The following is a 139,734-nucleotide window of genomic DNA, read 5'->3' as shown; positions in this document are numbered from 1 at the left end:
GATGGAACCCAGGTCCTCCTGCACGCTAGGCAAGTGCAGCCATGCCCCCAGCCCACTCTTTTCTACTTCTATTGGCTGATGCCTCCCTCACGGTTTGACCAAGTGCTTTCCACTTTGCACACGGAGTAAAGAAGCAGAGGCTCAGCTGTAAGCTACAGCCTGGGTTAACTTGAGGTGTTGGGTCTGGGGTCAAGGACCTCTAGGCTAGTGGCTACTACTTTCTCTCTATTTTTCTCTCCACTGAATGTGATGCCCCACTGTTAGAAATGCTGTTCCCAATTGATGATCACAGAAATACTGGGGAGTCTCTCAGCAAGGCAAAAAGTTTACTTCTGTAGAAGGGTGCAGCCACAGACCACAGTCTGATAGGCAAACACGCTGAGCAGGGAGTCAGCTTAGTTTTTATATCTTTGCCCTTCACCATGATGGACAGGGTTGGGTTCACAGTCTTCCTCATTGATTACTTAAAAAGGGGGGGGGCACATGGGATAAGGGAGACCTTGGAGCAGGGAGAACAAAAAAATTCTTTAGGGCAATATTCATCTTTAAGCAAGCAGTTTGAGATTAGGACATCTGAAGATAAACAGCTTTGTTTGACCAAGAACTTTGCAAGGCCAAGCAACGTTTCACAAAGCATGTAGGCAGCAACTGGGGAGGGAGGCTGGCATCTTCACGATGAGAGACATTCACTCCTTTGACAGAAAAGACCTGACTAGCTGATTCTCACTCCACCCCGCAAAGCATGGTGACTGGTGGTGTGAGGAGAAAGTATCTCCAGACCAGAGAAGTTGGGGGTTGCCTGCAGCACATCTTGCCTGGTCACTCAAGGGAGCTGCTGATGCAGGGCATATGAAGGAGGCCACCCTGGGGCGGGTCCCACCTTCAGCCCAGTGCAAAGCTGCCCCAGGCCGCCCAGAGGCCATCTCCCAACCCTCACCTTCCTGAGAGTCCTTTTCAGGGCTGCACCCTGGAGGCGGGTAGTGCTTGTCCGTGCCTCTTGTGCTGCCCTGCGCGTCTTAAATCCTTTGCCCGGCACCAGCTTCATCCTTCAGGGTGCTAGGCGGGCCCCACTCTGCACAGTTGTCATTGAAGCAATCCACATGAAATCGTCCACAGCAGTGCTTCCAGTCCCTTTCCCCCAAACACACCCCTAAGCAGGGACTGCCCAAATCAGCTCTGTCCACCCAAGCTTCATGGACCATAGAAGCCCTGTACAGTGGCAGTGTGGTCCTCGGTGAGTGACATCTCCTGCCACCAACAGGAGAGCTGAGGAGCGGGGTCAGCTGCCTGCAGCTGCCACTGCACCCTGTTTCAGCAAAGCCCTCCCGAGCATTAAGTCTTATTTTATTAGCTTTCCACCCTTCCCCCTCATTGAGCACCCTTATTGTTTTTAGATCTTTGGGGTTCTTTTGGGCTCCAGAGTCCAAACCCTGGAGACAGCTAGAAGGTGAACCAAAGTGTCTTTGGCTTAGCTCATTGTGGGATTTGAGCAAGATAGCACGTTGATGGGAGATAGAAGAGTGAAAGGGAAAGGAAAAGGAATTCCTTGTTATGTCAGGCTTTTTACAGTCACTTAAAAACTTCTTGTGAAGCTGGTGCCTGTGGCTCACGCCTATTATCCCAGCTACTGAGTAGGCAGAAATAGGTGGTTCATGGTATGAAGCCAGTCCAGGGAAATAGTTCCTTAGAGCCTATCTTGAAAAAAACCCATCACAAAAAAGAGCTGGTGGAGTGGCTCAAGGTGTAGGCCCTGAGTTCAAACTCCAGTCCTACAAAAAACCCCCTCACAAAAAACAACAAAAAAACCCAACTCTTGTGAAATAGATGGAATGAAAGCCATCTTAGAGATTAGAAAAGTGGCCTAAGGAAATGTTAAAGGATGATTTTTTTTAAAAGGGTAAGATAGTAACTCTTGTACAAATATAAAATGAACACATAGGAGATTTTATTTACTCATCAATTAACAAAGAAACCAGTAAGATGTAAAAACTGGTTCAAAGGAACCAAGAATTTGGAAAGTGTCCGTGGTGTAATAATTACATCTTCATTGTACTAAATTTATTTGCATCTCCATGGACAAGAATCATTTTATCTATACCAGCTTTCTATAACATGTAGAGCTGTCAAATAGCTCAAGACAAGGAAAAGTCTAGAATCAGATCACCTCACTAGACAATCTGCTGTGAAATGAAGGAATGTCTCTGAGATTTCACAACTGCTAAGTAGATTGGCATCCAAACCAGATCTAGGTCTCTGTGAGTTCAGGCTCCCTCTGGAGTGGTGGTGATGAGTGCTCTCTCCAGCAACTGTGGTATTGACCACTTGTCACCCACTTTGTTAAAAATTCCTGGTCTCCCAAACTCTTAAGTTGATACAAGAAAGAGTAGGAAATACTCTGGAGTTAGTAGGTATAGGTAAGAACTTTCTCAATGAAACCCCAGCAGCACAGCAACTAAGAGATAGCATAGATAAATGGGACCTCATAAAACTAAAAAGCTTCTGTTCATCAAAAGAAATGGTCTCTAAACTGAAGAGAACACCCACAGAGTGGGAGAAAATATTTGCCAATTATACATCAGACAAAGGACTGATAACCAGAATATACAGGGAACTTAAAAAACTAAATTCTCCCAAAACTAATGAACCAATAAAGAAATGGGCATGTGAACTAAACAGAACTTTCTCAAAAGAAGAAATTCAAATGGCCAGAAAACACATGAAAAAATGCTCACCATCTCTAGCAATAAAGGAAATGCAAATTAAAACCACACTAAGATTCCACCTCACCCCTGTTAGAATAGCCATCATCAGCAACACCACCACCAACAGGTGTTGGCGAGGATGCGGGGAAAAAGGAACCCTCTTACACTGTTGGTGGGAATGTAGACTAGTACAACCACTCTGGAAAAAAATTTGGAGGCTACTTAAAAAGCTGGACATCGATCTACCATTTGATCCAGCAATACCACTCTTAGGGATATACCCAAAAGACTGTTACTCCAGAGGCACCTGCACATCCATGTTTATTGTGGCACTATTCACAATAGGCAAGTTATGGAAACAGCCAAGATGCCCCAGCACTGACGAATGGATTAAGAAAATGTGGTATCTATACACAATGGAATTCTATGCAACCATGAAGAAGAACGAAATGTTATCATTCGCTGGTAAATGGATGGAATTGGAGAACATCATTCTGAGTGAGGTTAGCCCGGCTCAAAAGACCAAAAATCGCATGTTCTCCCTCATATGTGGACATTAGATCAAGGGCAAACACAACAAGGGGATTGGACTTTGAGCACATGATAAAAGCGAGAGCACACAAGGGAGGGGTGAGGATAGGTAAGACACCTAAAAAACTAGCTAGCATTTGTTGCCCTTAACGCAGAGAAACTAAAGCAGATACCTTAAAGCAACTGAGGCCAATAGGAAAAGGGGACCAGGAACTAGAGAAAAGGTTAGATCAAAAAGAATTAACCTAGAAGGTAACACCCACGCACAGGAAATCAATGTGAGTCAATGCCCTGTATAGCTATCCTTATCTCAACCAGCAAAACCCCTTGTTCCTTCCTATTATTGCTTATACTCTCTCTACAACAAAATTAGAGATAAGGGCAAAATAGTTTCTGCTGGGTATTGAGGGGGGGAGCGGGAGGGGGTGGAGTGGGTGGTAAGGGAGGGGGTGGGGGCAGGGGCGAGAAATGAACCAAGCCTTGTATGCACATATGAATAATAAAAGAAAAATGAAAAAAAAAAATTCCTGGTCTCAGAAATCTCCATTGGAACCTGCAGCAACTCTCCGAAGGACTCCAAAACCTCTTTCAAGTTCCTCCTCTACCTCTTTCAAGTTCCTCCTCTACACAGGTGTTCATTGGAAGTCTTGAAGGGCTTCCTGATTCAAGCTCCAGGAAGGCAGCAGGACAGTCTCAAGACTCCCCACGCCCTGTGTCTTGAGTGGGTGAAGAAACCGCTGCAGCTCAGGCTCCCGTCAGTCCTTTGCTTTGGCAGTTTGGGGGCGCTGGTACAGCCAGATGATACCCTCATCATGTAGCCGCTTCCAGACTGTTCTCTCTAATGCGAAGTCATGGTTTATGTAAAAGATCAGTCGTTTCCATGATTGATCATAGTAGTGATCAGAAAAGCGCTCGTAGCCCTCGGTGATGAAGCCATAGGCACTCACCTAGGTAAGGTGGGAGGAGGAAGAGAGCCTGCAGTGGCTGTCTCCCAGGCTTCTTGGGAGCCATGTATGTGTTTGTGTGGGAGGGGGAGTGGCCTTTTATCCTGGTTCCATCCTGAGGTCTGGGTGCAGGTCCCTTGGATGCTCATGCACACTCATGCCTGCTCCCCCTTCCCGCCAGAGGGGTGCACCAGCTGGCCACGGGCCACCATCCCATGATGAGGAGGCCTTGGGGGAGCTCCAGCACTGTTCTCCAGTGACTGAGCTCCTGAGTTGGAGCCTTACCTTGTCACAGAGATGAAGGGCAGTGAGCAACAGGAGGGCACCAGTGGTGGGGCGGTATATCCTCCAGTGGGTAGTGGTCAGGGTCTTTGACCTCAGAAACCTGTAAAAAACCCCCAGATCCCCATCTGTCAGGAACCTGTAAGGGATGAGGATATAGTCCCTGCACTGCCTTCTGCTCTCACCTGTTCTTCATGTAGCGGAGAAAGTCTGGGTGTAGCAACAGGTATCTGTCCAATTTCAATGCTTCTTGAAAAGCTTCCTGCGGCCTGCGCCTGTGGTCAGGGATGGATCATTTAGGCTCCATTCTCTTATCTAGCCTGATGCGGGCCAAGACAGGGTCAAGGGCATGACTGGTATTCCATTTAGCCAAGGCTGTCCCATGTATGTAACCCTTTTTAGGCACTTTCCTCCTAACCTGGGGGGCAGGAAGAGGGAAATGGGTACCTGAACCAGAAAAGGTTCTTTTTCGCCAGGGTCTGATTCAGAAGCATTGCCTCCAGCCACTCATAGTCCCGGGTGCCTTCCAAGAAGTGTAGGTAGCGGACGTCCTAAGGACCAAGGACAGCAAGTGGTCCAGGAGTACTCCTTCAGAACCACAGGCTGGGGTGGCCTGGCTCTGACTCCCCACTGCCCACTTGTTCTTCTGTGGCCTGGCCTGGCTGTCCTCTCTGCTCTTGCCTTCATATGAATAGAGCCTGTGCCAACCACACAGCATGCAGACACATGGTGCTCCTCTCCCTTTCTCTCTGCATCCTCCCTTATCCAGAGTGTGTATGTGGCCATACACACCTTCACTCACCTTCCCCAGAGGCACATGCTGGAACCCCCGCCTGCCCAAAATGAGAAGTGACTGGGTCAGGGAGAAGGCGGTAAAGCCGTAGAAGGATGTCCGGGTGCCCACGTCCTGCTCGTAGCCTTTAATGACAGCTCCACTCAGTCTGCACCGAAAGAAAACCAGGACAGTGAGCGGAGGCGGGAGATGCATGGATATGGATGGAGGAGGGAGAAATGGAGGAGGCAGCAATTAAATGCTGACATTCTCAGGAAAGTCCAAAAACTCCACCTTCCAGATGAGGACACGGGGCACCTGTCATATCCCTCAGAAAAGCCCAGATCTGCAGGAGAGGGGAGCTTGGGGTGGCACAACTTACCTGAACACATAGTCATGACTGTCTATGTCCTGGCCCACACGGGAGTCGTTCAGAATGCCCCCGTTACCCACCACGGCACAGGTGACGCATTGGGAGCTGCCAGGAGGGAGGCTGGCCAGGAGCAGCTGCTGCTGGGGCACTGGAGGGAAGTGTGTCACCACCTTCTGCACCACTGGAACAAGTTGTGTATGTGGGGAGGCAGGGGGAGCTCCATTCAGAGCCCTGAAAGGGACAGCGGTCTGGCCCATCACCTCTCCCAGGGCTGGTGGCCCCCAGGGACAAGGCAGACCAGAGACAGAAAGCCAGCCATCCTCTGCCCTGGCCTAGTGCATGCCCAGAAACTTCCCCTGGGGTTGGGACTCACAGGAGTGATTGAGTTCCATGAAGCCAAAAGGTGGGGCGAAGTGCTCCAGGCGATTCCACTCACTCTGGTTGAAATGTCTGGAGTCCAGGAAGAGAGTTAGGTTGGGTAGAAAAAGATTCTTGAGCCATGGTGACTTGGAGGCTTTGACCTTCACAGAGTCAGGGCAGGTCTGTGTGCAGGAAGACAGACAAAAGTCAGGTAGAGAGAGGCCCAGAAAGGCCTTTGGGCAGGGGCCACTCTGGGCATCACAGTTCGAAGGCATTGCCTCTTCTTCCTCTCTGTCCCAGTCCCAGAGTCTGCTGGCCCTCCCCTTTCCACCATCTGGGCCACTGTGGTCCCAAGAGGTTTTAGGAAATGGCCATTGTCAGCCCTCTAGGCAGATGCACCTTTGCAAGTGTCCCCCATGTGGCATGCATCTAGTGTAATGTTGGTGCTGTGATCCAACTCTATGCATATGCACACACGACATACACATATGTGTTCTGAATGCTGCCCCTCTGGAAAAGGTGCAGGAATAGGACTGGGGATGAGGAGGGGAGGGTTAAGCCCATGCAGTTTTTCTTGAGGCTGGAGGAGAATTCAGGTTTTAGAGTTAGATTTGCTAATTTCTGGGGATTAGGGCTGGGCAAGAAGCTGAGGTCTTCTCATCTTTTAGTCTCTGTCCCCTTCCCCTACCAGAGGATTCATGCATCAAAACCCAGAGCTAGTCACACTCTCACCCCAGATTGATGCCCTCCAGGCCTTCTTCAAGGGCTCCAGGGAAAGGAAGTCCCCTTCTCACTTGCACCTCCTGGTGCTGTCCAGACCAAGCTTCTGGGCCTGCCTTCTCCTCCTCCCCCATTCTGGTTGGCACAGTGCAGGGCAGAGCGTAGGGTGGGCCAAGGCAAAGTTGAAGGTGCCTGGAGGTGGGGGAGCTGCCTCTCAGGAGGGGCTCCAGAGCAGGAAGCATAAGGGAAGAGGCGATGGCACAAACTCACCGTCTGTAGGCCCCCCACATCCAAGTTATATTGTTCCTCAAAATCCCACCGAGGCTCAGACTTGAAGTTGGCAGCCTTCAGTGCTTGGCTTCTTGGTGTGGTGGGGCTTGGGAAAGGGGCAGGGGGTGGGGTGGCCTGGACCTTCTTCTCCTTGACTGTGACAGCTGCTGTGGTCATTGCTTTCTTTCTCATCCTTGTTGACACTGCCCCTGCCGTGGTCAACATTTTCTTCTGACTTTCTGTAGTGAGCGCCTTTGCTGTAGTTGCTGCTTTCACCTGATGCTTTGCCGACACTGTCCTTATGGTTGTCAGTGTCCCCTGCTGGTCCTTTCTTTCTCTGCTTGTCTTCATGTCCTGACTTTGTCGTGCTAGTTCCTTTGACCTAACAGAGGCCATCTCCTTGTCCTGGCCTCTTGGTGGCTGTGTGTCTACCACAGTTCTCTCTTTTTCCTGTCTCTTCAGCACTGCTCTTGTTGCTGTGTTGGGCATGCTGCCCCCTTCCTGCCACTGTGCCTGGCTGGCCTCTGCTTTCCTGCTTGCTCCAGAGGTGTGGCCTGTGGGCTTGGGCTGTATGTCCAGGGCACCATTCCCTTGCACTGCCTCTGCGTGGACACTTGTTCTCTGTCCCAGGATGGGTGTCTGGGACAAAGCCTTTTGTAGCAAATCCCCAGATGTTTCTCCAATATTCTTTACATATTGATACCTGGAACAGAGAGAACTTCTGATGAAGGCTGGAGACCATAGAAACAGGTCAAAGTCTGACTTATTCTTGTGCCTCCGAAGACTTTAAACTAGTGCCCATTGGAGAGGAAGGGAAAGAGGTAGTGCCATCCACAGAAATTACACCAGTGCCTTTAGTAATGCATCTGGAAACTTCATCTGACAAGTAGAGACAGCTTGACAATCGCAGGAGTTTGGGACACCGGGCCTGGGTGCTGAGACTGGGGCTAAAACTCTTCCCCAGTTTTGGGCCCCAGCTGCCTGTGCTCAGGGAGCCTTATGCTTTTTCTGGACCCCAGAGAACACTACCATTCCAGACCAGGAATAAGAATGAGTTTATGTCACTCCGGTCCTGTCTCCTAATGTCTGTCATTAAATTAATTTTTATTTTGTTAATGAAGCATATGTCACTAAATTATGTAACTTACAAGGAAGTGGGGCAGACACATTCACGTAAGGACTATAGCTGTCAACATTAACTTTGAAAGGTTTTTCTTAGAGACTTACTTCAAATACCCACATGAGTCAAACTCTGCTTAAAAACAAACTCTTAGCCAGGCTCCGGTGGCTCAGGCCTATAATCTTAGCTACTTGGGAAGCTGAGATCAGAAGGATGGCAATTTGAAGACAGCCAGGGCAAATAATTCATGAGACCCCCATCTCCAAAATAACCAGAGCAAAATGGACTGGAGGTGTGGCTCAAGTTGTAGAGCTCCTGCTTTGGAAGTATGAAGTCCTGAGTTTAAGCCCCATTCCCACCAAAAACAAAAACTCTTGCTTCTTTGCTTTGTTAGGAAAACAAAACCCCCAACAACCATTCTCAACAAATAGTTGTCAAAAGCCCATGCTATATGCCACATCCCATGTCAGACACTGGAGATCAATCAACAAATGAAGTCCTAGTGGGAGCAAGACTGTATGAGCTGAGGGAGCCTACAGGAAGGTGCTCTGTCACCTGCTCTCCTGCCTAAGAGTGAGGAAGACTTCTCTAGAAGTCCTCCTTTGAAAAGAATGAGAAGTGGATTGTGTGTGGGGGGGTCTTAGCCCCTGGAGCACAAAGCACATGATTTATGGGGGTGTTGAGTTTACGGGGCAGAGTGTGGGACAGGAGAGGTTTCCATGCTGGAAGGCAGGCGGGTTGTGATGTGCACTGTGTGGGATCACGGGTGGAGAGCTCATTGGTCCCCTTGCTCAGGAGGAGCCACTGAAGAATTTCAGATGGGAGAGGGAGGGTGCCAAAGGAGGATGGTTGTGAGAGAGGCACAATGTGATTTCCATTTTGGAATGCTTTTCTGAGCTGGGGATGCAGCTGAGGGGTAAATTTCTTGCCTAGCATGTGTGAAGCTCTGGGTTCAATCCCCAGCACTGGCAAAAGAAAATTTACATATATATATATATATGTGTATAAATGGGTTTTTTTTTTCTTCTTAATAGCAGTAAAAGATAGTTGGGGAGGCTAGTCTGACTTCTGGCACACAAGAGTTTTGGCTCTAGGGATTATATTTTCTTTTCTTTTTGACTGTTATGAAAGATATCAAAGGCAACACTTTATTTCTGCAAGAAACCTGGACACTCTCTCCCCCAGTTCTGCATACTTCTCTGACTACACAAGTTTCTGTGAGGTTCTTGGGAACCCTGGGGAAAAAGGATCTTTCTCTCTACTGGTCCTGGTCATTACCCAGAGGGATGTCCATGTCCTCGATTCCTGTCCCTTTCCTCTGCCCTTGGTGTTCTGGGCCTCCCTGTTCATCTTGGTCATATGTGTCCAAGCTCTCTTTGTCTGCTTGCACCATCTGAGCTCTGTATAAGGGACTCGCTGAGCTATGTGAAGAGAAGAGAAAAGTGTGCAGCCAGATAGATCTGAGTGAGATCTTAACACTTGCATTATTAGCAAGTGGGGGAATTTTTCTTACCTGATTCGGTTTTCTTATTTGTAAAATGGGCTGCTACTTTGCACTGCTAAACAAAGTCTCCTCTGAGCATTAACTGATAGGTGCAAAACATCTGGCACAAAACGCATGTGCAACAAGTATCAGTTCCCTTTCCCACTCTTCTTAGCTAGTCCTAGTTTCCACGCACAGCTGAGGAGATGCTGGTCTGGTTTCCAATTCCTCTGTTGCTGCTTTGACTTCCACCACCGCCCAATTCAAAAGCTACTATTCCTATAATTCAGCAAATACTGATCGAGCACCTCCCATGAGACTACAGTTTGCTGGGCCTCAACAGTGAGCTCAACCATGTACCTTTTCCCCATGGAGCCTAAGATAAAGGAGATGTCAAGCTATGGAGGGGAAGGGGACATGAAGACATGCCATGGAAGGTTGCTTGAGCTAAGTTCTAATCCCTGCAATAGTTTTTTTTTTTTTTCCCCTAGGATCATGTGCAAGACCCTGAGTTCAATGTACTGCCATGAAACAAAATAAAGGACAAGTACTTATGGTACTGGGGACTGAATCCAGAGCCTTCAGCATGCTGGGTAAGTGCTGTACCACTCGAGCCTCTCCCCAGCCCTTTCATTTGTATTTTGTTTTAGAGATAGGGTCTTCCTAACTTTATCTAGGCTGGCCTTAAACTCATGATCCTCCTGCCAAATAGCTGGAATTATGGGTGTGTGTTATCACACCTTGCTTCTTATAATAATGTTGATGTTAAAAATTACACAGTCATTGAATTTGTCATACTTGGAGGGTTGTATTTTTGTTTACGACAATGTCATCTCTTTATTAAATTACAAACTCTGAGGAGGCAGAAGTCATTCTGTGCAACCCTTACTGCCATCCTGTTGCAGGTCCATGTCCCATTACCACAGAGTTTTGTTGTTGAGATAGGGTCTCACTTTGGAGCCCAGGCTGGCCTTAAACTCATGATCTTCCTACCTCAGCCTTGCTGGAATTACAGGCATGCACCACATCAGCACTCTTGAAAGCCTTTCTGAGCCCAAAAGGAAAGGGATTAACAAAAACGTAAGTGAATTTGAAATACATACATAGGACATACAAAAGCATATGTCATTTAACAGAGGTTTACCATATGTCTGTTCTGTGCAATGTGCTATGGGGGTACGAGAGTATAAATTTGAGTAAGGTACGGATCCTGGACCTATGAGGTACATGAAAATTGCTTTTAAAGCAGAAAGACAAAGGAACTCTTTCATTGCTGGAGAATTTTAGGCTAGTCCAGGATGATATGTGAAGTAGGCAGATTACCGACACTAACCTGTCTTCCTGCATGGCCTCCCTCCTGAGTCCTGACCAGCCTTGATTGACACCATATTTCCTGCCTTCCTCAGCCAGGAAAAAACCACTTTTGTTCTGGTCTTCCAGGAGGGGCACTCTGTTCTGACCTTGAAACTGAACAAAGGTGTACATTCCCTTAAGGTTTTGAGCAAAGGGTTGGATGTGGTGTCCTCATTGCTTACCTCCTAGGGGTCTTCTTGCTTGGAACACACACACTTTTAATTGGCCTCTGCCAAAGGAGTAACTTGAATAAGAGAAATTTCAGACAAGAAAGGAAAGGCCATGGGCAGGGTTGAACTGAGATACAAATATCCTGAAAAGACTAATAGCTTTCAAGCCCTAATTCATTTTTCAATTTCAATTAAGAAAAGAAAAGGGGAGGGCAAGGTGTGGTAGTGTGTGCCTGTAATCCCAGCTTCTTGGGAGGCAGAGGTATGAGGATCTCTGTTTATGGCTGGCCTAGGCAAAATTGTGAGACCCAATGTGAGAAACAAACTGCAAGCAAAAGGACTGGGGCTGTGGCTCAAGTGCTAGGCAAGCTGTAGGTCCTGGGTTCAATCCCAAAAGGGAAATTTATTACAAGGACAGATAGTGTCTCAGGAACCTAAGAGCAAGAAGTGGTTGATTATCTAGGAGGCCTGAGCCCAGCACTCCCTCTAAGATTTACCTCTGTCCCCTGTGACTTGGCTTTCCCCTTCTCTTTCTTTCCCTTCCTGCAAACTAGCATCCTCTGCTCCTCAGATCACATGGCTGTTGGGGCAGCCATCTCAAAACATCTGTTCAAGGGACTGTTGAATCTCATTGCTCCCAGTTTTTCAAGGGAGGAAGATGGCCTACTCAGGTGTCATTTCCATCCCTGCCCAGGGACATGGATCACACAGTGTGTGACATCCTGAGGCCCACCATGTGCATAGGAGGAAGACAGTTTCAAGAGCTGGGCAGAATCTTCCCCACCCCACAAAGCATCTGTCATGAAAGAATACCATTCAATGCAAAATGACTAATTCAGATGGTCTGAATTATTCAAGAATATAGTCTTTATTTTTTGTCTTTTTGTTGTTGTTGTTGTTGTTGTTTTTGATGGTGCTGGAGCTGGGGGTCAAATCAAAATCCTTACACATGCTAGGCAAGCGCTTTCCTACTGAGCTACATCCCCAACCCAAGAACCTATTCTTGATTGACTCAGTCTCTGCTTATTTACTAGAAAGGTTTGAGTGCTGTGAGGACAGGAATGAGACTCACTCTATACCCTTAGGTCTGACAGCTCAACATAAGTGCCAGGCTTGCATGGGCCACTTGGCAAAACAAAATCCTCGCTGTCACTTGGATTAGCAAACAGCTGTTAGTGGATTTACCCCCACCTCCATACTCCAGACCCTTCCTTAAATGTCTACAGAAGTTTTCCTTTCAAACTCCTGCAGCACTGTGCTGAGAGCAATTCTGATGAACATTTCCCCATCTTCAACCTTTTCATGGACGTTGTTGTCTGGCTGGAAGGCAGCTTAACGTGGCTGTCATGGAGACAGATGTTGAGGGGGGTGGTCTCTTACACTACCCATCTCTTAACTACGCAGCATGGACAGATGACCACATGCTTGGGAATCACATGGGTCCTGAGAGATAAGGCACCCCTCTTTGGAATCCTATCTAGACAGGCATGATCCAGTGACTCCTCGTTCTGTCTGTAAATGCTCCAATTACTTGCTGACTTGTTTAAGTTTTATGGGAAGTCACAGCAATGACCCAGGAAGTGACAAAATAATGGAATTAAGTTTGACTGAATTCTCTATAATTAAATCCACCTATAATTGCGAGGGATGTGGCAGTTTATATAGCATTTACTTATTCTCACGCATGAAATTTGCTGAACCATTTTCAGATGATGAATGCCCTGGAATCATTTGCTTAGATTCTGAGTGACCCTGGCATTGTCCACCATGGGCTGGGCTGGGGCTGGGGCTGGGAAGTGTATTTTTCTATTAAGGGCCCTAATCCAGAGGGATAGGCAAAGTAACTAAGGATTACACCCAAGCAAAAAACAATTTAATTTCATAATTCTGATTACTTGAAATATAAAGATAAAAAATATTACATTTAAAAAATGAATTTATGGGCTGGTGGAGTGGCTCAAGTAGTAGCATGCCTGCCCAGCAAGCATGAGGCCCTGAGTTCAAACCCCAGAACCACCCCAAAAAATTAATTTATTAGGGACTGGAGGTGCAGTTCAGTGGTAAAGCTCTTGTTAGCCATGTGGAAGGCCCTGGATTCGATCTCCAGCACCACAAAAGCCAAATAAAAGGAAAAATAAATTTTATCAATAACAAAGATCACACAGCTCTATTTAATGAAAGTAATGATCATCTGGCAATCTCCTCTGTATTCTTAAATACACATCACCAAGGACACATGGAGACAAAGAAATGACAGAGGTTCAAAGTTCCTTTATATCTGCAGCTGTAAAACAGCAGTTACAAGAGAGTAGTATTTTATCAATTATTATGGTACACAGGCAATATAAGGGTTATTAAAGTTATCTAGGCTGTCCAAACTGAAATTTGAGAATAATACCAGAAAGTAAAGGTCACTTACTAATAAAGCTGGTTGGGGATTATTGAGGGTAAGAAAAGAGCTCAAAAGATTCTTTTGATTCCCTATGTAACTTTGCACTTGGGCTTCCCCCATGCTATCATAGAGGTTGACAAGGCCAGGTGAATTGTGCCTGTCCTGTCTGCACACAAAGCACACAGACTGGCCTCTCCTCATGTCCCTGAGTCCTCACCATCAACTTTGTCTCTCAGTTCCCTCACTGGTCCCCCAGCTTCAGTTCTGCATCTCTTTGAAAGGGGAACCAGCTACCTCTTGGCTCTTCTCTGGGTCTTTCCTCCCCCTTGAGTCAACCTCGCCCTCAGGACCCCACTTAGTTAGCTGGCCATGGTTTCCAGAACTCCCTTGGCATCTCATAGGTTCTTCCAGTGCCCTTTTGTGACTCATTAGCTCTCCAGGGTCTCCTGTCACATCTGAAAGGGAAACCAGCCTTTCTGCTTCACTTTTCAACTTCCAAGTTTATTTTCCTTGGGAAAATCTGGAAGTTTTTTCCATGTGAATGAACGGTTGACATTTTAGAACAGTACTTTGAAGCTTTAATTGTGTCTGTGCACTGCCTTGGTGACTAAAAGCTGTGTGATTGCCTTAATGACATTTGTATGCTAGAAACAAATTGTAGACATCTGGATTTTGTTATTCTGAGTATTCTTTTTCAGACCAAAGCTAGTTTGGTTTTGGTCATTTGTATCTTAATCAGGAGATAGTGATGGGGATAATATTTTCTGGGAAGTAAAGAGAAAACATTCAGAAGAAAGATGAGTAAGTCACTGCCCATGAGGCTTCAGTGGCTGAATCCAATAAGCGTTCTTAAAGAATGCTTCTAATTGAACTCTTTGGTCCAGGGTGGTACTGAGCTTGTTGAAAATACACAAACCCTTACACAGAGAGCTCTCCCCTGACTCATAGGCATGAGTAGTATAAGGAAAGCTAAGGAGGCTAGAAAAGACCTTGAGTAGGGGTGGTTCTGGGTAGGACCAAGGTGACCTGGTAAGAAAACGTTTTAAGCAAAACAATGGCAGATGCAGGTCAAGAACTGCAGACATAGGCTCTCCAATCAAGGTGCTGGGGAGTCTGGCATGGCAATGCATGCCTATAATCCCAGGACTTGGGAGGCTGAGGTAGCAGGATTGTGAGTTTGAGGGCAGCCCGGGCCACATGGGATAACCCTGTCTCAAAAAAAAAAAAAAATATATATATATATATAATATCTATTATATATAGATGATGCTGAGGGGGTGGGTAAAAAAATTAGTGCTGGGAAAATTGGATATCCACATGCAGAAAAATGAAACTAGATCTCTATCTCTCACTGTGTACAAAAATCAACTCAAAATGGACCAAGACCTAAATATGAAACTGGAAACCATGAAACTCCTAAACATTTCGAGACATTGACATAGGCAATGATTTTTTGATAAGACCCCAAAGCACAGGCAACAAAGCCAAAAACAGACAAATGGGATTTTATCAAAGTAAGAAGCTTCTGCACAGCACAGGAAAAGTTTCACAGCAAAGAGATCGCTTAAGGAATGGGAGGAAATAATTTGCTAACTATTCCTCTGATGAAGGGTGAATGTGAACTACAATCCTCCTGATCTCTGCTTCCTGAATAGCTAGGATTATAGGTGATAGCTACTGGTGCCTGGCTATAATGGCATTTTTTAAGTGGGCAAATTATCTGAACAGACATTTCTCAAAAGAAGACATACAGCTGGATGTCGGTTGCTCACTTCTATAATTCCAGATACTCAGGAGGCAGTGATCAGAAAGATCGTGGTTTGAAGTCAGCCTAGGCAAACAGCTTTCGAGACTCTGTCTCCAAAGTACCCAACACAGAAGTGTTGGTAGAGTGGCTCAAGTGTTAGAGTACCTGCTTAGCAAGGGTGAGGTCCTGAGTTCAAAGCCCAGTCCCACCAAAACAATAACAACAACCACAAAAAAAACATGAAAACTAGAAGAATTGTAGGATTCAAAGCCACTCTTAGGCATATATTCAAAGGACATGAAATCAGTAGATCAAAGAGATGCCTCAGCTCCCATGTTTATTCTAAGACACAGAATCAACCAAGGTATCCATGGGTAGACAAACGGATGTAGAAAATGTGGTTTGTCTACCTAAATGGAATATTATTCAGCCTTGAAAGAGTGAAGTCCTGTCATTGTCAAGTGAAGTAGGCCAGGATGGAAAAAGAACAAATGTTCTCACTCATGTGAAGGCTAAAAATAAGTCAGTTTCTTAGAACCGGAGTAGAATACTGTAGATAGTGGTAGGGAGGGAAGAAGGAAGTGGCAGAGGAGGGAAGTCAGATAGTGGGGACCAGACTGCCATTAGACAGGGAAATGAGTTCTAGTATTCTTCAGCACAGGAGAGGACTGTAGTTTACAGTGACTTGTATTTTATAAAGAGCTAGAAGAGTGGTGTTCAAAGTTCCCAACACAAATGGAACATATTTAAGGAGAGGGAAATTACCCTGACTTGACTTTGACACACGGTGTACTCTACTCCTGCACTTCTACAATTAGGTATCGATTTTAAAAACAAACACAGACCTAACATGAGAGCTGTGACTCAGCCTTAAGACCTCTCACTCCCAAGCCAAAGTTGTTTAAGCAAAACTGATTTTTATAACCTTTATCTTAATGCAAAAAAAAAAAAATAAAAAAAAATATATAACCTTTATCTGCTACCAAAGGGGACCGTGACACCTAACAGTAAAGTCCGTTTCAAGTTCAGGTGGCTTTTTTTTCCTGGCATTTTTGAGATAATGTCCTTGAGAATAGGATTCTTCTCCTTCTCCTACACCTCTCCCTAAGTTTTCTACTGGGGACGGAGAGAAAGGGGAATTAAACAGGTAGAGTGGGCACTCCCCCATCCCTGCTGGGCAGGAACTGCTCTGAGTATCCCTGGGAGGCACTCCCAGTCTTGTCAGGTTGTTATCACTCTTGCTTCTTGATGACACAGGGGGCACACAGGGCAAACAGAGCCAGTCCTCTCAGTAAGCCATCTCAAAGGTGGCCTCTGGTGTACTTGTTCCAAGGTTGAACTTGAGTCTGGGAGAAAACTCACCTCTTGACACCTGGCAAACAGGTAGTGGGCAGAAAGAACCCTGGCTGAGTTCCACCCAGACCTGTCCCTAATTAAACCTAGGGTGAGTCACAGAGCCCTTTGAGCTTCTCTTTTCTCAGAATCTTAATACCCATCTCATTAAACTGTCAGGAGGACTTTAGAAGTCAATGAATAAAAGACCCTTAAAAAGTATTATGTTAGCCAAGTGTGGTGGTACACTCCTATAATCCCAGCACTGAGAGGCAGAGGCAGGAGAATCAAGAGCTTGAGCTACATAGAAAGACCCTGTCTCAAAGACAAAAAATACCAAAAATAAACATGCTATACAAAGGTGGGGGAAGAGAAGGCTAGTTATGTTAGGACAGATGTCACTGCTGTGTAACAGGCAGTGACAGACTTCCCATTAGCTTCTTTTTGAGTGCCCAAAGACAATGGAAAGGATGATAAGCTTAAAGGCCATGGGTGAATGACGTCACACTGACAACACTTAGCTGCTTAGGGTTTCCAGGTCAGGGCAAAGCCCTGTGGCGTCTGATCCTTCCACCAGGCTGAGAGGCAGCAATGTTGAGATCACAAAGATAAGGAAAGAACAGGAAATTAACACAGTAGATTGGAGACCCATAAAATGAAAGATGAAAAACTATGGGAGCAGTTTATATACTTTTAATGATTCTTTTATCTCTACTAAATATGAGAAGTCTTTATAGATAAATAGTTTGACTGAAAGCTAAAATAGGCTCTGAGGCAATAGAAACATGAAAATATACTTGAGTATTGCCTAACTGTGTAGCAAGGGTGTGTATTGTGGGTATGTAACTTGTGATATTTTTACAAGCAGTTTTTTAGAATGCACAAGCTGCTTGTGTAGCTCAGGACATTCCAGAGCTTTCTCATGTTTTAAAGAAAAGATTTAAAATACAAAATTTCATAGAGAAAAACTCTTTGTCAGACACAAGCAAGGAAAAATTCCAAATTTGTGTGGACAATTTTGAATTTGTGAATTCTGGAAAGTAAAATATTTCTTAAACACAGAAAAATGAAACTAACGGCATGACTTCTGCATTTCCATGTGTGATCAGAAGAATATTTGCTGATAAAAAAACAAATGCCATTGTACAGTCTATATGTAGTTGGTCAAATATCAGATAAGACTATCTGAAGGTCCATTTTGGTTATGAATCCTTTATTTATTTTACAGTAGTGGGTTTGAACTCAGGGCCTCACTCTTGCTAGGCAACTGTTCTACCACTTGAGTCATGCCCCCAGGTCTGTTATAAATTCTTAGTACTGAATTTACACTTTTGGATGTTAACAAATTCAATGGAAAACAAACCACTTTTAATTCAATGGAAAACAAACCACTTTTAACTTCTGCTAACTAAAAATATGCATTCTGAACAACAAAAATATGATCATCAGTACCAAAAGGAACAGCTAAAAGAATTAGGGTTTGGGAATCGGGACCCCAGAGTGGGAAGGAGACAAGACTGCTATTTGACACAAGCTTCCCCATAGATTATGTGATTTAAAATTTTGCATGTTTCTTTAATAAAAATAAAAATTACGGAGAAAAACTCTGAAAACCAAATGAGACATCTTATTGAGAATTGCATGGAAAATTGAGAGCATGAGAGCACGGTTTATTGTGCGAGCATTTATTGAGTGCCATTTGTATGCCAGGCATGTGTGAGGCAGGCGAGAAGCTGCAAAAGTCTGGGGCTCCTGTAGGTCGCCCGGGGATGCACCTAGCTGGGAACCACCCATGCCCCTCCCCACATGCTCATTATTGGGTGGGAATCTCCTGGGTCTGCCCTCCCCGCGGATTAGTGAAGGTTTTAAAAGCACCTGAAAAGGAAAAGCATGCTCTCTCTGCCAGCAGACTCCACCTGCACCCACCATGCTCCCTTTATAATTCCCTTCCCTAACTTTTAATAAACCCATTTACTCCCACGCATTCTGTTTGGAGTCTTCCATTGTACCTTCTTGCTGGAACGCAAGAGGCAAGGTCTTCTGAAAACACCGATTGCTGTTAACACGCAGAGCTGTCTGTTAGGGACTAAAGACCAAAGGCTCTGGCCTCCGGCCTTAAGAAGTCCATGATCAGGCTAGTCATGGCAGCACACACCGCAATCCCAGGGAGGCTGACTTGTGAGGACTGGGAGTTTGAGGCCAGACTGGGCTCCGTTTCAAAAAACAACCATAAGAGCCAGTAACTCATGCCTGTAGTCCTAGCTACTCTGGAGGCAGAGATCAGGAGGATTGAGGTTTGAAGACAGCCCCTGCAAATAGTTTGAGAGGCCCTATTTCAAAATACCCAACACAAAAAAGGGCTGGCAGAGTGGCCCAAGTGGTGAGAGCGCCTACCTAGCAAGCACGGAGCCCTGAGTTCAAACCCCAGTACCACCAAAACAAACAAACAAAAAGCAAAAATAAAAACGAAGCTGACAGTTTAACAGGGAAACAGATATGAATGTAAGTAGCTGCAATGAAGTGTTACAGGTTTGATGACTTAGCAGTGTGCATAGGGAGATGGTTCTACTTGGGGACACAGCTCAATGTGGAAGAGAAATCTAAATGGAGTCTTTTTCTCCTGACTCTTCAGAAATGAGAAAGGCTATGTCACAAAAAAACCCTCCCCCATACTACTATCATATACTAATAAAAGGTTAAAAAAAAAAGAAATGATAATGGCAGTGTGTGCTCATTACAGAAAAAGCAAAAAGGACATTTAGGATATCAACCTCCTGTAATCCTACCCCTCCGAGAATGTAGTGTGAGCACCTCAGGGCATGATCAGCCAGGTCCTTTCTCTATGTCTATTACACTTTCAGATATGGCTATCTACTATTTATTTATTTAACTGCTTTCCTCCCCTCCCCTTCTTCACCTTACCTAGCAGTTAATAGTCAGTCCCAAGTTTAACCTTTGGTGAAACAGATAAAGATTTGCTATGGTAGGAGGTGGTAAGAGAGGGGAGGAGAGAGAAGAGAGAGATCTGGGGATGCTAAGGCCAGGGGGCTGCTGTACCCACTTCCGAGCAGTGTCCCATGGTCCAAGAAGACCCTATAAAGGAAGTGACTACAACTGCACCTAGGAAGATGGGACCATAGACTGCGTCAGAAAAACTCAGTCCAAGAGACAGGGACAATGGCTGTCTCTGCAGCAAATCATCCAACAGCTAAGACTCAGCTGCCCCTCTCCTCCCTCCTCACCGCCTCAGGAGTGTTGTCCTGGAACCCTTGGTGGCATTCTGGGCTGAGGCCAAGGAGTAAACCAGTGAGATTCATTCTCCTGACCTTGGTGGATGAAAGTGTGCCCCTTCTCCCCTTTCCAAAATCAGAAATCAGGAAGTTGTAGAAAATAGTTATATTTTGTACAGGAAAACAAAATAAAGCAAAAAAATCCATAGAGCTGATTTGATAGCTTATTCTTAACTATCCTATCTAAAGCTAAAACAAGATTTTCCAAGACATGTTTATACCAGACTATGAAAGCCAGGCAGAGATTGTATCTTAGGTTGTATCTACTTGCCAGTGAGTAATTGGAGACTTGGACTAAAACTTTTGCTAGTTTGATGCACTTGGATTTGTCTTCAGATGATATGAGTGGTGGCCCAATACCCTAGGCATGAAGTCAAAGAATTCTCTAGATCCTTCCTCTCCACTACTCCCCCATCCTATTTGTTGCCAAAATCCCACGATCTGACATTCTCAGTCCTCTCTTCCTGTTATTCTGTCTTTGTTCAGGGTCTTATTACCTCTATCCCAGCCATGGCAATGACCTCTAAACTCTCCTCTCTAAAACCACCTTCCCCCTCCCACCCATGCAAATTTGATCAAGTTATCCCTTACTCTAAAATTTCTGATAGCTATAGAATTAAGTTAACCCTTTTGACCTGCTATTAGTCCCTACACCATGTCTAGGACCCATTCAAAGTACTGAAGAAAATAAGACAGTACCTATCCACAGGAAATTCACAGCTTGGCAGACAGATTCAAATGGGGGGTTTGTGACATCATTTTATAATGAATTTGATAGGGGGAGGTGGCAGGTGGAACCTGGTGTTGGGGATCTGTAGCCAGCTTACCTGTCCTGCACTTGTGACCAGGCTATCCCAGGCAAATTATTTTATCTGTAGAAGTGATGACATTGCTGGTGGTGAAGGCTGGGAAAGTCTCAGACTGGACTGTGACCTCCACCAAGTGTTCCCAGATACTTGTCACCGACAAAGGAAGGAACTGGGAGGAAGTTTTACTGCAGAAAGTATATACTCAAGGGAGTGCAGGCTTCTTAACAGAATCACATGGCCAGGATTTGGATAGCTGTTCTTATGGGCAAAGTTTTTAATGGAGGGGAGAATGCTTCATGGATTGGGAAGGGTATGGGAAGGGGGGAGGAATTCCAGAAATGGGTTGGGATTTTCCTGGAATAGGGGTTACTTCTCTTTTCTGTCCTTATGTGGGGTGTTCAGACATGTCATTGCATCAGATGCAAGACGAGAACAACCAATTTTGCAAACTAATGATATGGAAGTGCCATTATCATGAAACAAAGCACAAAGCCCATGTTGGTCCCAGCTGGTTTTGGGTGCCTTGATTTTTAGAATTTGAGCCATGGCCTGATGTCCTACTGTAACTCTAAGGTCATATTCATCTCTGGTCACTATGTGGCTGGCCTCTTTCTCCCTATGCCTAGCTAGCCTACCTCAGTGGTGATCATATACCTCAAAGGTCTACAGTTAGTTGTCATAACTTTCTGAGTCCAGGGCCTGGCACACTGTGAGTGCCATACCAGTGGTGGTTAAGTCAATCACTCAACTATCTCACATTCTGACTTATGAAGACATTCTGACTTTTCCCACTTCTGGATCATTGCTTACATTGTCTCCTTAGTTTGCAATGTCCCTACCTGCTGAAGTGTTACATAGCCTTCAGGTGTTATGCAAATGCTATCATCCCCTTGGTTTTACATCACTCCCCACTCCTGAAGAATCATCTCTCCAACTTATTCCATAGCACTTACCCCCTTGACCTTATTACAGTTGCTCATGAATAATAACAACAATGGCACGTTCTTTCACTTTGTGTAGCTTGCTTCTCCATTAGAGGAGAAAGACCTTAAATCTCTGGAGTCCACACATGCCAGGTAGCTGAGGGAAGAAGGTATTTGGAGCCCTAGTCTGTAAGTGCATTCGAGGCAGGTACTTGTAACCTGTTTTGCTGTTTCCCAGTGGGGTGGAATTAGCTCCTAGATGCCATCTTTGAAAAAGAATAAACATCTTAAGTTTGGACAAGGTTGTGAAGATCAAGATAATACACAGAAAGCTCCTGGGCCTGCTTAATTCTGAAATGATAATGGAAAGCCACCACCTTGATATGACTGTCATGAGCCCAGTCACCTTTTACAGCTCTCTTAATTTAGTGTCTTATTCATCAGGTTGGTTGGTTTGAAAGTACTGCGGTTTGAACTCAGGGCCTCATGCTGATAACGCTTGAGCCACAACTCCAGCGATTTTTCCTCTGTTTTTTTTGAGATAGGGTTTGGTTTTTGCCCAGGCTTGTCTGGACCATGATTCTACTATTTCATGCTTCCTGCCATCACTGGAATGACAGGCATGTACCACCATGCTCAGCCTTTTCTGTTCAGATGGGGTCTCTCAAACTTCTTTTTTTCCCCCAGGTGGCCTGGAACCTTGGCCTCTCAAGTAGCTGGGATGACAGTCATGTACCACTCCACTCAGCCATTAATTGCGATTGGGTCATGGAGCTTTTTAGCGGGGCTGGCCTCAAACTGCAATCCTCCTGATCTCAGTCTCCCAAGTAGCAATTATAGGCTTGAGTCACCAGCACCCAGCTTCCTTTTTTTTCTGAGACAGGGTCTCAGTATGTAGCCCTGACTGGCCTAGAACTCACAATCATCCTGCCTCCACCTCCTGAGCTCTGGGATTACAGGCATGAGCCACCACACCCGACTATAGCTGTCTTTTTTGCAGTATTGGGGCTTGAACTCAGGGCCTACACCTTGAGCCACTCCACCAGCCCTTTTTTGTGATGGGATTTTTTGAGATAGGGTCTCTCGGACTATTTGTCCAGGCTGGCTTCAAACTGCAATCCTCTTGATTTCTGCCTCCTGAGAGCTAGGATTACAGGTGTGAGCCAGTGTCACCTGGCAACAGCTGTCTTTTACGTCTGATTTTACTGCTACCCTCTACCCAGACAGCACTGTGGGGATCAGGGGAACCGTGACCAATCTGTTAAGTTGCAAAACTTATGGTCACTTTGGTCTCTCCCCCTCTTCCTCCTACTCCTTCAAAATATCTCTTCATATTCCACTTCTTTCTACTCCCAGATCTGTGTCTCCCTTATGTTTCAGTGGCTAAAGCCTCTTTGTCACACTTCCTGTCAGGATTGTCTACTTGGGAAATTACTCTGACCCCATTCCCCACCCTTGGTTGCCATGCTGGTCAGTCCAAAGTGGCAACTAATCTATTCTCTTCACAACTGGCAGATTAATTATCTTAACGTGTCACGCTCAGGAAGCTACCTATCTGCCTAAAAGCCCTTTTCAGCAACCCTGACCTCACCCCTTCTCCGGTGACCTTCCTTTGCTCCCCAGGGTGAGTCCTTCAGAGCTGGGAGGCCAGTTCTCCCTGATGGACTTCTTAGCCAACCTCATTCTTGGTAGGAGCTCCTCTCCCGAGTGCCTTTCTTTCCCTCATCACGTAGTCACGCTCTGCCTGCCTGCCTGCCTCCCATGGCCCCTTTGCAGCCTGCCAGGGCCCTCTTCACTCTGTGGCACTTGCTTCCTCAGTTAGTCATTTGGGAACATAATTACGTGAACAGTGTACTGAGCAGTGTCAACATGTGTACCTTTTCCTAGTCCTTAACCTTGTGATTAGACTCCACGTTTGATGACTAAAACTCAGAGCTGGCCACTGGTAGCTCATGCCTGTAATCCTAGCTACTCAGGAGATGGGTAGGATCACAGTTCAAAGCCAGCCCAGGCAAATAGTTTGTGAAACCCTATCTCGAAAGAACCCATCACAAAAAAGGGCACTCTCTCTCCCCCTCCCTCCCTCCCTTTCTTCTCTGTCTCTCCCTGTAGTTCTAGGGATGGAACCCAGGGCCTCTTGCATGCTAGGCAAGCACTCTACAGTGAGCAATACCACCAGTCCTGCCTTTTCCCCCAAAGCCTAATCTTTGGGTTATCATTATGTCAGCCCTCCTGGCTGTGTGTGTGTGTGCAGGGGGATCCCTGCCCACCCTGGCATTCATCAGCCCATCAGCCTCTGTGCCACACCTGAGCCACTGCTCACAGGCTCCCTGGCCAATCAGTAGATATGGTTTCTGTGGGGAGGTTGGGGGTGAGTTCCCCCTGGGTGCTGAAGATCCCCTCGCGGGGGTTCTTCCTAAGACCTTGTTGTCCACTGTCCCTGGAAGCAATCAATGTCCCCCAAGATTTTCCTGGGGTGAGTGTCCTATTACTTGGCCCCAGCAGGTAACTGGAAAGTCTGGGCCTCTACTGTCCTGGTCCACAGCCTCCTGGGCTGTGAAGGCCTAGGGTGGGTATAGTGTTCATCTTCTTCCCAGTAATATTACACTAGGGACAGTCACAATGACCTTCAGCCTTCAGACATCTCTAGACCAGAAACAGACACCAGTCTACCTACCATTTACCTCTTAGCTAGGGGAAGAGGACAGGCACCCTGTCACGAGGAGGGGTACTCTGCAGCTGCTGCTACCCCACACTCCTCTCCAGGAGTTCTTTAATCATCTGAGCTCCCCCCAGCGCGCACACACACACACACACACACACACACACACACACACACTTTTGTTTTCCTTGACCTGTCCCCCACACTGCCAGGCTGAGTTCCGGTTTTGTTAGTTGCAATCAGGAGTCCCAACAAATACAAACTGACATTCATACCATGCACCAAGATAAAGTTCTGCTGTATTTACTTAAGGTAGAAGAATGAAAGGACAGAAATATTAGTAGAAAGCAGAGAGGAAACTTTGTATAATTTGGGGGTAGGACCGACCTTCCTAAAGACTGTAAAGGAAAATATAGACTTACCTATATGAGAAAACTTCTATATGACACAAGAAAGCACAAACAACAGACACCAGGCCAGAGAAACATTTTTGTTTTCTGTTTTTCTGAGGCAGGGTCTTGCTACATAGCCTGGTCTGACCTCAAACTCTCAGTCCTCCTGCCTCAGCCTCCAAGTGCTAGGATGCCTAGAGAATCTTATGACATATATGATAGAAAAAGATTAATTTCTCTAATGCATAAAACAGTTCCTACAAATAGGGAAGAGACATTTAATTTAAAGAAGAGCAAAAGATATGAACATGTCACTCATAAAAAATATAAATGGCTCATAAACCAAAGAAGATCCCCAGATTCACTATGCATCTGAGAAATGACAATTAAGGACAGAAACATACCCTATGAGATGATTAAACCTTCAGAACATTAAGGACAGACAGGGTTGTGAGAGGAGGGCAAGAGTCAACTCTCCCAACATTGGTGGAGTCTTTTGAGAGAATGATTCCATGGTGTCCATGAAGGTTTTGAAGGAACCTATCTATTGTCTGGGCAATTCCACTTCAAGAAATCTACCTTCAGAAAGGCTAAGTGCACAGAGAATGTGAGAAATGAGTGGCAACCCAGGTGCCAAACCCAAGTGCCAATCAATAGGGACCAGTTATTTAAATGCTACCTGCTTTGCAAAATGCTATGAAGCTAGTACTGAGAAGGGAGTCTGTCTGGGTACACCATCATGGAAAAATGCTCATGATACAGTGAGACTTAAGTCACTCTGTGGGAAAATATGATTAAAGTACACTATATGCATATATGGAACTATCACAATGAAGTCCTTCACTTTATACAATTAACACACACACAAACACACACAAAATCACCCTGTGTGCTGGGTTTGGTGTGCTGAGTAATCCCAACACTCAGGAGGCTGAGGCAGAAGGACCCTGAGTTCTAGGCCAGCCTGAGCTACATAGCCAGACCTTGTCTTAAAGAAACAAAACAAAAAAGTCACCCTGCATATGTATTGTGGGATATGTAGATTAAGGGCTTGCATAGCATAAAAGTAAGGAGCACAGGCTATGGTATCAAAATGTCTGAGTTTGGGGCTGGTGGAGTGGCTCAAGTGGTAGAGCACCTGCCTGGCAAGTGTGAGGCCCTGGGATCAAACCCCAGCACTGTAAAAAAAAAAAAAAAAAAAATGCTGACCCTGTGATGTGCTAGCAGTGTGATCCTGGGTAACACCTTTGTTCTCTGTCTTCAGAATCCTCCTAATAATGAGAATTAGTGAGTGAATGTTCATAAAGCATCTAGTAAATGCTATAGAATAGAAGTGTTAGCTATAATAATAACATCGTAATTCTATTCACACCAAAGTATTAAGAACAGTCAGGTGTGGGAGTATGAGGGGACTTCCTTCTTCACTTCTCTGTCATTTTCAAATTTTAAGAATAGTGAAGGAAAAACATTTGAGTCTAGAAAGAGGTCTCTTGCTGCTGGAGATGTTTATTTCCTTTAAAAGAAGTCTAGAAGGTCCTTTTGGAGGATTAATGAGGGATGTAGAACTGCAGCTGTCTCCCATTTTACTGGCAGGCTTTGAGGGTGAGTATGATTTTTGAGACACATGGAATACCTGTGATAAACTTTTCATGTTAGGATGTACAGGACGGCCACCTGTACATGGTGATGGGAGAACCACCACCAGCACTGCTCTGATTGTGTGCTGTCCCAGAGGGACCCCCTGCTCCTCAACTCCTGCCTTCATTTCTTCTCTAAAAACCCACCTGTCCCACTCCCACTCCCACCACCACCTCCATCTCCAACTTTTTGTATTGGTCTTCCTTCCCAGGGGGGTCTCCACAACATTTCTGATCCAGACACCACATGTGGACACAGAGGTGGCTCTAGGTTCTCCAGACTACAGTCTCTCAGTTTCCCAAAATAGCGAGGAGCCTGGAAGGGGTTGAAGGGTTGAATCTTACCTGGAAGGCTTTGTGCTAGGTTCCTTAATAAAGGAGGGCAGAGTGTAGAGCAAGAAGATCAACACAGCCAAGAGCAAGGGCCACCGGACACTTTGGCCCAGGGGACTGAATCGCCAGGGACAGGACCTCATGCTGGAGGGTTGAGCCCTAAAAGAAGTTTCTGCATGTCCTTGGGCTTGATGTGGTGAGCAGAGCTCCTCTCTGCTAAGGTCCGGGCCAGGGAGCGCACACACCTTATCTCAACAGTGAGCCACTCTGGTACAGCCCAGTGCACTCAGCCTCTGCCAGTGAAAGGAGGAAAAGAGGAAAGGAGGAGCCACTCTGCGCTTTGTGAACGCTTCTAGGTTGGCATGGCTTGAAGGAAGAGAAACTCCTTTTGTTCAAACAAGTTCACCTCCCTTTTCTTCATCTCTGATGCCAATTTCTGGAGGTAGAACATAGGAGAACATTGCATATGGCATATTCGAATTCACTTGTTTCGGGTGACTTACTCTCCTGGCTTCATCCAAAACCAGGAGTAGATCAGGTTCCCACTTCCTGGGATTATCATGAAGACACCATAAAACTACCACATGCAGTGCCTTGCTCATGGTGCACATCCAACCTCTAGTCACCACTGCCTCTTGTCGGAAATGGTGACCATAACAGCAATGAGCAGCATGTCTGAGGGCTGTTCTCAGTGGGACACTGTGGAAGGCTTCATGAAAAGGCACTTGTGTACCCCTGTGGCCACTCTAGGAGCAGGGCATGATAGCCATCTCATTTTACTGCCTCCGTGTGCCTGAGGTCACCCAAGATAATGGAGTGTGCTGGAGGCTTAGGGTCCAGATCCCAGGGGCCCAGAGGTTGCATTCTTACCTACCACACAGCAGCACCTCTGAGAAATCATTAACTCTGGTTTAACTTAAGGAAAGAAGGAAAAGAAACAGATAACTTGGGGAAAAATGTGCAACTCAGAGCAATAAAATGATGACGTTCTCTTGATTTCTAGAAAACTTAGCAAATCCAGAGATGCAGCCTCCATAAAGAACTGTGAATTATTCATTTTAGAAATACTGCTTCCAGTGTGTTGAATTGCAAGGTCTTTTTTAGGCAGTTCAAGTGGGAAAGGTGCCACTCAGGAGGGTAGGGCTTTGCAGGTTTGGGGACCTGGGTTCATTGCTCATACCTGGCAGTGTGTGTTTCTCCTGAGCACAGCTTAATTTCCTTACCCAAAGTCCTTGGCCTTCGCCCATGGCATGCACCAATGAGTGCTTAAACTGCCTTCCACAGAGAGGATGAGAAGGTAAGGGCAGGCTTCTGAGAAGCTGATAGTGTCATGGACAACAGTGGGGGCTTCATCCCAGGCTGCACAGTAAGGTCATGGCAGTAGTCCAGGGAATGAGCTGGGAGGCTTCCCCTCTGTTTTTCTCCGTCTCTGTCTGTGTGCCTCACCCCCCAACCTTTACTCTGAGTTCTCCTATGCACTGGCATGTGTGATTGTATGCCTATATCCTGATGCCTGTTTGCAAAGCTAGGCAAGTGAACTGGGCCATGGGAAGGCATTTTCTTACCCCTGGCATTGGTTTGAGTGAGTGGAGCAGCTCCTCCATCTCCCCCTATGTTCTGCAGGACTTGGAGATGCAGCTGAACTCCTGAGTGCCAGCGGAGCCACTGTTGACAATCTGCAGTGCCTCTCATTACCTTAGGGATGGGTTGGACTTGGAGATTGGAGGCCAACTGATAGGAGCGGAATAATCAGTAGTTCACTTCCTTGTTCTCAGGTTCCAACCCAATGCTGCTGTACTATCTGGCTGGGCAAGAAGACAGATGCAGAGGAAGACACTGTTTAGGGGAAACTGACTTTTAGACATCCTCACGGTGTTTGGAAGATCTACTTTTCTCTCCTTTTTAAATGAAAACTTTTGACTTTAGCGGACAGGATGTGTGAGAATTTATATGCAGATAGGAGTTGTTAAAGCTAGTCTGGCTGAGGTGGCTCAAGTGGTAGAGCACCTGCCTAGCAAGCATGAGGCCTTGAGTTCAAACCACCAAAAAAAAGAGTTGTTAAAAGATAATTTGCAATAAAACGCAAAAGCATGACTCTGATATAGATATGAGACACAAACATGTGTTCAAGATTTTATTCTAGTTGAGACAAACACGCACAATGCAAGAGAAACACGCAGAAGTTTGAGTTCATTTAGGGTAAGAATCAAATGAATTGCAAATTGGGGCAAAACTGGTTTTTCCACAGGGAGGAGGGAAGTCACAGGAGAGAATTTTTTTTTCTTTTATTATTCATATGTGCATACAAGGAGAGGAGAGAATTTTTATGTCTATCAACTTCTTGTTAATATGAGTTGTAAAATCTCTTAAGGTAATGAAATCAGCTGACTTGGGAATTGTCCCCTATCTATCAACAGGACAGTTTTCTAGAGTGGAGTGCACCTTGGACTTACCCTAGGACTGGAATTCTTGAATTGTGACAAAAAGCCGTTATCCCCTCTGCTGTAAGGTATACCTGATGGCTTAGGGTAATGTCGGAGCTAGCAGAAGGTGGTCCAACTTTCTAGAAGTCAGCTTGTTGGAGCTGGTGGAATAGAGGATGAAAACGATTTCCCCTATGTCCTTCCAAGTCTTCAAATGGAAGTCCACTCTTGTACCAAAAGACTGATTAAGAGACAACCTACATAAGTCTAGAATAATGTATATTGCATATATCCATGGGAGGTACCCAGAGAAATGAGGATGTCTCAAAGAGGTGGCTTAGAACTCCACCTTATGAAGCATTTTCAACTATAATAGAAAGAAGGGGCAAGCTCTGAGAAAGTGACCAGGAAAAGCACAGGTTTAAGTTGGGTTGGCCTGTTCTCCATTGGTGAGAATCTCTTGGGTCTTGGTTAACTTCTCTTCCTGATAGGGAGACATCCCTTATCAGTAGGGATTTCCTTAATCAATGTAAATTCCCCTTACAAAAGGGTAACTTTTGCTACATTTTCAGAGCTGCTTCTGTGGCTGCCAGCTCTCAAAGTAATCCTCATGCCAAAAAGAACCACCACCTGCTGGGGTGGTATATTCTGGTTTCCTACAGGGGGAGATTTACTGTTCAATGCCCCCATTATATATCCTATCTTCTCTAATTCTACACTTTGGACCAATTCCACTTCTAACTTTCCTTTAACAGTCTGATTGAGATATACTTTATTTACTATGCAGTTTATTCCCTTAAGATTTTCAGTGCAATGGATTGTAGCATGTATATAGAGTTGGGCAACCATCAACATAATCTAATTTTAAGACATTTCCATCGCTTCTCAGCCTTTTGGCTAAGATCAAGTGTAGAATCTGTTCTTATCAGTTTAATATCTTATACGTAAAAAAAAAAAAAAAAGAAAAAACCCATTTCCAACATCCTTTCACAGATGCTACTTGACTTTCAACAGGGTTATTGTTAGGAAAAACGCCACTCACAAAGAAAGCTCATGAGAAAATCTCACATCCAAGAGCAAAGCTCAACGGCAGGCCGGAACTGCCAGGCTGGTCAGGGAAAGATGGTGCAGCACAGACTCTGGGCCAGGCATGGCTTTTATAGAAGGGGGAGGGTAAGGAAGTTAGCGCATGCGCGGGAGTCTCCAGCAGGGGTGGGGCTGTCTTAGAGCATGGGGATTTCTGCTAAGGGTGGGGCTGCCATTTTGGCTACAGATTCACAAAATGGCGACATTATTACTCTATCATTCCCCCATTTTTTCTTTAATAATGATGGGGGTAAGGGCTGAGGATTGGGAATTGGGGCAAACTGTTGGCCTCTTAGCTGATTCCTGCTGGCAGGGGGTGCTATATGGGGCAAGATCCTCAGATTCCTGTGGTGTCCTGGTAGGGACCCTCATAGCAGTCCTCTGGATGGTTTTGGAGAGGTTGGTATCCCTGGAGGTACAACTGGTTAAACTTTTGATTAGCAATAGCAGACATGTGGTATGATACAAGGCAGGAAGCTTAAGAATAGGAGAGCGAGAACACAGGCATCAGTATGGGCATTGGCCAGGAGAACCACTGTGAAATGTTGTTCCCTAGAGGATTCCAAGAGTCCTCCAACTCCCTTCTCTGTTTTTCTAACTGTTCCTTGAGAGGTGCTGCCACTGGATATCCCATTGAGCTTGACAGCAGTGGGTATTGTGAGAATGACCAGATGAGGGCTGGTCCACTGAAGTCCCAATGGATAGGGTAGAAGATCATTTGGGAGAACAAGATCCCCTGGTTTAACAGAAATTGTTATAGGGTGGGCAGGATCTGGTCTGCATGCTCTCTGAGAAGTTCCCTGAGAAGGTTAAGATAAGGTAGATAGTCAGCCAGAGGAGCAGGATCTGTAAGAGGCAAGTTTATTAGAAGGAGCAAAAAAGGTGTCTGCTAAGGGACTGCATATCTAGGGATCTAAATTCTGCAAAATCCTGTAACTCCCAAGAAAGCTCTAAGCTGCTTTATGGTATGGGGGAAAGGGAAATGGAAGATTGAGTTGATTCCCTCATGAATCAGGGAGTGAGTCTGTCCCTTTAAGAATACACCTAGGTAGGTGACCTGTGGGAGGTAGGGGCTGACTGTCAAGATTTAGGTTAAGTGTAACACTCTTGGATAAAAGAGAGCTTTAGCTCATTTTGTATATAACTTTGTAAATGTACCATATTTAGATAAAGTATAGACAAAACACTGTTACAAGGTGGTCATTTAAGACACATAAGCAAGTATATAAATGAACTCTGATGTAGTAGTACTTAAAGCTTGACAAGATCAGCCGAAAACACAAATAATTTCTTTGATAAAATCTCTCTGTAACAGTTTTTTTGTAGATGTTACTCAGAGCAGAGCAATATTAAGATAACCTTGTTATTTTATAGACATAAAGAATTTGATTTCAGTTTGACATGACCCTAAAAATCTTTTAGGCAACTCTTAGATTATATTCAACTTTAACTTTATCACACATTGAAGCTTTTTATTATACACTTTTATAACTTACTTAGACCTTTATATAACATACTAAACCCTGTGATGGCTTGTCCTTATCCCTCCTATTTGAAACAATCTTTAGGACAAACCCTTCTTTATAAAATCCCTTCTCATCCAAAAACATTCCTTTTTCCTTTAACTTCTCAAAAAATACATTCACTACCTATCTATATCCTTTCCAGTTGTTTACTTTGTAACTTGTATTTTAAAATGAACTTTTATAAGAATTTTAAATTTATTATAGGGGCTGGAGCAACTAATTAGCAGCCCTTATTGTTTTTAGGAATAGGCATCAGACCTCATCTCCCTCAGGCTTGAGGGGATGTTGTTTTGGGTGTGGAAACTGTGAGGGATCTTTGAGTTTTATTTGAATAGGGAGGGCCACTTATCTTTTTTTACCTTTTTTTTTTTTTGATTTAACAATGCTGGGGAATTGAACCCAGGGCCTTGCACATGCTGGGCAGACACTCTCCCATTCAGCTATGTCCTTATCCCCAAATATTTTTTTCTCTTTCCTTTGGCTGTACTGGGGCTTGAACTCAGGACTTTATGCCTACAAAGCAGCATTCTACTGCTCGAGCCATATCACCAGCCCCTTTTAGTGTGGATCTGTCAAAGGGACTGCCTGTGCCCCTGTAGGTAGGCACATTTATTCCCTCATTTCCAGGTGCCATGGGTATTGGGGCTCATTGTAAATGGTAATCTTTTCCAACCTGAGTGGCCTGGGCCAGAACCCATTGCTTTTCTAATGAGATAAGAGTCTGGTCTAATAGAAGCATAATATCCTTTCATGTCGATTGAAAGGTTTGGATCACAGAGATAAAGGCTTGAATGTATTTGTCTGGGCATCAGTACAGCTGTCCAGATGTTTTTAAATTTCCCTTAGATCTGATAACTGGAAGGGGACATAAGACTTGCCCTCTTCCTAGCATTACCTATTGAAGGGGGAAGCACCCATTAGAAGGTTCTGAATATTAGGGTGGCTTAGAAGGTAGGGCAGAGGGTGGAGCAATAGGGGTGGGCCTTGTCATTGATAAGGGGCTTTTCTGGTCCTCCTTCCCTATGTTTATCCTGTGGCTTACAAAGAATTCCAGTGTTTGAGTATCTAGATAGCAATTATGGAGCCAATCTGAGGAGATAAAAGAAAATTTGTATAAGGGACCTCAGTTTACTTTTTTCCCTTTTATAGAAAAGGTCTAATTGGAGTATGGTATTGTAATTTAAGGAACCCTGTGAAGGCCACTTCTCTTGGTCACCCAAGGCATACTGAGGCCGACCTCAGTACAAAGCTTCCAACATCTACCAGCCAAAGACTGGAAGATGCAGGTCCCATCTAGAAAGAACAAAACGTTAGGATCCTGTCTTTTAGCTAACAGCAGGAGGCCTCTTTAATAAAGGCTATGTTTTTAACAAAGGAATAAATTGTTTGTAAAGTTAGAGAAGGGCATTTAGAGGGCATCCCAGGCCAATAACAGTACCATATGGGACAACTAGTATTAATATTTGGAGGGAAAAATTTACGCTGAGGCTGAAAGTACAGAAAATTTTAAATGAGAAGTTTAGAGAGCACAGTAATGCCCATTTTGTGATTTCTGGGACTATAACCTTGAGCTAACAATTGGCTTACAAGATCTGGGTCCTGAGGTGTGAGGTTTTGCTGGGAGCAGGGCATGTGCAAGGCACTGACCCCCTCCACATACACCCGGGACAAGTGATCCTGACTGCCTAGGCCTGATCCTGCGGCCTGTCGCCCCTCCCCCCTTCCTGTGAACTCTGCGTACGGTTATTGTAGGGGAAGTGGCGGTGGGACGGTGGGACGCAATCACTGCCGTGTGCGGCCGGCGGCCTAGGATGTGAGTTGGGTTGGCCTATGTATTCTCTTAGCTATGGCAGGCGTTCCTGCTGTGCATGAGTGCGCCTATTTGCTTTCCTTCCTCCCCTTGTGAGGGTGGAGTTAGGGCATTAATGTGGCAGCTGCAGTTTTTTGTAAGCGCTTTTGCCTTGCTGGGTGCCTAGCAGCTGATTTAAAGTTACTTTAGACTGAGAGGCCTGGCAAACTAGTTGGAATAACTTTAGTCATAAGGTACAATGCTACAAGTTTTTCATGGGAGGCAGGGTCCCAGTAAGCCCAGGGAAGGGAAGGCAGACAGAGACAAAGGACATGTGGTGAGACCATGGAGGAAGCACAAAAGGTGTGCTGACATCTTAGGTAAGGGAGAGGAAGGCAGAGCCTGGAGGCATGACACATGCCTGAGGGATTAGCCATCATCTGTGCCTCTATTTTGCTCCCATTGACTGGTACCGGCATGCTTTCAGCAAAACGAAACCTCCACTCTCCAGTCACTGTCTCAGGAAAAAGGGGCATTAGACAGGGGGGGAAGAGAGGCAGTCGTCAGATGCCATAATTAAACAGGACTCCCCCAACATAGCATGAGGTGTACCTGAATAAATCTCAGGCTTGGTCTCAGCCCACAGGGAGGGAGCATGAGCTCCCGCAGAGCCGGAATTGCCGTGAGGCCAGAGTTGGCAAGGAGTGGCTGCATGGCACCATGACGGAAAAGTCCCTCAGGAAGATAGGAAGAGACAGGCAGTGTGAGCAGTGCAAGGAAGTCTGCTTACATGGGGAAGGAGGAGGTTCTGGAGACAATTTGGTTTAGAAGATGGTTTAGAGGCTAATAGAACCTGTGCAGGGGGACAGGAGGTAAAGATGGAGGGTTTGGTGAGGAGATAGGAAAAGGATTTGGGGTAGGGTATTTCCATTCACCAGTGTGCTCACAGAAATTGTATAAATCCCTTAAAATATTGGGATTGAAAGTGCCATTAAGTGGGCACTTGGAGGCATTGTCTAATGGGTATTGGGGACTGCCTGACTACAGAGAAAAATGAGTTTTTGTGGCTTAAGATCAGGCATTAGGTGAAGGGGCCCAAGGTTGGCCAGGAGACATCCCAATGGGGAGTCTGAAGGAATTTGGGATGGTCCAATCTCCAAAGTGAGGCCTGAACTGAGGAAAGGATATGACAGGCATCCCCAAAATATTGGTTCCTCAGGAGAGAGTAGATGTGGAATACCCGGGAGGAATGTCCTGGGAACCCGGTTCCCAGGGACAGGAGCGAGCCGAGACCTAGCACTAGGATTTCAAGGAAATGAGAAAGAGATCATGGCTCTGCGTGCGAGGAGGACTCACCAAGAGAGGACCTTGAGGGAGGACTGGCCGGTGGTGGATGACAATTGGTGGCACACTAGGGTGGAGGAAATTCCCGTGAGCTGTGAGAGAGTGGCATTTTCTAGGATCAGGGGTTCTGGCAAAGCAGCTCAGATCCTGGAGGAAGGGAATGGGAGTTTGGAGAGACAGAGAGAGAGAGAGAGAGAGAGAGAGAGAGAGAGAGAGAGGGAGGGAGGGAGAGAGGGATGGGAGGGGGCCGGAAGTGCACCCAATCTGAGTCACGGCACCAAAATATTAGGAAAAATACTGCTCACAAAGAAAGCTCATGAGAAAAGTCTCACGTCCAAGAGCAAGGTTTAATGGCAGGCCCAAACTGCCAGGCTGGCTGGGGAAATATGGTGCAGCACAGACTCTGGGCCAGGCCTGGCTTTTATAGAAGAGGGAGGTTGAGGAAGTTAGCGCATGCACAGGAATCTCTGGTAGGGGTGGGGCTGTCTCAGAGCGTGGGAATTTCTGCTAAGGGTGGGGCTGCCATTTTGGCTGCCGATTCACAAAATGGCGACATTATTACTCTATCATTTATGTCCCAATAAACCCATCCTAAGTTGGAAATATCATGTCAAAATGCATTTAATACATGTGACCTGCCAGACATCACAGCTTTGTGACATAACACACTGCAGAGTATCAGTGTCGCTCTAGTGCACTGGCTGGAAGCTGCATCTCACTGCCACTGTGCAGCATCACAAGAGGGTACGGAAGCCGGCATCACCAGCCCAGGAAAGGAGCAAAACCCAAGATCTGAAGTACAGCCCCATCTACAGCCATACCGCCCTGAATACACACAGCTCCTACTGAACGTACATCATATTCACACCACAGTAAAATAGAAAGATTGTAAGTCCTACTAAAATAGAAATAGGGACCCTCATAGTCGAAAGAGAGTAGGTTCTCAGGCCTTTCATTCATATACCTGCCAAGAGTTTCTCTCCTCCGTTCTGAACAATGCATGGAATGTGTCTGTCTATTATCCCCATATCACAAGAGGGAGAAAAAAACTAACCAAACCAGGTACAGGGTAACACTGCTAAGATATCGCCAAGAACAAACTGGCCACCGTTCTGAATATTACATGGGAAAATCTCCCAAAACCACGAGGAAGAGATTTCTTTAAAATGCATCCTGGTTACGGAGCTCCTGGTCATAAGGTCTGGCTCTGGTCTGAACTCTTGACATACACATATGCAAATGAAAAAGGAATTTATTTATGGTTCTGGCCAAAACTGGGAAGACAGAAATTCTGTCTGTTTCCACCTTGCTCATACCAGTGTCACAACATAGAGAAAAGATGAACCGAAGGCCCGGGACTACTGTGCACGAGGGAGATGAGTCTTTTTTCTTGTTTTTTTGAAATGGGGTTTTATTATGTAGCACAGGCTGACCCTGAACTCTTGATCTACCAGCTTTAGCCTCCTGAGGGCTGGAATTACAGGCATGTGCCTGTATGCCTGGCTCTGAAAGATGAGTCTTCTGCCACCAGGGCTCCTGTGTTTGGCCCATCTTCATCCCAGCACAGAATTTTCTTAGAGTAATCCTAATTCCTAAACCCCATGTTACAGGATGACGAACAAAATGACCAAACCCCAGCCTTTCCAACAGGCTGATAAAATGCTGCCCTTTTCCTCCATCCCTTTCTCCTTCTGCCTGAGAGTTCATGCTCCAGTGTCAGTTTTTATTTCTGTAATCCTTGGGAGGAAAGTTCCCTGGTTCCAATATCACAACCATTGTAAATCTGGGACCATCTGTGCCCATTAATAGTGACCCCTCCACCAGGCCCCTCCTTTGTCTCCCAGCGGGAGGCAACCACTAATCTACTTGCTGCCTCCATGGATTTGCCTGTTCTGGGCATTTCATCTTTTGTGCTCAGATTCTATCATTTTGCAGAATGTTTTCAAGATTTATCATGTTGTGGAATGAAAGTACTTCATTTCTGTGCCTGAATAGTACTATTCCATTTTTTTCTTTCTTCATTTATTCATATGTGCATACATTGTTTGGGTCATTTCTCCCCCCTCCCCCACCCCCTCCCTTACTCCCACCCCCTCCCTCTTCTCCCCTTCCCCCTTGCTACCCTGCAGAAACTATTTTGCCCTTATTTCTGATTTTGTTGTAGAGAGAGTATAAGCAATAATAGGAAGGAACAAGGGTTTTTGCTGGTTGAGATAAGGATAGCTATACAGGGAGTTGACTCACATTGATTTCCTGTGCATGTGTGTTACCTTCTAAGTTAATTCTTCTTGATCTCACCTTTTCTCTAGTTCCTGGTCCCCTTCTCCTATTGGCCTCAGTTGCTTTAAAGTATCTGCTTTAGTTTCTCTGAGTTGAGGGCAACAAATGCTAGCTAGTTTTTTAGGTGTCTTACCTATCCTCACCCCTCCCTTGTGTGCTCTCACTTTTATCATGTGCTCAAAGTCCAATCCCCTTGTTGTGTTTGCCCTTGATCTAATGTCTGCATATGAGGGAGAACATACGATTTTTGATCTTTTGGGCCAGGCTAACCTCACTCACAATGATGTTCTCCAATTCCATCCATTTACCAGTGAATGATAACATTCCGTTCTTCTTCATGGCTGCATAGAATTCCATTTTGTATAGATACCACATTTTCTTGATCCATTCATCAGTAGTGGGGCATCTTAGCTGTTTCCATAACTTGGCTATTGTGAATAGTGCTGCAATAAACATGGGTGTGCAGGTGCCTCTGGAATAACCTGTGTCATAGTCTTTTGCGTATATCCCCAAGAGTGGGATTGCTGGATCAAATGGTAGATCAATGTCTAGCTTTTTAAGTAGCTTCCAAATTTTTTTCCAGAGTGGTTGTACTAGTTTACATTCCCACCAACAGTGTAAGAGGGTTCCTTTTTCCCCCGCATCCTCACCAACACCCGTTGTTAGTGGTGTTGCTGATGATGGCTATTCTAACAGGGGTGAGGTGGAATCTTAGTGTGGTTCTAATTTGCATTTCCTTTATTGCTAGAGATGGTGAGCATTTTTCATGTGTTTTTTGGCCATTTGAATTTCTTCTTTTGAGAAAGTTCTGTTTAGTTCACTTGCCCGTTTCTTTATTGGTTCATTAATTTTGAAAGAATTTAGTTTTTTAAGTTCCCTATATGTTCTGGTTATCAGTCCTTTGTCTGATGTATAGCTGGCAAATATTTTCTCTCACTCTGTGGGTGTTCTCTTCAGTTTAGAGACCATTTCTTTTGTTGAGCAGAAGCTTTTCAGTTTTATGAAGTCCCATTTATTTATGCTATCTCTTAGTTGCTATACTGCTGGGGTTCCATTGAGAAAGTTCTTGCCTATACCTATTAATTCCAGAGTATTTCCTACTCTTTCCTGTACCAACTTTAGAGTTTGTGGTCTGATATTAAGATCCTTGATCCATTTTGAATTAATATTGGTGTACTATTCCATTTCTATAGATTTACTGCATTTTGATTTTTTATTCATCAGTTCATGGACATTTGGGTGGTGTCCATTTTGGGCCATTATGAATAATTCCATATATAAGTTCTCATGAGGATGGATGTTTTCATATACCAAGGAGTAGAATTACTGGGTTGTATGGTGTGTTAGCTTTCTGTTACCATGACAAAATACCTGAGAAAAATCAATCTAAAAAGATTTATTTTGGCTTGCAGTTTTAAAGGTTTCAGTCCATGGTCCCTTGGCCCTATTGCTTTTGGGCCTGTGGCAAGGCAAAACATCATGGCTGGGAGCACACAGTAGAGCAAAGCTGCTTACCTCATGGTGGACAGGAAGCTAGAGAGAAAGGGAAGAAGAGGCTGGTGTCTCTGTATGCCCTTCAAGAGCACTCCCCAGAACAGAGGAGTGAAGAGCTGGTTCTTTGAAAAGATAAACAAGAAAGACAAACCCTTAGCTAAACTAACTGAAAGAAAGAGAAAGAGGGAGAAAACCCAAGCTAATAAAATTACAGATGAAGTAATTTTACTTCACACCTGGTGGAGTGGCTCAGGTGATAAAGCACCTGCTTAGTAAGTGTGAGGCCTGGAGTTCAAATCCCAGTACTGCCAAAATAAATAAATAAATAAAATAATAATAATAATAAATAAGAGATGAGCTGGACATCAGTGGCTCATGCCTGTAATCCTAGCTACTCAGGAGGCAGAGATCAAGAGGATCTCGGTTTGAGGCCAGTCCAAGCAAATAGTTTGAGAGATCCTATGTTGAAAAACACTCAACACAAAAAAGGGCTGGCAGAGTGGCTCGTGTGGTAGAGCACCTGCCTAGCAAGCATGAGGCCCTGAGTTCAAACCCGAAATAAACAAATAAGATTAGAGATGAAAAGGTGGCTGTTACGACAAATACCTAAAAAAGGAGATATTACATCAAATACCAAGTTCAGAAGAGCACAAGGGAATATTTTGAAAACTTATACCTCAATAAACTGGAACATCTAGATGACATAGATACATTTCTAAACACATGTGACCTACCAAAATTGAGCCAAGAGATTAAACAATTTAAACAACTCTATAGTGAACAATGAAACTGAAGCAGTAATAGAATCTCCTCCTGGATGGTGGTGGCTCAGGCCTCCAATCCTAACTTCTTGGGAGGCTGAGATTGGGAGGATCGAGTTTTCAGCAGCCTGGGCAAATAGTTTACAAGACCCTATCTCAAAAAAAAGAAAGAAAGAAAGAAAGAAAAACCCAGAAATGAAATTCTCATCAAAATTACAATGATTTTCTTCACAAAAAATAGAAAAATCAATCCTAAAATTCACATGGAAGTACAAAAGACCATGAATAACCAAAACATTCCTGACCAAAAAGAGCAATAGTGACTTCAAGTTATACTCCAGAGCCATGGTAACAAAAAGAGTATGTTACTAGCACAAAGACATGCAGACCAATGGAACAGAATAGAAGACCCAGAAATAAGCCCACACAGCTATGGCCTGCTGATCTTCAACAAACATGCCAAAATGTTGGAAGAATGGCAGCCTCTTTAACAAATGGTATTGGGAAAACTGGATATCCATATGTAGAAGACTGAATCTAGATCCCTGCCTTGCTCTCTGTACAAAAATCACTTTAAATACATCAAAGACCTAAAAGTAAGGCATGAAACTTTGAAACTACTACAGGAAAATACCTGAAGACAGGTATAAGCACAACCTTTCTGAGTAGTACTCCAGTAGCTCAGGAAATGAGAGCAAGGATTGACGAGTGGGATTGTATCAAATTAAAAAAACTTGTGCACATCAAAGAAACGATGACCAGAATGGGAGAAAATCTTTGCCATCTCTTCATCTGACAAAGGGTTAATATCCAGAGGAGTGAGGCTGCTCTAGAATCAAAGATGCAAAGGAATTATTTCCACCCAAACAAGAACAAGAGGGTTTTTCTGTCTTTCAGTTTGTCTAACTGTGTCCTTTGTACCCACAGCTTCCTCTAACTGTTTGCCAGTGGACTAGTGCATTTAAACAAACAGGACTATGTAGAGTTTCTCCTCCACCTGTGTCAAGGATCCTAAGTAGACCAGGACAATGCAGAGCAGCCATGGTGACAGGGCTAGAAAATGGGGACACTCCCCAGTGAGGAGACTGCCTGAGGTATGGCCAAGGCACTGCAGGGGTGACTGTGCAAGGTTGGAAGCAGTGGTGAGGGAATGGGAAGGTGTTTGTATCCATCCCCCAGGGAGTTGAGGCTTCTCAAGAAAATAATTGAGCTTAGGTTCTTTTTCTTTTTTTCTTTTTTTGGCAGTACTGGGGTTTGAACTTGGAGCCTCACGCTTGCTAGACAGGTGCTCTGCCACTTGAGCCTACCAGCCCTTTTTTTGTGTTGGGTATTTTTGAGATAGGGTCTTGAGAACTATTTGTTCAGGCTGGCTTTGAACTGTGATCCTCCTGATCTCTGCCTCCTGAGTAGCTGGGATTACAGGCATGAGCCACCAGTGCCTGGCCTATGCTAAGATTCTTGTCTGGACTCCGCTTCCCTCTATCTCCTTTGAGGTCCTCTGTCTCCTTTGACACTTGCTGGATAATTTGCTCATGCCCTAATTCTATGTTGCAATACCAATGAGCAACAGTAAACCCAACAGAAAAAAGCAAATAAGCCTTCTAAGCCATAAAATAAAATGGATAAGAAAGAAATTAGGGATTATGTTGGGTGAACCATACTCAAAGCCATTCAAGTGGATGAGGTCCACAAATGCCCGTTTCACCTTTGTGTTGCCTGGACATTAGAAAAACTGACCCTCTAGCCAGGCACTGGTGGCTTACGCCTGTAATCTTAGCTATTCAGGAGGCAGAGATCAGGAGGATGGGGTTTGAAGCCAGCTCGGGCAAACAGTTCACGAGACCCTATCTTGAAAAAACCCATCACAAAAAAAGGGCTGGTGGAGTGGTTCAAGGTGAAGACCCTGAGTTTAAGCCCCAGCACCAAATAAATAAATAAATAAGAAAGAAGAACTGACCCTGGAATGAGGGGGCTCCAGTGCAGTGTGGTCCCAGGATGCTCAGATGGCCCCTGCCCATCTGCCCACATCTCGTCCTCACAACGTACATGCCTGCCAGCCTCAGTCTCATCTCTGAGCACCATTCCTAGTATTGCCAGCAGAAGGGAACCAGAGATCTCTGGAGAAATGGCCATGGGGACCAGGAACAGGAAATGCACAGATGAGTGTGGAACATCTTGTTATGCCAGAAAGCTTCCAAAACTAAGCGACTGACTGTACTCTTCAAAAATGTCAAGGTCACAAAAGCAAAGACTGCGGGCCACTCCAGATTAAGTGAGATTAAAGACACAAGAGAACCAAATACAATGCTTGATCCTGCTTGGCTCCTGGAACTGATTTTCTTCTCTTTTCTTTTCTTCTTTTTTTTTTTTAAAGAAATGACAAGTGGCAAAGTATCATCACAGATTAAATAGCAGAACTGTCTGAATGTCAACTTCCAATATTGTCCATTACTCACAGTTATTTGAGAGTATGTTCTGCTCTCAGGGCATGCACCCACAGCGCTCACAGGTAAAGTGGCATTGTTTTAGGCTGTTTTGTGTTGCTGTAACAGAGTATCACAGGCTGGGTGGTTTATAAGCAATACAAATGTGTTTGGGTCAAAGGTCAAGGGGCTGGAAGTTGATGATTGAAGGGCCACAGCTAGTGAGGGCCTTCTTGCTGCCTAACAGGGCAGGAAGCATGGTGTGGTGAGAGAGCCTGTGAACATGAGAAGGATGGGGGCCAATTTTTCAGGAACCCTCTCCAGCGACAACCACCACCCCCTTCCATGTGGTATTAACCCATTGGCCAAGGCAGAGGCTCATGACCCACTCTCTCTCTCTCTCTTTCTCTAATAGAAGTCTTTTATTGCATCACTAAAGTATCACACATTGCCATCACAATCCAGATGGTATTTCTGTAGCTGGGTTAGCTTAGCTCTCACTTGTCAGCCTCTGAGCTGTTCCTTTTTCTGAAACATAGATGCCGTCCAAAAACTTTCTGATACCCTTGTTTTTAACTGCTGTGGCTTGCTGAATCAAAGCAGCTGAATTTGAAACAAGTTCAGTATCATTTCTTTCGAGGATTACCTCATCTCTCTGGGCTTAAGATACCAAACAAGCAACACCTGTCCTCATACGAACTTTTCGGATATATTTCTCACCCAGGAAGTTTCTGATTTCAACAAGAGACCCATTCTCCTGAATAATGACATTGATGGAGAAGTAAGCATACACAGACCTCATCTTGTAATGGAAGCCCAGTGTAACACCCTTGATCATGACTACAGATAGTACGGACAGTGGCCAGTTCCTTTCTGTTTTCCCACCATTTGTCAACCTGGAGCCTCGTTTTCTTCTTCCCCAGCAGGCTGAGCTCCACATTGATGTGGTTGAAATTCCCGTGCAGGGTTCCCCCGGGGCTCTTCGAAATCAGTGTGACCCTTCAGGGGTTGCATGTTCTCTGGAATGTCAACCGTCTGAGGATGGGCTTCACCCTCAAAGTACATGCAGCCAAGAGCCCCAACCTCTTCTTAATGGTTCCACCTCTCAACCCTGGTTTTGGGTTTGTTTTGTTGTTTGGTTTTGGGGTTTTGTTTGAGACTGGGTTTCACGATGTAGCCCAGGTTGGCCTCAAACCTACCATCCTCCTGCCTTAGCCTCCTTAGTGTTGAGATACAGGCATGGGCCACCATGCCTGGCTTTCCATATAAAAGTTTTAAAGCAATTCCTAGTAATCTACTACAGACCCTACCATTCACATTAAACAGTAGTAAAGAAAATTAAAAATCCCTAAGGAAACGTTTAGAAAGCACGCCCAGCCTTAAAGTTTCTCCATATTTGCCTGTAGTCAGGGCTCATCCATTCAGCACCCCCACTCTCACCCTGTTTCCCAAACTAGAACAATAAGTAGAATGAGTTTATGGCTTAAAATCCCCCAATGATCATCAAATCACAATAATTTACATCTTCACAAATTAAAATTTGCCAAGTAATGGCTGTGGCTGTGGCTCAAGTGGTTCAGCACTTGCCTAGAAAGTCAGGCTCTGGGTTCAATTCCCAGTAAGATAAACTAAAAAAATAAAATATTCCAAGACAGCTCAACTTTTGCCTCTGGCCAATTCTGCTCTCCCACTTCCTTGTGTAGGAGAGGCAAAAACTTGACCTCGACCCATCTCAGGTTTTCAGCTGGTACTCTTTCACAAAAAGACAGATTAGCAAGAGAAAAAGAAAAGTTTATAAACACGTGTGGTGCACATCACACAGGAGAAACCTCAACAAAAAATAACTCAGACTGGTGGCCTAGAACTGATCAGTAAATCTGTAGATCCATGCTAGGGCAAAGCAAAGGGATTTTAGACTTCCTAGGCCAGGAAACTTGGGAGGCGGAGATGATGGAGGACACTGATGGAGTCAGGTTTGTCTGCAGGTTCCTCCAGTAACATCTCTGGGCTGATAGGAGTCTGGAGTAGTCTCTAGGAAGGAGAATATCCTGAATATCCTGTGATATATCAGAAGGGGGGTGTACAGAGAGCTATTCCTGCACGCGCTGCTGCTTCTAACTTTTATGCCACAGTGGCCTATTTTGGAGTGGCGTATTCTGGTCTCATACCTTTGCAAGAGTCATTACTGAGTGCCCACCCCAACAAAGCTCTTGCGCACACCCTCCATCCTCAGGGCCTCTTTCTGAGGCTCAGGCAGTTGGTACCAAGAGTGAGTGGTCCTACGAAATGGATTTTAGAATGAGACTTGGAGAAATGAATTAAAAACAAACAAATACCTGGGTGTGGTGGCACAGGCCTGTAACTTCACCTACTTGGGAGCTAGTAGAGGCAGGAGGATCGGGAATTTGAGGCTACCCCAGGCAGAGTTTTCTCAAAAACAAAATACCAACGAAAGGACTAGGGGTATGAATACAGTGTTTGCCTAGCATGTGTGAGACCCTAGATTCCATCCTTAGTGCCACAAAGACTAAAAAAGCTCTCCACTGTCAGGTCTTAGAGGAGGGGCTGCCTCCTGCCTCACTGGGGAGAGCAGTTCAAAGTCCTCATGTTAAGGTATGCCTGTGATCAGAAGACTTCCAAATTCCTTGTGTCCAGTGGGGAAGATCCATGGCAAGACATGTGGGTGCAAATGGAGTTCGTTAAGAGTTAGGGAATTGCAAGAGAGCATGGTGGGCGCGGGTGGAAGATGCAGGCAGAGACATCGTGCTTCTGCCCTCCAGGTGCTTTGAACATTTACTAATCTAGGGGAAGGGAGGAACCAGGTGATTCCCATCCAGTAATCAGTGGTGAGGGCGGTTCCCGAGCATCGTTAATCTAAGATGTAATATGTTTCTATGAGTCACGAGCTTTCCTTTATTTGGTCTGCCTCACCCACAGGGTCTGCTGTGGCCTGTATCGAGACTATTTTATAGCCCCTTTCCGCCTGGGCCAGGTCCAGCTCCTGTCTCTCCTCACCCTGTGGCTGGCAAACTCCCACAGACCTTCACACAGGGGGACCCCACCTACCACATGCCACCTGTCTCACAGGCACTATAGTCCATAGGACATAAACTTGCTGTTCCAAAGCCAGAGCCAGCACACGATGAGCACCAGCTGTTCTCCCTACCTGCTCAAAGCGTGCTTCCTTTTCTCTCCTGATTACAGAGTTCAAAAACCTCTTCTCAAAAGACCAAAAGGGAGCTGGGGTGTAGCTCTAGAGTGCCAAGGCCCTGGGTTCCCTCCCCAGGACCACAAAAAAAGAGAGAGGAGTCTGTCAAACTACATTTTCACTGCAATGGCATACCATCTTTTCAATACTCCAAAAAACATGACTGGGTGCCAGTGACTCACGCCTGAAATCCGAGCTGATCAGGAGGATCTCAGTTTGAAGCCAACCTGGGCAAATAGTTCAGGAAACCCTATCCTGGAAAAAAACTCATCACACAAAAGGGCTGGTGGAGTGGCTCAAGGTGTAGGCCCTGAGTTCAAACACCAGTACTGCAAAAAAAGAAAATGTACACACAGTTCATTGAAATATACATCACATCATAATTTGTTTGCTTGAAGTGTGCAATTCAATGGCTTTTGGTATATTCAGAATAGTGTGAACATCACCAAAATCAGTTTTAGAACATTTTCATCACTCCCCCCAAACCCCTGTCCCCATTAGCAGTGACTTCACCCCAATCTGCTTTGGGTCTCCATAGATCTGCCTGTTCCAATATTTCTACACAGTAAATGGACCCATACAATATGTGATCTTCGTGTCTGACTTTTCCCTTGCATAGTGCTTTAAGATCCATCCACACTGGAGAATGAATCGCTCCCTCATCCATTTGACTATTGACTAATATTCCATTGCATGGATACGTCACATTTCGTTTATCCGTTCCATAGCTGATGGACACTTGGCTTTGGTATGATCAGTTCTGTACATGTTTCTGTGGGGACATATGTTTTCACTTGGTTACACACCTAAGAGTGGGACTGCTCTGTCACTTTGGAGAAGTGGCCTGTTTTCCAACTTAGTGGCACCTCTTTACATTCCCATCCAGAGTGAGGGAGGCTTCCAGTTTCTCTACATAACCAACTTGTCTTATTTTGTCTTTTTTATTATACCCATCCTGGGGATGTGAACTGGCATCTCATTGCTGTGGTTCTGGTTGACATTTGGTTTACACGGTAAGAATCTTTCCATTTACAGGCCATTTGTATTTCTTCTTTGGACAAATGTTCACTTAAATTCTTTGCCTTTTTTTTCCTTTGTACTGGGGATTGCACCTGGCTTTACACTTGCTAGATAAGGAAGGGCTCTACCACTTGAGCTACATCCCAGCTCTTTTCATTTGTTTTCTTGTTTGTCTTTGAGATAGGGTCTCGCTGTGTTGTCCAGGCTGGCCTGGAACTTTTGATCCTCCTGCCTCCCCTCCCAAGTAGCTGGGATTACGTGGACCACCACCCCCGGCTCTTTGCTGTGGATCATCTTCAATATTTTTTAAATCTTGTTTTCTTCTGCTGTAAAAGAAGAATGATTTCTCCTTTGTAAGGTTGCTGTGAAGACAAATGAGAGAATATCTGTAAGGCACACAGAATGGAGCTCTACACTTAGCACAAACACCAAAACTTTAGAGAACCCTCATCTCACCTTGCCTGGAAATTACAAACCAAGTCTAGTTTGTTGTGTGTTACATCATTTGGCATAGAGCTTGGCATGATTAATGTCTGACTTAATTAATGTCTGAAAGTATTCAAGGGCCAATTCACACCCCTCAATGTTCAAATTTGAATCCTATGTGTTTTGCCCTCTCCCATTTCTCGCATGGAATCTTTTCTTCCTGGAACAATTTTCTTAATTTAACTCCCCCTGCCAGCTGCTTCCTTTCATGAAACTGAACTTGCTGCATCATTGAAGCCGAGTGTGAGATCCAGACGCCGCCCAACAGTTCTGAGGTGAATATAAAAATCATTAAATGCCTGACAGCCTGTCAGTATAAACTGTCCCATTTATGGAGAATGCCACAAAAAGTAATGAAAGGACTTAAAGGAGGGAGAAAAATGAGATTTTCAAAGACACCGATTGCAGACTGAGTTATTTAATCTCGTTCAGTGACCCTAGAGAACTCAAAAGATTCCAGGTTGGTGGGGCCTGTCCTAGGGTGTGGAGTCCCAAGAGGCCCCTAGGGGTGTTGGCCAGACTTGGATGGGAGATGGAAATAATGTGACCGCTCAGGCAAGAGATGAGTGTGTTGATTTCACACTGGGTAGAGCTGCTCTGGCAAACCCAGCTGAAGAGCCTGGAGTATAATGTGCAAAGGTGATGGAAGGGCAGGAAAAGCCAGGGAAGGCCAGGCATGCGTCTGCCTCACACCTTCCTGACAGTGGCCCCAAACCAAGTGCACCACGGAGGGAAAGTGGCTGTGTGCAGGATCTTCTAGATTTCTGCACAGATCTGGATAACGTGGGATGTGAAAGAGAAGCGAGGGCTGGGTGTGGTCACTGGATTCAGCTGCAGGACCCTGGCCTGAGCCCCCGGGTCTGCTCCAAGGCGAGAATGGGGGTGTCGGGTCTTCAGGAGCTGGGACTGACCCAATTCCTTTTCGGGTTAGTGGCCTAGCAGCATGTATTAGGATGGCTTGTGGCACTCAGGAAACCCTCATGCTGAGGCAGTCTAGATCAGGGAAATTGAGGCATGAGAAATAGCAGCCAGAAATTTACAAATAAGTATTCTACTAATGAATAGTTGAATTAAAAATATAAAGATACTGCTTTCTTTGCTTTAAGCCTTACATCCCTCAACAAACTGCAACAATTACTGAAAAAGAAAAAGGGAAAAAGAGCAGCTCTAAAATAATGAGTGTGCTTTGAGGCCTGAGCAAGGATATCTTAAAGAAAGACACTTATTCTGGGAAAGAACTCTTGGGAAAATTACTCCTTTGTGCAAAAGGAAAATATGGTAAGGGTGGACACCTGTCCTAAAGGAAGTATCTGGAGGACCCATCCTTTGTTTAAAGGGATACTGAAACATCTACTTACAGTGACCCACATTTAATGCGGGCCAACCTTGAAATCTTTGGTCCAATTGGTAAGACAGTGTAGCAGCAAAAGCAACTCATTATTCCAGGTGTCAGAACAAAGGGGAGCACTCTTCTAAGGTAAACTTGAACCAACTCCCTTATTTCCACCATAGGTACCCCTGAGGTTAGAGCACTTATTGCACCTGTTATTGCGTGCCTGCACCCACGTCTGGGCTGTGTACTACTGGGAGAGGAGCAACCGTGAGGGGGAATAAGCGGCAGAAATGGCTCTAGGAATAAAAGGCCGAAATGACCCTGGAAATGTAAAGGAACCAGATGGCAAAAGTAACGTTCTCCCAGACAAGGGAGACAAGGAAACATTTCTAAAGACCACATCTAAAGAGATGGAAAATAGACCCCTTAGGGAAAGTGATACAGCAAACTTTCCCAGAATAGCAGGGGGGGGGGCGGGGGCGGGGCGTGTTCTCACCAAAATAACGGCGGTAGTTCTAAAATGTATATGGCAGGTCCCAAGGACAGGATGAACTAAGAAGAACCTCTTGGAGTGTCCAGGCCGGTAAGGATGGGAGGGCGGGGCAGCTAGATGATCGGGTTTAACAAAAAGTTAATTAGATACAGCTTCAAAGTAATATAGTTGTACCTAAGCCAGTTAGTCTCTAGACTTCAGCCATTATTTGGCTTAACTCTTTAACTAAGTCCCACCAGTCAGGGTGCTTTGCTGTCCTTCCCATAAACTTTGCGCTTGCTTAACTCTGAACTCCTCGTGACTACGCCAGGACACCAGCCCGGGACAACAATCCAGTATAATGCTTCTTTCATTTTCTTCTTTTTTTTTGTGGTGCTGGGGCTTGAACTCCGGGCCTACACCTTGAGCCACTCCACCAGCCCTTTTAAATGATGGGTTTTTTTCGAGGTAGGGTCTCAGAACTATTTGCCCCGGTTGCCTTCCACCGATCTTCCAGAGAAGCTAAGAAGCGGAACTGGCCATTTGCTTTGTTTTTCTAATGAACTTTCTTGGTCTCACTTCCATGTGTCCTAAAATTTTTTGCGCCATCGCTAACGCGGTATTCAAGGGACAGGCGGAGGCCTCCTCCCTTTCGTACACCTCCTCCCCATAGTGTGCGGGTCCAGTAACAGTGCAGGCCAGGGCCCTGGTCCTCCGCAGGACAGGCGCTAGGAGTGGGCCCCAGGCCAACACCCTGACGCCACTCGGTATTCGTGCAGGCGCGACTTACTCGGCGTGGCAGGGCTGGCCACTAGGCTGGGTTAGGCTACATCTGCTGGTGACAGGATGAGACCCAGGTGACTAAGTGGGTTCAGGTACAGCCAGACCACACGTGCGGCAGCTTCCCAGCAGCGGAGTGAGGTGTGTGCGTCCTGCGAGCCTCGCTTCTCATTGGATGATGGGCCTTGTCAATCACTGAGGAAACCAGACCTTGGGCGTGACCCACGGGACCTTCCACCCTCAAACAAGGGTGATGGAAGGAGGCGGCATCCAATGGTCGTCGAGGTCCTCGCCTTCGGAAAGATTGGCAGGGACTAGAACCACTGAAGAGCCACGGAAGGATTCCGGCGCCATAGCTCTGATTGGCCGAATCCTCTGGTGGGTGGACTTTCCTAGGCAGGTTCGTTTTGGTATATAATGCGGGCGGTTTCACCAAAGCGCGGGTAAAGTTGTGGTGTGGCGAGGTTTTGGCTTCAAGTTAGGATTTTGGCTTTCACTAAGGTTCCTGAGCTTAGTAGGATTTAAGCGTTACCTAGGTTATGTGAGTCAGGACTGGAGAATGATGGGTGCTGGGATCCAAGGTGCTGCAATGATGATTGTAAATGCTGTAAATGGTCAGGAGAAAACGGGGTATGGGGGGGGGGAGTATATTTGGATCAGTGCTTATCCTTTTTCATGTAGGAAGAACACGAATTAAGTGAACCCCTCACCACTGCACACCACGTACCACACACACACCTTTAACCATCAGATTGGCAAAAATCCAAAAGTTTGGACTGGAGCTTTGGCTTAAGTGGTAAGAGCGCCTGCCTAGCAAGCACAAAGTCCTGAGTTAAACTCCAGTACCACCAAAAAAAAAAAGTTTGACAACAAACTGTTAAGGACGGTGCAGAAACTGGCTCCAGTGCTGTGGAGTGTGCACGTACATACTTTTGACCTAGCAAAATACTTCTAGGAATCCACTCTGAAAATACATGTGTGCAGAGTTCCTAGTGGCATTTATTTGAATTAGCAAAAGCCAGAGAACAAGAAAGATTCCATCCGAGAGGGAATGGCTGAATAGACTTGTATTTCTGGAGAAGTTGTATATGGGCTGCTGAAAGGATAAAGAAAGGGTAGGGGTGGTGGTAGACTATTCAGTGGGGGGCAGAGAACCCCAAAACTGACAAAGGGAATTTTCCAGACCTGGCCATTGCCAGGGACCCAGCACTATGCCTCACCAAGAGGGCCTCAAATTATTTACAACTGGGAGCTATGATGCAGACCCAGCTAAGGCTGTCCCGTTCCCTACCCCTCTCCTAAAAGACCTCTCCCTCCAGGCTGTGAGAAGAGGAGAAAGAAAAAAGCGTCCACCTGCTTAAAACGAATAGATCTCCCCATCCACCTCTCCTGCAGGGGAAACTAGGGAGGAGACAGGGCTTGGGTTAGTGATCATGGGATCCCAGATAGGCTGACAGGGCCTAGTGGATGACTGTCGCCCTGGACCCAACAGATGTGCTGGTCTTTAGCAGTGTCAGAGTCCACAAGAATGAGGCTGCTGTGTGTGGACCTAGACATGCTTATAGGTTGTCTTGTGCTCCTTCCCCCACAGAGAGCTGGGTGGGATTATAAACTTGGGCTTTGTCAAACTGTAAGTGCAGGAGGTCCTGGAGTTTCTTTTCTTTTTCTTTTTAACAATTTTTCAGTAGCATGTACTGAGAGTAAGTTTGTTCTGATGACTGCAGAATCTCTTGATGCCTGACATACTGCTGCTATTGGTCTTTTTATATAAATATATGTGTATATAATTTGAATTTTTGGAAATTTTAGCTGTGCTGTCAACAGTTTACTGTGTTGAGTTGGCACTGTGTAGAGATTAGTAGCCATATTGACCTACAAACATTAAACTTAATTTCTTCCCATTTGTACACGCATAACTCTGTATAAACACATAAGATCTTATCTACATGGTTTTGATCATAGAAACTAAGAAAGTATTCTCTAGATAATGAAAAAGTGCCTTATCACACACTTAAATCTGGGGAAGTCCTTTATCCCACCCCGACTTCATAAATATGAACAGAGCGGTAAGTTTTTCATTTAAAAAGATCATGTTGAACATGAGAAAAGATGGCGTCCGTAGGTATTAGTCCTTTTTGGGGGGGAGGTAGGACTAGGCTTTGAACTCAGGACTTTTTGCTTGCAATACAAGCGTTCTATCACTTGAACCCTGCCTCCAGCCCTTGACATAAGTCCCACTTCTAAGAGGGAGTGGGATCCTCAAGCAGTCAGAGCACCTGGTAAGGTCCTTTTGCCATCTGGAATTTACAGTTTGATTCCTACATGTGACAGGAAGGAATAAGGTTTTTATGGTACAACAAAAGAAATTGTCCCAAAGTAAACCTCCTGGATAGACTCCCAAGTACTCAACCTCGTGTGACACTGAGCATTTCTATCCCACTGGCCTTTCAGACTCATAGCTATTTTCTCCTTTTTATCACAAAGTTTATTAGACTCTCTTTGAATGTAGCGTGTTATTGGGATGTAGCCGGTGGAATCTAAGTGCGCTGACCATGTGTGATTGAACTAGTGGTTGTTCATGAACCTAGATGCCACAACAAGTAGAAACTAAAGGAACTCCAAGAAGTGGGACTCAACTATGGCACAGGACAGCTGTATTCCATGTGGAGTTTCTTTGACTGGGGTTGCAGGAATTTGCGGTAGGAGCTTGGCCCACTCCGAGTTCCAGGTATTACAACCAACCACGGAGTCTCCTTGGTCATGATTGTGGAAGCATGGGCACATGACATACTGTGGTCACTTGGGACCTGATGGGAGGTAGGGTGGGATATCGGGACCATTTCCTAGAGACACAAGCAACAGATGGCCTTTTCCTGCTTCTGGATGTGACACCTGAACTCCTGCAGCCATCTTGCACCACAAGGACAGCCAGTTTACAGCAAAAGCCCACAAAGGGAGGAAGACTGAGCCAAGAAAATTGCAGCTTGGCCCTGACCATCATGAGCCTACAGCCACTCTTCCTTTGAACTTCTCTTGTTGAAGCCAGTTGGGTGGAGTTTCCTGTTCGCTGCAGTTGGAATATCTTAGCTGCTACAAGTTTACAAAAGTTCTTTTTTCCCCCACAGCAATGAGGATTTTGACTCCAGTGCTCATGAGTCATTCTAGTTTGGTATAATCAGAAAAGGAGGGTCCAGGGAGGGAGGAGAGGAAAAAGAGATCAGATAGACAGCATGGTCTTGGGACAGAGAAGGAAGACAGAGTCTTCACCCTTGCCTGCTCACCTGCGTCTGGGGACATCAGAGTTCCCTGGGACCCGGGAAAGGAACAAATAGTTCTCAAATCATAATATTTTTTAAAAAGCAGTCACAAAAAAAAAAAGTATTTCTTTAAAAAGAAAAAAGCATTGACAAAGCTAATTTGAAAAGAGAACACATTTGTGACATTATGGCAGACACAGAGCATGTGCTGTTGGAGTTAACAACTGCAGACAGAAGTGAGGTCCCTCAAATTTTCAAGCATGCAGTGGTGATGGAAAGAAGTGAACTGCACCCTCCACGGTTACTGAGTTTTGTGTGAAAATGCCACTGCCTCTTTAATTCAGTGTGCGGATGCGGTTTTCTATCAGCAAATAAAAATCTAAGAACTTTCATAGTTTCTCTCCTTTGCATGCCCTCCTCAGCCCAGTTTGCTTGGGAACTGAATTTTCCCCAGTGGGGCCATGAGAAGCAGGAGCTGTGGGCATGAAGGAGCCAGTCATTCTTTCTCCCTATCCCCCCCTAATCATCACCCAGCTACTCAGAACTGAGGCGTCCCTGCCCTACAGCTTTCTTGCAAGGTTCTCTTTCTTTCTCTGCATACAGGCCTGTCTTCTCCAAAGGACTTTAATCTCCCTAAAGCTATGGATTATATCGTTTTCTGTGTGTTTGTTTTATTCCAGTGTTGGGGATGGAATCCAGGGCCTCACGCATGCTAGGTGTGTGCTCTACCACTGAACTACACCCCAGCCCCGTGTGCATTTTATTCCCATAGTGTCTGGCGTAGATGGAGGGCATCATATGTACTCTAGTCTTAATTACCTTTAAAGGAAGCATCTGCTTCAGTGCTTGGGGGATATTAACTCTGACACCACCGTTCTGTCCCGAGGTGGAAGGTGAGCCTTTGAATTAGGTCTTTTCCTAAAAGCATGCTCCCCTGCTGCTTGCTCCCCTACTAGGACAGACGCTTCCAGAAACCCTTCTAAGGCAGAATGAGAGTAACTAGACACACCGGCAGCAGGAACTGCTACTGATCTTCCCCTAGCACCCCTCGACTCTGTCCACGTGCTGGGGCCCAGCACCAAGCCCTGAAGTCAGCCCTCCAGGAACACCTACCCTGGCCCTGCAGGGAAAATAGGACTGGATCAGAATCCACGCACAGGGCACGTCACAGCTGGAACCTTGCCAGCAGGCAAAAGCCAGCGCTGTCAGGCACTTCCTCCTCTAAGAAGCACAATGTTGGTTCCTCTACAGTGATCCAACTCTTGCAAGAACGGCACAAGTCAGATAGAATATAGGTCTGCATCTAAGTCGAGAAGGTAAAGTTAGGTCTACAAAAGTCTGGAAATCACAAGTGCATAGGTCAAGGGTCATAACAGAGGACTGACAGGGCAGGGGGATGTCCTGTGTCATGTCTTGCTAGGTGACAGGCCTACATGTCATAGAGCCGGAGCTGTTCCTGCATGTCACCGTCGGACATCTCGCCAAACGTCTCCTTGTTGTCCTTCATGAGCTTGAAGATGGCAGCCAGCTGTTCCTTCTGCACTCTGTTGAGAAGAAAGGATAAGAGGAAAAAGACGCTTCCAGCCTAGGGGCGAGAGAGACATGGGTGTCTATCAGCCAGGTAGGGACTCTCCACTCTCATTTGTTACCGCCTTTGTGTTTCAGAACAAGAGGAAAACTAAAATAAAACAAACCCCACTTAAAATGTAGGAGCTGGTTTGCCTGACACACTCAGCCCTGGGGTTCTAGCTCTCAGGTTTACTGTGGCAGTTTCATCATGCCTCAGTTGTGAGCTGTGCATCTCACAGTGGGACGAGGAGGGCATGTGCCATTCAGTGCCTTGAGATCCTGTGAAGAACCAGGTCAGAAACAGCTTCAGTTTACAGGGATAAGCCAAAAGTAGAGGAAGAAAAAACATTGGGAAGAAGAGGCAGTGTAAGATATTGGGGCAGACAGAAGTATAGGCAAGAGTGTGTGGCAAAGGAGATGGGTAGGCTGAAATCCAACCTGTGGGATTTCCCTGCCCAGAGAAAGTGTACCTTTTCTAATTCGCACAGGTGTCCTATGGCAGGTGGTGGTGTGGCCTTGCCCTTTCACCAGGAAACACAGGAAGATTGGCCTGCGCTTACTACACATGGTTCTGTGGTATGAGTCTCGCCCTGTTATTTTTATGAGGCTGGGCCACACCATCTGACCAGCACAGGACAACTCCCATGATAAACATCAAGGGTGGGGGAGGCCAGTAGAAGCGAGGCGTCAGTATGGTTCTGTTTGTGGACGCTCAGGGTATCCACAGCCCATCAACAGGCTGGCCTCTGCATCCTGGCTGACTCACTATTCTGGTTTCTTTCTTCTGCAGTCCCTGCACTCCACACCACACCACCTGGCACCCTGACAGAATGTATGCCATCCTGCACTGCAGGCTGGAACTCTGCCCCCTTGGGAGCCAGGTCTGCCATACCCACATTACGGGCCACAAGAACTTTGCAGGCTTTAGTCAAGTTGCCGGCCACCAGCATCCCCAACACTGCCTGGAGGAGTGCTCTCAACATCAGGGCCTCTGTTCCTTATAGCATATTCCCTTTGCTATAAGCCCTACCCTCCTGAGCCCCAAATATTCCACCCAGCAAGCAGTTGGTTTTCTGCTCACAGTGGCATCTGGAAGTTGAAATACTGAAATATCAACTGCCAGCCTCCTGTGTCTGAGAAAGGTAGGTCTATCGTCAGTTTCTGTGTCTGGGGAAAAAGTGGCCTATGGTATGTACCTTGTACCCTACTGCATAAAGACAGACGTACTGTGCCCTGGGAATGTGGCTCAAGTAGTAGAGCATTTGCTTAGCAAGCTCAAGGCCCTGCCTGAATTCAAACCCCAAATAAATCAGTAAATACATTGGAACTCCTCATGAAAAAGGGGGTACCATGAACAGAAAGGGTGTGCTGAGCACCTTGGATGAAGTCACAGCCAGATGTACATTGTGGGGGGCGGTCTCCTTGAGCAAACACAAGTTGTTTCATGTTTCTGATGGCTCTGGTGGTTGTGTATTTTCAATATGGCGGCAAATGACTTCCTACTCTGCTGGGAGTAAAAGCCATCAAAACAAAAGAGCTTACAGTTTAATGGTTTCCAAAGAGATTTAAAAAAAAAGAGAAACAAAGCAAACAGAAAAATCACACAGTGGCGGAGGTCATCTACTTAAAATTGTTTATTGGATTGAACACAGGCTGGCTAGAGAGAGCCAAGCCAACGGGCATATGTGAGGCTTGCTGCCTACAAGCCATGGCCAGAAAGTTTCCAGACAAGCCTAGATAACTACATTTAGATAACTACTTTATATCACTGAGATTCCGGCCTGGACAGGGACATCACTACTGCTAATAAGAACAGACGAGTGCATCTTCTATTCATGGGTCTGTGTCGAAGGCATCGACTGGATGGCTGTTGTTTTGCCATTTGCGCTTCCCTAACCCTTGAATCCAAGGTAGAGGCCTAGGGAGGAGGCCACAGGGAATGTTTGCCCTAGGAGTTGTCATTTTTTGGCCATCCATTGAAAGTAAAGTACTTCTGGAAACTTACTGCTCTAGAAAAAAATGTTTTAGTCAACAAAGCTAAGAACTGCAAACTAATTTGTTACAGTATAAATATTGTCAAATATAAAATTCCAAGAAACTAACCTGGGACTGATCTGATCAGCTGGTAACTAATCTAGGAAGGCTTCTAGGAAAACGCATAGTCTGGAAACCTATTTTAAGCTAACATTATTATTATTGCTCTTGCAAAGCAAAAGTGGAGATTTGGCTGAGCTGGTAAGAATGTCAGTGAAAAGTACTCTTAATAAAAAGAGGGCTGGATCCAAACCTCCTCCAGATTAAAAGGCAACAGTAAAGCCAGTAGCTGGCATAGCACTTTGCTGCCCAGTAATCAATATGGCACCTCTCATCCCTGGCAAGAGAGCCAGTGGCAGGGAAAAAAAGAAAGTGTGCCCCAAGGGAAAAAGGTCAGCTATTCCTGATGGAGCTAGTGAGCACATTTGGGCTCCACCTCATTTTTCTGACATTCCTCAAAGTTTTCTGGTTTGGCTTGGGTGAGGGCAAAAGGAGGAGGACTGGGATCAACTGTACTCTGATTTAAAAGTTGGGGCTGCTAAAACTGGTGTATCTTGGGTGTGAAGTATGTGTGAAGAGTAAGTTTGGGTGGTATGAAAAATCCAAGTCCAGGGTCTGAGCCCAAACTCAGAAAGTGACCATATAAATGGAGTGAGTATCTCCACACAGGGCAGCGTCAAGGCATTCCCAAGGAAACTCCTAGCCAAGGGGAATCCTGACCTGGGGGCTACACCTCAGCAGATCTGTAGGTACATCACCCCCCTGCCCCAGCCCCAGCCCAATGGGCTCCTCTCTGGGGGTTTCCATTTTATCTCTCAAGCTTTTAAGATGCCAAAAGGAAAAAGCCTTCAGGAGGAAGCTAAGGACAACTTCATTATTCTTCGGTTCTGTAAAGAGAAACAGGGAGAAAAGAGAATGCATTTTACTCCATCCATCTTACAGGCACCGTGGGAGAGGACAAGGGGAAACGGGGAGGAGGTAGAAGAACGTTTGGAATTGCAGAAGCCACCTGAGACAGAGACTCAACAATGGCTTCTCACCACGTGCAACAGAACAGTCTCTGCGCAAGGCCAGCCTGAGCCTTGGCAGGCACAGGCCACTTCTGAGGCATGGGAAGTAGCTGGGTGGTCCAGCTCACCCATCTTTGGCTGTGTAGCTATGCTGACAGAGTTCCTACTACCATAATAACTTCCGATTCTGCTGGCTTGGTTTTGTCTCCTGTGGGGATACTGGCACCCTACCATGTGTGTTTCCCCCGAGGTGTCAAAGCTGTGCCACCTTTATGAAGGAAAATCCAAGCTGGGGTGCTACTCAGGAGGCAGAGATCAGGATTGTAGTTTGAAGCCAGCCTCGGGCAAATAGTTTGCGAGACCCTATCTCAAAAAAACCCATCTCAGTCCCTGAGTTCAAACCCCATAACCAAAAGAAAAAAAAAAAAAAAAGGAAAATCCATAGAGCACACGCAGAGGATCTGATCTTGTGCCGTGGGCGCCATCTGCTGGAGATTGGAGGCAATGCACACTTCCAACCAGAGCTTGGCATTCACCTTGGCTGGTCTGTGGGATGGATCTTGGGAAGAACCAGAACTGCCCAACAGCTGGGGTTCCTCTGTCAACTCCTCCCCTTCCCTACTTGGCCATACAAAACGCCTCCTCTAGAGTCATACCCATTTCCAGAATCATGGTCCTGAAGACCTTCAGGAGCAGGGGAGAGAGGCTCTGCCCAACTTGTCAGTGCCCACCTCACCAATCTGGATTCATCTTTCTCTCTGGAACCAGCAGCAAGTGAGAAGCACTGATGAAGAGGAGGCGACAAGCTATGAAGCCAGCATGGCCTTGCCAGTTTCACTAGCTCTGGAGAGCATAGGGGAGGCCTTTTGCCCTGGGAGCTCTCACCAGCCTGCAAGCCAACTGTCCCAGCCTCACTAAACTGGAGGTGGCACCTCCTAGAGAGGAGGCTGCAGCAGGAGCCCAGGGATGCCCCAGAGGCAGAGCCAATGCCAGGAGAACACTCAAATCTCTACCCAGTGAGGACTCCGGGCGAGCGCTGACAGCAGGGACTTAAGTAGCAGCTGCCTTTGGTTTCCAAACCTGACCACTTTCTGGCCCCTGCACAGTTTGTCCGTGAGCAGTTTTAAGGAGCACATTTGAGGTCTCCTGCCTCCTAACCACCATGCCCTGAAAACTGCAAGCAGGCCTCCCAGGGATGCTGGGAGGTGGAACCACTGCGGTGCCAGGGGATGTGCCTCCCCTGGAGCGAAGTGATGGGGAGAATCTGACAGGTGGTAAGGGGAGAGCCCTGCTCTCCGGCCTGCAGTGTCAACGGTTATTTTTCAGAGGGAAATTCAAGAGTGGTTCCCTGGACTCAGCCCCCGGCTCTCCCAGCCCCCAAGAGGACTACAGTGCTGAAGATGAGAAGACCAGGCCAAGCTGAGCAGTGTCTGCAACCCCAAGCATCACCACATGAGGGACAGGAGAGGTGTGGCCCCCAGGGGACCACATGCAGAGCAGGAGGGAGCAAGCAGATGTGGCAGGCACAGGGAGCATGCTGAGTGGGGTGGTAATGGGATGAACATGAACTTCAGCCTGCCCATGGCCTCCACCAGCCCCTCCTGAATTCAGGGCACACAGTGGTGACTGCAGTGTGCAGATGAGGAGTTGGGGACCCCCTTCCTCACCCTGAAAGCAGCTCCTGAGCAGTCTCTGTCCCATAGAATAGCCAAGTATGAACAGGTGGTCTAGAGACCCCCAAGACTTGGGGAGTCTAAGTGCTGTCTACTGTCTTTGACAATGAGGCAGAGGGGTTTTTCCTTCCCTGTTTTGGGGCCCCAGTCTGAGGCCTGGCCTGCAGTCCAGTGGCCTCCCCAGGTTCACACACAGTGCTCATCCTGAGCAGACAGAATGAGGCCACGAAACCATCACAACCTGCCACAGGGCCTTTGAGGATTGTAGTGTGGCAAGCCCTCTCCATCCTCTCCTCCAGGCCGATGCTACTGCAGCGGCTGTGGGCCTTCTCAGCGATGCCGCCACTGACTGACCACAGAAAACAGTGGACACAGCCATATCCAGTGACCCTGCACTCAACGGCCGCAGGTCGTGGGCCAGAGGTGGCCCTGGCCTTGGCCTGAAGCCAGTCCTGCAACTTGAGAGCATAGTCCAATCTCAGGGTGTCTGCCTCCATGTCCAACCTCACCTTCTCAGGGTGAGGACAAAGCCACATGGGCGACCTAGCAAGGCTGCAGGGTGACATCTACATCCTTGCAGCCCCCAGGGATGATGGTTCCCCAAGCCTCACAAGGGGGACGCTAGCACCCAACTTACTGGCCCATTCTGCCCTTAAGGGACTTAACTGGGCCTCCAGGAACCTGTGCTCCAGGGAAAGGGACCGTGGTACCTGGAATTCCTCATGCAGGAGAAGAATGGGTCGGAAATGCATTAATGGGTTATGAAGGTGGTGGAGGAGGGGAGGCTTAGACCATGTGTTAGGAGACAGTGAGGGGAACACCACTAGTCTAAGAAGTCAGTCTCCTTACCAAAAGGGTTTGCAAGAATATTGAGGCTCAGGACTTAGGGAACTTGCTACAGGGAAGTGAGGTCTGAGGTCAGCTCAATCCTGAAATACAAAGGCAGCAATCCATGTCATACCCAAGGTGTCGGGTCCCCTGCCTGTGCCTGCACTGCCTCGCCTCCACCCCTGGGTGAGGAGCCTTTCTGCGAAGCCAGAGCTTGGAGGGGGACCTTGTAGGCAGAGCTGATGTGACATTAGAGGAATGCGGTGACTCAGGAGTAGCCATAAGCAGGTGACTGAGTTGTGCATTCTGTTCCAGCCTTTCACGCTCGTTTATGCTCGTGCATGGGGACCATCCCCACCGGGTGCCAGGCTCAGAGAATGGTGCAGCTCCCACTGAGATTTCTCTTTAAGCAAAGGCCAACGGGCCACACTGCACTTAGGCAGCCGCTGTGCACACGGAGGACAGCGCAAACCTGGCCGCCAACTCTGGCTGTCCCCCTGCTTCCCAGCCACCATGCAGGATGGAGTAGAAGGAAGCAGGATGGGTACCCTGGGGAGGGGGTGGGAGGGAGCGGTGCTGCTGGCGTGGGGAGTGCAGACGCCCCCATTCTAGAAACCAGAAGCTGCACAGCTGCAACTGTCTAGAGTCCCGTGGAGCAGAACAGATAGAAAATGACACCGCCGGCTGCCAGATGGATGAGCACCAAGAATCCCAGTCTGTCCTGAACTGATAAATTGGTTTTGTCGTGGACTGTACGCCTAAGTGAACAGCAGGGTCTGTTCCTGGCATCTCATTCTTTTTTAGGGTGGGGGAGAGAGGGGTTGGGGGGAATGCCAGAAATGGGCCCCACTGTCCTCCCCTCCCACCACACTGTCCCCACCCAAGGGAGCTTCTCTCTTAGTTGAGCCTGGCTGAGTATCAGCAGGACAGAAAGAACCCCCAAACCCAAAGAGAAGACTGCTCGGTGTGGGTGTGGCTTGTGGGAGGCCCGCCCACATCCCCGAAGACCCGCCTACCTCTGCTCCTCCTCCAGCTCTTCCTTGGTCATCATTTTCCTGTACTGGTCCCCCCTCAGCTGCCCGGGGCTGTATTTGAAGTTGAAGGCCTCTCCTGTGGGGGACACCGAGTGAGAGCCATGGGGGTACAGGTCGGTCCCTCCCCAAACTCAGGCGACTTCCTTTTGCTACCTTTGCTCATTTCATTTTTTAAAAAAATTTGTTGCCGTGCTGTGGTTCACACTCAGCATCTTGTACACGCTAGGTTCAGTGCTCTACCACTGAGCTACACCTCCAGCCTGCCTTCTGTTAGTTTTGACCTCCATCAGAAAGCCCCTGTCGAGGACAGGCAGGTGACTCCCATGCCAGCGTGGGCACAGACCCCAGCTTCAGACACTCAGAGACACTGTCTTTTCATCTGAACGCCAGCACCCAGGCTTATCCCATACCCTTCCATGAAGTGCTGTTGCTCCTTGTACCTCACCATCAACCCGGGGACACTCAGGTGAGAACAAAACAACCAGAGAGAACCTACCCTCCCTATGGCTCCTTCCACAGAGGACACTTCCCTTCCAGGCTGGGTCTACAGCCAAGAGCTGTCTGCCTGCCTCCCGTGGCAAACAGTTCCCCGCAAGCCGGGTCTTCCCTCCTCTGGGGCCCACCAGTGCTGCTGTGCTAAGCAGGCAGCAGTGCCAGGCAGGCTTATCTCCAGAAACACATGACCAGGCGCTGGGCCCCAGGGACCCTGACCCTCCTCCCAGACTTAGGGAGGCAGGCCCTGAGTCCAGGGGTGTCCTGTCATCAGCACATTCTCTCCATCCCTCCCCCAGGTTATTAGAAATTCAGATTTCTAGTAACACACATCTGGCCCCCAATGGGACCTGCGAGTGATGCAGGAGTTGAAGCAGGTATGTCTGGATAGGAACTGACCCATGTGCCAGACCAGAAGGGCAGATCTGCAGGTTGCACAAGGGCAAAGGGGAGGTGGGGGGAGCTGCACAGAGAAAGCCAGGACACGTGACATGCTGGGTGCATGACCAGAGGGACAAGAAGGCTGCAGGCAGCACAGAAAAGCTGATGAGAGGACCTGCGTGGAAAGCAATGCCATTAGTGTCCCTTACCCAGCCAGTGTTGGGTAGAGTCTGAGGACAGGGTCTGATTCCCAGATCAGAAAGCATTAACGCATTAAAGCAACAAGGACTGTACAGGGGAAACAGAGCCAATTGTGCAGATGTCTGCTTTTCTCTTTGTGATTTGAGAAGTATTTCCTGCTGCCCCTCCAATGTCAAGAGTCTCAGATGCCTGCACATCCATCTCACAGCAGGACAAGCCAGGCCCTCTCTACCACCAGCTTTTTTGGTGGGACTGGGGTTTGAACTCAGGGCTCTGAGCATGCAAAGCAGCCGTTCCACCACTTGAGTCATGCCACCAGTCCATTTGCTCTGGTTGTTTTAGAGATGGGGTCCCCTGAACTATTTGCCTGGGCTGGTTTTGAACAGGCTCTTCTGGATCTCGGCCTCCTAAGTAGCTAGGATTACAGGCATGCACCACTGGTGCCTGGTTCATATTTCAAGTGGAGGAAAAAGTGCTGGGATTAGTGTTGTCTCTGGGGCAAGAGGAAGAAAATTCTGGATATAAATTCAGAACCAAAACATTCGGGACTGATTTGCTCTTCACTCATTCCACAAATATTTACAGCCATTCTAGGTGCTGGGGATACAGTGGTGACAAGAACATCCAGTGAGCAAATATATGGAATGACAAGCAATTTATGGCTGGTCACGGCTCTGCAGACAAGGACAGCTAAACTACTGGACAGAGCACTGGAGGCTCCTCTCCTCCTGGGTCCTTGCAAGCAGGGCTTCTCCTGGCTTGGACAATGAGGACGAGGATCTGAGCAACTCTGAGCAAATCAAGTCCACTGTGCTCTGATTGAGGAGCCCAGGTCTTCAGGTATCCCCCATACCTGGTGAGAGCAGCTGCAGCTCTCAGAAATGGCAAATGATGAAGAAAAACAGCGGACCTCAGCATTAAGACTACTGTGTTGCTATGTTTTAGAAAAATAAACATAAAAAAATAAATCTGCCAGCTTGGTGCCAGAATGGGTTCCAACTGGCGAAACAGGTCTGATTAACTTTGCTTTCTGAGCCAGACGGAGCAGACAGCTCACAAAGGCTTTAACTTAATCACACGCAGTGGAGCAAGTGACCACAGCACATCCAATTTTGCCAACCAGGAGGGCTCAGCAGGAGGCCCCTGGGGAAGTGGGGGTGGGGGAGGCTTCCTCTTCCAGTCTGTGAACACACTGAACGCACCCAGCCGCTGAGGGAAGTCATTTTAGTGACACTAGTCAATTAGCCTGGGAGGCTGAGCTGCTGGCTGCAGAGGGGCTGGGGGTCCACTCATGCTGCCTTCTGACAGCTGAAGCCAACAACCTCCTTACCTCTGCCTTAATAGAGATGGAGGGGGGCCACCAGGGAGGGGGCCTATCCAGGGACCATGGCTCAGATAAGGAGGCAGGGCTCAGTGACTCGCACAGGGACTGGGTGTGGGGCTATGCATCTGTGAAGACACCTGCCATCTCAGGAAAGGTACCCTACAGGGGCTGTCCCCTTGTCTGCAATGAGGGACCTCCAGCTTCACTTCTGTGTCCCCAAGTTACCAACAGGATCCCGGCATCTCCATTTGATAAGGACAGATCTGAGGGCCAGAGCTGTTGTGAGTCCCTAACTTGAAGCTGATCTGGGAGAAACAACAGTGGACAGCAAGGTCCTCCCTGGTCAGGGGCTGATGTCCCCGCCCTCTGCTGCCTGCGCCTGGGCCTGGCTGCAGAGGTGCAGCCACCACAATGCAGAGGCAACACTGATGGAAACAGGCAGCCCTGCTCACTCTCTTGGACCTTGAGGGCCTCTTCTGGACCCCAGCCCTGCCACAGGCCTACAGGAGCCATTACTGCATTCCTGAGCCCCCTTTCCACTGCCCCTGCCAGCAACTGGCTTAAAGCCACAGCCACGGCCTTGCATTTTTTTTTTAAAGGAAGTATTTCCAACATACCCCAAAATACTGCAAGTAAAAAGCACCCCACGTACTTGCTGTACAGATCTAACAAGTGTTGACATTTTGCTATTTTTTGCTCTAGTTTCTTTTTGAAGAAAATAGAGTGTGACAGATCAGCAAGGTGTCCTGACCGTTTTGTTCTATCTGTCTGTCTGTCCAGAGTAGCTGGAACCTGTTGGTTTCCTCTGTGTTCTTACTCTCTCCTGAGCCTCCCGGGATGGGACACAGAAGTCTGGTCATGCATGCCCGTGCTCAGGGCTCAGGTGTTAGCAGCCCCCCTGCTTGGACTTTCCTCTGCAGAAGCCCAGGGCCTTCCTCTCAGGAAATGGGGTGGGGGTATATAAGAGGCAGCAGGCCGAGGAGAGTGAGCTTTTATTTGAAAAGAGGCCTCCTGGCGACACTCATTTCACAGATGGACAATTGAGAGGTGAGCAGCATCCCACAGGCCCCTCTCCCCAGCACCCCCGACACTGTTCTCCAGCCCCCAGCTCAAGGTGGGGGCAAGCATGGCACTGGTCCCCTTGGGGACAGGTAGACACGCAGCCCAGGTGGGTCCACTCACCGTCCTCTTCCTCTGGTCCTGCTGGGGGTGGGCCCCTCTCACTGTCTGAGTCCTGTTCCTCTTCCTGCAAGACAAGGACAGGGGTCAGTTCCACAGAGAGACAAGCGAAGGTCAACCCTTGGGCAGGAGAGATGTCAGCTGAAGGGTGGGTCGCAGCGCCTGTCCTGCAGCTGTAGTGGAGGCTGGGCTAAGAGCAAACGGGGCTGGGGGCCTGAGGGGAGAGCAAGGGGAGAGGAACTCACCTTAAGCCCTTGACCTTCACCTTTGTCAGGCAGTACTGGTCCAGGCACTTAGTTGCCAGTTTGATAAGCATGCCTGGGATCCCCACCCACTGCTTACTGTGCAGAATAAACAAAGGCACTGAGAAAGCTGACTGGGCTCCCCAGGACCAGGGTCCTCACAGCAAAGCTGCATCAAGACAGCTGCCTCCTTTGCTTCTTCCTACATCATATATTCATTCATTCACTCATTCACTCATTCTCTCTCTCCCCCCTCTATCTCGACAGGATCTCACTATGTATCATGGGCTGGCCTTGAACTCAAGATCCTCTTGCCTTCACCTCCCAGTTCTGGGATTACAGGTGTGAACACCATGCCCCCCCCTTATTCAATGTCATTTTCTCTCCCTAGCCATCTCAGTATCCATTTTCCCCAAATTGGAACTCTACTTCTTCGGCCCAGTCTCTCCCACACAGGGATTTGATAAACAGATGGCTGAGTGGAGTGTGCTGTCCCGGGATGGCCTTGGTGGAAGGAAGGAGTGACTTCAACTTGCTGGAATGTTGGGAGGATGAGAGGGACACGGATGGGCCCAGCTAAGTGGATCTGGAAGGCCTGGTGAGAGGAGCAGAACTGCGACCAGATGGCTAGCAGCTAATGTGCAAATGTGGGTGGGTTGAAGGGGGGAGCATAGGCCTGGGGAGCTGCTCAGGATGGAGACGAAATGCAAGTCCAGGCCTTGGGCAGCCAGGGCCACCTGAGGAGTAGCCAGGCTGCAGCTGGGAGTGGAGGTGGAGAGTGGGGCGGGGTGGGGTGGTGGACACATGACAGTCCCACCTGAAAGTATTCACAGTCCCCACAGCAGGTCACAAGTGGCAACCGCTGGGGCCTTGAGCTCCTCAGAGCGAGGGGGGGCCGGTGGGACATGGGGTGGGCTCCCCCCACCTTGGATGGAGACTGGAGCCCTTTTTGGGGAGTGGGCTGCCAGTCGCAGAGGGAGGACGTGACCAGAGGCCTGGGCGGCTCCCCAGTGTTGTACAGCGAGGTGTCTGGCTGCGAGGGGGTTGAAAAGGAGACACCCCCACTGCTGAAGCAAATCTCCTTCTGAGGCTGGGTCTGCCCTCGAGCCAGGTAAAACGTCCATCAGGGTTGGTGACAGGGGCTGTGGCTGTGCGAGGCAGGAACCTGGACAGAGGTACGAGCCGAGGAACATTTCTCCGTGGACTGAAGTGCACTCCAGCTGCGGGCATGACAGGCCACAGAGCCCCGCAGCCCCGTGGGGCGCGGAGTGCAGGCTTCTTGGTGTAGGCGTTTAGCTTGGAGGTGCCGGCAGGAAGTTCCTGCCAACTCTGGGGGAGAGGAACTTGCCGGGGGGGTCGTCCCTTTTTGTCTTCATATTTCAGTATAACCTGGATTTTCTCATCATATACGTGAGTTACTCTTTCTGTAGATACATGTGTATTATTTATTTAGCTTACATATATTTATTTTTAATAGTTCTTGTGAGACGGGTGCTGGCTGTGTTTGCCTAGGCTGACCTTGAACTTGCAATCCTCTAGCGTCTGCCTCTGGAGTGCTGGGATTACAGTGATGCACCACTATACCTGGCCTCAATATATTTAAAAATTGTTGCTGGTGGAGTGAAGTCAAATGGTAGAGCACCTTCCTAGCAAGCCTAAAGCTCTGAGTTCAAACCCCAGTAGTGCAAAAAATAAAAAAATTGTTAACAGGGGCTTTTGAACAGTGAGATTGGGGTCATTTTTTTTCCTTTATTTTCTTCTGTAGTCTATGAAAGAGAGAGAAAAAGAGAATGACTGTGACATAATAAAGCACATTGGGTCCCTGCCTCACAAGTGTGAAGCCCTGAGTTCAAATCCAAGTACACCCCCCCAAAAAAAAGAACGTATTTGGTCTTTGCTCCTAGATCTTGACAGAGCTCTTAAACCTCTTGATCTTCTGTGCACTAGAGATGTCAGGCGATGTTCGAATGTTTGATCTGTGGCCTCGGTTCCTGACACAGAGCCCCTGGATCCCTCGGGATTTCCTGGGCAACAGAAGCATCTTCTGTTTTAATGAGGTGACCCTGGTTGGGGCTGGTCACCAGCATGGCCAAGCTATGATTAGAAGCTTGGAACGCTCAGCCCTGGAGACGGGGGAAGGGAGGGGGCTGGAGACTGAGTTAATAGTCCGCCATGCCTGTGTGAGGAGGTCCTCAAGGTGGGATGGCGCCTGCATTCATGTGCAGGGAGGGAGGCACATCCAACCCCATGGGACAGAAGCTTCTGGATGTCACTCCACGTGCCTCTGGCTGGTTGGTCACAGCAAAGGATCCAACCTGAGTGGGGCACCCCAATGTGCAGCCAAGCCAGATGCAGTGGGGGTCACCTGGGGACCCACTGCTTGTCCTGGTGTCTGAAATGGGGGCCTTTGGTTCACTCCAGGTGTGAGCTGCAGGACTCTGAGGTAGTGCTGGGACCGTGGGAGAGCTGGTTGCATTGGGTGGGAAGTGTCTATGAGGAGCTGAAGGGAAAAGTAGCTGGTTTTCCTCTTACCTGGTGTCTCTAGTAACAGACAGGCATTTACACTAATCCAATATGGAGAACAGAGAGGTCAATTCTCCTGTGATGTGTGAGAGGCACAAAGATGAAAGGAAAAACAATAAGCCAGGTGTGATAGTGCACGGCTATAATCCCAGCTACTCAGGAGACTGAAGCAGGAGGATCACAAGTTCCAGGCCAGCCTGAGCTACTTATAGAAGAGACAAAAACAAAACAAAGCAAACAAAAGAGAGAAACAACAAAAATGAGCATAAGCATGTCCTGTGGAACTCCTGGTCAGTGAGAAAGACATACAAACAAGTAACTGCAGTCTAAGAAGGGAAATCCCAGAGCCCAGCACACCCCATATCGGTGTGTGTGTGTGTGTGTGGGGGGGTCGCCTGCATCAAACTTCAGCAGCACTGCAGACAAGCGCTGTGTCGAGGGGTGGTTTTCTGGGGTGGTAATGACACCGTGCTCCATGGAGGGCCCTGGGCCTCCCAGGACACTCATGCCATGACCTAGGTGCTTGGCTTCTGAAGCACGTGACAGAAGCCGCAGAAAGAACTGCTCTTTTGCGTGTGGGCACCCGGTGCTGGGGATGGACCTAGGGCTCTGAGCATATCCCCAGTCCCTGCTTATTATTACTTTTATATAAAAATGTGTGCACTATAGAAAATGAAAGGCTAGCCCCTGCAAGCAGCAGCGCAGGTGTGAGGAGTGGTCAGTGAGGGCTGTCCTTCAGTCTCGGCCCAGGGCTCTTTGTGAGGCTGGGTGGACCATGTGAAGGACAGGATATAGCGTCCTGTCCTCGGAATGCCTGCTGAGGACGGTTCCCGGGGACTTCACCTTCCTGCCATCCCTGCACGGTTCATTTTGCAGCTGGGTGTTTGGGGCTCTGCGATGCATGAAAGGAAGGGGGCTTGGCCGGGACTGAGGGGGGCAGGATGGCCTCAGGGGGACAAGAACTTCCAGCAGGGTCTGAGATGGGGCTGCAGCAGGAGAGGTAGGAAGGGCACTGGGTAAAGACATGGAGGCTGGAGCACAAGGCAGAGATCTATGGAGGACATGAGAGGTTGGGTTTCTTCTTCAGTAAGTGAGGAGCCACCAGAAGCTTTTGACCAGGGTGAAACAGGACAGCTGCATTTGGAGCCGAGGAGGGTGCCGAGGAGGGCAGGATAGAGACAGGAAGGACTCCGAAAGGAGGCTCCCGTGACCAGGGCCTGAACTGAGATCCTACAGGCATTAGCCTTCAGCTCCATGCTTGATGAATGAATCAACGATGGCTAGCTGTAGCAAAGGCAATCCCTTGGGGGTCTGAAGGTGTGAGTCTCTCCCCCTCTTAGGTGACGAGACCACTCGCAGAGGCAGCACGAGCCCAGCAGAGCCCAGCTCATTTTGGTTTCTCACTTTGAGAAGAGCAGGTGCTCTGAGTGAGGACTGCAAACCTCTTAAAAGACCACTACTGTTTTGGGTTTGTTTTAGGATGGGACCCAGGCTGGCCCTGAACTCCCAGGCTCAAGGGATTTCTCCTGCCTCAGATTCCCGAGTAGCTAGGACTACAGGCATGTATCACCATGCTAGGTCAGCACTGTCAATTTCTCGTCAATGCTCTTGGCTCTGAGGACATGGTACCCACGTATTATGGGCTGAATTGTACCCCAAGCCCCCCCATTAAGTCTTCATCCCAAGCACTTCCTCCTGACTGAAGGTTCCACATCCATGGAGCCACCAACTGTGGATCAAAAATTTGGGGGACAAACTGTTTCTTTACTGGACTTGTCAGAGTTTTTTTTCTTGTCATTCTTTCCAAAATGATACTATATAGCAAGCATTTGCATGGCATTAGGGTTACAGTAATGCAGAGGTGATTTAAAGTGTAGGGGAAAGGGGGTGGGGGCAGGGGGGGAGAAATGACCCAAGCCTTGTATGCACATATGAATAATAAAACAATAAAAAAACAAAAACAACAACAACAAAAAAAAGTGTAGGGGAAGATGTGCACAGGTTCTAGGCCAGTGCTCTGCCCTGCTACAAAAGGAACTTGAGCAGTTGCAGATGTTTGTATCCACTGGGGTCCTGGAACCCGTCCCCCCACAGATACTGGGTCTTTAAAGAGGTAATGTAGTTAAAATGATGCGACAAGGGAGGACCGTCATCCCAGGACTGCTGTCCTTGTGAGAGGATATTTGGGCACAGGCAGAGACCCCAGGCACAGCCACAGACAAAAGACCACATGCAAGACAGGGAGGGAGGCTCCAGGAGGAGCCCTGCCAACACCTCCATCTTGGATCTGTTTCCTTCTCCCTCCCTCCCTCTCTCTCTCTCTCTCTCTCTCTCTCTCTCTCTCTCTCTAGCAGCACTGGGGTTTGAACTCAGGGCTTTGCACATGCTAGGCAGGTGCTCTACCACTTGAGTCGCAGCTCCAGCCCATCTTTGATTCCTAGCCTGTGGAGCTCTGGGAACATCAACTTCTGTTGTGTAAGCACTTAGCAGCCCCAGGAAAACAATGCATCACACTTCCAGGGAAAGAAACCCAAGTTCGTGAAAACTGGACTGGCGGCCCCCTGACACAGACAGCTGATGTCGTCCTGGCTGATCCCCAAAGCAGGCCTGGCTGAGACACAGTCAATCACCTCGTGCCGGGCCTTGGCCTTTCATTACCAAATAGAGACCACATTTGGATGCATATGTTCTGGGATAATTTTCCAAATCAACCTTTTCCTCCAATGGGGGTGGGAGAGGCAAAGCGAAGGGAAGGGCTTCCCACTGTCTGAGCCCCAGACCAGTGACCCCAGGGGCCCAGAGCACAGAAAGCAGCAGAAGAGCTCCTGGGGGCTCAGAAGGGCCAGAGGGAGTCCTCTTCACCCCACTGTGGGCTGGACTCAGGCTGCAGGCAGCACACTGACACTTATGGCTGCCCTGCTCATCCCAACACAATGCAAAGCAGAGGAGAGGGGAGGGGAGGGGAGGAGAGGGGAGGGGAGGGGAGGGGAGGAAGACAGAAAAAGTTTGAGATCTGTCACCCGAGGACTTGGCTCTGTCCTGGGTCCCACAAACAGGATTAGTGGGGACCTGTGGCCAGTCACAGAGCTGCACCTTCCAGTGATGGCACCAAGCCCACTGGCTAATTCAGTGACTTTAGAGGGCAGAGGTCAGTGAAGAAGGAGGACATTCCTGGCTCCCAAGGGGGTGTCAGTCCCTCCCTGTGATGGGTACCTGGAGAATAGGGCAGGCAGGTAGGGACAGGGAGGCCTGACGGTCATCCCCCTCCTTCTGGAAGGATCCCCTTCCAAGATCAGTTGCTTGTGTTTGCACTCAGGGAGCATCAGCTGCGGGGCTGCAGGGCAGGCAGCAGAGCAGAGGTGACACCAGCTCCAGGCGCGGGAGCTCACTGGGAGAGCAGCCAGGGCGGAGGTCTGCCATTCTCTCCCCAAAGGCCCCAGCACAGCCATTTCCCCCATTCCAATGTCAGCTCCAGGCGGAGGACACACAGGCTCCACTCTGAATCCGTCTTTGCCTGGGATTAGACATGCTCCATGTGACAAGAACTTCCGTTCAGAAGCTGACAGCCTGCACTCCGATCGTGCAGGTTTTCTGCGCAGCACAGGTTGACACTTCACCACAGCCTCAGGCAAGAGCCCATCCTTCAGGGACTCACGGCCCCACCCTGCTTGAATTCAGAGGTCTGAGATCTGGCTCTGGAATTCACCCCTTTTGTGTTCCTCTCTTCTGCTGCACCCTCGGTGCCTTCCTGTGCCCCACGCCACGTCCCTCCACTTCATCCCGCTTTGGGGGCACCTTAAAATGCCGCCTTTATGGTGCTTCCTGCTCAGAACCCTGCGCCCCGGGTGGATGCCGCCTGCGTGCTCAATTCCAGCGATCCCTGCCTTACCACGCTTTCCGCTTTCGGCCCCTCCTGCTGTGGGGCCAGGGGTCTGTCTCCTGGCGGGGACAAGGCACTCCTAACCTCTACCCCCTGGCACCATCCTGCTGGGCTGGTGGGCTGGGACTTAGGCTGCTCCTTGGGTCCACAGCTTCTAGGTCTGTGATCTGACCTTTAACACTCACCATGGCCCCTCGCCTTCCTCTCTCTGAGCAGGGGTCCCACCAGGTCACAGTACCTGACTTGGAGGGCCTTTAGCTCAGAGTTGTTATTGGCCCCAGGTTTCCAGGATCTGCCACATGTCGGAGGGTGGGGGACAGGGAGGAGGGGAGATCCCCACCAGGCAGGTCTGCTTTGCCTTTATTTTTAAAAAACAAAACTTTTTCTTTTTCGGCAGTATTAGGGTTTGAACTCAGGGCTTCATGCTTGTGAGGCAGGCGCTCTACCACCTGAGCCTCCAGCACTCTGGCTTATGTACTGAGTTTCCACACAGGGTTGAAGAGGAAGATACAAGCCTTTTCAAAACAAAACCAACCAACCAAACAAAAACTGCTCACGCCTGTAATCCTAGCTACTCAGGAGGCAGAGATCAGGAGGATCAAAGTTCGAAGCCAGCCTGGGCAAATAGTTTGAGAGACCCTATCTTGGGAAAAAAAAAAAAAAAACCCTTCACAAGAAAGGGCTGGTGGAGTGGCTCAAGGTGTAGGCCCCGAGTTCAAGCCCCAGTACTGCAAAAAATAAAAAGGTAGCCGCTCACTGCTCATGGGTGATCCAGTCTCTAGCTGAGGAGAGACTCTCTGGCACTGGGGAGCTCACTACCTTGCAGAGCGGCCCACCTCTTTGGGGGGCAATTCATAGTTCTGGGGCACGAACTGCCGAGGGCAGGAAGAGAAGTAACACTGCTTCCTGCCGCGTGGGGTGGAGACAAACATGACACTTGCCTACGAGTAGGAGTCCACAGCAATTACTTGTCTTTCTTTTTGTGGCTTTTACAGCTCACTCATTCAACAAGAACTGATTGGTGCCTGCTGCGTGCTGGGCCTGTCGTGGGAGCTATGGATGTGGTGGCAAACAGGCATTCCACTGTGGCAGACAGTGCACACTAAAATAAAAGATGACCTCACACCAGGTTAAGTGCTCTGTAGAAAGCCAAAGAGGAGGAGGAGGAGGAGGAGGAGCGGGAGAGGGAGAGGAAGGGAGGGAGAGGGAGGGAGGCGGGTGACTTTCCATCCACTGAGGTGGTCAAGGACGTGAAGACAGGAGGTGGGAGGACTCCTGTGAAGACCCAGGCTGGGAGGGGCTGCTAGGCAGAGCCAGTAGACTTGCGAGGGTCTAGACTGGGCGCCAGCCCAGACACTAAGCTCCAGTAGGCGCCTGTGGCTACAGTGGGGGCTGCGATTGCTGGGAACAGCTGCGTGGGGCCCAGAGGCTGTGGAGGGTTAGGAGTTTACTTTGCTGCAGTGGAAGCCACAGGGGCCCCTAGGCGGGGCAGCTGGGATGTGGTTCCCCAGTTCTGGACAGGAGGCTGGCCGGTGCCGGAACTGGGTGGGGTTGGGGGCATACAGAAACAGCGGAGCAGCAGCCAGCAGCAGGGCAGGAGAGCTTGGTTGGGAGGGATTGGGACAAAGAGCTGACAGGATCTGGACAGGAGGGAGGAGAAGACCAGGGCTGGCCTGAGGTTTTGGCTAGAGCAAAGGAGGAAGCCATGGTGGAAGCAGGAATGAGGAGGAATCTGGGGAAGGCAGGGCATGAAATGACAGACAAAACCAAACCAACACAGCCGGCGCCAGTGGCTCATGCCTGTAATCCTAGCTACTCAGGAGGCAAAGATCAGGAGGATGGTGGTTTGAAGCCAGTCCTGGACTAACAATTTTCAAGACCCTACCTCAAAAAAATACCCATCACAAAAAGGGGCTGGTGGAGTGGCTCAAGGTGTAGGCCCTGAGTTCAAGCCCCAATACCGCAAAAAACAAACCCAACACACACAAAGTCATGGCACTCGGACAGGGCTGGGCATATGCATTTGGGCATCATTGGATACTGTGAGAAAGATGATGGGGGCGTCTGGAGTGTTCTAGAAGGCAGCAAAGGCAGTTCGGGCCCAGAAGCCCTTGGGTTTTCCATGGGGACAGAGAGCAAAGAAAGGGTGCTGGGTCAGACTCTGCCTTGTGGAGCAGGGAAGGTGTGGGAGAGAGTCAGGGAGGGAGAAGGGGAGAGAGAAGGCGAGGGGGAGAGGGACAGACTCACAGTCCTGTGGCCAGCACAGCCCGTCCCCCAGCCCCTGCCCTGTTCAGACATCCAGACCAAGGCACCAATCCCAGGTCCAACCTCACAGCCCAAACAAGGGCACATTCACAAGCCTTAAGCAAACTCTCACTCAGATAATGGGAGCATGCCAGACTCCATCCCATCAGATTAATGGCTTTTTTTGGCAGTGCTCCTACAAAGAGGATTAAAAGACATCAAAAGCCTCATGAAAACAAATAAACAAAAGCACCCTTGGGCTGTAGCCTGCACTCTACCCAACCTTTGTCAGTGACTATAAAGAGGGTGGAGGTGCAGCCTCCACATTTTGGGATAGACGGAAGAAAATGAAGGAATGAAATTATTTTGTTGGAAAAATTAGGATGAACTACTTTGACATGCTATTTGATATTCTGAATATCATAGAAGACAGAAGCAGGGTGCAGCTCAGTGTAGACACCTGCTTAGCATGCTAGCATGCATGAGACCCTGGGTTTAATCCCCAGCACTGTGTGTATGTGTACATATACACAAAATAGAAGACAAGTAGATAGTTTTCAAAATCTCACCCAGGCCTCAACCACAGGAAGAAATCCCAATTTCAGATTCCTTAGAAACAGGAGGTAAAGGTGGTTTGGTCTAGAGCAGGACAGAGGGCTGGCAGAATGGCCCAAGTGGCAAAGCACCTGCCCAGAGCAGGGTGGATCACCAGTAGACACCTACAGGCAAATGGACTTTCTTGTCATGAGACTTATCTCATGCTTTGAGTCCTCAGCAAACAAGAATCTTTCCAGGAGAATCAGGTGCTGGTGGCTCACAGCTGTAATCCTAGCCACTCAGGAGGCAGAGATCAGGAGGATTGAAGTTTGAAGCCAGCCTGGGCAAATAGTTCGCAAGAGACCCTATCTGGAAAAAATCCATCACAAAAAAGGGCTGGTGGAGTGGCTCAAGAGGTAGGCCTGAGTTCAAATCCCAGCACTGCAAAAAAAAAAAGAAAAAAAAAAGAAATGCACACATGTACATAGGTCCCCATGCAGGGACTAATGCTGGAAAGTAGACCATCATGGATTGTAAGACTTGGAAGGTCATTTCAGTTCAGTCTTTTGCTTTGCAGGTAAGGAAACAGTCTCAAAGGTCAAATGATTTCCTTAGTCCTATGGCTAGTCAGAGGCAATTTTTTTTCTTCTTTTTGGGACAGGTCTTGCTGTGTTGCCCAGTCTGGTTCTGAACTTGTAGGTTCAAGTGATCTTCTGCCTCAGCCTCCTGAGTAGGTGGGACTACAGCAGCACACACCCTGCACCTGGCTGGAGGCAAATTTTTTAGATGAAGAAATGTCAGCAATGAATTCCTTCTGGGTCCTTTAATGTCAGGTAGTTATCCTTGAGCCACCGTTAACCCTGAGGATGAGTCTCCCTCCTGGCCAAGGGGAGGGGCAGTGTGCAGCAACTTCCACTTCCTGACTGGTGGGGACAGTAAGAAGGCTGGCAACAAGCTGGGCACTGGTGGCTCACACCTGTAATCCTGGTTACTAGAGAGGCTGAGATCAGGAAGATCAAGGTTTGAGGTCAGATGAGGCATATAGTTTGAGAGATCCCAGTTCCAAAACGGGTTAGAGGTGCAGCTCAAGTGGTAGAAGACCTGCTTTGCAAGTGCAAAGCCCTGAGTTCAAGCCCCGAGTTCAAGCCCCAGTCCTAACAACAACAACAACAAAAAAGCATCAGGACTCCATTCCCGAGGGTGTTTGTGACCCTATCTACACCTCCTGTTCCCAGCATCTGTCCTGAGCTGTGGCAAACCCAGAGCAACCAGACTCAGGTTGTTCCAGAAGTACCTCAGAGACTTCTGAGAAAGAACCTCCTCCAAGAGCTGAGCTGTGGTCTGGGCTGCCTGGGAAAGAGCAGGGCCACCAAAGAGAAGCCATCTTAAAGGTGAACATGTGCAGAATTTTGTTTCTGACTCTCCATTGCTACGTGGCTTTTTCTCTGAGACATGTTCTTTAAAAATTTACTCCTTCCAGTAAGTAAAAATTCTGATGGCTAACTTTCCCATGTGCAATCAAGACTCTTCCTCTCTGAAAAAAGAACAAAGCCAAGCTATTAGGAAAGTCCCAGGACTTCCTTTCTTAAAAAGAAGAAAAATACTAAATTCTGAGTTTAAACAACTTTACCAAAAAACCTCCCCCTTTTGAGCTATGAAACACTGAACTCCATGCAGTCCTTTGAGGCACTGTCTGTCAAATTGATGTATGTGCTAGAATTACTGTGAACCCCCTACTCTATGTTTGCTATTGTCCTTGCTTAGTTAATGCCAATTTGCTAATTAACCCAGTGTCCTAATTAATGGGATTTGGATTCTTTCCAGTCCCCCACCCCCCAGCCAACCACTAGGCCCCTCATGGACTAAACGTTTCTGCCTTTCCTCCCACCTCATAAGATGGAGACCTAGGTCTTCCAGTGTGACAGGGACCTTTAGGAGGTAATTAGGGTTAGGTGAGGTCATGAGGCTGGAGCCACCAATGATTAGGGCCCTCAAAAGAAGAGGATGAGACCCCAGAGCTTCCCCTCACCCTCTGTCATGTGATAAGGTAGCTATCTACAAGCCAACCAAAAATCAGATCTGCGGACACATTGAACTGGGATTTTCCAGCCTCCACAACTGGGAGAAATAAATGGCTGTCATTGAAGCCATTGGCCCATGGCATTTGTTATATCAGCCCAAGGTGATTAAAGATTTGGCCTTCTACCACCTGCTTTGGAAGAGAGCAATGTGAGCCCACGGCAGTGGTCAGGACAGACAATGGGGAGTCGCTCCCCTGCTCATTGAGCATCCTGGTTGGGCTGGGTCTGTACAGCTTCCAGAAGGCACCCCTGTGGTGACAAGGCTGGGGAGGGGGGACACAGAGGACACAGTGGATCTTAGAGGCCACTGTGACTTTAGAAGTCAGTTGCAGGACTGGAACAGACAGATGGAGGTCGTCTAGCCACCAGACCAACACCACGAGAGAGCCTGAACAACCAAGGCTTAATGAGAAATTCCCCACTTCGTTTCTTTTTTCCAAGGTTACGTTTGTAGTTTGCAAAATTCCAAACCTATAGAAAAGCTGAGAGTAATATAGTGAGCACCCGTCCGTATTCCTTCACCCAGATCCGCCAATATTGCCAACTGCGCTCTCTCCACACACACCCACACCTTGTGTCATGTCATGACATGACATCCCTAAGTAGTTGAGCACGCAGCTTCCTAAGGACAAGGACCTGTTCTACGTAACCATAATGCAGGTATCACAACCAAGAAATTCAGTACCCACCCAAGGAAATTAGCAAATACACCATCCATTTAAAAAATGTCTGGGGGCTCAGTGGTAGAGCGCTTGCCTAGCATGTACCAGGCCCTTGGTTCAATCCCCAGCACTGCAAAGAAAAAAAAGGGAAAAAAAGTTCCTACTCTTTTTTTTTTTTGTTTGATTTTTGCTTGTCTTTTGAGGTGGGGTCTTGATACATTGCCCAGGCTAGCCTTGAACTCCTGGATTCAAGCGATCCTCCTGCCTGGGTCCACAGGGTCCACAGGTGTGGACCATTGCACCTGGCTACTATTCTGTTCTTTGCTCTCTCTCTCTCTCTCTCTCTCTCTCTCTCTCTCTCTCTCTCTCTCTCTTTTTAGGTGGTGAGACCTCAGGGTCTCACCCTTGCCCGGCAGGCACTCTATCACTTGAACCACTCCACCAGACTCTGTTCTTGGGTGGAGTGAGGACCCAAGTGCCAAGAAGTCTGTTTTGGTACAGACGCACATTCAACTTAAGTGCCACTGGGATGACCCTTGACTCTCTGTCCTTGACAGCTGGAGACTCCTAGGATACAAACACAGCCTTGCTGGAATCCTTGCTTCCATCAGGTAAGAGACTTGGCAGAGCTAAAACTCCAACCTAAACACCTGCACCAAGAAAGTGCTGCCATGGTCTTAAGGGAGATCATCTCCTGTTCTGGACACTGTTGACTCACAGTTCTCCGTGAGTCTCTCCTGCACTGCCTGCCCCATGCTAATCCAAGGAGAGAATTGAAAAGTGGCTCTGATAATATGTTTCTGCCCTCTCAGATCCCTGCCCTATCTGTGCTGAGCTGGAAAGGAAGGGAAGGGGTGGGGAGGGGAGGAGAGAGGAGAAGCTGGCCCTGCAGCCCCCACCCCTCTCTGATCTCATCCCCATTCCTTCAGTTGGCTCTCAGGGCCTCAGCCCCCAAATGGCCCCTTCCCACCACTTTGCCCTTGGCACCCAGCACCCAGGGGATGCTGCCCAGTGATCTACAGCAGCAGCTGGAGGCCGCCTTCCTGGGCTCCAGCTCCTTCTTAATAACCAGCTTTGTGAGTCTGAGGCAGCAGCTGCCCCAGAAGGCCCAGGCCTGGCTGGGAAAGAAGGGGATGGGATTAGAAGGGAAGCGGTTAATGGAAAATGAAGAGGGAGGGAGGGAGGGAGGGAGGAAGGGAGGGAGAGGCGAGTTAAGTGAGGCTCCCAGGGGCCGTGACTTCCGCACACACAGCAGGTGGGGCTTGCCCTCCTCCCTGGCTGCTGCCTTTCTCTCAGGGACAGTGAAGGAGGCTGGCTGTGGGCATCACCCTCATTTCCCCAGGGGACCTTCTTTCTGCCTGGCCTTCCAGCTTGGGCCAGTGATCTTTAGAAGAAAACACTTGAAAATGCTCCAAGTCTACCTTCTTTTTTCTTTTAATTTATTTTTGTTGCCGGTGGCTCACGCCTCCTCCTAGCTACTCAGGAGGCAGAGATCAGGAGGATGGAGGTGCAGAGCCAGCCCAGGCAAATAGTTCGAGACTCTGTCTCGAAAAAAACCCATCACAAAAATAGGGCTGGTGGAGTGGTTCAAGTGAAGGCCCTGAGTTCAAGCCCTAGTACCACAAAAAATTTTTTTTTCTTTTTCTAAATAATATTAATTATTATTATTATTTTCTTTTCCCAAGTCTATTTCAAGACAATTGCTAAGCAGCTTCTTCTTCCCACAATTCTACCACTGGGAAGGGTAGAGAGGGCACAAAGACATCTGTTATCTCCCACAGCCCTGACTCAGGGCCTTCTGCACAGTAACAAGAGTTGATGGAACCGGGCAGCTCAGAAGGGTTGGTCTCTGAGCCCACGGGGAAGGGCCCAGCCTGACCTCCAGGTGAGGAAAGTGACTTTTGAATTCTCCTGTTGGGTGGGTTTGCTGAGAAAGCTGGCTTCAGCTCCATGGGGACGTGAACTCCCCATATTGTACCTGTCCTTCGAAGCATCCCATGTCCTCAGAGAATGTACGTCCACCCAGACACAGGCAAATTATGTGAGGGCCCCCCTATTTCAGCAACACTATGGACCCCATTACATAGTTATCACGTGTGTTGACAGCTCAACAGTCTTGTAGAAAGTTAAGAAGAGTTGAACCCCAAAGCATCAAGATAAGCCTGTGAACCATTAAAAGACCTCTCAGACTTCAGTGTAGAACCTGCTGCTGAGTGATAAAGGCCCAGTGCGGGAACAAAGCCACCTGAGAAAAGCCCAGCTGTCTCTCCTGTTCCCATGAGACCTCAAGTGGGGCAGGAATCCCAAACACAGGACCAAACCTAGCACATTAGCCCATATCCAAACCCCACTGCTATTCACCAGGTGAGTTCTGTGGGCCTCCCAGCGAGGACCGCAGGGCACTCCTTCCTCCTAGTGAACACCACAGCCCTCCTCAGGGCTGCTCAGAAGCCACACTAATGACACAATTAGTCACTCACTTCTCAAGCAAAGCACCTGCTCAGAGGGGTTCTGGCACACTTACTCAGCAAAGAGAAATGCCTCTGAGCTCATCTCCCAGCCTCCTCCTCTCCCCTCCTCCACAGGCTTCTCTCTCTCTTGTAAACCATTGTGTCCAGCAAAGGACAGACAGAGTGGGCGATCGCAGACATGCTGACAGGGAACCCTGGTTCCCTGTCCTGGCTGTCCTCCCCATCCACGCAAAGGAGCTGAGGAATAAGAACAAAGTGTTTCAGTCCCACTGAGCCCAGTGATGGCCTGGCTAGCCAAAGGTGGTTAAGTCCGGGTATGGCAGGGGCAAGCCGGTTTCCAATCTAAAGAGACGTGTCTCAAAGACAGGATGAGTGGGTGAGAACCATCCCAAGCAGACAGTGTGGTCAAGGCCCAGCTGTGACCAGCACAGGAGTGGGCTTGGGGCAGAGATGGGGAAGAGGGGTCGGGGATATCCACTGGCTGCAGGAGCGGTTCTTCAAGCACCTTTCACTGCGATACTCTGGGACAGTATCCCAGGGGGTGGGGCTGGTGGCTGTGCCAAAGCCCACAGGCAGCTTTGAAAGGACAATAAAATGGTTACAATGTTTCAGTGCCTTTTCTTCTAGTCCCATCCTATGGGCCTCACAAAACGGCTACATTGACTCGGGAATCCGGGTTTCAAGTTGACTTAAAAAAGCTTTCCTACACCTCAGCCCCCAGAAGTACTGAATTTTCAACAGCAAGCCAAACTCCGCCGCAGACCTTGCTGTAAGCCACGTGCGCGTGGATTTGGGAACCGGTGGGCGCGGAGCAAAATGCCGAGCGCTGCAGGGAGGCCGGGAGCGCCCAGCGGTGCGGGGGGAGGAGGGGAGGAAACGAGCGCGCCCCAACCCGCTCGGGGCTCGGCGCCACTTTCTGCCGGACGATGGCGAGTCCGTGGGGCTGCGACGTAGCGCGCCGGACCCTCGTTTCCGGCCGGCCTTGGCCTCTGCTCTTCCTGGGGCTCCGTTTCCTTGGGTCTGCGGGGGTGGGGGTGGGGGGACGACAGGGCCTGCGAAGCCACCAAGAGGCCAGGGCGCCCCCGGTTGGGGAGGGGCGCGTGTGCGTACCTGCCTCGCCTCCGCCGCCTGCTCCTCCGCCTCGGCCGGCGCCACCTCGGGCTCCCCGGGTCCAGCGGGCTCCTCCGGGCCCTCGGACGCGACCGCTGACTCCGTGGCGCAGGGGTCGAGCGGCGCGGGGGTCCCGCTGGCCTCGGCCCGGGGCGCAGGCTCCGGGGGCCCCGGGCTCGCGGCCGCCCCGCGCCGCACCAGCAGCCAGGCCAGCAGCAGCGCTAGCACGGTGACCAGCGCGGGTAGCGCAGCCAGCAGCTCGGCCGGCGCCTCCATCGCGCCGTGGCCGCCGAGTGCCCGCCCGCCCGCCCGCCGGGACCCCGACCCGCCCCGCCCCCGGGGCGGAGTCCACACCCGCGCCCCGCCCCCCTCCCGCCCCCTCCCCGCCCCGACTCCCTGGCCTCTGCGGTGACTTAAATGCTAACGGGACAAAAGCCCGGACCTTGGGAAGTTCAGGAGAGGGACCGATCCCTGGCTAGCCCGGTCTGGCCTGACGCTTCGGTGTGAAATGCTCATTGCTCAAGGTGTCCTTAGATTGTCACCTCCAGCACATTTCAGCCCTGTGTACAGAAGTTCATGTCGGAGCACTTTGGAAATATAGGTGCCAGCTGGGGAAGGCCCCAAGACATGTCCAGGGAGGTTCGTGGAAATGGCAGCACTGGCTGCTCCAAAAAATACGAACACCTATGGGGAAGGCAGATTATTGTCAGCTGCGGCCACGTTTCTAGCCGCTTTCATCCCTCACCATTGCCTCAATGCATTTTCATGGAGGGCACCTCGGACCCAGGCCAGTGATGAAGACAGCAGCCTTCAACACAGGTCTCACAGTGAATGGCTGCTGCCCTGAAACCTGCTTCTGGAATTCAGCACCTAGTCCTCTGGAGTCAACACTATTTCCCTACTGGCTTTTCCCCTTTGTCTACATTTGGAATGTATGCAGGGGGAAGGGGGCAGAATGAGGGAATGGCAGGCTACTGTTTTGGGTTCTCCAGATCCTTTTGTAAGCGGACAAGTGTGAGGGGAAATAAAATGGCAGCAATGTCCCTAGGAACAAATGGCAACCCTGGGGATGTAAAGGGAGGATGGCAGAAGTAACTTTGTTTTAGATAAAGGAGACAGAAAGGCGTACTTAAAAACAAAACATTTAGGCAGACTGAGAAGCCAGCTTTGTACACAGGTGCAGGGCACAGTTTCTCTATATAGATAAGGAAAACAAGATAAAACCTTCCTAAAGGCAGACATCTAAAGGGATGAGATATAGCACCTAAAAGGAGAGTAACACAGCAAACTTTCCCAAGATAAACAGAGACAGGGGTCTCACTAGAATAATGGGCAGTAGTCATAAAATGTAGGTGATGTTTCAAGGACAGGATGAAGAAAAGAGACCCTCTTAGAATCTCCTGTCCTGATAAGGATAGGGGGCAGCCAGACAGTCAGGTTCAGCAAAAAGTTAATCAAACAGCCAATTATAGCTACAGCTTCAAAGGAGAGTGGGTGAAGGTGCCTAAAGTCAGACCCCCTATTTAATCTCATGCACTTCAGCCATCCTTTGACTTAGTTCTTTCACTAAGTCCCACAAATCAGGGTGCTTTGTTGTCCTTTCAGTAAACTTTGTTTGTTTGCTCTATCTACTCTTAACCCTTGGTCTTTGGTGTAAACTTGCTTTAACTCTTCACTGTTTGTCCATTGCCTTCAATCATGGACTATATCAGGACACAAACTCAGGGAACAACAATTCAGTCCCATATCACTTTGAGGGCTTGTTGCTGGGACAGGGTGTTAAGGGATAAACTTGCTGCAACCAAAGACATATTTCCCTACCACCCCCACCCCCCCGCTCTTTAGTTATTTTAAATAAACATTGGGGGCTGAGCCAGTGGCTCACACCTGTAATCCTAGCTACTCAGGAGGCAGAGATCAGGAGGATCATGGTTCAAAGCCAGCCGGGGAAATAGTTTGCAAGACCCTATCTCAAAAAAACCTATCACAAAAAGGTAGGCTCAGCCAGAGGAAGTGCTTCTCTTAAAGAAGTGCCCTCTTGGCTTCCTGTGAGTTCCTTGTGACAGGATCCCCAGCAATGTTGAGAGCTTGACCCTAGAGCACCAGTTTAAGGGGCACAGGTTTCCTGTGGTGGTAGCTGAGGAAAAAGGCCCGCCACGCTACAGTGCAGAATGGACTTGTTTCTAAGCCAGTGACTTTTTGATTCTTGTGGGACTTTGGCAAAGGGTTTGGGCCATATTTTTGTCCCTGTTCCCATGTTTAAAGTATATTTTTAAGAGGTCTTGTTCTGCTGACAAATACTCTCCTGACTTTCAAATGAGTAAGAATAAAAAGGAACAAGGACAAAACAACCAAAAACATAACTCCAAATTCAGTTGCTTTATTTAAAATGGTAAACAAGTTTTATCCACATAAAAGTTAAAAATGCCAATCCAAAGGCAGACCCAGAGGCATTTCATGGTAGACCCCACAGTGGGGGCAGGCAGAACCTGCCTGAGTGACAACTACAGGAGGCCTGAGTGCTCAGGGGCAGCCAGTTCTTCTGTGGCATCCAATCACCACGGAAACAGCAGGCCGGTGGATCCAATAGGGAGAGTCCTGGGGCTGCACATTCAAGTTTTTAAACAATGAGACAAGTTGAGAGCTACCACCTGGGGGCCCACTTTCACCAAGTCTTGCTGAAAACAATGTAACATTAATGTAACATCTTAACAAAAGTAAGGGGGTGGGGGCAGAGGAAGAAGTCACCCTCTACCAGAAACCATCAACAGTACCAGCACACACATCAAAACTTCTCTGTGGGAATGCTACAATCTAAAGAACCTACTGTGTCCTTAGAGGCCTACCTCCTAGAAGACACCTAGACGACACACTGCATTCGCCTGCTCCAGTTTAGAAAGCACTGGCACCAGTCACTTCCTGACACCTTTAGTGTACGTACTCTACAAAGATGCCACGTGCTAATTTAAGTCCACCGCTGTATGTTCCTTATGTTCCTCCTGAAGAGCTAATAAACCTGCATTTGGCCAGGACTGCACTTGCTTTTCGGGTGGGACCAGTCACAGTCACTGTTCACCAAGCTCCCTGAGATCAGGGAACTGGGCTACTCCATGCTGCACCTGCAGCACCTGAGCACGCTGGCACTGGAACTCTGAGTACTGGAGTATTAAGAAGCCAGTAGCTCCAGGAATAGAGAAAAATGTGGGTAATGCCCGTGCAGCTGTTTTGTGGCTCTCCCTCAGGTGTCCCTAAACATCCCAGGACCTCTAACAAGTGCACTGGCACCTTGCAGTCAGCACAGTCTCTCCGGGCTGATGGTGAGCTGCACGCATTCCCAAAGACTCTAACCCTGCCTCTCCCCATCAGTCTAAGATCCTTTTCCCAGGATCCAGTTCCAAGATCACATATTCTTGGAGACTAATCCCAGGAAACAGTCTAATGCTTCATCCTTCACTTCCTACTGCTGATACCATTCAGAGGCGCTCATGCCAGGTAGGAGGGAAGATGGGTTAGCACCTTTGGCTCCACTTCCTACCTTGTCCTTATCACCTGAGCCACTACTCCTTTGTTGCACCCAGTGCCCAACCTTGTCTTTGCTGTTTCCTTAATGGAATGCTTGGTTTGTCCATTGGGATGGAAGGGGGAGAAGTGGGGTGGAGTGTGTGTGTGGGGAGGGTGGTGAGTCCCTGGCCTAGCTGGAATAAAGCACACCCCACAGTTATTTATAGGGCAGCAAAAGCCTAACAGCAGCACAGAATCTGTACCATCCAGACACTTTGAGGAGTGATGACTGTGGTGGTCAGATGGGCCCCTCATTCTTGGTGCCAGACAACAGCTCTGGCATCTGGGGGAAGAGAGCTGGGTAGATGATTGTTCAATTTCAAATTCCTGCTCCACCACCCAGGCCATTGGCATCCTGACCCATCCTGCCCCCTGGTGGCAAAGAGCTCCATTTTATGGTTACTTAAAAAAAAAGAAAAAGAAATCATTTTTTTGAGCCAGGGTCTTGCTGTGTAGCCCAGGCTGGTCAAACTCCTGAGCTCAAGTGATCCTCACACCTCAGGCTCCCGAGGAGCTGAGACTACAGGCATGTAACCAGTGCATCCTGCTTGTTTCTTATTTTAAACTGAAGTTTAGAGGAGCAGTTGGTGAAGGGCAATGGAACAGCCCAGCAGCAATACTGGGGAAAAGAAAAATGCTTTCTGAAGATGGCAAGAGAATTTTTTAAAAAGCAGGAGGAGGAACAGCATTCAGGTATCACTACAGAGATTTCACATTCAGGGTTTGCCTCACACTTGAACCGCACTTGACCACACTTGAACAGAGTCTGGATCACCAGAGGACCAGAGGGAGCTGTTGGAGGGAGTAGGGGGCAACAATCGGCTGGAAGCCCTTGGTGGGCAGTTCTTTCTAGAAGCCGGGGCTCTGACTCTGAAAGGGAGATTCTTCCTTTAGCCTCCTACAGCGGGCTGCAGTTTCGGGCTGTAGAAACCTGAACTAAGAGAAAATTGACCAGCCTCCTAAACTAAGGCCACTCGATGCAGTGCCAGGAAACAATGACCCATCTGCTAGAAAGTTAACACTGGCAGAGGCCTGGAGGCCCCAGTCATTCCAGTGTTAGGGATGTTGAGAAGCAGCACTGTGCAGTTTCAACCCATCTGCAGATGCTCCCCACTCCCAGGACCACAGTTGAGTTTGACATGGGATAAGGCCCTGACAACCCCCCCTTTCCTCTATTTATTTAAATTTAGTGACAGATTAAGGCAAGTAGGTGAATTTAGAGGGTAAGAGAGGAAACCTGTTGGTCATTCCCCAAATATCCCACCAGAGCTGTTCAGAAGTATCTGCAGATCCAAATGGCCTACTTATGACTCAAGTTCTGAGCTAAAAATACAATGAATGCCATTCCTACTCTTTTTTTGTTTTTGGTGGAACTGGGGTTTGAACTCAGGGCAAGTGTTCTACCACTTGAGCCATACCCCCAGCTCTACCTTTCCCATTCTATGCAAACAAAAAGACTCCAATGTGGTACCCACTGGCCCCTGAAATATAAGATACAAAAACACCCCTAAAATTTCATAGGCACTCTGACTGTGGAGGAAGAAAAGGAATCCTAAGACAGGACTGAACAGTAATTAATGGTGCTGGGCACATGGCTGGGTCCCCACCCCTGAATGTAGCTTTGAACTGATGGTGATGTCCAGGAAGGCAGCACACACTTGCAGTACTTCTTACATGACTGGTTCACACACAAATCAAAGCCACTCACCACTCTCATGTCTCTGCTTGGATACAGCCAGCTGTTCCTTACCAAAAGCAGTGAGGCGGCAGACACAGCGAAATGCTGATTGGATCACACCCCTCCAGCCTTGTGGTTGACCAGCACAGTTACAAACACAACAGCACACCTTCTTACCCAACATCACTTTAGTGTCAGTGTTTCACTGCGCTGGCTGAGCTTTACACTTGATGAGAATCTAGTCTTAATAAGCATTAAGACCAGAATTTGACCGAGGACAGGAGCTTGGACCAGAGAATGGAGATCCACATTCAAAGAAGACAGAGGAGAAGGTAGGAGCAGAGGACGTGAGACTGAGTCAGGTGGCCGCAACAGCTTACACAGGAGCCACCTCAGGGAGTCTGTTTATTTGCTCAGGGATGAGCCCGGCCTCCACAAGTGTCCCTAATCCTGCCAAGGAAAGCACAACTGCCTGTAATCAGCATGTAGATAGCACAGCTGGCATGAAGCTGGATGGCAATATTACAGATAGACCCCCCCTTCCCTCAAATCCTGGTGGAAGTAATGCAGCCCTTTCTCAAAGCACAGATGTAAGTTTATGAACACCTCACAAGGCAAGAGGAGACATCTGAGTATGGCTAGGGGAAGGACAGGCAGGGCTGAGAAAAGCACTTATTAGCCCCATAAATTCACTTGAATAAGACCCCCAACTTCCTATGGAATTAGAGTCAGACCAGGACAAATGAAAGAAAGTGGGCCTTGGACTCTTCTTAGGCATTTAAGATAATAGTCCAGCCTGGTGTCGGTGGTTCACCCCTGCAATCCTAGCTACTCAAAAGGCAAAATTCAGAAGGACTGTGGTTCAAAGCCAGCCCAGGAAAATAGCTTGAGACCCTATCTCAAAAAAACCCACCACAAAAAAAGGGCTGGTAGAGTGGCTCAAGGTGCAAGCTCTGAGTTTAAGCCCCAGGACTACAAAAAAAAAAAAAAAAAAAAAAAAAAAAAAGCCCATTGTCCATTAATAGGAACATCACCTGTAGCAGTCAGGGACTTCAGACACCAATAGTCCTACAAACTCCAGCCTCACCTCTTAATACCTCAACCAGTACACTGGAAAGGGACCTCTGGAATTTAAAGACCGTGTCCTCCTCAACAGTGCAGAGAAAACCCTTCACTATGGGTCTACTACACACTGTGCCCAGGGGCAGGTGCTGGCAAATACATTCTCTTTTTGGTTCTGAAGTTTTAATTTATTTAGATCCAATCTTGCTTCTTTACAAAAGAAAAATTTGGAGATGTGATTAAGAGGTCATAAAAAAGAGTGTGGTGGTTCATGCCTGTAATTCTAGCACTTGGGAGGCTGAGGCGGGAAGATAGCAACTCCAAGGCCAGCCTGAGCTACAAAATGAGACCCTTTATCTTAAAAAAAAAAAAAAAAAAAAGAAGTTATAGTGGAGCCTCTGCTTTCCCAGGACAATGGGAGAGGAGCACCAGGGAAGGTCTGTGCTCCCCAAAGAAAACTGTGCAAGGTGTAAAATAGACCGTTTTTATTAAATAGGTAAAGTATTTCCTTGGCACTGCCCACACACCCTTGCCTTTGTGATAAAACAAGCCACGATCAGAGAAAAAGCCACCGTAGCAGATGCTGTGTGAACGGACTCCCGTTCCAAGTGTGTCCTTGTTCTCTGGTGTGCGGCAGCCCTCCCTGGTCTGCAGAATCCAATGGGCTGCCCTCCCTGGGCCCTGCCCCTCGCCACGAGCACATCCTTGCACATGGACGGCACCGTGCATGGTCACCTGGAGGAACTGCGCTCTTTGCTCACGCAGTCATCCTGTGAGGTGGTGTCCCCGTTCCCCACCATGCTGCACGTTCTCCTCTTCTTCCTGCGGTGTGCTGTCCCGTCGCCTTCAGACCCAGACTCACACTGGACACAGGAGGAAAAATGTGAAAATTCAACCTGGGCGCAACCTACTTCATCGAGAAACAAACCTTTGTCCTCAGGAGACAGCAGTGATCTTGATCCCTGTTTTCCAGAAGTAGTCATTGAGGACAGGTCCCAACAGTCTACTCATGGACCTCCTCGGCCACTGGGTCCATGTGTAAAAACAGACAGGAACAGTGCCAAGTCTTAATTCTGCCCCAACAAGCAGAAGCAGACTGACTTTAAGAGCCAGAACTTCAACTGCTAAGGGCGCAGGACCCTCTCACCCAACTGCTGTTAGCTAAAGCTAAGTGTGAAGGTTTACACTTCCACCCACAGGAAAATTCCTCACAGGCTTTGAGGCCAGACCCATGAGGGTCTTAATCCTGACATTGCTGTTCAACTAGCTGTGTGGTCTTGGGCCATTTACTTCACAACCCTCCACACACTCTGACACCTCTGCAGTGTTTAGTAATTCGCCCATGCACAAAGCTGCAAGATGGGTACAGCTCCCCCCTTGGCAGGAACGGTGGCACCTTCAGCCCTTGGAAAAAGATAAAAAGCCTTCACTTCCTCTCCCTCCTGGAAGGGTCTGGATGGGGTGCCATGAGCCCGAGTCCCTGAGCAGTTAGGCAGAGCCTCACCTCTGAATCCGAGTCAGAAGAGCTGGAGCTGGAGGAGCTGGAGGAATCACTGGAGCTGTCGGAGGCAATTCCTGTGGACTCCTGGAGGTCAACTGCATCTGCTAGGACTGCCAGTTCAGGGTGTTCCTGCTTCAAGATCCTAAGGGGCAAGATACGTCATTCTCAGTATCATGGCAGGTGACAATACCTTCACACGGCTACTCAGACTCAACATGGAGCCTGCATCACTTCTGAACACCTACAAACACCTATTATAGCAAACCAGAATGACTCTCATACGATGGGAGGAGACATGCCCCACGCTGGAACAGCTCTCCCAGGCTGCCCCTAATTTTTTGAAGGAAAACTACACCCTAGCTATGCACATTTGCCACCGCCTGCACAAGTGAGCCAGCCACACTGCTGCTATGGAAGGCAACATTCCTTTGAGCTATTCTTGATTTTCTTCCCTTAGGAAAATCCTTCCTTTTCCTAAGTTTGTTCCCTGAACCTTTACTGGCTGATTTTTTTTTTTTAAACCTTTCCTTTCCACAGCAGGGCTAAACAAGGGAGTTGTGTTTGGTTAGATTCTATTTGTTAAGAGCAGAAATAATTAGATGTCAAACAAGAGAGACCACCCCCCTCACTTGGAAGATGAGCTGCACTGACTAAGAGCAACAGCCCTCCCCAGCAGGAGCCTAACCTGCAACCACTGTAACCAGTGGCAAAGGAACAGCTGGGTGCTGAGGTCTTGGAGTGACCGCACTGTGGCATACAGTGGCCTAGGGGGCAGATAAGTGGGCCTCAGGTGCCCAAGAGGCTGGGGGAACAGAAGCCACCACCCTTGCTGGCCCTCTCAGCAGGGAGGTGGAGCACTGATCGAGCCAGAATCCCTCTCTTACCCCGAGAGCTGGTCCCTCCAGGTCAGGGTTGGGACACAGTGGCACGGGGTGGCTGGGGGTGGCTTGCACTGCCGCTGCCCGTGCTGTATCTGTTCTGTGGATAAACAGAGGAGCTAAGTCTCCAGGGCAGTCACCTCACTCACAAGAGCTGATGGTAGCAAGTTCAAATGGAAATAATGCTTCTGGGTAAGAAAAAGAAATAACCAAATAAAACCTACTCAAAGCTAGTGGTAGCTTTGAAAAATAAACAAAACAAAAAGAAAAAAAAAAAAAAAAAAAAAGGAAAGGGAAAAGGAACTAAAAAGAGAACAATCCCAATTCCGACCACGTTCTGACCAAGGGTCCTTGATCAAACATGCAGAGCCTCAGCCTGCCACCTGCAAGCTGCAAACATCCTGACAGCTAGCTCTGACCTTGGGCCATGTCTGTTACCCCTGCATTTACAAGCCTGGCTTTTCCCAGGCCTCTCTACAATCAGCACATAGGATCACGTCGGTGGACTCTTTCCATTTCATCCCTGGGGGAGGAATTGGAACAAAACAAGAAAAATAATGTCTCTCACCTATACCACTTCCTTGATAACTTTGGTCTCCCTCTTACCGTCTTGTGCCACACAACAGGGAAGTTGGTGCTGCTGGCAAAATTCTGGGTGATGGCAATGGTGGTGTCAAGATTGAGGACCACATGCCACCAGCCTCCTGAAAGCCAAAAAATAAACAGAATTCCACAGGGTCTGCTCTTATTCACATTCTATGTGACACCCTAAGGGACTGCTCAAATAACACAGGCAGTAAACATTGCTCTGACCCAGGAATTGCAAATGACCTGTTTGTGTAAATAAAGTTTTATTGGAGCAGATTCACATCCATCCCTTTTCAAACTTTTTTCCTACTAAAAGGCAAGAATTGAGCAATTGTGACAGAGACCATCTGGTTGAAAGTGCTTAAAATATTTAATTTGTGGCCCTTTTCAGAAAAAAAATACAAAAAACTGCTGAATCCAGATAATCCAAAGCTGTGACCAAAAACTACTGTAAAGGCAGTTTTTCAGCTTCCAGGACACCCATCTTAACTTTCACCTATCAAAGTGTCTGACATAAGGATTTCCTGACTCTACCCAGCCAGAGATACACTGTATCAAAAGCCCTACTTACAGTAGCTACACTACTCAAAAGTTTTAGGTGACTACTAGGGCTACAGTGACCTGAAATGTGGGGAAGAGCCCTCCCCACACACACCTTGAGATTCATCTACCTGCAGTCCCTTCAAGCAGGTGCAAAAAGGCTATATGTAATTTTACCCCAAATGACAACACAAATTACTGTAATCAAAGAATGTACTTAGGGTTGGGGTGTGGCTCAATGGTAGAGAGCTTGCCTAGCTGCCCAAAACCCTGGACTGGACTGGAGGAAGGTGGGGGACCATGTATCTTCTTAAGGCCCATGTGTACCTGGTACAAAGACAGTCTCTCCTGGTTTCTGTAAGATTTCCAGGGGTTTGAATTCAGGTGGCCAGGTTGGAAGCTGGGTCCGGGGATAAATAACATTAAACCAGGTAATTGCTTCATCTTGCTGGTTCCCTCCTTCTTCTCGGGTTACCTTGATGAGTTCTCGGGGAGTGCTCGTTGGAAACAGGCACCAGCGCTTGTGGCCCTGAACTAAGGCATTCCAGGCACTGGTTCCCAGAGGGTCAATGTGAATCCCGGTTCCAGAACGTGGTGGCCCCATCACAAACCACCTACAGGACGAAAACACCCAAGATGTGAAGGGTAATTTAATTACACAAGCATGACACAAGAAAACACAACTTGGTAAGTTTTATATACATTACATATAATTCTTACAACACACACACACACAATATTTACATATGTATTACATACTATATAATGTTTGTTCCAGACAGGACACAAATTCTGGTACACAGAATTTGAACACTTGAATGGGCTGATCCCTAACTGAAGAAAGAAAAATCACCCATGTGATTTATCGCTGGACTTTATCGAGACCAATTAAATCACTGTTGAACCAGACTGAAGCCGAATGGAGTTCCAACGGCTGTTCTGGATTGATCTCTGCCAGTAAACGCTGTGGTGGATGGGATTAACCACTTTGCTGTGGCACTCTTTACCTGTAAGGGGGCCTGCGCTTCTCCCCTGCGTACTGGAAAAGGTCATCAGTGAAGAACTTGGGCACCTTGTAGTCCTCCAGTAGTTTCCTTCTTTTGGGGTGCTCACCATAGCTGCTGTCAAAGATGTAAAGGGGGCTGTCGTCCCGCGTGCTCTCCATGTACTCGATGTAGTACTTCATTTTCATCTTCACCGAGTAGCCATCGTTATCTTCACCACACTTGAACTTTTGGTTCCGGTATTTTCTTTTCAGGCGTTCCAAAGTCCATTTCTCCTGCGCAGACCAGCCCTCCTGGGCATTCAGCAGAACCACGGGCTTGTAAGGTCTTTCATACCGCTCCACGAATTCCTCCACCGACAACTGTAAAGCATCGGCCCTTTCCACGTTATCCTGAGGGAATGACAAAAGACCTCTCCAGTTAAAGAAAGGGAAGAAGCTGGGCGCCGGTGGCTCACGCCTGTAATCCTAGCTGATCAGGAGGATGGCGGTTCGAAGCCAGCCTGAGCAAATAGTTCTCGACACCCCATCTTGAAAAAAAACCATCGAGGGGGAAAAAAAAAGGGCTGGTGGAGTAGCTCAAGGTGTAGAGCGCCTGCCTAGCAAGAGTGAAGCCCTGAGTTCAAACCCCCTCAAAAAAGAGGAAGCAGCCCGGTGGCAGATAAAGGTGTCCCCCAGGGTCAATTAATAGGGACAGGGGTTAGCAATGAACTACAATCTGGTTCTTCCTGGGGGTGGGGGGGGCCCACGTGCGCGTGAGCACGTAGTGCCCAGAGTCACCCCTCGAGGAGGGAGGTGGGGTTCATCCCTCCCACTCGGGAGCTTTGATAGTCCCACCCCCCCCAGAGCCCCTTTGTCCCCAAGGAGCCTGGGGACCCCCCTACGCTCCTGCTGGGGGAGGGAGGAAAGCGAGAGGCCGCAGTGCGGAAGGAGGGGGCCCCGCTTGGCGTCGGGGACTCGTGGACTCGGAACTCGGCGATGCCCCGAGCTCGGGGTGCTGCAGGTGCCGACCGGCCCGCGACCCCCCGCCCCGCTCACCGCCACGGCCGCCGGGCTCAGCGGGAAGCTCTCGTAGTAGTTGTGCCGGGTCCAGTCCAGCGAGTCCTTGAGCTCTGGCCGCGCACTGCGCTTGGCCTCGCGGATGCGTTTCTTACTCTTGTGGTTCATCCTGCGAGGGGTGGGTGTCACAGGCTTGTTCCGCGACCTCGGCTCAGCTCGCTTCCTGCCACTAACGCGGCCTCCCCAGCACGGGCGGCGGCGACACCGAAACGCCCTTCGCTCCGGCCCGGCGCCTTTAAAGTCGCCTTCCAGAAAATTCACTCCCCAGCCACCTCCCGAGCTTCGGGTTGGGTGAAAGGCGGCTGTCCTCCCCGCCCCGCCACCGCCTGCGGCCCGCCATTGGCTGCGGCGACTCCTGGATCCGCCCTCATACGCGCTGGGCGGGCGCCATGTTGGGAAGGTCACGTCGGCCTGGCAGCGCTGCGTCGCCGCCTTGCTCCTCCTCGCCCCGGCGGCGTGCGCACCACTTCCGGCCGCACGTCGCCTCGCTGCTGCGCGCTTCCGGTCGAGCTCCAGTTGACTCCCACGCTGTGTGTCTGTGTCGTTTGGTCAGCCGCGGGTGTGCTGTGCTCGTTTCGCGGCCGCAACGCAAAGTTGCGGGACCGGGCCGTCCCCTTTTTGCGGTCGGGTGGTAGTAGCCTGGGCGAGGTGGCTGAAGGCTACGTGGCGCCCGGGAGGCGGCCCCCGACGGTCCGGCGAGCCCGCGCGCGCATCCTGGCAGCCCCGCGTCCTCCGACGCCCACCGACGACCCTCGGGACGAGCGCGGTCTCCAAGGGCATGTGGCCCCCGCCCAGCGCTTTCGGTTCTCGGGGGAGCCGGGCCCGGGAGCCGAGGAGACCGTGCTGGAGGTCCGCGTCCCGCAGGTGCGTGAGCGGCACCCGCGGCGAAGCGCGCGGTCCCGCCGCGTGGAGGCGCCCAGGCCGAAGCGGGCCTCGGCAGACCTGGTTGAGGAAGTGATGGGGACCGGGGACCCTCAGCTCCGCGACCTCCCGCTTTTAGGTTGGCCCCAATACAAAAGTTTTGGCAGATTGACATTTGGGGAGCGTGCTAGGAAGGAGTGTGTCCTACCAGGAAAGTGGCGTTCTTGACCCCTCGTTAACTTTGAACTTGTTGAAGGGCTTTATTGATTCATCCTTGGCTCTCAGCCTCTTTCGGTGCTGGGGATGGAACCCAGGGTTGCGTGCTAGGCAAGAGCTGTACCATTGAGCTGCATCCCAGTCCCGACTAGCAATTTGGTGTAAATTTTGGGACCAGGAATTCCAACTCAGTGCTGGAGGTTTCTTGCGTTCAGCTTCCTCTGAACTCACAGCTGCACCATTAATAATAGTTGAACCTTATTAGGGTTTTCATTGCACTGTCAGTTTGCGGCGTTTATTTGATGTTAACAGCAGCCGGTGAGTTAGTAATCCCACGTCAGAGAGGAAGAAACAGTTTGAAAGAAGTAAAAAAGGCTAGAATAGAACCCATTTCCAGTACTTTCCAAACGCCTTCACGTTAAAATATTTTTTTTTTTTGACAATACTGGGGTTTGAATTCAGGGGCTTTGCGCTTGCTAAGCCGATGCTCTATTGCTTGAAGCACACCTCCAGCCCTGAAAGTAACTCTTGATTTTGCTTAAGCTTAGGGGATGAAGATATTCCCTGTGAATAGAGGCGCATCTCTATTCTGGTCAGACATCATTCATTGGGCCTTTAGTGTCCTCCTGGGCAAAATCCACCAGGTCAGGCCCTTATTGGTGGTGTACCCCTATACCTAGTACCTTGAATGTTTTAGGGAGTATTTGTTTTTGAGTGGATCACTCATGATAAAGCTTGTATCTCCGGTTCTTTCACCTTTGACAGTTTTACATCTTTAGCCTCTTTCTACCACTCCACCAGATGACTGAAAGACTTGCAGCTGTATTGCTAGCATTGAGTGCTTTGTGACTTGCGTTGAGTATTCCTTATTACCTTCTGAGACAGTGCTTTTCAGCTGAGGAAAAAGTATTTACAGTTTAGGCAGCTTGTATGAGGTCACACAGATCTAGAGTTGAACACAGATTGGCTTGCTCCAGTGGTGTAAACTGGTTCTTTGCCTCCCTAAATATTGGGCTCTCATGATTCTAGTCCTTTCCAAAGGCTCTCGGTGCTGCCTTCTTTCCAATCCAGGATTCAGCTCCACAGTACATCTTCTAGGATGCCTTTCTTGATATGCATTAGCATAGGAAGTTACACTTGTGCTTAAAACCTTCCAGTATCTTCTTGTTGCACTTAGAATAAATTCTAAACTGTAGCTGACTCACAGCTCAGATCCCAACTTTACCTCTGACCTTATTTGCAGGGTGTAACATGCCTGTAGCTCCCATGCCTGTCCTGCCAGGGGCTGTTTGGCAGCCATGAGGCCTTTCAGTTCCTACATCAAGGGTTTTGTCTGAGTCATCCTCTGCCTATCCACAGCAGCCACCTTGTGGTCACTCTTGCCTGCCCCCATCCCATTACTATCTCACAACACCTTGCTTTACTGTCTTGTAGCATTTGACACTAACCAAAACTATGTAAATTGCTGTTGTCTTTCTCCAGTAGAAGGTACACAGTCCATGAGAGCTACATCCCCAGTCAGAATGTTTCCTGATCATCTGGCATTGTTTAAATGCTTGTGGAAGCATGGTGACACAAGCCTGAAATCCCAGCACTCTGGAGGCTAAGGCAGGAGGTTCATGAATTCAAGGCCAGCTTGGGCTACGTAGTGAGATTGTCTCCAAAAAAACCCAAACAAATTAAAAAAAAAACAACCCACAAAGCCAGGTGCCAGTGGCTCACCTGTAATCCTAGCTTCTTGGGAGGTTGAGATAGGAAGGATCAAGGTTCAAGGCCAGCTTAGACAAATAGTGTGAGAGACCTTTATCTCCAAAATAACCAGAGGTGGAGTGGCTCAAGAAGAGCACCTGCCTAGCAAGCCTGAAGCCCTGAGTTCAAACCCCATGCTGCCAAAAAACAAAAAAGAGAGAGATCCAAAATAACCAGAGCAAAATGGATGGGTGGATGGGAGGTGTGCTTCAAGTGGTAGAGTGTCTGCTTTGCAAGATCCAAGCCCTGAGTTAAAACCCCAGTTCTGCCAAAAATTAAAAAACAAAACCCCAAAAGACTTGTGGAACTGATTGAGTGCTGTGAAGAATGTTTATCATATGGCATGGTGGTTTTATATCCCTACAAGTTGTAAACTGGATTGTCATTTTTGTAATGGATGTCAGTGCCTGACAGTAATTACTGTATAAATATTAATACTACAATTTATAGCAGCAAAGTTATTTGCAAACATTCTTTTCAGGTCCTGCATGTTCAATATGGAATGTATGTTTGGCCCTGTGCTGTGGTCTTGGCCCAGTACCTATGGTGTCACAGAAGATCTCTGCCAGGCAAGGCTGTCTTAGAGGTACACAGGCCCCCAAGGTTTCCAAAATTTGGGTTATGTTAAGATTTGTCTACATGTTATTAGCCTTTGTTAAGTATTTTAAAGTCAGGGATGTTCTGGCCAGCTTGAAAAGTCTGAGTTCAGGAAATATCTTTACGTTTTGTTTTGTTTATTTATATTCGTTTATTCACATGTGCTACATTGTTTGGGTCACTGCTCCCCCCCTCCTTCCCCCTCCTCCCCACCTTGTCTTTGTTTTTTTAAAGTTGTTTTAAAAAATATGTGAGACTGTAAGTGGCTCACAAAGCCTAAAGGATTTACTAATTGGCCCTTACTGTAGGTGAAGTCTACTAAATTTCTTGGCACTGGCAGCAGTGTTCACCCTTCCCCCAAAAATAGAGTGACAGATCTAGCTATGTAGCCCAGGATGGACTGGAACTTGCTGTCGTCCTGCCTTAGCTTCCTGAGTGCTGAGATTACAGGTGTGAGCCACCACACCTGGCTGGCAGCAGTCTTCATGGCTGTGTTTAGGATGGCTTGCCAGGGTCATCCAGGCTCTACTGGAACACTTGAAGTGTTTTTCATATTTTGGCTGCTGTAAAAAATAAGTTGGAGCCAGGCACCAGTGGCACACGCTTAGGAAAAAACCATCACAAAAAGGGGTGGTGGAGTGGTTATGAGTTCAAACCCCAGTACCAGAAAAAAAAAAAAAAATGTTGGAGAGCTTAACAACTTTCTGAGTTCGGGGTGCTGGAAAGTCCAAGAGCAAGGCACCAGTAATTTGGTAGCTGTCGAGGGCCCAAATTCTGGATCATCGATGGTATCTCCTGTGTGCTCACTTGCTGAAAGCAGCATCAAGGTCTGCTCATCTCCCAGAGGCCCCACATCACATTGACATTTAGGTTTTCAACTTAAGTAATTTTGGGTGGATGGGAACACTGACCATAAGCATAGCCCTTCCCATATTTTGGAAGTGTTGAGATTAGCTTTTAAAAATTTTTTTGGTGGTACTGGGGTTTGAATTTAGGGCCTCATGCTTGCTAGGCAGGCGCTCTACTGCTTCAGCCATTCTACTAGCCTTTTTTGTGATGGGTTTTTTGAGATAGGATTTTGTGAACTATTTCCCCAGATCTGGCTTTGAACCACAATCCTCCTGATCTCTGCCGCCTGAGTAGCTTGGATTACAGGCATGAGCCACCAGTGCCCAGTGAGATTAAATTTAACTTTCTCATCACTCTGCCTGGATTTAGACTACTGAGGCTTAGAATTAAGTTTGAGACAGGTTCTCCTTGTTCTGTAGCCTACGGTGGCGTCAAATTAGCAGTCCTTCTCCTTGTTCTGTAGCCTACGGTGGCGTCAAATTAGCAGTCCTTCTGCTTTGCCTCATGTATGGGCCACATCTGGCTAACATTTTAGCAAATCTGTAGAAATTACAACTTTCATACTATGCTTGGGCAATCTCTATGCCCGTGCTCAAACTGGTGGGAAGTTGTTTCAAGTCTATACTGCCAAGCCTATTCCTTAGCATGTTTACAAAGCACCTTCCTATTTTCTAGGCCCTGCTAGAAAATCTCCCTTAAACCATGCATGGTAATAAATGCTTGTAATCCTTGCACTCTGTAGGCAGAGGTAAAATGGAGAGTTGAGTCCAGCCTAGCTATATACTAAGACCCTGTCTTAAGAAACAACCCTCCCCCCAAGAAAAATCCCTTTTAATAGAAGCTGTTACATACTTATTTTAGCTACAGAACAGTAATTAATACTGGTAGTGACAGCTGGCCACAAATATAGATCACCAGTGTGCTATCTTAGGGAATGTGAAGCTGCTTTGTGTGTCTCAAAATTCCTCCCCTGTGCATTGCAGTGAAGCTCCCTAAAGTGTTACTGAATATGAAAACAATGTCCTTTTAATATTGAAGGAATATAACCACTATAACCTTTTACCTTTGAGTCAACCATTAAAGGGATGACAAATAGTGATCTTCTGCAAGACAAACTCTTAGGCCTAAACTTTTTATAGGTAAAGGGTTTCCCAAAGGGTAAATGTGAACCATGCTTGCCATTCCAAATTTTAAAAATGCCGTTTTCTATCATTACTAGATTGGAGCTGGAGTGAGCCTTCCAGGAGTCCTGGCTGCGAAATGTGGTGCTAAAGTAATACTGTCTGACAACTCAGAGCTGCCCCACTGTCTAGAGCTCTGTAAGCAAAGCTGCCACATGAACAACCTGCCACAGGTGCAGGTTGTAGGACTGACCTGGGGCCACATATCTCAGGATCTCCTAGCTTTACCACCACAAGACATTATTCTTGCATCTGATGTGTTCTTTGAGCCGGAAGGTAAACTCTTGCTCTAGTAAACTTAACCAGATACTTTGGGAAAATTCCATTTAAAGAAGTCCTCTCTCCTCAGACTTTGAAGACATTTTAACAACAGTATACTTTTTGATGCAGAAGAACCCCAAGGTTCAACTGTGGTCTACATACCAGGTTAGAAGGTAAGTGAATAATCCTGGCTTACTCTCATTTTCACTAGCTCTTAATGACAGTTTTTAAGGGTAAAATGAAAGTTATCAAGGAAAACAGGAAAGACATAAATTTTAAAAACAATTTATTTCTTTTAGTGCTGACTGGTCACTTGAAGCTTTGCTCTACAAGTGGGATATGAAATGTGTCCACATTCCTCTGGAGTCTTTTGATGCGGATAAGGAAAATATAGCAGAATCTGCCCTTCCAGGGAGACACACTGTTGAAATGCTGATCATCTCCTTTGCAAAGGACAGCCTCTGAACCATAAGCTCTCCTGGGATACTGTCAATACTGATCAGCAACTATGACCAGACCACTTCAACTTCCCGAACAAATGCAGTGGGTATGAGGATGGTCAAACCTGCTGGCCTTAAGATTGTGTCACTCATGGACAACAACCAGGAAACAAAAATTAAAAGACTTATAAAGAGTAAGGGCTTGGATTGTTTTGTTCAGGTGTTGAACCCAAGGACTCACACTGTTAAGTACCCGGCCCTTGATCTTAAAGCCACTGAAATGGCATAAATTAGGTTGAGAAGGTAATAGTCCACCACTGCAAGAGCAGCGCCTCGAGCACTGTTTACCTATTCAACAGGCATTTCCATTTTCTTGTTAGTTCAGGAAAAAAGGCAGGTGCTGAAACATTTTACCCTTATACCAACCATGTCTATGGCCAGTGACACTGGACAAAAATCACATAGGTCTTTCAAATAAAAGGGCAAAAAAGACCAAGACATATTCTAGAAAAGCTAACACCAAGAAAACATTTTAATTAAACTACAGAAACAATGGTTATAGTACAGAATATTCATAAGCAAAAAGATACACCATGTTTTAAGTACGTACAAAGTTACAAACCATTTGCTTCCTTAACATTTTTCCATACTTTAAATTTATACATGAGGATGATTGGATTTACCATTTTGGAGGGGGAAAAAGGGGGGAAAAAGTGTATTATCATCAGCTAGATGTGCTCACTGTATGCTCCGTTATTTATATGCAAGACCCGGGTGACTGGAAGTGCAGTTGTCAGGCATTTTAATAAACTGGACAGCCATTTGTTTCTGCACGACAAGGCATCTTTACACAGGAGCAATCAGGAGAAAACAGGAAACAGCCAAGCACTCTGCACTGCAACACGCCACCTTAACAGCTAACCAGCATTACTCAACTGCTACACAACTGCGCCTAGTGCACAAAAATACATAAGAGAAGAGATTAGAATTGTGTTTGGTAAACAATCCCTTTTTTTTTTTTAAATCTTTTCACTTGAAAAGTCTTTATACAAATTTGGGTTCAGATTACCACTTAGATCTGAAGGTAAATAACATATATCAACAAATTTACACCAACTTTTGTAGGTTTTTAATTTTAAGGAATGAAGGCAATGTTGAGTCAATCTGTTGACAGATTTAGGCTGTGTGTAATGGCTGCACGTTTCCTTTTTAAGTCAGGAGGCCACAAATTAGGTTACCAATCTGTTTAATTTCAAACAAAAAAAGTCAGCACTATATAAACAAAAATGAAATTTTACCTCAAATATCCAATCCAATAATGAAATCTGAAGTCGTTCACCTCACTAAATTACAAGAAATTTGAATAACAGCAACAAAATGGCACACAAAAAATGAATTTGCCACCTGAGGCAAAGGTAAAACAAGTAAAAAGTTAGACAAATGTTACAAAATAACCTTTTCAATAGCCAGTTGCTTGTTCCAAGGACTCTTCCATGGACCGATGGACTGAGTATGTGTGGTCCTTTTTCCCCAAGTCCTCTGTTATGCTGCTTGACGATCCATCTAGGTTTGAAAAGAAAAAGGTTCAGCTTACCTCCCATCACTATGAAGGTACCCAAGTGCACATGGTTTCAGTTTCAGGCATGTACTTACTAAGGCTCTGGTGAAACAAGTAGGTTACAGTAAGGTTCCACCCAGCCATTATCAGATTTTTTAAAGGCCCAACTAAGAAATTTTCAAAGGCTGCCATCAGCTTGTACAAGTTTGAATTGTGAGTTCTTGGCCAAATAGGCAAGGTAAAAAAAAGGTAAGGGAGGGAGAAAAGAAAAAAAAAAAAAAAAGGAGGGAGAGGGGCTGTATCCAAACAAAATCTTAAAACTAGTTGATATTTTTAAAATTTATTTTCAAATGAAACATCTGGCAATTGAGAGTACTTTTAATGTGGTCTAGTTAGGGCCCTTTTCCTTTTAAAAAATTAGGACCAAACAATTTGAGAGTTAAAGACACACTATCCTTTCCCCACCCAGTGCAATACCTGTAAGCTTTCTTTTGGGTTTCCAAAAGTTCACTGCTTCTTTAATTGCAATTCGTTTGCCACATCCATTAGAGTTAAGAAGTCCCAGTCAGTCCAACAATGGTTGAACTGATTGTTTCTCTAAGAGGATAGTGCATCTTTAACGTTTAAAGACAAACCTGCTCCAATACACGCCCACAGAAACTGGTCCCTGGAGGATCAGCCAAATCAGTTAAAATCTGCAATACTGGCCAATATTCTTTTATCAAACAGGAGACCGCAGCTTTAAAGGGGGAAAATGCAGACGTTGGATAAAAACAGCAAGAAATAGTCATTGTCATCAATAGGTCTCAAACAGTCCACGACACAGCCACCATCCTCTAAGCTTGCACACATCCTTCCTTTCCTGCAGCCCTCGCTCACCCGCCCGCGCGCCTCCCGCGCCCCGCGCATTACCGTGCGCTCAGGAGGACACCGCGCCCTCCTCCTCCGGGGACTTCGGGGGGCTCTTGGAGCGCGACCGCGACTTGGACTCCCTCTTCGACACGGGCGGCGGGCTCCGCGAGCGGGAGCGCGACCTGGAGCGCGAGCGGGACCGGGACACGGACGACGACTTGGACTTGGATCTCCGCGCGGATCTGGACTTGGAGGTCGAGCGCGAGCGGGAGCGGGTGCGGGACCGAGACTTGGAGCGGCTGTAGCGGGACCGGCTGCGGGACCTGGAGCGGCTCCGACTCCGGGATCGGCTGCGGCGGCGGCGGCGCGGGCTGCGGGCGGGACGGGGACGGGCGGTGAGCGCGGCCCCGCCCGCCGCCGCCATTATCTCGCTGCCAGGCGCCATTTCCCTGGCCGCGAGGCGGGGCCCGCGTGGTCCACCCGGCCCGGCCGCCGCCCAGGAGGCCCCGCGCCCGCCCGCCCGCCGCACGTGCCCGCGCTCACCTGCGGCTCCGCCGTCCGTAGCCGCCGCCGCCGTACCTGCGTGGCGGCGGGCCGCGGCGGCTGTGGTGCGAGTCCGGCGGGCGGCCGTAGCGCGCCATCTGCACCCGCAGCTCGCGGCCGTCCAGCACCGCCCCGTCCATGGCGTCCATGGCGTCCTCGGCGTCGCGCTTGTCGTGGAAGCGCACGAAGGCGAAGCCGCGGGACTCCTTGGTGTAGCGGTCCCGCGGGATGTACACGTCGCCCACGCGCCCGTACTTCTCGAAGACGCGCCTCAGCGTGTCGGGCGAGGTGCGGTAGGTCAGGTTGTCCACCTTGAGCGAGGTCATGCCCTCCACGTCGGGAGGCGGGCGGCCGTAGCTCATGGCTGGGAGTCGGCCCGGGGCCCCGCGAACTGGCGCCGAGACTCTTAACGCCCTGGGCGGGCCCGCGCGTTCAGAGCAAGCGGCGGCTTCCTCAGGTCCGGGCGGTGCGACGCCGCGCCTCTTCTCTGGCAGCTGCCTTCCGTCCGAGGGAACCAGTGAAGGGCCGGGCAGGGAGGCGTGCTAACCACGAACCCCACCGCTGAGCACCTGAACAGCAACTGAACTGGCAGTGGCACCCCGCGCGTATTTATATGACTCCTCACAAAATGGCGCCCGCGCCACCCGGAAATGAATCCTCTGATTGGCTCGCCTGGCCCCGCCCCTTAACGGCGCCGCCGCGCGCCTAGCTGCGGCTTAACGCGCCTGCGCAGAGCCCGGCGGGCGGGCCAAAAAGCGCGCAGTCACTGCTGTTGGGAGGGGGAGCGGCATTTGAGGGTAGTTGGAAAGCCCGCGAAACGCTCTTTCCGCCTGCAAAGGCCGGCGTGGGCGCTCTGGCTAGAGGAAGAGGCGGTGCTTCCCATCTGGGCCCTGCCTTCATTTTATGCTAATAAGATGGGCGAATCTGTTATGCGCAACCCTCAATCCTGCATTTGTTAGTGGGGTACTCATGCACCTAATTAAGTGCCTTTCCGTGTCCCCGGCCGCCTCAGACGCCCTGGTCTTCGTAGGACTTCGCTCCCCCCCCCCTCTTTTTGCCTGCTCCCCCCGGGGGCGGGGCCAGTCCGGTGCGCATGCGCCCGCGTGCCCCGGCACGTCAGCGACTACGTTTCCCGGCGGGCGTCGCTGGTGCAATCAGCTGATCTGTCGCGTGACCCGCGGTGCACCAGGCCCGGCGGGCGGGGCCTCACGGCCGCTGCCACTTACCCCTGTCCTTAATCCCCTCGCTGGCCCCTGAATTCCGGGCGGCCACGTCCTGGGCACTGATCCGGGTGTTGGTCTCTCCCCTACTCGGATCATATCCCAGGAATGCCCTAACCTCACCCCGAGCCTGGGATTCTGACCCGAAGACTGGAAGTTGACAAGTTGGCTGCCTTGCCTGAGGATCGGTCTTCTCTCACCATCTCGCTTTCTCCCCCAGGATCGTCGCGGGGCCGCCCGGGGCCGCTGCTGACCTCTGGCAGAGCAGAGCCAAAATGTCCCCGGAATCCAAAAAGCTTTTCAACATCATTATTTTAGGAGTTGCCTTTATGTTTATGTTCACTGCCTTTCAAACTTGTGGAAATGTGGCGGTGAGTTGGAATCTACTCCTTCCTTTGAAGCGCCTATCTAAAACGCATTCCGAAAATGACAATCAACATTAATCGTGTCTAATAGCACGCGTAAATGGCACCTTGTATTTTCCCACCCAGTCTTCCTCGTTCTCCATGATCGGGTTTTAGTTCATGCGTCAGGCATTTCTCCTTTAGGGACCGGTATTTCCCGGTTTGGTTTGGGGTTGGACCCTAGTCGTTTTATTTCTTGTCTGTGTTAAGTTAGTATTTGGATGGTTCAGGCAGTGAAGCCCAAGGCGAAGGCTCCCCCCCACCCCCATTGGTTTGTATCCAGTTTCGTCCTTTCTCTCCTCTCATGATGGAGAGTGCTAAGTGGTAAGCACTGCGAATTTTGACATTTTTTCCTTCTGAGTACTTGGAACCAGACTTTTCAAGGGGGAGTGATATTGCAAAAACGTTTTCATTGATTACTTTTATCTTCCACACAGCAAACCGTCATCAGGAGCTTAAATAGCACCGATTTTCACGGCAGTGGATATACCAGGTATTGTACTATGTGCTTACTCTACGTGTAATAGTTGCTTGAATCCTACCATGATCTCCAGCAATACCATACCGTGCTTGAATGGGAGCGGTTGCTTTTTTTTTCCTGGTCGGTATCTAAACTGCTCTGTTGAGGAGAATGCAGTGCAATGAAAGATGGTGAGTTTAGCCCGGTGCTGGTGGCTCACACCCATAATCCTAACTGCTTGGGGGGATGAGATCGGGAAGATCGAGGTTTGAGGCCAGTCTGGGCAAATAGTTTGTGAGATTCTATCTCTCAAATAACCAGAGTAAAATGAACTGGAGGAGTGGCTCAAGTGGTAGAGCACCTGCTTTATAAGTGTTGCCTTTGTACTTGTGAAACCCTGAGTTCAAATTCCAGTCCCAACAAAAAGGACAAAAAAAACGGATGAAGAGTTTAGGTTTCCTGTGGCATTAGACACTGAGTTTGAAACCTGGCTTCACAACTTGATTGCTTCCTTACCTTGGCAGGTTGTTTCTGTGAGTTCAGTCTTTGGTCAGATGGTGGATCTAAAGCACTATGTCATAGTGCATGACATTTAATAACCACTCAAGTGTTGTCACAATTACATGTTCCCAGTCCTGAACAGATGCTTCTTGTCATTCTTGGAAACATTTGCTCTTTCTGCCCTTGTAATTCCATTTTTTATTGTAATTTAATTTGCAATTTGTAATTTTGTCAGGAGCTTTTAGTTCTTTTAAGGTGTTTAGTCCTTAAAGATGGAAACAATGAAAGCCTTTAACAAGTCACACATACCTTGGGATTGTAGTTGGGAGTATAATACATGCATGGTACACACACTGATTTCCCTTCTTAAAAAATCTTTTAAATTGACAAATTGTATATGTTTATCTGTACATATTTCTTTTAAATATGTATACATTGCAGGATGGCTAAATTGAGTTATATAGATAGAATTCTTAATTTTTCTATAGGTAGATATTGCATTGTGGCACCGCCCCCCACCCCCAGCCGCCATTATTATTTTGGTGCTTTATTGCTTATCCTAAGCCTTGTATATGATATTTAAGAATAAAGGAATGTTAGTGTCCATTTTTCCAAGTGATTTATAATTATCCCAGCTTTTTGTAGTCATGTGTCTTCTAAAGAACAAATGAAAGGACACTTTTGGTATTTGAGAGACTTGTGAAAGCCAAGAATAATTTACTTTGAAATTTTAGATCAAACACTGGTGAGTAAATGAAATCAGGACTCTAAATTGTTTTAGTCCATTTGTGCAAGACCCGTGTAGTAGGGATGGGTCAGTAGTAACTGAAAATGTTTTAATGGGAGTATTATTTGGGTTAAATAAATTCTGGTTTAAGCAAGTTGTAATTCTGTGCTTGTTATTTATAGCAAAGAAATGTGTCATTGCCAGGAGTTGTCGGCCAAGTTTGTAGAGCAGGCTAGGTACCTGGAGTCCCATTGCCAGGGATGGGATCCTAGCTCACCATTCATCAGCTACCCAGCTGCACTCGTGGGAGCTTACTTCACTCCAGTGTATTTTAATGTTCTGTAAAATGGGGGTAATCACGATAACCTTCTTCCTAGAGCTGTTAGGCTTAAGAGAAGATATATCTCTAAAGCACCTCTTATGTATTAGCTGTTATTGTAACTTGTCAATGGGTTGAAAACCTACCTCCACAGAGAACTGATTTAAAGAAATATCTCATGGCACTTCAATATCTTGTACAAATGAAAACTTAAACCTAGTATTCAGTTTAAGAATTATAAGTTCAGACTAAAGAATATGTAAGTTTGTTGCAAAATCTATAGCCTCTTAATAGAATTTTATGGGTTTTTTGGTTTGGTTGGGGTTTTTTTTGGTGGTACTGGAGTTGGAACTTAGGGCCTCACACTGGCTAGGCAGGTGCTTTACCGCTCCAAGCAAAGCCCCGGTCCATCTAAATAGAATTCTCAAAGTGAACTTTTGAGACAGTACTTAAAGATTTTGTTCTTTTTTCCCTCTTGTGTGTTATGTGTGCAGCATGGCAATTATTTATGGCGTGTTCTCTGCTTCAAATTTGATCACACCCTCAGTGGTTGCCATTGTAGGACCACAACTCTCCATGTTTGCCAGCGGTTTGTTTTACAGGTGAGTAGTGAAGTCTTCTTTCATTTGTTTCACTAGAACTCTTCCAGCCTCTTTCTAGCCCATAGTAGACATGTTTTTGGTGGTGGTGGGGATCGAACTCAGGGTCTTATGCATGCCAGGCACTCTACCACTGAGCTACACCCTGGCCCTTGAAGTAACAGTAAACTGTAACAAGAGCTTTCAGACTTGGACCAATATAAAGTAAATGGTATGTTAGGGGACTTGGCTCTCTACGTCGTGCTCGTCTAACTGATCTAATTGATGGTACCTGTGTATGTTAGGTATGTTGGGTGGCGGTTTTTTTTATTGTTGTTTCGTAAAACAAGGTCTCACTAGCCCAAGCTGGCCTCAAACTGAGGTCCTATTGCCTCAGCCTTCTGAGTGGGATTACAGACACACACCACTATGCCTAATGTATATCAGCTTTTTTGTGTGTGTGTGTGGGGTACTGGGGTTTGAACTCAGGGCCTATACCTCCAGCCACTCCACCAGCCCTTTTTTGTGATGGGTTTCTTTCAAGATAGGGTCTCTTGAACTATTTGCCTGGGCTGGCAAATAGTGATCCTCCTGATCTCTGACTCCTGAGTAGCTAGGATTACAGGCATGAGCCACCAGAGCCCAGCATATACCCGTTTTTGTTTTATTATTTAATAAAAAGTATCCACCAGTCTCTTTCCCTGAGGATTATTATTTTGTGAAATAATTTTATGTTCTTTCAAGGTGACCAGCAGGGAGCCACGTGAAATAACGAAGTGCTCCTGGGCTGTAGAGCTACAGTGCATCATCGTATGTTAAACTGTTGCTGTCGGCCATTGCAAACCTGTAAAAAGTCTGATTTTACAGATTTGAAATAGTAAATTAAGAAATGAGAAGGGTGCGGGGGGAAGGAGGAAGAAATGACCCAAACATTGTATGCACATATGAATAAAAGAAATAAAAAAAAAGAAAGAAAGAAATGAGAAGGGTGCCAGTGGCTCACGCCTGTAATCCTAGCTACTTGGCAGGCTGACATCAGGAGAGTCATGGTTCCACACCTGCCCTGGAAAACAGTTCGTGAGACCCCATCTCCAAAATAACCAGAGCAAAATGGACTGGAGGTGTGGCTCAAATGGTAGAGTGCCTGCTTTACAAGCATGAAGCCCTGAGTTCAAAACCCAGTACCACCAAAAAAGAAAGAAAAGAAATGAGTATCCCATGTTTGGCCCTTTTTCAAAAGCAAGGAAGTGCTTTACAGGTTGAATTTTAAAGAAGAGAACCCCCAGAACTGACTCCTAGAAGGCATGCTTTGCATTGTATTTCAGGTATTGTTTGACCATATTTCGTTGACCTGTTATATTTTAGCATGTACATTGCCGTTTTTATCCAGCCTTTCACGTGGTCCTTCTACACAGCATCTGTGTTTATTGGAATTGCAGCTGCTGGTGAGCATTTTTGTTTTTATCACATCTGTTTTCTGGGGCCTATAAAGGGTATCATTTATGTATTTAGTATGTAAAGCCAAGTGATTTCATTCCCTTGATAAACTTTTGATTTGAATTTTAGTGCTTTGGACAGCACAAGGAAACTGCCTGACAATAAATTCAGATGAGCACACTATTGGGAGAAACAGTGGAATTTTCTGGGCACTCTTACAATCTAGGTAACAATCCTTTTGGAGCTCAATCTTTTCTTTGTTTTTTGTTTGTTTCTTTGGTTGGTTTTTTGGCACATCGTTTATTAGGTCTTTGCTTTTTGCAAATTCAGATCTTGCATGTTATATGACTTAAGTTGCTAGCTGAACATGATACTGACTCAGATTCCACGGAATTACCTAAAATGCATGGAACTACCTTATTCAAACTTATGATTAGTAATAGAAAGTAATATTAACCTTTGTGTATCTAGCATTTGCTATATTTCAGGGACTTTTGGGTTATTTATTTAATTTCACGTTATCCTCACACAAACTCATGAGGTGAGAAGATATTATCTCCATTCTACAGATGAGAAAACAGAGACTCAGAGCTGAAGCTATTGTTATCTGGACTCCAACAGCCCCATCTTTCCCACTGAACTGCACTGCCTGATACCTCTTAACAAATACTAAAATTCAGAAGTGAAACTACTCATACCAGTACTGAATGCTATAGCATATTACTATTTCCTAAGAAAAAAAGCACTCTTGGATTTCAGGAATCTGTCCTGAGAATTTACCTTTGTGGATGTTTAGTTTTACTTTTGTTCTTTTGAGACGGAATAGTCTCATGGTGTTGCCCAGGGTGGCCTTGAACTCCTGGACTCAATTCAGTCCTCTTGCTTTAGCCTCCCAAGTAGCTGGGAATAGTTAGGACTACAGGTGTTTACCACCTCGCCCTGTGCAAATGTTTGGTTTGAAGGAGTTGTAGGTTAAGAAACAGGAGTGTAAATGAATGAATCCATCCCCAGGAAAGTATGCTAAATAAATAAATCATAGATTAAAAAAACAGATTCTCTAACATTTGAGATTTTTTAAAGGATAATTCCCAGGAATTATTTCTAGAGTTCCAGTCATCACGTGTTTCAAAGTGAGTCAAGTCCTCTGAAGGGTGCCTCTGAGTCAGGTTGCTGTCACATGCATGGAGTCAGAATTCCATCTGGGTCAGTTAAATTTCTCAGAAAGTCAGGGTGGAGTTGATAGTTTTAAATAACTTACAGTAGATATATCCTGTAAATTTAAAAATTAGGTCTCTCTTATCTCTCCCTCTTTCAGTAAATAATAGGAATAATTGTTTTTAGAAACTATAAGTTTTACAATAATTTTCCACCATCCTCTCCTCTCTTTTCTCCCCCCCAGCTTGTTCTTTGGAAATCTCTACATATATTTTGCCTGGCAAGGGAAAACTCAGATATCAGGTTTGTTTTATTCATGTTGCTTTATTTGGATTGGTTCAAAGCATAACGGCAGTTCCATAGAAAGACCCATTATTCTTTTATTCAAGCATCATTCTAATGAAATCCATTATCTGACGTTCTCTAAGATGGTTGCTTTTCTAAGTTTTCCTTGGATTACATCAGTAAATGAGAGTTACGGCTAGTGACTGTGCTGGGGGTGGGGGCGGCTCACAGTGCAGAGAAGGTTACGCTGTGCGTGGACGTGCTGTCCATCCTCAGGAGGCTTTTCGTGTGCACTTGTTTCAGCCGTGCACCTCCTGTATCAGAGAGCACGGTTGTGTTCCTGTGCAGTTTTTCTTTTGTCTTGTTTATATTTCTCTAACAGAAGGACAGAGGTGGGAAATGGCCCATTTACCTCCTCATTCTGTTTGTAACTGATACATTAAAATAAAAGTTTAATGAATTAGAAGCAGGTTGTTGCTCACTGATAACACTGATTCTGATAGTTTGGTCAATGCCATTGACTCTCGTTTCATTTCTCCTTAGAGAGTGACCGAAGAACAGTGTTTATAGCCCTAACAGTGATCAGCCTTGTGGGAACAGTTCTGTTCTTTCTCATTCGGAAACCAGAGTCTGAAAATGTCCTTGGAGAAGATGAGTCTTCTGATGACCAGGACCTGGAAGTCAACGAGTAAGAAGTTGGAAATATTGCTTTTTATGTGAAGTAGATTTTGAGTAAATCTAGTCTGGAGAACTGTAACTGACACCTGATACTCTCTGTAGGTTACTACAGGCAGCTGTGAGGGAAGAGCTTTCAGGCAAAGATAAAGGGGCTGTGAAGGAGGAAGAAGGAAAAGGCCACCTGAGGAAGGGAGATAGTTCAAGGTTTACAAGGGTTTAGGTCTGTCCTGGCTTATCCACAGATCTGTGAGCTGAGCAGTAGCTGTAATCCCTTCCTGCCTCTGGGCCTCAATTCCTCGCTCACTCAGCAGGTCTCTCTGTGTTTCCATAAAGTGAAACAGAAAACAGTCTTTGCTCTCTGTTTCCTGTTTCTGTGATCCAGCTCGAAAGCTTTCCAGTTCCTGTGCCATAAGTGAGTGGCAGGGCCGCCAGCAGTTGTTACCACCAGGCTCTTGGCTTACAGTGCCTGGCTCTTGTACTAACTGTATAGGTGTTTTTTCCCAAAGTGGTGCAAATAGGGAAATAAACATGTAGCCCTGTGCTTTTGTAAATGTTGTAAGTCACCTGAGCACATTCGGTAGTGACACTGTTTAGAACAGTGCAGGCAATCTCTCTGTAGTGTCTCTAGACTTTGACAGGGAGAATGAGAAATCAGTCTTAGCCACCTTCATTTTGCTTTGTTTATAAATTGATAAATTGTGAACATTTTTTTTTAGACAGAGTTTCACTATGTAGCCCAGGCTGGTTTCAAACTCATGATCTTCCTGCCTCTGCCTCAGTGCTGGGATTATAAGTATGCTCCATCATGCCTAATTTATCATCAGAACTTTAGGATTGAGCATTTTGTGTTCCTTTTTTAACCTAAAAAATGCCTAAAATCCTCTATTCAGGATCTTTAAGTGTTCAGAATTTGCACTAAGTTTATTTCAAGCAAGGAAAGGTGGTATTTTGGTTTGGATATGCATGTGTGGGTTTGTATACATATGTATAACTAACACACACACACACACACACACACACACACACAGTCACACACCACCTAACAAGGTTTCTATCAATGACAGACTGTCTCACTTAATGTTCAGCTTTGTCCTGCCCATACCTGGGGTAGCTGGAGGTTGTCTTATTTTAGAATTCTTTTTTTGTTCATTTGTCTGTTTGCTTTTATTTTTGAGATAGGGTCTCACCTAAGGTTGACCTTGAACTCAGGATCCTCCTGCCTCAGCCTTCTGAGTGCTGGGATTACAGGTGTGTGCCACTGTGCCTGGCTCTTATTTTAGAATTCTTGTATTAGATGGGCACCCATTCTTGGGACCCCTCCCTCCCAACTCTGGAGGTTCTACTCTCCCACTTTACACTTTCCTATCTCTATAAACTCTCTCACCTTATACACACACAAAAGCATTGTTATATTACAGATGTCTTCCTTTAGTATCTCACTGAATTGAATTGTAAGTGATTTACAGCTGAATTTATTGCATTTTAATGGTGGGTAGAGTATACTTCAGTTCCTACTTATTTTGAGGTCTGGAATCATCCAGCAGCTCCTGTCCAGTTAACTGTACAAATGGGGGTACTCCCACATTATGGAGTCTAAATAAATAGTATATGCTTCCAGAAAGCTTTACTGTTGATTAGACCATGCTACTTTTTTTTTTTTTTTCATTTTTATTTTATTATTCATATGTGCATACAAGGCTTGGTTCATTTCTCCCCCCTGCCCCCACCTTTTTTTTTTTTTTTGTAATCAGTAATTTGTTTATTTCTTAAGTTAACTGGACCTCTGTTAGGTTTCTTTTTTTTTTATAAACAATAGTTAAATATCTAGGAGAAGTAGACTTGGCTGGTAGGTTTGTAAGATGTTTTTAAAACTTTTTCTATAATCTTATCAATCATATTTAAATTATATTATCTCATTATCTCCTACAGGTAAGTGATAGAATCCTTATTTCACAAATGAGGAAATAAAACTTAGAGAAATGAAATCACTGCCTAAAACCACATGACTAATAAGTATTGAAGCTGGGACTCTGTGGCCAAAGCCCCGTGTTTTTAACCAAAAGATTAGTTTGTATCACCGCTGTGTCACGTGCAGGATATTCATGGTTTTGAAGAATTTTAATGCTGAAAGGTTTATTTTTAGATAATGTGGATGATGCAACCATTGAGTAGTCAAGGATTATTTCTACAGTTTGAAAGTAGGAAGGTAGAGTGCATTTCCGTCCTCCCTGCAGTGTCACTTCTGAAGAGGAGGTACATGACTGTGTGTGGTGAGTTTTGAAAGAGTTGTCTTCCGTTCAGATGAAGAGGCGCTGGCCCCTGGGCCCTGAGGACCATGGGACAGGAATATTGCCTGGCTACACAGAGAACAGAGCTTTCATGAACTTAAGTAAAAACAGCATAGCAATTTAGTGTCTGCATAGTATTTTGCGCTCTTTAATTTTCAAGGGAAAAATTGATTTATTTTATTTCCTCAGGTCTGCCCAGAACAATGTGACAAAGGCAGTAGATGCATTTAGTAAGTATTTTCTGTGCCGAAAATACAAAACTTCATCATTTTCCTCTCCTCTTTATCAAGGTCTTTTTTTTTTTTTTTTTTCCTTAAACTATTTGCCTAGGGTTGGCTTTGAACCATGAGCCTCCTGATCTCTGCCTCCTGAATAGCTAGGATTATAAGTGTGAGCCACTGGCACCCGGCATTTTCTTTTTTTTTTTTCTTCCTTTTGGCGGTGTTGGGGTTTGAACTCAGGACCTCATGCTTACTAGGTAGGTGCTCTACCACTTGAGCCACTCCACCAGCCCCTTCTCCCCTTTCCGTGCTAACTTTGGATTGATGATCTATTAATGTTTTAATTTTTCCAGATGTGCAGCTCTAAAATAAACGAGTTGCTCCATAATTGTCTAACACAGGGGTATGAGGGATGAATGATAACATGACTGCCCATCTGAACAGGTGTGTGAGGGGGGCTGGAAGAAGCAGTGCTGCACTCAGGTTCCCTTAGGCGTGGGGACTGTGGGAGTTCACACGGGGAGGTGAGCAGAGGAGTGGCTCCAGTGACCTGGTGGCTAACAAGAGCCAGTCACTCATGGACTGAGAGGCCTTCCTGGCCAGGTTCTCTGCTGAACTCCTCATGTGGTTTACTTCCTGTGATTCTCACAGCAGATCTCTGCATGTTGTATGCTGCAGCTATCTTTGTCTTCATTTTAGAGAAAATGCTTCCAGACGTTGTCAACAAGTCTGCTAGCTCTTTTCCTTCTCAGTACCGTTCACAGATACCCACGTGGTTGTTGTGGGCAGGACTCAGGACGTTGTATTCGATGGCCAATGATTGGAGAAGCGAGCCCCACCCCAGTGCTTGGGAGTGTGTGATAACTCAGCAGCTGGGAGCATGTGGTTATCAGCATCCAGGCTTTAACTTTGGCCAGCCAGCAGCATCTCACTGACAGGCTGTCAGTGATCTTGGGGTTCAGACTGGTAGAAAGAAATTTATAATTTGCTGAAGGTCAAGCGGCTAGGCAGTAGGTGTTAGAGCTGGGATTTGAGCCCCACTCTGAGATGGGCAGAGCCAGAGGCTCACGTATTAGACATGTGTGGCTCCTTCAGCCACAGACTCCTGTCTCCAGCTTCTACTCACGGCTCTTTTGGCTTCTTGTCTCCCTGGGGGAGAATCTTACCAAGGCCTCACTCTCCATGGAAGCAGCCTTTGGGGGCCACACTTAGAGTAAGCCTCCAGTGAGCCATTAGGTCTCAGGCATTATAGCCTCTAAGACTGGCCATCAGGTTGCCTAGAGCTAGAGTGGAAATTCCTCATGTAATTGGCTATGGCTTGGCTCAGAAGAGGCAAGCATGCCCTCGGCCGAGCCTGCTTCTAGAAAGGCCTGAGAGCATGCAGGCCTGAGCCTTGTGTACTGAGTGTATCATTAGAGCTGTTTTATCAGGCTTTTATTTTGTGTACTTTTTAGTGTTGGGAATGCATTCATAAATACAAATTGTGCTATGTGTATAACTGAATAGACGATAGCCCAGTTGCCCTACCAAGATGGGAGGTCACCACCATCACAAGTCTGGCTTTTAGCTTTGCAGGCCTAGGAACTTATCTGTCAGAAGACTCACTGTGGATCAGAAGAATCAAGGGAAAGGACTCAATCAAGTTAATGTAGGTCACAGAAACTGCAATTTAACAATGGAGGAAGGCTTGCAATATTTTTAAATGAACCCTTTTGTGGCTATTCTTCTCAGAGGCCTGGAAAGTCACACTGGCTTATGTGGCAAGCTTCAGGTTAGGAGAGGGAGATGGACGGCCTTCAGGCTTACGATGGTTTCCCAGTGCTGTGAGCTTGGTGCAACCTCCCTGCTCCTAAATTACAGAAGCCCCCAGCTGGCTGTTGTTCAGAGTCAGGATGGCCTTCCGACATAGTAGACAAACTCTGCCTCATCTCCGTCTGTACTCTGAGATGCTGGAGCGTTTTGGGCCACATGGGTTTTATCCACATGGGTTTTATCATGGGGCTGGTCCATTCCGTGGTGGTGGTCAGCTGTGAGAGGATAGTAGGCTGTCAGTTTTGAATGGGGCAAGGTGACAGCAGCCAAGGAGGATGAGGCACAGACAGTGCTGAGGGAAGCAGGTTTAGATGGTGGCTTCTGGTTGTGGAGCAGCATGAGTTCTGAGGCAGCAGGGCAGCCAGAGTCAGGGGGAGAAAGAGAGAATGCAAAAAATAACTTGTCTGCCAGCCAGGGGTTCTCCTGCTTATTAATTAGTCATGCTGCTTCTCCAGTTGGTGCTGTGAGGGAGGGGCACAGGTAAGGTTCCTGCTTATCTGAACGTGCTCAATTCCTGAACTGAATGCCAAAGTTTATGGGATTCTAGAACATGCTAGTGAAATTTTTAAAAATTTACTTATTTTTATTTTGGAGATACTGGCTTGAACTCAGGGCCTCATGCTTGCTTAGGTAGATGCTCTATCACTGGAGCCACCCCCCCACGCCCTAAATACTTATTTTTCTATCTTGTCAAAACAATGCTAAAGTTCCTGTGCTAGAATTAGAATAAATGCCTAGAAACAGCCAAGACAGCAAAAGAGTTTTTAAGAAGGGATTGAGGGGCTTACCCTGATAAACTTTAAGACATCTTTAAAAATTAATTTGAAAACATTGGAACAGCAAGGCAAGTGGAGTAAAGTCTGTGCCTGTATAGCAGTAAAGGTGAGTCTCAGCCTTCATGGTGGTATATAGTTGTAATCCCAGCTACTTGGTTTTACTTTTTTTTTTTTTTTTTTTTTTTTTTGGTGGTACTGGGGTTTGAGCTCAGGGCCTCATGCTTGCTAGGCAGGAGTTCTGCCACCTGAGCCACTCCACCAGCCTTATCCTGCTACCTGGGAGGTAGATGGAGGAGGATTGTGATCCAAGGAACTCATTTCACTAACAAGATTATCCGTAGGGAACAGGAACTTCTGCTAAGAGCTATTTTATTAGTCAGAAACCGGAAGTGATTTAAATATCCACCTGGGAGACATCAGTCTGTCTAGGTGAGAGGTTACCCTAGCTGTTGAAATAGCTCTACATATGTTCAAAAGCACTTGCCCGACTGTGTGAAACAGGTTATAAAGTGGTATACACAGTGGGTTTTGATTTTGTAAAAAGAGAAAGAATCTGGAAAGAGATTTATTAAAGTATTACAGATTATTCTAAAATAGAACACTTTTAAAGATACAACTCACATACCATACAATTCATTATTTAAACAATTTTTTAATTGGATGCAAATGCAGTACAGTTTATGGTATTCATAGAGTGTGTGGTGTTAGAATATGTGCATCATTTTAGAAAGAATCCCCTAATACCTGTGAGCAACCAATTCTAGGTCCCCCTCCCCTCCTACCCCGATTTGTAGCCCTAGCTGGCCATTGGTCTATTTTTCTGTCCGTAGATTGGCCTGATGTGGACATTTCATATGTATGGAATCATATAATACATGGTCTTTTGTGAATGGTTTCTTCCACTTAGCATATGGTTTCAAGGTTCTTCTATGCTACAGAATGTTATAAAGTTTGAGTAGTTTCTACTGTTTAGGTGTCATGACTAGTGCTGCTATGAACACTCACATACTATGTGTGTGTGTGTGTGTGTGTGTGTGTGTGTGTGTTGGGATTAAACACAGGACCTTGTGCATGCTAGGCAAACACTCTGCCACTGAGCTGCATCCCCAGCTCTCAAGTATAAGTTTCCAGATCCCTTGGGTATATATTCCTAGGAGTAGTGGAGCTGCTGGTCTGTGGTGTCTCAGTGCTCAGCCGAAGGAGGAGTTGCTGCATTGAGGCACCTTACATCCCACCAGCAGGGGGCCAGTTTTTCCACATCCTTGCTTCTGTTTCCTGTCTTTTTGATTGTAAGCCATCCGTGGGTGTGAAGTGATATATCATTGTGGTTTCGATTTGCATTTCCTTAATGGTTAATGACTGTATTTCCATCTGCTTATAGGTCATTGGTATATATCTTCTTGGGAGAAATTCCACCCAGATCGTTTGCTATTTTTAAATTGAGTTGTCTTTTTATTATTGAGTTATGCGTGTACTTTATACAGTCTAGATAAAAGTCCCTTCTATGTATGATCTGCAAGTTCTCCTCCCATCGTATAGGTTACTTTTCATTTTCTCAGTAGCATCTTTTTATTTTTGTTTTTTGGTGGCACTGGGGTTTGAACTCAGGGTCTTATGCTTGTTAGGCAGGTGCTCTAACAAATTGGGCCCTTAATGGTATCTTCTGAAGCATGAATTTAAAAATTTCCCCTCCAGCTTTATTGAAGTATAAATGACAATTAAAATTGTATATTTATGGTATACTTTATGGTATTTTCATATAAGCATATATTGCAAATAGCAGCTTTATTGAAATATAAATGACAATTAAAACTATATTTATGGTATTTTCATTTGATTATATATTGTGAATGACAGCTTTATTGAAGTAAAAATGAAAATTAAAACTACGTATATTTATGGTATACTTTATGGTATTTTCATATAAGTATATATTGTGGAATGACTGTTACCATCAAGTTACTTAGCATATCGATCACTTCACGTAATTAATCAGCATTGCCTCATTTCTCACCCTGCCCGCATCAGACAACCCCCATTCTGCTCCCTGCTTCCACGAGTTCAGCTTTTTAGCTTCCGCAAATAAGCGAGATTGGACAGCGTTTGCCTTTCTGGGTTTGGCCCTTTTCACTTAGTGTAATGTCTTCTAGGCTCAACCATGTTGTCCCAAAAGGCAGGGTTTCTTTCTTTCTTCTTTTTTTTTTTTCGAGGGTTGAATAACATTTGTGTGTGTGAGAAACTTTTTCTTTCTCTCTCTCTCTTTTTTTTTTTTTTTTTTGGGTGGTACTGAGGTTTGAACTCAGGGCTTACTAGGCAGGAGTTCTAGTGCTTGAGCCACTCCGCCAGCTGTGTCACGTTTTCTTTATTCTTCCATCAAAGACATTTGCTTGTTTCTATGTCTGGGCTACTTTGAATGGTGCTGCAGTGAGCATGGGCCTGCAGATGTCTCTTCCAGGTACTGATGTCATCTCCTTTGAATATATGCCTAGATCACACGGTAATTGTCTTTAATTTTTTGAGGAACTTCCCTACTGTTTCCATAGTGGCTGTAATAATTTATTTACATGTCCACCAACAATACAGGGGTCCTTTTTCTCCACATCCTTTCCAACACTTGTTATCTTTTGTCCTTTTGGTAATAACCATGCTAACAGGTGGAAGGTGATAGTGTGGTTTTGATAAAACTTTAATTTTGATAAAGTCCTATTTTTTTTTCTCCTGTTGTGTGTGTTTTTGCTAACTCTAGGTCTTGAAAATATACTTCTATATTTTCTTCTTAGAGTTTTGTAGTTTTGGTTCTTACATTTAGGTCTGTGATGCATTTTGAGTTAATTTTTGCACATAGACTATATAATAGGAGTCTAACTTTGTTCTTTTGCATGTGAATATCCAATTGGTCTAGCACCATTTCCTGAAAAGCCTATTCTCAATGTGCTGTCACTCATTTCAAAAATCAATTGACAGGGCTGGGTGTGGTGGTGCATGTCTATAATCACAACTACTCAGAAGTTGGAAATTGGGAGAATCATGGTTCAAGGCAAAAAGTTAGCGAAACCTTATCTCAATAAACAAGCCAGGCATGGTGGTTTGTGTCTGTAATGTCAACTACTTGGGAGACATAGTTAGGAAGATCTCTAGCCAAGGTCAATGCTAGGCAAAAAGCAGGAGATCCTATCTAAAAACTAAAGCAAAAAGGGCTGGGGGCGTGGCTTAAGTGATAGAGCGCCTGCCTACCAAGTGGGGGGCCCTGAGCTCAAACCCCAGAACCACCAAGAAACCTCAGTTGACACTAAATGTAAGGACTTATTTTTAGACATACGTATCTATCCGCATGCCAGTAACAAGTGGCATCAGTTGCTGTATGTTTGGGAAGTGTGAGTCAAGATTGTTTTAGATGCTGTGGGTCCCTTGAATTTCCATGTGCATTTTATAATCAATTCGTTACTTTCTGCAAAAAGATTGTGTGTCGATGTCTTAAAAGTCTATTTTTTAGAGTGGTTTTAGGTTCACAGTAGAATCAATCAGCAAATATAGAGGTCCAGTGGTCCCTCTGCCCTACACAGCTTCCCCCAGTGTCATTGTCCCCACCTCTGTTGTCATCCATAGCCCTGCCCTGGTATAGTACTGTACCCCAGAGACCAGGATTTACGCAAGAGCTCGTTCTTGCTGTCCTGCATTCTGTGTATAACGACCACTATCCAGAATGTCATAGAAGGGGCTGGTGGAGTGCCTAAGTGGTAGAGCACCTGCCTATCAAGCATGAGGCCCTGAGTTCAAACCCCAATACTGCAAAAAAAAAAATCAGAATGTCATAAAATTTCTTCTTGGTAGCTGGATCTTCTGACTATGAATATGCTTTGCTAATGTAGTTTCTTTAATCAAAGACAGTGTTTTAAGCTTTATTTTTTGTATTTTCTCTTCAAATTACTAGAAATTATTGGTGAAAATTTCTTGTTGCATTTGCTCTCACTGTATTTCAGTGCAAGCAGAGAAAAAAGTATCCTGCTTTGCATACAGAGAGATCCACAGCAGTGTTTGTGACTTATTTAAGTTGTGTGGTGGACAGTTAAGAAAATTAAGTCTGGGTCCACTCTGAGTTTAGTATACTGTAGACTGGTGGTCCCTAAGTTACGAAAGGTGGCTTTTTTAGAAATACATTCTCCATTGCTGTTTTGAAGTAAATTGAAGTGATGCAGGCAGATTCCCAGAGCTGAAGCTGCAGGTGAGCCTGGGGATGGTGCTCCCTGGTGGCTCAGACCTGGAGCCCAGCTTTAGCACTGTGCTGCTCTGCGATGGTTCCCCAGGGGAGCCAGCGTTCCTTTAATCATGTCTGTGGAAGTCTTGTTTTGTTCTGTTTGATTCTGGTTTTCCCTTCCCCTTCGTGATATTGTTGTAAGAGCTGGAGCACTTACTGAGGATGCAACTCGAATGTATTTAAGCACATGAAATAAACATTCTATTTATTGGATAGATTTAGTTCATACTGTATGCATTTTAACCTGAAAATTTAATTTCTGTCCCAAAGTATTTGCTTACTGGCTTTATTATTATTTAAGAAATGTTTTAGAATGCTACTTAAGTAGTCCTAATTTTTTTTTTTCTTTACAGAAAAGTCTCTTAAGTTATGTGTCACCAAGGAGATGCTCCTTCTTAGTGTTACAACTGCTTACACAGGTAATGGATTTGCTATTTTGGTTTTCTTTTGCTGCATAATGACAGGAAGGGCTGAAAACAATAGCCTTGTCATTGTTCCTCACACTTCTGACCTTGACTGTGCTCTTTGCTCTGTGCTGCAACCTTTCTGATGTATCACTTGAGATTTCCTGTGACTGCTTTCAGAGGGCAACTGGGCTGGACCCTCCATGATAGTTTTACTCACATGTCTGGCACCTTCTCTCTCTCTCTCTCTCTCTCTCACTCACTCACTCATCCTGTCCATCTGCATGATCCCTCCACAAGATCTCCAGCAGGAGAGCCAGACTTCTTAGTGGCTAAAGACCCCACAAACGGGCAACAGAAAAAACTACCAGACCTTCTTTAAAGGTTAGGCCTGGATCTGGCCCAGCATCACTTCCACTGCATTGTGCTGCCTGAATTCAATTTGGGAATCCTACACAAGGGCAAGAAACCTGGGACCCATGGTTCATGGGGACCGTTCCAGAAAAACCAGGAGTACATTGCTGTAACTTTATATAAACTAAGATTACTTTGTGTGTGTGTGTGTGTGTGTGTGTGTGTGTGTGTGTGTGTGTGTGTTTAGATCGGGTCTTGTATGTAATCTAGGCTGGCCTCGAGCTCACGAGCCTTCCACCTTGCCCCAAATGCTGGGATCATAGGCGTGTACCATCAGACCCACTAAGATCCCTTGTAATGAAATAGAAGTGTGTGACAGTGTGGTGTGATAAGAGGCAGAGCAGCTGGTTTTAAGAATGATGGTCTTTTAAAATGTGTTGCAGTGTGCCAGTTATTACTTTTACTTTTATATGCCTCATCATTTTCAGAGAAAATTAAGAGTAAACATCCTTAAAATTCACATGTAAGGCTTTATAGCATTAAGGAATAAAAGTTTTCTACTGACCTTAATGTTCTTTTGCAGTACTGGGGTTTGAACTCACAGCCTACACCTTGAGCCACTCCACCAGCCGTTTTTTGTGAAGGGTTTTTTCTAGATAGGATCTCATGAACTATTTGCCCAGGCTGGCTTTTTAGGTTGGCTTTGAACGGTGATCCTCCTGATCTGTGCCTCCTAAGTAGCTAGGATTACAGGCGTGAGCCACTGGCATCCAGCTCTAATTTTTTTAATTTTAGGTATTATTTTTTCCTAGGAAAAGAGGACTTAGTGAAATCACCATTATCTTTAAACAATAGTGGATAGTGTGTTTTGGCTTTCTGGTAGAGTAAGAATATAGTCCAGTGGGCACAGGAATGTTGCTGCTTGCTTTGGAAAGCTGCTCCTAAGCTAGTCACACTTCAGCATTTTACAAGTTTGTGTTAATTATAGCCCCTGCCCATCCTGTCAAGCAGAGTGACAGGTTTTAACATAAGGATGTCTGCTTCTTTGAGTTGCAGGTTTTTATCTGAAACATAAGACAGCTTCTTGTGGTGTTGTGGTTTGAGTTGCTATAACAAATTACCATACACTGGGTGCTTTAAATAACAGACATTGATGTCTCACAGTTCTGGACACTTGGAATTTTGAGATGAGGCTGTCAGCATCAGCATAGTCAGGTTCTGGTGAAGGCCCTCTTCCTGGTTTATAGATGGCAGTCTTCTCACTGTGTGATCACAGCAAGCAGGAAGGAAGGGAGGGAGCTGTCTGGTGTCTCTCTGTCTAAGAAGACCTAATTACATCTTACATGCTAAATCTCCAAATGTGCTTAGAGCACAAGTATTTGGATTTGAGCACAAGAATTTTGAGGCGAAACAAGCATTCAGTCTGAAATATGTGGCAAACTCCTCTCACCAGTCATAGAGCATAAAATGATGTCTGCTTGTGAGTAACGTTTCAGTTTCTGTGAACTTTGTTTTATGTGTTTGCTTTATATTAATCAGTATAGCACAACTACTGCTAAACGTGAAGAAAAACTAGGACAAGGAAAATGTGAATGTAAAGGTAATTCTGATTTCTCCCTAAAGGTCTGGAATTGACCTTCTTCTCTGGTGTGTATGGAACCTGTATTGGGGCAATAAACAAGTTTGGAACAGAAGAGAAAAGCCTCATTGGACTCTCTGGAATTTTCATCGGCATTGGAGCAATTTTAGGTTGGTTTTTTAAAAAAGTCTTTGCATTCAAAATAGCAGGCCAGAAAGCTGGGTATGGGGATGCATGTCTGTAATCCCAGCACTTGGGAAGTTGAGGCAGGAAGATCTTGCGTTCAAGGAGAGTACATAGCAAGTCTCTGTCTCAGGAAAAAAAAAAATCAGTTGTAGTTACAATAGAAATTCTAAGTGGACTTCACCTCTGTTCTTGAGTTGCTGTTTCCCTCCTTATTTTTATCCAAATGGGTGTGTTTTGTTTCTCTGTTATCGCTATTCTAAGGTAAGTAAGCTATAAAACATCTGCCAAATAACCCACAGATAGAAATCATTTATAAGCAAGAATGGTCTCTCCCAGTTTTTCCTCTTAGAATACTTAGGGAGTGTGTCTGAATTCCTGACTTTCTAGCTCTCTGACTCTACACCATCTTCATGTCCAACAATTCAGTCCTGTCTAACAGTAATTCTCCAGAGTTAGCCTTGGACTGCCAGCAAAGGACAAAATTGCAACAGTTCAGTTTAGAAAGATCTCAGTTGGCTTTTTTTTTTTTTTCAGTACTGAGGCTTGAACTCTGCCTACACCTTGAGCCACTTCACCTATCCTTTTTTGTGATGGGTTTCTTTCGAGATAGTGTCTTGAGAACTATTTGCCCAGGGCTGGCTTTGAACTGCGATCCTCCTGCTCTCTGCCTCCCAAGTAGCTGGGATTGCAGGTGTGAGCCACGGCGCCTGGCTCAGTTGGCTTTATTTTTGAAATTCTAGCATCAGGCAACGCTCCCTGCATAAAATGGATAGAGTGAGTGTTCCTATGGCCTGAGCAGAAGAGGCTGGCTTTATAGACAGCCAGGGCTGAAAAGACAGAAACAAGGGACAGAAAGCGCTTGGTCCTGCAGAGTCACTTTCCTTGGAAGGCAGGGCAAGGAGACAGAACAATAAATACCTGCTTAACTTCAGTTACTCTGGTGAGGATTACAGGATGTGAGGGTCAGAGCTGAGGGAATGTTATTGTCATGTGGATTGAGCCTGGCCTGTTGGGGAGTTTTGGTTATTATCTAATTTCTCCAAAGGTCAGATAACAACTTAGTTTTTGTTTGGAACTTTAGTATGAGTGACTCCACTGGAATTTTTAGTATAGTCTACTGGGACCCCAGAGCAAGAGCTTATTCTAAAACAGTGGCCTCCTACAATTTTTATTTAGCACTCCACACGTTTAAGGTTCAGTCCCTTATGTTGGAAATGTGGGCCCCAAAAGTGACCACGTGGAGAGGAGTGATCTGGCCAAGAGAGTCTTTATTGCCGGGTGGGAGAGGGAGCGAGCCAAGAGAGCCAAGAGAGAGGGAGAGAGGGGCAGGGGCTTAAATACCCCTCAGTGGGACTCAGCATGATCTGATTGGTTAGGATCTTATGGTTCATGCTGATTGGAGGTTGGGGCAGAAGGAGGATTCAAGCTAGACTTGAGGCAGGACCGTGACCCTGGAAAACAGAAGCTTAAGGGTGCAGTAAGAACTGAAACCTGTCTGCGCCATTATTACCAACATTCCTCCTTTTTTGTTTGTTAAGGAAGGGGGGCGTTGTGTTCGCTCTGGCTTCTTTGAACTGGCAAGGGGCGGCGTAGGGGAAGGGAGGGTTAGTTGGCAAACAATGTTGGGGTGCTGAGCCTCATGATGGCATACACCCAGGATCCGAAAATGAAGATTTCCTCTTCCCTGAAGTTGATGAAGGTCCCTTGTAGCCATAGGTCATAAAGAGTCTCGAGCCAATCCTCTGACCTCCGCATGGTGGGTATCAGCCAACTATCCTCGCGTTTTGGAGAGGTTGGTATCCCTGGAGGTACAACTGGTTAAACTTTTGATTAGCAATAGCAGACATGTGGTATGATACAAGGCAGAAAGCTTAAGAATAGGAGAGCGAGAACACAGGCATTAGGATGGGCATTGGCCAGGAGAACCACTGTGAAATGTTGTTCCCTAGATGATTTCAAGAGTCCTCCAATTCCCTTCTCCATTTTTCTAATTGTTTCTTGAGAGGTGCCGCCATTGGGGGACCCATTGAGCATGACAGCAGTGGGTGTCATGAGAATGACCAGATGAGGGCTGGTCCATTGAAGTCCCAATGGAGAGGGTAGAAGATCCTTTTGGAGAACAAGATGCCCTGGTTTAACAGAAATTGTTATAGGGTGGGGCAGGATCTGGTTTGCATGCTCTCTGAGAAGTTCCCTGAGAAGGCAGGTAGTCAGCCAGAGGAGCAGAGTCTGTTGGAGGCAAGTTTTTCTAAGAGAAATGGGTGGCCATACATTATCTAAGACCCAAATAGGAATATTAGGAGGAGCATAAAAAGGTGTCTGCTCAGGGACTACATACCTAGGAATCTAAATTCTGCAAAATCCTGTAACTGCCAGGAAAGCTGTAAACTGTCTTATGGTATGGGGGTTGGGAAACGGAAGATTGGGTTGATGCATTTATGACTCAGAGTGAGTCTGTCCCTTTAAGGCCACACGTAGATAGGTGACCTGTGGGAGGCAGGGGCTATCAGGATTTAAATGTAACACTCTTGGATAAAAGAGAGCTTTAGCTCATTATTTTATATAAATTGACACCTTTAACTTTTTAAATGTTTGTACCATATTTAGATAAAGTATAACATAACACTGTTACAAGGTGGTCATTTAAGACACATAAGCAAATATGTAAATGAACTCTGATTTAGTAGTACTTAAAAGCTTGACAAGATCAGCAGAAAACACGAATAATTTCTTTGATAAAATCTTTCTCTGTAATGGTTTTTTGTAGATGTTACTCAGAGCAGAACAATATTAAGATAACCTCGTTATTTCATAGACATAGAGGATTTGATTTTAGTTTGACATGACCCTAAAAATCTTTTAGGCAACTCTTAGATTATATTCAAGTTTAACTTTATCACACATCGAAGTTTTTTATTATACACTTTTAAAACTTACTCAGACCTTTATATAACATACTAAACCCTTTGGCTTGTTTTTATCCCTCCTATTTGAAACAATCTTAAGGACAAACGCCTTCTTTGCAGAATCCCTTCTCATCCAAAAAACCATTCCTTTTTCCTTTAACTTCTCAAAAACCACATTTATTACCTATCTATATCCTTTCCAGTTGTTTACTTTGTAACTTGTATTTTAAAATTAACTTTTATAAGAATTTTAAATTTATTATAGGGGCTGGAGCAACTAATTAGTAGCCCTTATTGTTTTTAGGAATAGACATAAGGCCTCATCCTCCCTCAGGCTTGGGGGGATATTGTTTTAGGTGTGGAAACTGTGAGGGATCTTTGAGTTTTATTTGAATAGGGAGGGCTGTCCTGGCTCACCCTACACTCATCTCATCAGTCCACACTGTGGAATCTTCTTTGTTCCTGAAGGAGGGAGCAGCAGAGATAGCTGCTGGGGGAGGGGAGCAGGCCAGAGGCCAGGTAAACTAGTGCTCTAGGGACTGGCCAGATGCCCCGAACGATAACTTTTGTCATTGGATTGGGGACCAGGAGAAAAAGGTAAAACAGAGAAACGGGCTCCACTATCTAGGAGGAAAATGACCTTTTGTTTTTCTGCCATTATGGCTCCTCAACATTGATGCCAAGTAGAGTGTGGACAGGAGGCTTGGACCCATCAATACATAAGAGGTGGCACCTCGCCTTCCATCTGGAGGCGGGGGCACTTAGACCTCCAGTGGTTACCCTTGCAGAGGGCAGGGTCCCAGTTGGGGGCGGGGCTGTCTCCCGGGCTGTCCACCCTTAAGCATTCTCTGCAGAAGTGCCCCTCCTGTCCACCACGGTAGCAAGTTCAGGATACAGGCCCCAGTCGGGTGGGGCCCTCTCTGAGAGCAGCAATGAGGCCATGGTGTCTCTTATCTTTTTCTCTCCTATTAGTAAGGTCCTGGACATACAGACGTAGCCATAAATACAGACATGGCTAGCTGTATCACTTGGTTCAATGACTTTTCCTTCAGTCACTGTCTGAGTTTTTTACGAATATCTGGGACTGACTGTTAGAAATTTATCTTTGAGGAGAACCTCTCTCACCTGTGACTCTGAGTCCACCGTGGTATGGTTTCTGATAGGTTGTTGCTGTAAAGTAAAGTTGTTATTTTACATTGACACCTGACACTCTGGAGAGCAAATCTCTGAACTGTTCTGGGCCTCAGTTTCCTCGCTTTAAGAATGAGGGATCTGGTCTAGGTTAAACTACGTTTTTCCACTAGAGATGGCTGAAGTGACATTAATGCCACTTATCTTCTTTACCATTTTTTTTATTTTTATTTTTTTTTTAGTAATGCTGGGGAATTGAACCCAGGGCTGTGCACATGCTGGGCAGACATTCTCCCATTGAGCTACTTCCACAGCCCCAAATATTATTATTATTATTTCTTACTTTGGCTGTACTGGACTTGAACTCGGGACTTTATGCTTGTAAAGCTGCCTCTACTGCTTGAGCCATATAATCATTTCCAACCTGAGTGGTCTGAGCCAGAACCCATTGCTTTTCTAATGAGAGAAATTTGTATAGGGGACCTCAGTTTACTTTTTTTTTTTTTTTTACTTTTATAGAAAAGGTCTAATTGGAGTATGGTATTGTAATTTAAGGAACCCTGTGAAGGCCACTTCTCTTGGTCACCCAAGGCATACTGAGGCCGACCTCAGTACAAAGCTTCCAACATCTACCAGCCAAAGACTGGAAGATGCAGGTCCCATCTAGAAAGAACAAAACGTTAGGATCCTGTCTTTTAGCTAACAGCAGGGGGCCTCTTTAATAAAGGCTAACTTTTTAACAAAGAAATAAATCATTTGTAAAGTTAGAGAAGGGCATTCAGAGGGCATTTCAGGCCAATAACAGGGCCATACGGGACAACTAGTGTTAATATTTGGAGGGAAAAAATTATGCTGAGGCCAAAGGTATAGAAAATTCTAAATGAGAAGTTTAGAGACCACAGTAATGTCTATTTTATTATTTCTGGAACTCTAACCTTGAACTAACAGTTGACTTACAAGGGTCTGATGCCCTGAGGTGTGAGGTGGGGCTAGGAGCAGGACTTGTGCAAGGCGCCACTCCCTCCACACACACCTGGGACAAATGATCCTGACTGCCTAGGCCTGATCCTGCGGCCTGTCACCCCTCCCTGCTTCCTGTGTACTCTGTGCGTGTTTATTCTAGGGGAATTGGTGACGGGCCACAGCCATGGCCACGTGTGGCTGGCGGCCCAGGATGTACTGGGTCCTCTCTATGGATTTTCTTAGCTATGGCAGGCGTTTTTGCTGTGTCCAGAAGCCGGCATCCTGTGCACAGGTGCACCTGTTTGCTTTCCCTCCTCCCCTTGTGGGGGCGGAGTTAGCACATAAGCATGGCAGCTGCAGGTTTTTGCAAGTGCTTTTGTAAAGCAGCTGATTTAAAGTTATGTTAGACTGAGAGGCCTGGCAAACTAGTTGGAATAACTTAAGTCATAAGATACCATGCTACAGGTTTTCCGTGGGAGGCAGGGTCCCAGTAAGCCCAGGGAGAGGAAGGCAGACAGAGACAGAGGACACATGGTGAGACCATGGAGGAGGCAGAAAAGGTGTACTGACATCTTAGGTAAGGGAGAGGAAGGCAGAGCCTGGAGGCATGACACACGCCTGAGGGATTAGCCATCACCTGTGCCTCCAGGTTGCTCCCATTGATTGGTACTGGCAGGCTTTCAGGAAATGAAACCTCCACTCTCTGGTCACCGAATAAAGCATGAGCTCTTCCAGAGCTGGAACCGCCTTGAGGTCAGAATTGGCAAGGAGTGTCTTGCTTAACTCCATGATGGGGAAAGTTTTTCAGGAAGATAGGAGGAGATAGGTATGGTAAGCAGTGCAAGAAGTCTGTTTACATGGGGAAGGAGGAGGGTTGGAGAGGAATTGGCTGATTTAGAAACTGGTTTACAGGCTAATAGAATCTACGCAGGGGAACAGAAAGTACAGAGGGAGGATTTGAAGTCAGAGAGCCGGATTTAGATGGAGGTATGAAAAGGCTTGGAATCTCTCCCCATCGTCCTAATTGCTCACCGTAGTTATATGTCCTGTAAAAGGTTGGGATTTAAAGACCCAAAAAGGGGCCAGTGATTTTGGTTGTCTAAAGGATAAGTGGGCCAGATTTGAGTGCAAAAGCAGATTAAATTTTTTGGTTTTATGTCTGGGGTCAAACCCAAGGTGTCTAAATTATCTCAATGGGGAATCAGACGGCAGAGAAGATGTAGAGGCACCCATTATGAGGGACCCAGTCCCAGAATGGGAGAGGAGGATATTATGTACTGTGGAGCATCCTCACGCAGCACAACTATCCGAGAAAACGCAAAGCGCACGAGAATCAGCCATCACTGAGTTCAGGTGGTTTGCAGGCCAGAGGCTGGCGGCTTGGATTACCTAGGCCTAGGTTTTGTAGGGTCCCGGACCCTGTAAAACCCAAACCCTGTGGAGAAGGGGATCCCTCTACCATCTGAGCTGCCCAGAGATAGCCCAAAGCAGGGGAAGTGTTCTAAAACCCAGAGACACTGGAGGGAGAGACCGCAAAGGGAGCCCAAGAAGGGTAGGTGGACTCACCAAAGAATGTCTGGTGTTGGATGCGAGCGAGGGCAATCGGAAGGATGAGTCCTGGCCAGTCATGTCCTCAGGGTGGTCATGGGGCAAGTCGGAATGGGGGTCCCACCAGGATTAGTGGGGAGCCTCCATCTGAGTCATGGCACCAAATGTTGGAAATGTGGGCCCCAAAAGTGACCATGTGGAGAGGAGTGATCTGGCCAAGAGAGTCTTTATTGCCAGGTGGGAGAGGGAGAGAGCCAAGAGAAAGAGGGAGAGAGGGGCAGGGGCTTAAATACCCCTCAGTGGGACTCAGCATGATCTGATTGGTTAGGATCTTATGGTTCATGCTGATTGGAGGTTGGGGTAGAAGGAGGATTCAAGCTAGACTTGAGGCAGGACCGTGACCCTGGAAAACAGAAGCTTAAGGGTGCAGTAAGAACTGAAACCTATCGGTGCCATTATTGCCATCACCTTACACCATCGCATTTCAGACCAGTCACAAATCCTGGATCCATGGGCTACCCACACTTCTATCTCACATGGCCACAAATTTAGGGGTTCTCACAAACTCCTCTTTGGGTCTGGTAGTTTCCTAAAACAACTTGCAGAACCTAGGAGCGCACTATTACATTTCATTATGAAGAGTACAAGTGAGCAGTCAGATGATTAGGTGTAAGAGTGAGGTCTTGAAAGGGTCCCCACGTGGAATCACTCATCTGTTTTTCCGAGAGCCCTAGTTCCTGTCAGTGACAATGGCACCAAAAAGCAAGGTCTGGGCACTAGAGCCCATTGCTCTTGGGATGTCTCCACGTTTTGGCTATCTCAGTGGATGGAGACAGGAAATAAATGCATGTATGTGTTGTGTATACATCCACCTACATTAATGTAGTTTCCAGTTCCTTCCTTCACTTCCTTCCCTCTTCTCCCTCCTCCCCTTCTTCCCTCCCTCCCTTTCTGTGGTGTAGAGATCAAACAAGGCTTTACACATGCTAAGCCCTTTTCCTACCACTGAGTTATAGCGCCAGCCCTCTCAATAGGTTTTCAATTACAGATGGTCCTGCATTGAAGGACTTTGTGCATATATCCTTTCATATTGTTAGGGGTGTGTGTTTTGGGTAAATTGCTGGAAGCGAGGCTGCTAGGAGGTAGGGCAGCTGCATATGTAGTTCTGTTAGAATCACCCATTTCCCCACCGCAAGGCTCTCACCAGCACATGTGCCACCAGCAGTGTGTGTGAGTCCTTGCTTCCCCATAGCCTGGCCAACAGAGAGGTTTGTGAAGCTTTTATCTTATTTTACTTTTTGCCAATATACTGGGTAAGAAATGGCATGTCAGTTTAATTTGTATGAGTATGATGTGTATGTGACTTACCTGTGAGGTTTTGGCTCATTTTTCTGTTTTTTTTTTTTTTTTTTAACTGGGATTTGAACTCAGGGGCTACACCTTTTTTGTGAAGGGTTTATCAAGATATGGTCTCACGAACTGTTGCCTGGACTGGCTTTGAACCTCGATCCTCCTGATCTCTGCCTCCTGTGTAGCTAGTATTACAGGTGTGAGCCACCAGCGCCTGGGTCATTTTTCCATAAGATTTTTAGTTCTCATTGTTCTATAATTTGAAAATCTCTTTATAAAGTTAGGGGTGCTAGCCCTCTTCCGAGCTCTGTGTTACTATTTCCCTGTTTCCCCATTTGTCTTAGGATTGGCTTGTAGTGTATTTTTGGCTTTAGAGGGTGTTGGTTTTTAAGTACCAGTGTTTTATCTTAATTGCCCCTGGCTTTTGAGTCACAGTTAGAACACCCTTCCCTATGCTGAGGCTAGAGGATTTGCCATGTTTTCTTGTGCTTGTGTATTTTAGCTTTTGTAATTTAGAGCTCTGGTTTGGAATTTGTCCTTACGTGTCTTTTATTTTTTTTTCTTAAATGGTTGTCTGGATGTCCTAATTTCATCTGTTAAAAGCACTAGCCTTGTGTCAGAGATCTGACGCACCACGATGTCACAGAGGAGAATTTTGTATGTGACTGAGTCTACGTCTTAGGACCGTGCATTGTGTTTCTCTGCTGAGGCATTAGCACCAAGCCATTTTATTAACAGGCACTGTTACTACACATTGTGTCCGTCATCTGGAGAGGCCGGTCCCCAGGAGAGCTCTTCCTCTTCCATGTTTCCCAGCTGTTCTTACATGTTCATTTTTCCATGTGAATTTAAGGACCAGCTTGCCTAGCTTCACAGAAAAGCTTGTTGGGTTTTTGAATTGCTTCTAGAATTGTGATAAAATACAATGTGGTGGTTAATGTTGATTGTAGCTTTTTGTTTTGGGGGTTGGTTTCTTGATATATATAATCTATATCTATCCATACATAAATAGATAGATATAGATAAATATATATCCATGGATATATATATATATCTATTTGATTGTCAGCTTGATTGGACTGAGAAGTGACTAGGAGATTATTAAAGAACCTCTCTGGGTGGATCTATGAAGTGTTTCCAGAGAAGATTAACTAGGGAGGGAAGACTGGCCCTGTGGATGGCACCATCACTTGAGGTTTGAACTCAGTGCTTTGCATTTGTAAAGCAGGCACTCTCCCACTTAAGCCACACCTCCAGTCCCATTTTGCTCTGGCCTCAAACCATGATCCTCGCAATCTCAGCTCCCAAGTAGCTAGGCTTACAAATGTGAGCCACATGCCCCCCTCCACCGTTGTGGGTGCAACCCTGGACCACACATGCTAGGCAAGTACTCTACTCCCCTCCCAGCCCTGTCAGTGCTTTTTAGTATCTACATAGGCTCTTTAACCATCACCACAGTCAGTTTTGGATATTAAACACAAGAATGTGGCATAAACTGTACCAAGGCACATCATAATCAAATGACAAAGAGAAAAATCTTAAAAGCAGCAAGGTAGTAGGATAAGCAGTTTAACACATGGAAATCAGTAACATTCATATGTGTAACTAGCAGATACAATGGATGAGAAAATCCCATTCACAGCAGATAGAAGATAAACCAATTAGGAGATACACTTAATAGGAAATCTTCAACACTTAAACAAAGAAAAATCACAGAATTGTTCCTGAAAAATCCTGAGTGGATGTGAACAATGAAAGACAGTCCTTGTTCTTGGTTAGGATGTTAGGAAAAATGCCGCTCACAAAGAAAGCTCAGGAGAAAAGTCTCACGTCCAAGAGCAAGGTTTAATGGCAGGCTCCAACTGCCAGGCTGGCCGGAAAAGGTGGCCCAGTCCAGACTCTGAGCGAGGCGCGGCTTTTATAGAAGGGGGCGGCTAAGGAAGTTGGCGCATGCGCGGGAGTCTCTGGTAGGGGTGGGGCTGTCTTAGAGCGCGGGAATTTCTGTTAAGGGACGGGGCTGCCATTTTGGCCAATTCACATTATTACTCCATCTATCATAGGATGTCCCCACATCATCACATATCAGTCCACTCTAAATTAATTGTGATCAAAGCCAGGTACTGTGCAGGTGCCCTGTAAGCCCAGCTAGTTGGGAGGCTAAGGCAGGATTGCAACTTCTAGGCCAGCCTGGACTACATAGACCTCTTCTCAAAGTAAATTAAATAGCTTAGTTACTTGTGATCAAATGAATGTGATCCTATTAAAAATTCCAGTGAGCTAGCCTTGGTGATAACATGCCTATAATCCCAGAACTCAGGAGGCTGAGACAGGAGGATCTTGAGTTCAAGGCCAACCTGGACTATCTAGTGAGACCCTGTCTCAAAATAACAACAGCAAAAGCAATTCCAGTGAGTGCATAAAAAATGTGGTGTATTCATACAACAGAATATTATTCTGTATTAAAAATGAAGGAAATTTGGGCTCATGCTGCAGCACAGATAAACCTTGATGACATCATGCTAAGTGAAATGAACCGGTCACAAAACACAACTACTGTGTGACTCCACTCATAGAAGGACTGTTCCTCAGAACAGTGAAATTCATAGAGACGGAAAGTAGGAGAGGGTTGCAGGGGGTGGGCCTTTACATGGTAGCTTTTTTGTGACAAAACTCCTGAAACAATTTAAGGGAGGAAAGATTTATTCTGACTCAGGGTTTTAGAGGCTTCATTCCTCATGGCAGGAAGGCATGGAGGAGGAGAGCAGCACAGAGAGAGACAGAATGCCTGGGCTAGAGGCTCTCTCCTTTTTTTCCCCTTTTATTCCATCTGGGCCCCAGCCTGGGGGTGCCGCCCACTGGGGTCTTCCCTCCTTAGTTAATCCTCTCTGGAACCTTTTCATCCTCCTTAAAAGAAGCTCTGTTCCCATTAGAAGTCACTCCCTCATTCTTTGGCTCCCTTCCCCAGCCCTAGGCAACACCAATCTAGATTTGCTTGTTCTGGACATTTCATGTAAACAGAATCAAGTAATGTGGTTTTATGCCTGACCCCTTGGCATAATGCTTTCAAGGTTTATGCACATTACAACATGTGGGGTGCCTCATCCTTTTTACCACCACAGAATACTTAATTGTACGGCTGTGCCGAATTTCACCTCCATCTATCATCTCTTGGCCATCACGGATAAAGCCGCTGTGAACATTGCGGTGTTGGTTTTTGTGGGGGTGTGTGCTTCGATTTCTCTTCAGCATATGCCTAGAGTGGAATGTTAGGTGATCGCATGTGTGCATAATTACATGCTTGATTGCTTTCTCATGTCATCATGGGTCCTGTTCTCCTGCTACTTTGCTTGCCTGTAATATCTTACTAGTGAATTTTACCTCCTTGGGCACTGGGCTTTTCATTCCACTAAATATTCAAGAGCTTTGTTCTTAGGTACGGCTCATTTCATTGAAAGCAGTATGATTCTTTCAGGTCTTGCTTTTAAGACTTGTTGGGTGGGACTGGAGTACCACTCAGTCTAGGGCTAGCAGTCCCTGATTCTCGAGGGAAGACCTCTCTGTGGACTCCACCTGGTGCTCCCTGGATCACAAGTTTCCCAGGAGTTTGGGCGGTGAGACCAGGTGGCATTCCCAGCCCAGGGCAGGGCCACTGATCCTCCCGGCAGCTCTTTCCCTAGTGCTGATGAGGACTCAGCTGAAGATGCAGGGCGCCCCCCTGCAGTTCTCCAGCTCTGTGCAGACTCCTTTCTGACACCTGGGCTGGGAGCTTAGCTACTCTGGGCTCTTTCTTATCTCTTCAGCTCTGAAGACTGTTGGCCTCTGCCTGGGTTCCCTCCCATGGACTGCAGCCTACTTTGGAAAGGATTGGCCAAATCCTTCTGCAGAGTGTGTACCAGCCATGTAGGGGTGACTCAGCTTTTCAGAATCCTCACCAGCGTTTGTTATATCACTATTTATAAAAATATTTTTAAATTTTTAATTGACACATAATTGTACACATTTACAGGGTACAGCGTGACATTTCAGTGCACTGTTTGCAATGTGTGATGATCAGATCAGGGTAATTGGCGTATCTGTCATCTCAGTTCTTTGTGCTGGGAACATTCAAAATCCTCTCTGTTAGCTAATCCCATCAACTCTGGTTACCGTACTGTGCTTCGGAACGTTAGAAGTTTTTAACTGTTAACCTTCACTTGTTTTTCCTTTTCCTATGCTGGGGATGGCAACCAGGACCTGTGCATGCTGGGCCAGCGTTCTACCGCTGAGCTGCGGCTCCCAGCCCCAGCATTGATTCATTGGTTCACAGGTTTGCTGGTACAGAGTTCTAGGGTAGAGATCACATAAGAATTTGAAAGGTGATGCTCCATTGTCTTCTACCCTTTAGATAGAAAGGTAGTCTATCTTTCCTCTCTGCTGAGACATTCTAAGCTGCTTGATTACTGCATCTTTGTAAAGCCTTTTTTTAACCGCCCTTTGGATCTTACACACAATTCTCACATTTCACGACGACTGCCTTTTAGTGTGATGCTTGGGCTTTTCTGGCTTTGATTACAACAAAAGCATGGTAGTGGTCGATAAGATGTGCCCTTTTTTAATCTTATTTATCTTAACCATAATTCATAGGGGATAGTTTTGGGGCGCAGTCCTTCATAAAGGAGTGGGATAGAAACATGAGTAATTTTGCTACCTTATTTTCTGTTGTAATAGTTGGTGTTTGGTCATCATTATCACTGCAAGTGTGAGGTGTTGCATCTGGGAGAAGGTGTTGGACATTTGAGGATGCTCATTCCTTGGCTTCTGGATTAGAACTCAGGACTAGTTGTGTCACGTGGCAGTAACGTTGGTAATATTTCTGCCCTCTTCATTCATAGGCGGAAGCCTCTTTGGCCTGCTGAGCAAGAATAATCGTTTCGGTAGAAACCCAGTTGTCCTGCTGGGCATCCTGGTTCACTTCATAGCTTTTTACTTAATCTTTCTCAACATGCCCGGAGACGCCCCCATTGCCCCTGTGGAGGGGACCAACAGCAATGCGTACATCAGGCCCAGGTACTGAGACTGCCATTTTTCTGGTGATTTGAGGGTGGGCAGGATATTTGAAATGAAGCACTTAATCCTCTTCACAGAGTCTGCTGTCCTTAGAAGATCATCTGTCAAGTGTTAATGAAGCCAGAGTAAGCTTAAGTAGGAATCCGTAGAGAATCCCAAGTTACTTTTTTCAGTGGTTGCTTTTAACCTTTCTCCCTCCCCCATACGTCTTCCTCGTGATCTATGAAGGAGCACGCAAGTATCTGATCAGAATTTTATGTATCTACTCTTGAAGCATGAAATATCCTGAAGTTAGGGTGTGGAGGAACAAAGAGGAGCGGGGGAGACTCTGTCAGGTGTGGCAGCTGCTTAGTTCACCCAGGTGGTTCATAAAAGCCTTTTGAGGGTATTGGTTGATTGCCTTCACCTCTTAGGCTAACTAGAGAGAGGCAAGCATATATGTCTAGATCCATAAATCTGAAGGAGTCCCAGCCTAAACACTCTACTTGCTTCCCAAGTTGGTAGCAGGCCAGAGTTTGCTGGAATGTGGAGACACACACACTTGGGCATCACTTCTGACTGTACCTCCAGCACGGGCTGGGGTGCAGCTCAGTGATGGAGCACTTGCCTCGAACGCGCAAGGTTCTGGGCTCCATCCCCAGCCCTGCAAACAAGACCGCAAAATTCTAGGATTTATTTATTCTTGTTCAGTGTTTTTAAAGCTTGAAGATAAAATGCGTTTGTGGGTTGATTGTGTATTTTAAGAGGCCCTAGCGAATATTGGTACTACATGTACTAAATTAATTTTTACTTTCTTCAGCAAAGAAGTCGCCATTCTCTGCAGTTTTCTGTTGGGTCTGGGAGACAGCTGCTTCAATACCCAGTTGCTCAGCATCCTGGGCTTTCTGTATTCGGACGACAGCGCCCCAGCCTTCGCCATCTTTAAGTTTGTACAGGTAACCTTCAGAGTGCGCTTAGGGTCCTTTTCCTTCATGCTTAATTTGTTTTCCTTGGTCACTACAATTGCGGTTTTTAAATGAAAGTTGGGGACATCCTTTAAAGGGATTTGTGAGTACAGTCAGGAGACTGTGAGTTCTCTCATTGAAGAATGGATTTTACATTATGGTCCCTGCACTCAGATGAGAGGTTTCCTTCCTTAGGTGCTAGAATTCCATTCATTTCCCGAATAGACAAGTGCGTTTCTCACGCTGTGTGCACATTATTTTATTGCTGCAACTTTTAACAAAGTGCTATCTAAAATAGCAGAGATGTTAGCTTACCTGTTACTTGCTGTCAGGGGGGAGTTCCCAGTGCCTGCTGGGGAGCTAGTGACTGGTGACGTCACATCTCAGAGGGAAAGCAAGCACTGCCATTCGCAGGTGTTCTTTGGGTCAGCACTGATGGGGCTGACCATGGGGCTGTCCAGTCCAGTCCCCAGGGCATTTGGTGATTTGTCTCATTTGTTCGCAGTCCATCTGTGCAGCTGTGGCATTTTTCTACAGCAACTACCTTCTCCTTCACTGGCAACTCCTGGTCATGGTGCTATTCGGGTTTTTTGGAACTATTTCATTTTTCACTGTGGAGTGGGATGCTGCTGCTATTGTGGCCCGGGGCTCTGACTACCGAAGTATTTGATGAGCTGTGGTGAGGGGAGCCGAGAGTCCTCAGAATGCACAGCTGGTCACAGAGTGGGTGGAAGAAGCTGCCTCTCATCGTCACAGACATCAGATCACGTTGAGTACGGAAAATCAAAGAATTAAGACTGTTAAATCAGCCAGAGTTGGTGTGAAAGTTTACAGCTGCTAGTTATGTCAACAAGTGGAATAAGGGAATCCTATCTGTCAGCTATAATTGTTCAAAAGTGTCGTCTTTTAATTCAGCTCAAGTTCCTTGTAATCATGTCAGACAATGGAAATGTTTTCTTCTCCCTCCTGTTCTCACTGAAAGATCCTGATTTGACTTAAAATTCCAGGCCCCATGTCTTGCTGGGAATGGGTACCTTTTACCACACGGTAAAGGAAGCATATAACACTCCACGTGGACATCTGCGAGGGATACTCAAACAGCGAGATCCAGAAGCAGCTCTTACCTCTGAAAAGATTGCTTCCTCATTACATGTTTTGTTTGTTAAGTTTTCTTACCTTGTAGTGCAGAGCAAGAAGTGGCTAATGAAGTATCTTAAAATGAGGTAAAAATTGTCTTGAGTCTTAAAACATGAACGCAACATCTGTAAACGAACAAAAACACATTTAAAATAATTAGACACTTTTGCTGGGGAAGGACTGTGCTAGTAGTTTTCCTGAAGGATACAATGTAAAAAATGAAAAGTCCCACCCAGTGAGGTCTGAGTTGTGAAGCAGTGTCATTTCTATAACAGGTCCTTTTAGAGCAGACACCAGTCAGTCACCCTCTGTCCAGGAGTGGGATGGAACTGTATGGGGAATGTTTAAATACAAATGTTAACTTTCCTCATAAGAATGCACTTTAAATTTTCTATAGTTGAAATACACAATTCAGAAACCATAAAATTTACCATTTTGAAGTGTACCGTTTTATGGGTTTTTTAAAAAATATATTCACAAGGTTGTACAACTGTCACCATTATTTAATTCCAGAACATTTTCATCACCCCCAAAAGAAGCCCTTTGCCTTTCAGCAGTCACCCTCTTCTCTGTTTCTAGATTTGCCAGTGCTGGACATTTCACACATGGGAGAGTTCACTTTATTTATTTATTTATTTATTTAATGTTTGTCATTGTTTTAATTTTTTTTCTTTTATTCATATGTGCATACAATGTTTGGGTCATTTCTCCCCCCTTCTGAGAGTTCACTTTAAATGTGGTAATTAAGGGCTGGTGGAGTGGCTCAAGTGGTAGAGCGCCTGCATAGCAAGCCTGAGCTGCCCTGAGTTCAGACCCTAGTACTGCCAAAAAAAAAAAAAAATTTCCATCAGTGTAGTAGCTAGGTGTAGAGATGAAGACTTCTGTGGATTTCCCAGAGGACAAACAATACCTTGCTTTGCTCTCCATTATTTGTTTAAACCTGCCAGAAATGTATTATTTTGTAGTTGTGAAAATCCAATGAACTACAGGAGAGTTGGTTTTCAGGTATTTGATCGCAAGGGTGGGGAGTCAGAAAACCCCGCAGTTAGCCTGCAACACAGAAGTCTCCCATTCCCAGTGTAAGGTGCTGGTTTTCTTTCTTGAAGTTGGCATAACCTCCACTAGCTTAGTTGACCCTATATGGAAAATTTGTGCATGCTGCTTCAGACTTAACACAGACGGTCTGGTACCTCTAAGCACATTATAGTTTACCCATGTGTTTTGGTTTTCTAATGCCACATAATAAATTACCCCCAAACTTAGCATGGTTCTGTGCTCAGGAGTTAGGATGAGGCTGAGCTGGATCCTGGCCCACGCTCTCACAGGGCTGCGGCCCAGGTGCAGCAGGGCTCCAGGGCAGGACCCTCTCCTCAGCATGCCCATGCAGTTGCTGGCAGGAGCCAGTTCTTCATGACTGCTGGGCTGATGGTCTTAGTTTCCTGCAACTGTTGGCTGAAGAGCATCCTCTGTTCCCGGTCATGTGGAGCTGTCCTTAGGGCGGTTCACAACATAGCACCAATTCTCACCAAAGAAACCGAGAAAAGCCATGGTCAGCACATGAGCAAGGCGAAGTCCCTGTCTTTAAACTTAACCTTGAAATTGCCATCCCGTCACTTCTGCTGCGTTCTCTTTGTGAGGTGCGTGCAAGTCACTAGTTGAGCCCACCCTGAAGGGGAGAGGATCACACGGGGCTCGAGTGCCAGAGGCAGCACCTTGGGACTGTTGTACAAGACCGCCTGTCACACTGCTGTGCTCACCCCTGAGGAAAGACTGGGTCCTGCATCCCAAGTCCCTGTCCTCCCAGGCATGGAGCTGCACAACTGTGCTGGCAGAAAGAGGTGAAAGCCTGTGATGATGACAGTGTTTAATCCAAAGAAGTCCAGCTTTACTTATTTAAAGATCCAAGGTGATGATGAAATAAAGTCATTTTCTATGCTTGTCTTACACTCTGTCAAACAACTTTATCTGCGAACCTCTGGTAAGCGAGAGCCATATAACTTGGTCTTGTGTGTGTGTGTTGAAATTTGGCGTAGACCTTGAGCAAGCTTTATTTATTTTATGTTATTTTATTTTTTGGTGCTGGGGATTGCTGTACCACTGAGCTATACTCCCAGCCACAACAATTATTGAGCCATAGATGTTTTTCTCTGACTTTGAAACTGAACCCCACCCTCTCCCGAGTTGCCATTCCCAGAGGCCTGGGCTCTGGCTCTTGGTGTAGAATGCTTCTTTCCCAGGGAGTTTCTGTTGGTTGGTTGGTTGGTTGGTTTGTTGCTTGCCTACAATAAATCCTTTGGGAATCTTTTTAAGTTCTCAAAAGTAAGTCCCAAATAACGGTTAGACTGTTTTTCAGTCCTCATACACTTTGGGGTAATTGGGGTAGCTTTTTTTTTAAAAACAGCAAAATAACAATTGTTGACAAGGATTTGGAGAAATTGGAACCCTTGTACACTTTTGGTCAAAATTTACAAGGGTGCAGCTGCTGTGGAAAAAAGCACACAGTTCCTCAAAGAAACTAAAAATAGAATTACTGAGTGATCCAACAGTTCCGGTTCTGGGTATATACTCAACAGAACTGAATGCAGAAACTTGAGATATTTGGCAACTCATGTTCACAGAAACCTTATTCACAATAGCCAAAAAGTAGAAACAATTTGAGTTGTTCACCAGTGCATAAGTAGATAAACAAAACGTGGTATGTCTGTATGATGGATTATTATTCAGCCTTAAAACAAGCTTATCCAGCAACTCCACTTCTGGTATGTAACTCCCAAATTGAAAGCAGTTCTTCAAGTAGATACTCCTGCATCCATATTTATAGCCAGAAGGTGGAGGCTACCCAATGGATGAATGGATACACAAAATATGACCTATATCTATGATGGAGTATTATGCATCCTTAAAAAGGAAGGAGAGTCTGACATACGCCTCAACATGAATGTACCTTGAGGATGTTTACATTAAGTGAGATAAGTTAGGCACAAAAAGATAAATACTATAAGATTCACTTACATAAGGTACCTAGAGTCAGAATTTAGAGAGACAGAATGTAGAATAATGGGAGCAGCAAAGAAATGGGATCTCTAAGGAGCATGGTTTCAGTTTTGCAAAATGAAAGTTATGGAGATGGGTGTTGGTGATGGTTGCACAAGGTGAATGTACTTAATTCCATGAACTATAAACCTAAAAATGATTAAGATAATAGATTTTTTGAGAATTTTATTACAATAAAAAAATAGACTAGGGCAGGATGCCAGTGGCTCACGCCTATAATCCTAGCTACTCGGGAGGTAGAGATAAGGAGGATTAAGGTTCAAGGCCAGCCCTGGGCAAATAGTTCTCAAGACCCTATCTCAAAAATACCCATCATGAAACAGGTCTGGCACAGTGGCTCAAGTGGTAGAGCACCTGCCTAGCAAGCATGAGGTCCTGCCAAAAAATAAAAAATGTTTAAAAAACAATACTAGGGCCGGAGGAGTGACTCAAGTGGTAGAATGCAAATTGGAGACCCTGAAGTCAAGCCCCAGTACCGACAAAAAAAGAAAAAGAACTCCCATCACTTGGGAAGCTGAGGTCAAGGCCAGCCGGGACTACATAGTGAGAGTCTGTATCGAGAAATAGAATGTTTTGGAGGGCTACATGAGTGCTTGTGTCACAGGGGATCCAGGAGCAATTCCTGAACTTGGAGACCCACTAGAAGGACTTACAGAACTCAGCACATGGTTGTTCTCAGAGCTGAGATTTACTCCGGTGATAGGGCATGGACTCCTAGCTGAGTCACAGGCCAAGATCCAGACGGGGTCTGCAGGATCAGTGTTCAGGTTTCCTTATGCCCTCTCTATCCTCGGGTCCCACACAGCACACTCTTCCCCCAGCCATGAAAATGCAGCAACGTATATGCTGAGTGCTTGCCTTGGAATGCCCAGCAGACACGGCCCCATAGGGTTTCCCTGGAGTCTGTTCACATAGGCAGCCTCCGCCTGGCTCCTGCTAAAATTCTAGACTCCCAGGAGGAAGGCAGTGCTTCCTCAGCAGAAACCACTTGATTTGTGTAAGTAGCCCTAGGCACCCTGATGAGCACCTCTCATCAATTAGCTGTCAGCCCAGATGTCAGCCAAGGCCAGCCCCCCAGGCAGAGTGGTCATGTGGAGTTGTGGTCTTACAGACAGGGTTGGGATGTCTTCCTCAGTCCCACAGAGGAAACCCCATGGCGGGAAAGCCCTGAAGTGAACTAGCTCTGTGATTATTTTTGCTGTGCTAGACATTTCCTGTAGGGCCACAGACCTTAGGATTGTACTTGTTCTGGAGAGCTCTGCCTTGAATTATGGATAAAATTCTC

The 139,734-nt window shown here is 46.7% G+C and overlaps 6 protein-coding genes, 2 long non-coding RNA genes and 2 pseudogenes across 18 annotated transcripts; 5 read left to right on the top strand and 5 right to left on the bottom strand.

Moving 5' to 3' along the window:
• Positions 1-3,763: 3,763 nt before the first annotated feature.
• St6galnac1 (ST6 N-acetylgalactosaminide alpha-2,6-sialyltransferase 1) lies at positions 3,764-26,921 on the bottom strand. The gene is made up of 9 exons (XM_020162496.2): positions 26,610-26,921; positions 6,955-7,657; positions 5,978-6,146; positions 5,614-5,785; positions 5,262-5,400; positions 4,907-5,010; positions 4,645-4,734; positions 4,463-4,562; positions 3,764-4,180 (listed from the first exon to the last, which is right to left on the bottom strand). The coding sequence occupies exons 1-9, from the start codon at positions 26,738-26,740 to the stop codon at positions 3,989-3,991; spliced, it is 1,800 nt and encodes a 599-aa protein (XP_020018085.2). The 5' UTR covers positions 26,741-26,921; the 3' UTR covers positions 3,764-3,988.
• LOC141414032 (uncharacterized) lies at positions 9,760-28,703 on the top strand. Its single transcript, XR_012439136.1, has 3 exons — positions 9,760-9,899; positions 10,049-10,150; positions 28,373-28,703. It is a non-coding gene; the product is annotated as an uncharacterized lncRNA (long non-coding RNA).
• A 1,194-nt stretch (positions 28,704-29,897) lies between these two features.
• LOC141414215 (U2 spliceosomal RNA) lies at positions 29,898-30,008 on the top strand (annotated as a pseudogene).
• An 11,816-nt stretch (positions 30,009-41,824) lies between these two features.
• On the bottom strand, positions 41,825-42,788 carry LOC109685600 (large ribosomal subunit protein uL6 pseudogene; annotated as a pseudogene).
• An 8,871-nt stretch (positions 42,789-51,659) lies between these two features.
• Mxra7 (matrix remodeling associated 7) lies at positions 51,660-80,045 on the bottom strand. The gene is made up of 4 exons (XM_020162527.2): positions 79,755-80,045; positions 64,008-64,071; positions 60,410-60,503; positions 51,660-53,823 (listed from the first exon to the last, which is right to left on the bottom strand). The coding sequence occupies exons 1-4, from the start codon at positions 80,028-80,030 to the stop codon at positions 53,709-53,711; spliced, it is 549 nt and encodes a 182-aa protein (XP_020018116.2). The 5' UTR covers positions 80,031-80,045; the 3' UTR covers positions 51,660-53,708.
• LOC141413670 (uncharacterized) lies at positions 53,766-62,507 on the top strand. The gene is made up of 3 exons (XR_012438422.1): positions 53,766-53,900; positions 54,639-54,990; positions 62,087-62,507. It is a non-coding gene; the product is annotated as an uncharacterized lncRNA (long non-coding RNA).
• Positions 80,046-82,118: 2,073 nt separating the features above from the next.
• Positions 82,119-91,903, bottom strand: Jmjd6 (jumonji domain containing 6, arginine demethylase and lysine hydroxylase). Of its 5 annotated transcripts, none has more exons than XM_020162524.2 (7): positions 91,604-91,902; positions 90,570-90,958; positions 89,890-90,176; positions 88,441-88,534; positions 87,560-87,698; positions 86,791-86,918; positions 82,119-85,443 (listed from the first exon to the last, which is right to left on the bottom strand). In XM_020162524.2, exons 1-7 carry the CDS (start codon positions 91,730-91,732, stop codon positions 85,407-85,409), a joined length of 1,203 nt encoding a protein of 400 aa, XP_020018113.1. In that variant the 5' UTR covers positions 91,733-91,902; the 3' UTR covers positions 82,119-85,406. The 5 variants fall into 5 exon arrangements, 4 of the variants coding, with proteins under 4 accessions (XP_020018113.1, XP_020018110.1, XP_020018109.2 ...); XM_020162521.2 differs by lacking the exon at positions 88,441-88,534 and adding an exon at positions 89,003-89,138 and having other exon boundaries at positions 91,604-91,901; XM_020162520.2 differs by lacking the exon at positions 82,119-85,443 and adding an exon at positions 89,041-89,138 and having other exon boundaries at positions 86,418-86,918; positions 88,441-88,529; positions 91,604-91,903.
• Positions 91,904-92,103: 200 nt separating this feature from the next.
• Mettl23 (methyltransferase 23, arginine) lies at positions 92,104-97,976 on the top strand. 4 transcript variants are annotated; one of them, XM_020162516.2, is made up of 5 exons: positions 92,104-92,488; positions 94,932-95,036; positions 97,116-97,353; positions 97,427-97,511; positions 97,638-97,976. In XM_020162516.2, exons 2-5 carry the CDS (start codon positions 94,953-94,955, stop codon positions 97,801-97,803), a joined length of 573 nt encoding a protein of 190 aa, XP_020018105.1. In that variant the 5' UTR covers positions 92,104-92,488; positions 94,932-94,952; the 3' UTR covers positions 97,804-97,976. The 4 variants fall into 4 exon arrangements, with proteins under 4 accessions (XP_020018105.1, XP_073901157.1, XP_020018106.1 ...); XM_074045056.1 differs by having other exon boundaries at positions 92,268-92,488; positions 94,932-95,019; XM_074045057.1 differs by lacking the exon at positions 92,104-92,488 and adding an exon at positions 92,515-92,624.
• Positions 97,608-101,349, bottom strand: Srsf2 (serine and arginine rich splicing factor 2). 3 transcript variants are annotated; one of them, XR_012438419.1, is made up of 4 exons: positions 100,732-101,349; positions 100,249-100,559; positions 99,972-100,075; positions 97,608-99,341 (listed from the first exon to the last, which is right to left on the bottom strand). XR_012438419.1 is itself a non-coding variant. In XM_074045055.1 (3 exons), exons 1-2 carry the CDS (start codon positions 101,091-101,093, stop codon positions 100,256-100,258), a joined length of 666 nt encoding a protein of 221 aa, XP_073901156.1. In that variant the 5' UTR covers positions 101,094-101,346; the 3' UTR covers positions 97,608-99,341; positions 100,249-100,255. The 3 variants fall into 3 exon arrangements, 1 of the variants encoding a protein (XP_073901156.1); XR_012438420.1 differs by lacking the exon at positions 99,972-100,075 and having other exon boundaries at positions 98,712-98,730; positions 99,234-99,341; positions 100,732-101,346; XM_074045055.1 differs by lacking the exon at positions 99,972-100,075 and having other exon boundaries at positions 100,732-101,346.
• Positions 101,350-101,895: 546 nt separating this feature from the next.
• On the top strand, positions 101,896-135,825 carry Mfsd11 (major facilitator superfamily domain containing 11). 2 transcript variants are annotated; one of them, XM_020162511.2, is made up of 13 exons: positions 101,897-102,322; positions 102,793-102,848; positions 104,857-104,964; positions 106,306-106,385; positions 106,507-106,603; positions 107,777-107,835; positions 108,361-108,505; positions 110,973-111,013; positions 118,201-118,266; positions 120,229-120,354; positions 133,140-133,314; positions 134,114-134,249; positions 134,764-135,825. In XM_020162511.2, exons 1-13 carry the CDS (start codon positions 102,227-102,229, stop codon positions 134,926-134,928), a joined length of 1,350 nt encoding a protein of 449 aa, XP_020018100.1. In that variant the 5' UTR covers positions 101,897-102,226; the 3' UTR covers positions 134,929-135,825. The 2 variants fall into 2 exon arrangements, with proteins under 2 accessions (XP_073901155.1, XP_020018100.1); XM_074045054.1 differs by lacking the exon at positions 133,140-133,314 and having other exon boundaries at positions 101,896-102,322.
• The last annotated feature ends 3,909 nt before the right edge of the window (positions 135,826-139,734 follow it).

Source organism: Castor canadensis, chromosome 11 (assembly GCF_047511655.1).
Source record: "Castor canadensis chromosome 11, mCasCan1.hap1v2, whole genome shotgun sequence".
Lineage (NCBI taxonomy): Eukaryota > Metazoa > Chordata > Mammalia > Rodentia > Castoridae > Castor > Castor canadensis.
The sequence above is the reverse complement of the archived record's forward strand: the minus strand, read 5'-3'. Positions and strand labels throughout refer to the sequence as shown.

Coding starts and splice junctions, on each gene's coding strand:
- St6galnac1 (XM_020162496.2), bottom strand. CDS start 26,740: ATGAGGTCCTGTCCCTGGCGATTCAGTCCCCTGGGCCAAAGTGTCCGG. Junction 6,147..6,954: donor ATGTGGGGGGCCTACAGACG/GTGAGTTTGTGC, acceptor TCCTGCACACAG/ACCTGCCCTGACTCTGTGAA. Junction 4,181..4,462: donor CCCTTCATCTCTGTGACAAG/GTAAGGCTCCAA, acceptor CACCTTACCTAG/GTGAGTGCCTATGGCTTCAT.
- Mxra7 (XM_020162527.2), bottom strand. CDS start 80,030: ATGGAGGCGCCGGCCGAGCTGCTGGCTGCGCTACCCGCGCTGGTCACC. Junction 64,072..79,754: donor AGGCGGCGGAGGCGAGGCAG/GTACGCACACGC, acceptor CTTGTCTTGCAG/GAAGAGGAACAGGACTCAGA. Junction 60,504..64,007: donor AGGACCAGAGGAAGAGGACG/GTGAGTGGACCC, acceptor TGTCCCCCACAG/GAGAGGCCTTCAACTTCAAA.
- Jmjd6 (XM_020162520.2), bottom strand. CDS start 91,732: ATGAACCACAAGAGTAAGAAACGCATCCGCGAGGCCAAGCGCAGTGCG. Junction 89,139..89,889: donor AGAGACTGTCTTTGTACCAG/GTACACATGGGC, acceptor TTTGGCTTTCAG/GAGGCTGGTGGCATGTGGTC. Junction 87,699..88,440: donor TGGAGGGACCAGCTCTCGGG/GTAAGAGAGGGA, acceptor CTTGCCCCTTAG/GATCTTGAAGCAGGAACACC.
- Mettl23 (XM_074045056.1), top strand. CDS start 92,403: ATGTGGCCCCCGCCCAGCGCTTTCGGTTCTCGGGGGAGCCGGGCCCGG. Junction 92,489..94,931: donor TGGAGGTCCGCGTCCCGCAG/GTGCGTGAGCGG, acceptor CATTCTTTTCAG/GTCCTGCATGTTCAATATGG. Junction 95,020..97,115: donor TCACAGAAGATCTCTGCCAG/GCAAGGCTGTCT, acceptor TATCATTACTAG/ATTGGAGCTGGAGTGAGCCT.
- Srsf2 (XM_074045055.1), bottom strand. CDS start 101,093: ATGAGCTACGGCCGCCCGCCTCCCGACGTGGAGGGCATGACCTCGCTC. Junction 100,560..100,731: donor TACGGACGGCGGAGCCGCAG/GTGAGCGCGGGC, acceptor TCCCGCCCGCAG/CCCGCGCCGCCGCCGCCGCA.
- Mfsd11 (XM_020162511.2), top strand. CDS start 102,227: ATGTCCCCGGAATCCAAAAAGCTTTTCAACATCATTATTTTAGGAGTT. Junction 106,604..107,776: donor TGGGCACTCTTACAATCTAG/GTAACAATCCTT, acceptor TCTCCCCCCCAG/CTTGTTCTTTGGAAATCTCT. Junction 120,355..133,139: donor CGGCATTGGAGCAATTTTAG/GTTGGTTTTTTA, acceptor CTTCATTCATAG/GCGGAAGCCTCTTTGGCCTG.